The sequence below is a fragment of the Embiotoca jacksoni genome, unplaced genomic scaffold (genome assembly GCF_022577435.1).
Source record: "Embiotoca jacksoni isolate LCO1_2020_lvr unplaced genomic scaffold, fEmbJac1.0.p SCAF_13, whole genome shotgun sequence".
Taxonomy (NCBI): Eukaryota; Metazoa; Chordata; class Actinopteri; family Embiotocidae; genus Embiotoca; species Embiotoca jacksoni.
The window spans coordinates 9056717-9200895 of record NW_027185263.1 but is presented as its reverse complement, the minus strand read 5'-3'; the positions used below and the strand labels follow the sequence as shown (position 1 = coordinate 9200895).

At 40.7% G+C, this 144179-nt stretch overlaps 6 protein-coding genes and 1 non-coding gene across 14 annotated transcripts in view; 3 read left to right on the top strand and 4 right to left on the bottom strand.

The window, feature by feature from the left end:
* The window catches only part of arfip2b (ADP-ribosylation factor interacting protein 2b), a 15797-nt gene extending 8927 nt beyond the window's left edge, over positions 1-6870 (top strand). For all 3 annotated transcript variants that reach the window (XM_069146307.1, XM_069146306.1, XM_069146304.1), the window contains 5 exons: positions 1935-2047; positions 2301-2522; positions 2651-2808; positions 3715-3889; positions 3974-6870. In XM_069146307.1, coding sequence (XP_069002408.1) covers positions 1935-2047; positions 2301-2522; positions 2651-2808; positions 3715-3889; positions 3974-4129 — 824 coding nt within the window. In that variant the 3' untranslated portion in view covers positions 4130-6870. The remainder of the gene's footprint in view (positions 1-1934; positions 2048-2300; positions 2523-2650; positions 2809-3714; positions 3890-3973) is intronic.
* Positions 6871-10625: 3755 nt separating this feature from the next.
* Positions 10626-16762, top strand: fhdc3 (FH2 domain containing 3). Its single transcript, XM_069145577.1, has 11 exons — positions 10626-10707; positions 11046-11107; positions 12281-12383; positions 12765-12850; positions 13625-13725; positions 13856-13926; positions 14076-14183; positions 14522-14592; positions 14783-14900; positions 15025-15189; positions 15486-16762. Exons 1-11 carry the CDS (start codon positions 10657-10659, stop codon positions 16551-16553), a joined length of 2004 nt encoding a protein of 667 aa, XP_069001678.1. The 5' UTR covers positions 10626-10656; the 3' UTR covers positions 16554-16762.
* A 1139-nt stretch (positions 16763-17901) lies between these two features.
* Positions 17902-48326, top strand: trim3b (tripartite motif containing 3b). Of its 6 annotated transcripts, XM_069146299.1 has the most exons (19): positions 17902-18121; positions 19436-19580; positions 19772-19885; positions 36693-36868; positions 38690-38819; positions 39293-39403; positions 39549-39700; positions 39985-40165; positions 40507-40608; positions 41005-41103; positions 41698-41850; positions 42202-42580; positions 43405-43508; positions 43651-43818; positions 44084-44252; positions 44807-44848; positions 45572-45642; positions 45751-45891; positions 46055-48326. In XM_069146299.1, exons 4-19 carry the CDS (start codon positions 36723-36725, stop codon positions 46205-46207), a joined length of 2301 nt encoding a protein of 766 aa, XP_069002400.1. In that variant the 5' UTR covers positions 17902-18121; positions 19436-19580; positions 19772-19885; positions 36693-36722; the 3' UTR covers positions 46208-48326. The 6 variants fall into 6 exon arrangements, with proteins under 6 accessions (XP_069002400.1, XP_069002399.1, XP_069002398.1 ...); XM_069146298.1 differs by lacking the exon at positions 19436-19580; XM_069146297.1 differs by lacking the exons at positions 17902-18121; positions 19436-19580; positions 19772-19885 and adding an exon at positions 22272-22535.
* trnaw-cca (transfer RNA tryptophan (anticodon CCA)) lies at positions 18969-19040 on the bottom strand. The gene has a single exon. It is a non-coding gene; the product is annotated as a tRNA-Trp (tRNA).
* Positions 48327-51661: 3335 nt separating the features above from the next.
* Positions 51662-60154, bottom strand: trim47 (tripartite motif containing 47). Its single transcript, XM_069146296.1, has 8 exons — positions 59916-60154; positions 59317-59528; positions 56550-56595; positions 56268-56363; positions 55060-55284; positions 54751-54773; positions 54535-54656; positions 51662-53517 (listed from the first exon to the last, which is right to left on the bottom strand). The coding sequence occupies exons 1-8, from the start codon at positions 60096-60098 to the stop codon at positions 52988-52990; spliced, it is 1437 nt and encodes a 478-aa protein (XP_069002397.1). The 5' UTR covers positions 60099-60154; the 3' UTR covers positions 51662-52987.
* A 2441-nt stretch (positions 60155-62595) lies between these two features.
* frem2a (FRAS1 related extracellular matrix 2a) lies at positions 62596-120950 on the bottom strand. Its single transcript, XM_069146294.1, has 24 exons — positions 115863-120950; positions 113071-113160; positions 100426-100572; positions 89653-89883; positions 84811-84936; positions 83353-83604; positions 77265-77414; positions 76890-77099; positions 76051-76248; positions 75520-75684; positions 75084-75266; positions 73695-73825; positions 73079-73237; positions 71975-72278; positions 70894-71025; positions 70176-70507; positions 67288-67480; positions 67063-67188; positions 66784-66911; positions 66506-66640; positions 66269-66395; positions 65706-65893; positions 65455-65601; positions 62596-65260 (listed from the first exon to the last, which is right to left on the bottom strand). Exons 1-24 carry the CDS (start codon positions 120871-120873, stop codon positions 64712-64714), a joined length of 9414 nt encoding a protein of 3137 aa, XP_069002395.1. The 5' UTR covers positions 120874-120950; the 3' UTR covers positions 62596-64711.
* Positions 120951-133210: 12260 nt separating this feature from the next.
* ufm1 (ubiquitin-fold modifier 1) lies at positions 133211-143652 on the bottom strand. The gene is made up of 6 exons (XM_069146303.1): positions 143546-143652; positions 143386-143442; positions 140855-140912; positions 138226-138265; positions 136516-136548; positions 133211-134241 (listed from the first exon to the last, which is right to left on the bottom strand). Coding segments are annotated over exons 1-6 (264 nt in total). The 5' UTR covers positions 143548-143652; the 3' UTR covers positions 133211-134167.
* Between the last annotated feature and the right edge of the window lie 527 nt (positions 143653-144179).

Sequence of the window (144179 nt, the reverse complement as noted above, 5' to 3'; positions counted from 1 at the left end):
ACCATGTTTCTTCTTGCTCATAAGCAGTTTATTTTTTTGCCTGTTTTGCTTGTTGCTTCTTTTTTGTTTTGCTTTTTTGCTGCATAACGAATGAGAAATAGACCTGAAATATTATTTATTTATTTAGAATTGATTTAATATTCTCTGTGACCCTGTACACAGTCTCAGAGGGAAATAACAACACTCGCTTCACTACTTATTTGATACTTATATTTCTGTATCTTTGTCCCCCTCTGTCTCTCAGGCCCCGCTGTGCGCTACAATGCTGAGTTTAACAAAAGGATCCCAGTTACAGGATTAGGTGGCTTAGACCTAATTGTTATTAATAATGGAGAGCTTATTTCCAAAATGTGCTAGAATCTCTTTTTTTGGGGGGGGACAGGGTTTATTTACAGAATCTAGAGTCTTTACTCTTGGTAAATTTGTAAGCGAGGGCTTTTTTCCGTTAACAGCAATAAACGTATTGTAATTTTGAGTTTCTTATTTATTGAAAAATGTCATCTCATTTTGGAAAGATGTTCTCTAAATAGTCTGTCTTTTTTTTTTTTTTTTTTTTTTTTTTTTTAATCTGGGAACCAGCTTCTCTGTCGCTTTTCATCACCTTTTCTCTTTTTCAGTAGAGAGAAGGGCAATATACTTACTTCTGCCTGCTGCTTATTTTGGGACAATTTCTGGCTTTTTTTCAATCACAGCATTTCTTTTACATATTTCCTCTGTTCTCTGACTGGTTTCTCTTGTAAGCTAATTATTTAATGGGTGTACACTTTTTGTTTTTTCACAGTATAGCTCACTAAAATAACTTCTGAAGCTCTCTGTAGCAAAACATTATTATCCTTTCATATGATATCATTGACATAAACTTTATATATATATATATATATATATATATTTTGACTTCTCTAATGTCAGTTATTTCCATTTATTATTTGATGGAAGCTTTGTCTGTTTTTTTTAGTGTCACACCATGAAGTACTGCTGCAATTCAGAACAGTCCTTGTCATCATCATCACTCATTTGTCTGCATTGTTCACTGATTGTCATGCACTAAATCTGGTCTTTTCATCTTTGTACTTGCCTATCTTTGTCCTCCACCTTCTTTCGCAATTCCCTCCTACATGTATGAGCCTTATCTTCTTCTTTTTCTCATCTTACTGTTTTGTCTTTTCTGCATCTCCCTGCTTTTTCCCACATCTTCCTCCTACATTATTATTTCATTTTGTCACACTTTTTCAACTTAATGTTTCACGTTTAAACCTTTAATGTCCGACTATTATTGAAATCCCAATCCCGAACATTCCTGTAATTTTAAATACGAACCAAATTCCCAATGTAAATCCCACTCCCTCACCCCACCCGAATTCATACTCAAACATCCAAAATGATTCCTTCATCCACACCTTCCCTTATCCGCCACCCATCCACTATCACAGGCCTGCGTATGAAGGCCAGGCGAAGTAGCAGTTCTGCCACCTGCCCTATAGCAAGTCAATCACATGAATACCAAGGTACTGGGGAGGAAAAAGGGTGAAGTTAACAGCCTCCGCAGAGGTTAATCAGAGACATTTTAGAAATGAAAATATGCAAATCTTCATCTTTTGTCGCTGCCCTACAGAAGGAGTTTTGTGTCGATAATATCAAGGTTGTGTTTTTTTTTTTTTTTCGATATTATCAGTATTTCCTTCCAGGTTAATTCTCTGCTTTCTGCTGCTACTCATTGGCTCGCTGACTTTGTCTCTCCTATGCATGTCTCGGTGGTATAAGGGCTTTGACATCCTCAGTTTTGTCTTTCTTAAATGCCCGAAATTATGAGCACGTTTCTGTAGTAAAACGTTCCTGTGGTCCAATCTTAGCTCGGTTGAAATTGCCGTACTTAAGTGTTGCACATGTTTATTTACCAAGTTGTTGTGTTGCTACGTTTGGTTCTCGTCTTTCAGGTTCCAACATGCACCACAGCAGCAGCAGCTCGTCAATGGCAGAAGAAACAACCCGCGGTGTTGCTGTAGAAAAAATAGAAACGATGAGGAAATGGGGTCTCAACACTTACAAGGTATCTCAGATTCTGTAATGTTGACTAATGAGTAAAACTATGAATAGATAAAAGCTTTATGATAAATAGCGACATGGTAATTTTTATTTTGGTGCATGCCTGAGGATTTTCTGGAATCAAATTATTTCCTTTACTGTGTTTTCTCACCCAGACACAGAAACAACAACGTGTCCCTATAGAGTATGATACAGTCACAGAAAGGAGTTGCATTGTGTTACTGACGTCTCTGTGGGCTTTCCCTCCATTGTTTTAGTGCACAAAGCAAATGATTTCTGAGCGTTTCGGTCGCGGCTCCCGGACCGTGGACCTGGAACTGGAGGCTCAAATTGAGGTGCTGAGAGACACTAAAAAGAAATATGAGAATGTGCTGCGATTGGCCAGAGCGCTGACCAACCATTTCTACAACATGGTGCAGACACAGCACGCGCTGGGTGACACCTTTGCTGACCTCAGTCAGAAATCTCCAGAGCTTCGGGTGAGGGATCAAAATATATTCATGAAACATCTTTGTCGCCTTATTTTATCTTGTTTGTAGCTTAGTCGGTGCCAGAAAACGTGTTAGGTTTGTTTTAGACAACTTTTAAAAGCTGTTCTCGTTTGCAGGACGAGTTTGGATACAACGCAGAGACTCAGAAGCTGCTTTGTAAGAACGGGGAGACTTTACTTGGTGCCATTAACTTCTTTGTGTCCAGCATCAACACATTAGTCAACAAGACCATGGACGACACCCTGATGACAATCAAGATGTATGAAAATGCAAGGTTAGCATATTTAGTACACAATATTATTATTGTCGTAAGAGGGTGGATAGGAACAATGTATTAAATGACGTGATAAAGTGAGCCTGTAGTGAGTTTATAGAGAATTATAACCAGAGTTTACAGAGCTTTATTGGGAGTTTAATCTCAACGTTTAGCTGAGCCAGCAACATTAGTGCTCTCGTTCACTCTAACTACCATCATGATGCTGTTTTTGGATGCATCAGGCAGCTGTTTTTAGCGCTGGTGAGTATACTGGCATATTTTAACAACTAAAGAGCCAGATATTTCCCTCCAGAGGCCAAAAACTGAGCTAAAAGAGAGGCAATCTTGGACTTCATTTATCAGAGGCCAGAGACACAATTCCAAACGAAAGCTATTACTCCATAAATGTGTAAATTAATAACTGCAGCATTCACAACGTGTTTCCACTGCCCCCCTGTGGCCAAAAAGATCAGTTACTGGAGGTTTAAAAAGTATTTCATATTATTTTATTATTTCATACATTACATTCACAATAATGCAGGAAGATGGGGGTGATGTCAGAAACCTCGTCCCCTACACCTTCCCCGCACTGGAGACACGGTGTCTGTGTCAAGTGTTTACTGTGTCTTTCCGAGACCAATAATCTGACGTTGGCGTGGTGAGATGCCATAGTTTAAGAACTCGTTCTAAGAGACCGTAACGTAGCCCTGAGGCAATGTCGTTGTACTGTGCATGTCCCAAACTGACCAAGTAAATGGACTGTATTTGTTGCTATAAATAAAGGCTTCCATCTCCTAATCTTTTTGAAGGCCACACTGACTGCTTCTATGTTTAATACTTTTAATTATTCTGTCCGGATCTTTGAATTCTATCCTATTTTTCTCAACTCTCTGTATCCTCTCCTCCTCTTTTGTGTGTGTTTAGACTGGAGTTTGATGCCTACCGGGCAGACCTCGAGGAACTGAGTATGGGCCCAAGGGATGCTGTTGCCATGGCCCGTATCGATGCTGCTCAGCAACAATACCAAGTCCAAAAGGAAAAGTATGAACGTCTTCGCTCGGATGTTACCATTAAACTCAAGTTTCTGGAGGAGAATAAGGTCAGTGTGTGGGCTGAGTCGTCGTGTGTTCTTTGTAACATGCGCACGTCACGTTTCTAAACTCTCCTGTGTCTGTCTCTTTAGGTGAAGGTGATGCATAAGCAGCTCCTCCTCTTCCACAATGCCATTTCGGCGTATTTTGCTGGCAACCAGCAGCAGCTGGAGCAAACGCTGAAGCAGTTCAACATAAAGTTGAGGCCCCCAGGGGCCGACAAGCCCTCCTGGTTAGAGGAGCAATGAGAGGCCCTGCGGGACCTCCTGCAGCCTCCTTCTCAACTTCCACCTGTTACCTGTTGAAACCCCCCAACTTACAGAGGACCACTACAGAGGGAACCACACACGGATAAATTGGTGGCTAAAGATATGAGATGAGTGTGTGACTGGATGATTGGACAGATGAGGGAGGATTGGACTGAGGAATTGCAGGGTATTTTGATGAATGGGCTAAATGCAGCAGGAAGCAAAGTGGCCAGTTTCATGAACAGTCAGGGTGCTTTTAGTGCCTCTTATCTCATCTTCATGTTTTTTTTCACTTTGTGCTTTGTTCCCAGAGAAACTGTTCACCTCTCCCTTCCCGCTACTTCTACTTGACTTAACCTCCTTCTATCTCAACACTATTTTTGCCATGTGAGCTTGTGTTAGTCATGTTTATGGCCATTATTATACTCCTCAAGTGCTCCCAGTACTCCGAGTCGAACTTCAACCCCACACGGTCTCTCAGTAACAGACGGATGAATATAGGAAAAATGGTGAAACCAATAAAACCCTACTCAAAAACTTCCCAACCTTAACACTCTCCTAGTGTGCCTCCTTATATATGAGCTAATATATTAAATAAACGTGTGGCCCGCAGGAAGAACGATACAAATATTTCCAACTACACATAAAGGGGATCTGTATGGTACACTGGAAAGGAATATCCTGACACTTCAAATCAATGTACATTTCAAATCACGGACTGTTTCAGTTTTGAAAAAAAATATTATGATTGTTTGTAGTTTACAAAAATACGATGTTGTTTAATATAGTTTTTGATTAATTTTACATCTCCTTTTTCTGATTATTTTACTTTTAGGCGGCTGTACTGTATGTGCCGTGTTTCCAAGTGAAGGACTGTCTGACCAATATGTTGGTGTTTTTGGACACTTGGTCTGTAATTGCCACAGATTTTACGCGTAACCTGAACATTTATTGAATTCAGCTCGTATATGCAACAATCATTTAAGAAACACTGCCACAGCTTCCCAAAGTTACACTGTTTCGGGTCTTTATTAACTCTTATTTTATTTACCCAAAGAGAACTAATAGAGATGTTTATTGGATGATGACCCTCACTACGTTTACATGGGTTGTTCAAGCAGCATTGATTGGCTGAGTCTCACTGTGGAATTTATTACTTTTTGTTTGTCACCATGTTCAAACACGATACGTCACTTTGTGTTTCTGTCTTACGTTTGTGTTTTTAAAGTTATCAAGGACGTATCACTGACATCCAGGTTCGCATCTTTCAGTCCTCCTACAGCAGAATATATTAGTCTATGGTTATCTGTCTTCACCCTGAAAATTACAGTAGCAAACTAACTAACTCATTTTAATATTTCGGCATACAGTCTTACAATGTAGTAGCTGGGGTGTAACACTAATAATTCATCCGTTGTTTCATCTTCAATTGAAATATTGTTTTAGTTGTAAACAATCAATCAATGACGATTAAAAGACTGTATTACCACAAAATATTGGCATGGTAGTACAATACTGTATGTAATGTTGAATTGTTATGTACCTTTGTATTTATTATGTTCATAATATGTGTTAATCTGTTGCAATTAACATATTGTACACTGAAAATTGTTCACATTCGGTATGACTTTCTGCAGATGACAACATACTAAAATGAAACTGTTCCTCAGGCTAACCAAATGTGTAACTGATGTACCCCCCCAAAAAACGGAACTAATCGACAGAACGCTGTTTATTTTCCTCGCGTCAAAGCTCTGTAAAGTCAAATCAAGTTAAACCCAGTATGTTGAATGTTTATCCATGCTGCATTTAATTCATGAGAGCCTCTTAATAACAGAAGTGGGAGCTCTACGACATCTCCATCAGTTGATGGGCTTGTCCTCCCAACTTCTCGTCTTTTCTGTATTTGCATTGCAGGCAGCAATCCAAAGTATGGGTGCAGATCAGCGTGCTCGCACTGATGCTGCACTCTTGGCCTTCTGCGTGCCAGCTCGCATGGACTGGCACAATGCCATGCTTAACGGTTGTCGAGGTAAATCTTGAAACCGGCTGAAGCAGAATCCAAATGTCGGGTTGACTTTTAATGCTGCGCTCGTAAGGACAATTATGAAAAGAGATAGATTTTTGGAAAGAAATGGAAATATCATAATTGATTTTAAGATTTGTGTGGATTCTGTTTTCGGAATTTGTATATGTCGGTGTGTCAGATACTGCAGGTGTATTTAGTTTGATTGGAAGTCACTCGGTAATAACCCTGGCCTGACTTGTGGCTAAAATTACGGTTTCACTGGCCGGCTCCTGGTCTGTTTGACCACCACGAAGCAATATTAACAAAATGTGACTCCTCTTTTCCAAACCTGTCCTGTTGAAATTCCTAACCTTAACACCAAAATGATTGGCAATAGGAATTTTTTTGTTCCGTAGTCGTGAAACCTTCAATAGTTAAAAAAAAGAAAGTGTGACAAGCATATGAAGTCACTACGACTAGCAGTCTTTAGATTGTTGCCAAGAGAGAACCAAGATTTATAAAAATGAGATATTTTATTTGTGTACAATCAATGTTTTCTAGGCGGAGCTGGTGTATTGTACTGTATGAATGATTGCAAATAAGGTATTTATGATGATAAATGAAGTTGTGTCATGGATTGATGTGATACTCTGCCTTCATTCCTCACTCAGACCTGAAAAGTTCCACCCCACCCCAAGGGAACAAAATTAAAAGTACACATTTTCAAATGCTTCATTGGCTGTATTTCTTTTCCTCTCGTTTTCTCGTCCATACACTTTCTATTGCAGTGTAGCCCTGCGTGCTGTCTGTTGCGTTAGAGAGGAGAAGCAACCATCTGGATTCAGTCAAATAAAACTTTAATAGTGCGGTTAAAAATCCAACAAAGGTATTTGAGAATCTAATCACCTGGAGTAAGACTAATCAACCACCATTTATCAAATTTCTGTCATGTAATTACTGCAACACCAGAAACTAAAGTTACTTCTCCAATATCATAAAATTAGCTTTTCTCTTGCACTTAGACTCCAGAAGTTCAAGCATTTTACATATTTGTTTGTTTTTTTCCATTGCAGTTGAGTTCTATTTGAGCAGCTTGTGTCGACGTTTTCTTCTCCATCTAGCTACATGATAGGTTAAATATTAGGCCACGTTATGTAACTATAATATATATATATATATATATATATATATATATATATAAAGTAGTGATGTTACCAGGTGTGCCGACGCTTCGAAGCTGTGTCGAGTAATGGAGGGGGCGTTTCCTCGAAGCGCGTGTCGAGGCTTGCTTCATTTAGGGGAGGAGCCAAAAAATGATGACGTCCGAAGCCTCGCTGCCCGGCTGTACCACGTGACTGCTTCGGGAAGTGGTTCAGATTTTGCCGGGAGGTTTGACAGCAATATAATATAAACCCCTCAGGCTCCATTCAAAATGTGGGTTGTTGGTGGAGAGTTGCGGTCAGTTGAGAGTTTGGATAGTTTGGAGAGTTTAGAGAGAGAGATAGTTTGGAGATTTAGGAGAGTGAGGAGAGAAGGAGAGGTGATAAGATGGAGCCAGATAGGAAGAGGAGGATTTCCCCTGTGTGGGAACACTTTGATTTGATAACTCCTAATAAGGTAAGCTAAATCTAACTCTATTTCAGACACATTAGGTTTGCTTATCAAGAACTGTATTTTTCACAGTTTCTTATTTTATTCAAAGGTGAGGTGTTTATTGTGCTCCAAGGAGTTGGGGTACAATAACGACACCTCATCCATGCTGAGGCGTTACCGTGCCTTGCATGAGAATAAGGAGGAAACTGGAGCTTCACCCAGCCAAGGTAAGTCATTACAATATTACAAATGCACCATCACAATTTTTCCCTGTTCACTTGTGTTTATTGTGCAAATAAAGACAGGTAACAGACACTGTATTTATTCTCTTTTAACCAGCCACCAGAAAACAAGAGCTGGATGAAGCCCTCGTCTCCATGATAGTGAAGGACGCACAGCCCTTCAGTATTGTGGATGATGTTGGATTCAGGGCATTTGTGTCCAAACTGGATCCTAATTATGTCCTCCCTACAAGGCAGGTATGTATGGGTGCATGCATGAAACAAATGAGTACTTTATTGTGTCTCACAGTTCAGCACTATGTATTTTTTCCTTTAGGCTCTGAAGGCCATGGTGGAGGCCAAGTATGAGTCAGCTAAGGAGAAGGCTGAGGCTAAAGTGGAAAAGGTGGCTGCTGTTAGCCTTACTTCTGACATGTGGACATCCACAAAACCAAAAACTGTTGAGAAACTGTTATTTCTGAATAAAAATGAATAAAATGTCCCCTGTCCTGTACATCATTGTCCAAGTTACACAAGCATATTCAGTCCCCTCTTCCTAGTTCCACAAGCACTTTCACTGTCCTCTGCCTGCTTAAGCCCATGCCATTTTCCTAAAGTGACAGAAAAACATTATTACACAACCTGCCATATCATATGATACTACCATTTTGGGAAAATTTACTCACACAGAATACATTCAAAAAATATTTTATTATGCACATATGTGATAATTTATGTACAGAAATTATTTGGTCATACATTTTTGTAATTCATAGTCATTCCCAACAGCCATAACAGACACAAAAATTCAATGCATCACATGTGGTTCAGATACAGCTGCCTGTGATTATACACTTGGCCAGTAGGTGGTTTCGTGTGCACATGAAGCTTCGAGTAATGAACCCTTTCTCGAACCAATTGGCTGAAGTGGTTCGATGCCTCATGAGGCTTCATCTCACCATCACTAATATAAAGTAATATATCATTTATGTTTGTTAAATTTAGAGGCGGACTATACCTTGGTTGATCACCAAGAGTTAACCCACCTTTCCACTTCCCTCTCTAAAAGGGCCACCCTATACTGTACCTGCAAGCTGACTTGAATCTGATTGGTGGATTCGCGCGCAGTGCAATTACTCTACTGAGAGCACGAGGCCACACCGGATAGGAAGACGTGTGCGACAGCTCCACTCAAAAAGCACGGTGAGGAAAAATGAACGTGATTTATTTGAAAGAGTTTACAGTCTTTTTACACGCCAGTGCACGTTTTTATTATTATTTTTTTTTAATTAATTTTTTGAAATTAATTAATTATTTTTTTTTGGGGGGGGGGGGGTGGCCTTTGAAAGAAAAGAAGTGACAGCGAATTTCTGTTCAAAAATGTGAAATTAACGATGCCGTGTTTATCTAAACTCGTACTGACATATTTTTAACCAAACATTAGGTAGCCTGTAGCTACTGCCGGAGTGGCTCGTATATTCGGCAAACAAATATACCACCGGCGGGCTTCAATTCAGACTAACCGCGTTTCATTCCTGTTAATTGAGCAGCAGCTTCACTCTCAGAAAATATACAGCGGATTCCTGGCAGTAAACGGTGTAGAAACATGCGACGGGAAGGTTAATCCAGTTCATATATTGCTTGGTGGATGGCATCTATGCCAAATGGAAAACTTGGCTCTCCTAAGTAATATAAAAGTGTAATTCAAGGGACGTGATCATATTTATCTTTGTTGCAAAGAAGGAAGCATTAAATAGGGAGATTTTCTGCATGATGTATGGTGTTGTACGTTGATATAGGATCATCTTTATTAGGGTGGAACATTCTAATTATAAATCAGAAGTTGTGTTAATTTATTGCTCAAGGAAGATATTTAGGAGGTGTAACAATAATGAAAATGCCTTCCTGTGAGTAACAAAAACCCGAAGGCACCAATCTGACAAACTAGTGGTTATATCATCTAACAGGTCACTCAGAATAAGTAAAACAAAATGAAATCAATAAAAAATAAAACGGATGACGGGAATTATTTGATGAAAGCAAAGCAGCAGTTGCAGAATTATTATTTATTTTATTTTTTTTATCATATTATGTATCTTTAGGAATCAAATCTCCATGGCTTTGTTTGCATGTGCGCATGTGCTTGGGCTACTTGGAGGGCAACGAAGCAAAAAAGAAAACGCAGTTTCTTCATCTAAACTTATTATTTAACTTATAATGTTGGGTTTTTTTGTTGTGACAGCACTTTTTACAGATTTATATTTCTGTGTCTCCTCAGATCTGAGCATACCAGCAGATACATATGGAGGGAGTGCTGATTTTAGAATCGGCTTACCCTCCCAACTGTTCACCTCACGACTCTTCTCCACACTTGCCACAAGAAAATTCTCATCTCCAAGCATCTCGTGTGCCCCCTGCCATGCGTATTACAGCTGCACCTCCACCTCCGCCGCCACCACCACCTCCTCCTCCTCCTCCCCCTCCCCCCCCCTCCTCCTCTTCCCTCTCCATTTGACTCTCGTGAAGTCCAGAAACGTTCCATGAAAAAGCTAAACTGGGACACCATTCCCAGCAAGTGTGTCCTGGGCAAACTGAATGTGTGGACGTCCGAGCGGCCTCAGAGGGACCTGGTGCTGGACATCCGCAGCATGGAGGAGTTGTTCAGTCACGTAGACAAACGGGCCTCGCTGCACAATTCAAGGTTAATGGCCCTGAAGAAGGGTGACGGCATGGACCTCGTCCCACAGGAGCCTCAGGTAAATAGCTAGGGTTGGATTATCAAATGTTGATTTCCAGGAACCGATGCAGATGGTGAATGTTTTTTTTTGGGTCATGCAAACACGCATAGAATGAACAAGTAAGGGAAGTAATAATCATAAAGATAGGAACTGATTTTTAAACGTTCCCCACTAATCGTGTCATGAGTGAGGAACTGCAAAAGTTAAATTGTTATCGGGAGTGCTTCAGCTTCCTCAAAAAAATGCTGTCAATTATAGTGTCGAGTGTGGATGTGTCTGCTAATGTGATGATGACGGCGGCGACGTGAAACAGTGTTCTGATTTCTGTTAGTGATTCTTGTTCCCTTTGTCTTCAGGTCACAATTCTTGACTCCAAAAGAAGTATGAATATTGGGATCTTCCTGAGACATTTCAAGAGGTAATGATATAGCTGAGAGAAGGAGATTGGTGAAAATGAATGGTACCGTGAAGAAACGCCGCAGTGCAATGTACGAAGAAAGGGACTAAGAACTAAATTAACTTCAAGTAGAATAACTACAGGAAGCAGTGATCAGAGAAGAGTGCTTTCATTAATCATCATTCACTAATCATTTCCCCAACCAGCAGGCTCTTATCTCAGCCGACCTCATGCAAATAAGCAGAGATGCCTTTTTAAACATCCTCTGAGAGCATTTAGTCGCAACATTGAGCGCAGCGCATTTGTTTTAATGTTTATGATTCACTTTATTAATACATAAATGAGGGGAAAACAAACTGCCAGCCTAGGCTGGCCTAAATGTAGGACCAAGTGCTCACCTTCAGCAGCTGCTTTTTCTGTGTGACTGGGCCGGTTGTTTCCTTTTATAAAAATGCACTTTTCCACTGTTTCTGGTTCGGGCCCTCAGTTTTGTCCTCTAAATTATGTCTGGATTAGGAATCCAATCATAGTTTGCTGCTGATTTTGAATGTGTAAGCTACCTCGCTCATAGTTTGCACTTTGTTTTGTATACAGGTCTGTGGGATCGGTCTCAGTAATGTCGGGGGAAGTAAGGAGGTTATAGGTTCTTCATAATAATCCAAATGCATGATGCAATAAATTGATTTTTGAGTTTGAAGGGTAGTATTAAAAAACAATGTGCAGACTACTGTACTAACTCTAATTCATTTTTTTCCCCCATGAAAAACATGCACACGCAAACAACTGTTCAAAAACATTTAGGTAATTAATGGACTTTTTTTTTTTTTTTTTTCTTCTTTTTTTTTTTTATGATTGAGTTCCAAGTTCTGTATAAAATGTTACATCTCACCCACTTAAAGTTCCCTCTTTAGCAATAGAGTTAGTTTCTGCGCACCTTATCAAGATGATGCCACTTCCCATCCAAGTTTCACTTAGCTCTCACTTTGAATACCAAATGCACTGTCAGTGCCCGTGTGCATTTAAGTGCTATAATGACGTTTAATAATGTGAGCAAGCAGTCAGCTCGTACAGTAGAAAAACAACAAGCATGACTTAACACGAATAATCATGTTTGATATGTACTCTTGATTTATGGCAGGATTTCAGGCAGCACGAGCCCCTTTATTTACTGTTGTCGTTTGTCTCCCTCTGCAGGCCTGTGACAGAAATGGTACAGGACATTCGACAAGGGAACCGTCTCCGATTTGGAACAGGCAAACTAAAAGACCTTTGTAAACTGCTGCCAGAGAGCAGCGAGGTAACAACGGCTTCAGTCTTCGCTTCGCTTCCCTCAACTTTAGTTCTTTATATGTATAAAATAAGCCTAATAACACTGGTAGGGGTTTTGGAATGAGAACTTCAAGGCCAGGTATCCTCCTGAGTTACATTTTAGATATTACATACGTTCTCCATTTGAAAGGAAGACAATAGTGACTGATTTAATAAAGTCCATCAACATTTAAGTATTAAAAAGCTTTTTGCGAGTACTTTCAAAGAATACACGTTTTTGTCAAAGATGCAACATGACCTGACGCTCGAGCGCAATATTGTCCCGTTTTCTCTTAACTTAATCTTGCAAAAATCTACCAGAAGGAATCATAACGTGAATGTAATGACTGCTACTGATGTCCGTGGGCAGGTGAAGCAGCTTCTGTCATTCAGCGGGAACCTCTCCGTGTTACCTGAAGCCGATCAGTTCATGGTGCAGCTGGTCAAAGTGCCGGGGTGAGTCTGGACAAAAGGTTGTTAAAAGCTTTTTCATGTTTTACTGCTTGAGATGGCAAGAACATTTTTATTTTGTTTTTTATTACTAACTTACTTAAAAAAAAAAAAGGTATAAAAATGGTACACCCTGTTATTCATGACCGGTGGCTTCCATTCAATAAAAAAAATCCTGACGTTGTTAAATTGGATAGAATAGTTTTCTGTCTCCCTGCATTAGTCGTTGTCTTAATAATTATTTTGAAGCGCAAAAGTGATAATTCTGTCACTTTTGCACTTCACATACGTAGCATTTAAAGATATGTAATTCATTGAGGAAGTCATCTTCTATTTTTGGTCATTTGTTGCATACTTACCCAGAACTCTCCAGACTTTAATAAGGGAAAAATAAAACGATCAATATTCCAACATTACATTACATTTCATTCAGCTGACGCTTTTGTCCAAAGCGACTTACAATAAGTGCATTTACAACCAGGAGGGTACAAAACCCAGAACAACCAGAATCAAGAAAATACAATTTCTTCAAGAAAGCCAAACTACAAAAAGCCAAAAAACTAAGTGCCATTTTAAGCGCTGCTAAAGTTCTACTGTTCAAGGTGAAGTCCGAAGAGGTGTGTTTTTAGTTTGCGGCAAGACGATGTGCAGAGTTTCCGCTGTCCTGATGTCGTCGTGGAGCTCATTCCACCATTTAGGAGCCGGGGCGGCAAACGGTCGTGATTTTGTAGAGCTGTTGCCGTGATTGCCGGGTGTTTATTGATGCGTGTTCTCTTTTAGCTATGAGGAACAGCTGAAAGCGATGGTGCTGAGGGAGGAATTATTTCCTCTTATGGAGGAGGTGAAGAACTCTGTTGCTGTCATGACCAAAGCAGCTAATGGTAAGAATTCACATGAATCCGCCCAGCTGCTCACAAACTCTGTTTTACGCCACCCAGTTCTCCTTTTGATGTTTGAATTAAGTTTCTCTTGCCCTTCTCTCCCCCCCCCCCCCCCCCCCCCCCCCCGTAGAGCTGCTGGACTCCGACGAGCTCCACTCAGTCATTCGGCTGGTATTAAAAGCCGGAAATTACATGAACGCTGTTGGTATTTTTTTCCTTTGAGAATTATGTTTTTATTACTTCTGCTGATGATGCATTCCAGCTGCCGTCTGTGCTTTCAAAGGCTTTTTGTGTTTACTCGCCGTCATTTATACTAATGACTGGACCGCTTTAAATACTTTGTTATTCAGGGTGGTTACAGTGCCAATGCCATCGGCTTCAGAATGACCTCTCTGCTCAAGCTGGCAGACACCAAGGCTAACAAGCCTGGCATGAACCTCATGCACTACGTTGCCAAGGTGAGGAGGAGCCCTGAGTTGGACAGATGTTCTTTTAAGAAAATATTTGCACAATCACAAACAAAAAAAAAAAACAATAAAAAAAAAAAAAAACCCCCGCTGTCAATCTGTGTTCAGTAAACTGCTCAGCAAAGGTAAATCAAGGTAACTGGACTTGAGTAAGACATTTCTGCTCTCATCCAAAAGCCCTGAACTTTGCACGAAGCAGCCCAGTCGACTTTGTTCGACTTTGCAGAAATGACGTGAACTCGACGGCTGAGCATCTGCAGAATTGAAACGGTTCTGTAACCGACTGACTGTCGAGCTCCACATCACCCTCGTTTATCTCTCGCCCACAGCAAGCAGAGGACATCGATGCCGAGCTGCTGACTTTTCCCAGCCAGCTCGATCACATCGGGAAGGCATCAAGGTAGCTGGCGTCGCAGTTTTTTTTCTGTCAATTTGATTGGAAGTGTTTTGTTCGCTAGCGGTAGCTTCAAATGTTGTCTCGTGTTTCAGTGGGATACTGAATCTGGTTGATATGAACAATTTTGTATTGAGAGTTCGAGTTGTTTTTTTTGTTTTTTTAATGTCATGTCCATGTCTAAATGTTACCGCAGAATATGTAAAGATGAGGTCATCACAGACTTTCAGAGGGAAGTCAAGAAGGTCAAGGAAGTGAAATTGTACAGCAGCAGACAGCCTGCCCTCTTGCACCAAATGGAGACATTTCTTACGGTGAAGTTTTCCTTCGTTGTTTGACCTTTTTAACTTTGCAAAAGCGCAAACTGAGCTCGTGAACACGTACTGCGAGGTGTGAAATCTCTCTTCGTTGTGCTCATTGAACATTTTCCTTCCCCAGAGGGCTGAGGCCCGGCTAGCAGACTTGGAGTCCTCTCTTCAGGAGCTAAATGCTTCGAGCGACGCTGTTGCCGAGTACTTCTGCGAGGACCCATCTATCTTCAAACTGGAGGAGTGCTGTTCCATTTTTCACTCATTTTGCAAGAGGTTTGAGACGGCTGTACGGGTAAGTGTAGACACGATCAGCAGTAACATTAAATGACAATACACTGTATGTTATATCGGGAAGAAACCAAAATTACATCTTTTTTTTTTTGTATTGAAATATTATTAAGCCCTATAACTTATTAGCATCGTTCTCAAAATGTAATATTGAGAACTTTTAATGACCTTTTTTTTTTTTTTTTTTTTTTAAAGTGTTCTGTCCTCCCGCGCCTCGTACATGTCGACACATTCAATACTGCACGATAACGACTCGTTTAGTTTGCAGTGCTGAATGTATCCTCTCTTTCACGGCTGTAGGAGAACCGGGAGCGAGAGGAAGCGGAACAGAGGCGCAGGAGAAAAGACGGCATGCGCGTGGCGGTCAAACGGCGCTCCACAGTGTCTTGCCCAGGAAAGGAACCTAAAAGTAACTCGTCGTGCTTGGAGGCGGCCCTGAACACCTTTCTTTCCATAGCTCCGGAGGGCGTAGTCCGACACAGGAAGAACATCCTGCCCCCAAGCGAAGGGTCGCCCTCGGAGCGCAGCTCTGAGACTTTCCCACCGGTAGAAAATAGGGAGGCGTCGCCCGCTGCCAGCCGAGACAGTCCCGGGAAGAAACAACCCAAATTACAGAAAGAGGACGAGCAAAAGGAAAAACTGGAGAACGAAGAGGACGCCGAGAAGATGCGCGAGGTGACTCGGAAGGTGCTTCGCTACCAAAAGAGCAAAGGCAGCCTCGACGGTGGCCGAGCTCCAGGCGCCCCTCGCCGTTCGGAGAGAGAACGGGACACGCCCGCCACCCCGAGTACCCCTCGGCCTCGAACCAGAGACTTCTTCTTTGCCAACAACGGGGACGTGGGCTCCCCTTGGACTATCCTGAGCCCGTTCACTTGCACCCGAAGAAACAACCCGCAGCGAAACGGACAAACTCGCCAACAGAGACCAGCATCAGCGTCCGGTGAAGACGACCTCGACGCCGGCGTCTGGGAGAGTGTGGAGGGTCGCCATCTACCCAATTCCTCCGATCGGGACAGTCTAACGTCTCAGTCCGGGAGTTCTGCGTCTCTTCCCGAGTTCCTCAGCCAGAGAGCTTCGCCGCGGGGTCCGGTCCTCAGGTCGGTCTCCGTGGACGAAACCACGCGATCTCCTGCGCCTGGTTTTCGACTGGGAGACTTGTTCCAGAGAAGCATGTCTCAAAGGTCACACTCCTCCGGCTCAAAGACCGAAAATCTGAGGAATGAAGGAGGTGAAATCCGGTCATTGCTTGGCAATACGACGGGGAATCGAGTGGAGGGGCAAGCGAGCACTTCTGGATTCATTTCCTTCTTCAGACGCATTGGAGGCAGAAGTAAACCCAGCGATTTGGAAGCGCCAAACTTCAAATGATCGAATACTTGATTAGCGACAAAGACTGAACTTAGTCTTTTTTTGTGTGTGTGTGTGTTTTAGCTTGTGCCTTTTTAACTGTTATGGTTTTATCTCTGTGGAAACGAGGCAAAGAGGAACTTGCTTTGAACTTTTACGGTTTTTGGGAGTCGAACTACGTTCAAAAATCCAATCTTTCTTTTATGTCTTTTTGTTGACAATAAATGGTGACGCTCGATCTAATTTTTTTTTTTAAATCAATTTGTAATATGAATTATGTCTCGTGTCTTCTTTTCCACTCTTGTTATGAAATTGTTGGAAGCCTGACCAGGGCTAATGTCACCTCGGTGACGCCGGCTCAGTTTCCAGGACTTGTCTTTCACTTCATCTATTATTTCTTCGCTCTCTGTCTGGCTCGACTGTTGATGAGATAGCGTCACGGTTAAGTTTTTCCCTTTCAGTCTTTTAAGGACAACCATGAAGATAAAAGAAAGCGCATTTAAAATTGAGCTGCATGTATACCCATTTCAATGTTAAACTTGTAGCTGATGTTACGACGAGCGACAAGGACCTTTCGATCAGGACACATTGCTGGTGAACGCGCACCACCCCGGCGCCTTCGCTCGCCAGTAGCCGAGAATTTGAATAAAACGAGAAGAAAAGAGACATTCAGCCGTGTTACTCAGGCAACAGAGTTTGTTTACAGCCATTTCATTTGAGCCCTCGGTGTAATAATACTCTCTTGAACAAACTGCTTAGTACAGGCTCCTTTCTGACTGTTCTCTTGTCCTCCCACATCCATCCCTCCCACTGGCGAGCGCTCAATGAGGACATTTGCAGTCGCCTGGCATTTCAAATTAAGGGGCGAAATGAGAAAAAGAAAGAAAGAGGGTGTTTTGGAACGATACGGGCAGCGTTTTGAATTTGGACTTTGCAGTAAAAAAAAAACAAAGAAAAATCTTTTCTCTGAGCTGCAAGCAAACGAGCTTTTCCTCATGGTCGGAGGCAGTCAAACAAAAGCTCACAGCGTGGCCTTGTACTCGGGCAGAGATAGCAGAGCGCTGTGTCAGCAGCAACAGACCTGTTTGGTGTAAAATGAGAGCTCCGGAGCACAATGAGGCCATTGTGATTGAATGTGGAGTGCAGGGAGAGTGCACCATCTCATGTGAGTCAACTCCTCAGGACTGGAGGTGACCTGCTGTCTCGGCCAAGCTGCAGTCTCACCAGGGCTGCACTTGGTCAACTGAACATTGAGAGTTCAACGTGTCCCAGTGAAAGATGAGAAACTGGCATGAATGGTAGAAGAGAAAAGAGGTGGTGGTGGTGGTGGGGGGGGGACCTTGACCAAGTGAAAGAGGGAGAGAGACTTGCAAGTTGTATTGTGCTGAAACATTTAAGCAGAGAGGAGCATGTGAGAGGAGAGAGGAGGCCATCGTCTTAAAGACGCTGAAGAAATAGTAAAATGGGAATGTACAGGAGAACTAAGGCTACGGAGAGCAAGACTTGAAAACAAAAGGAACAGTAGAGCCTCTAAAGTGACCATCGCGGATATTTATTTTAATGCGGGGACTGGCAGCTCGTGTAAACAGGTAGATTACCATTGAATATGTTTCAAAAATGCTTGATAAATATGTCAGCTATCACTATGTTGTCAAATCTAAACGTTGCTCGAAAATAATTCCCCTTTACTTCAGTGTATATGATTGAAATTCAACTCCCTTGCTCCCTCGGTAATGATTAAAAGCTCACATGCATGTGTGGCAACTGTGATGCTTGTGTTGTAAACTTAATCCGCCATAGCAAGCTATGGGAATTAGACCGTTCACAAGGGGTTGCAATTAGATTCGTGGTTGGAAAAGGAAACCGTGAAGAACCCACTCGTGACGCACTCGGACGTGTTTCCGTTTGCTTTGCATTTTAAATCAGATTGAGGTTTGTGGCCGACACCGATAACCACACTTAACGCGTACACTCCTCCGTGACGGACCTCCGTGTGGGAATGTTGAACCTTTGACTTTTCAGGTCTCATGTCCAGCCTCAACGGGGGAAAAGGAGACTCGCCCAGAATTTTTTTTTTTGATTGAAAAGTGATTCCTCTGCGGGAGGCATCGCATACATTTTATGTATTTATTTATTTTTTTTGTAATATGCTACAATATTGATTTGAATTTACGTTGACAAATCCTGCAGATCCTATAATAATGAGGCAAATCAACAGGGAAGTGGAAATGAACACAAACGTGTAAATGAGTAGAGCCAGTCTGAAAATCTCAGATATTTTTTTTTTTTATAGCAAATGTGAATGCTACTATTCATAATTTTCATTCCCAGAAGAATCCTTTTAATTATATATATAGGGACGACGTTCATGATATCCTCGCGCAGTGGTATCTTTCTCATCAAAGGACGATGAAGTGTAATCACGGAAGAAAGAAATGACCCCGACGTGATTTGAACACGCAACCTTCTGATCTGGAGTCAGACGCGCTACCGTTGCGCCACGAGGTCATATAATTGCCACACGTAGGACAATTTGACATGGCCTTATCCGGAGATTTTGTCGTTTTGTCGTCTCCACTTTGAGCATTTACACACAGAAAAACATTCTTTGTCTAAACATATACGACAAAAAAAAACAAACCCTGCTTTGCTTCAAAGATAATGTAAAGCCACTATAAATGTTTCATTAATTAGATATTTTTGACCTACGCCTTCAGTTTTTCTTGTTGCTGATATTTGATTTTGCTTTTACGCACGGCTTGCGGATTGCGCGCTTATCTTCAATTTCAGATAAAAGAGGCGCAAAGGGGAGATCACAACGCTACTTTGTCATTTTATCTGCACGGTATGTACGCCTGTGTATCTCTTTAAAGTCCGTCTTATTAAATATGAAAGTGTTGTAGGTGATTTTGTCCCCAGTTAGTCACTAGGTGGTGCAGTTCATCTAAGGTTACTCTCCAGATCGGTCATTCCAGTTTCACCTCTTGCTCTTACTTCCGGTGCAGTCGTGGAGGCACTCCATAAGAGAAAAAGGTTTCCTTTCTAAAGGTGATAAATAACTTTTCCTATTTGGACAAAAAGTAATTGTTTTTAGTCTTGGTCACTTTAGACAATCCAAGAGGGACTGAATGCAAATGTAAATAAATCTGTGGTAGTATGAAAGAAAAACATAACTTCCAGAGTCCTTGTGTAACATGTAAATAAATTAGTTTGTAATCCCAATACTTTACATTTTGCAGGTCTTCATCGCGGCTGTTTTCTGTCTAGGAAATAGGAGAGGCATTGGGAGAATCTCGGGCACTCACCTGCTGACCCTTCATTGTTGAACAGCCTGCTCGAAGCAAAATGGATCGGTAAGTGCACATATGAGTTGAAACATTCATGTTTTTTCTTTGCAAACATTTTAAATCGTCTGCCGTTTTACCCTGGACGTGTTATAGGCAGTACAACTATGCTGAAGCTCAGTGCCTCCCATAACCGTTACAATATCTTTTGGTCCCCGCACTATTGCACGGTCTGTTGTCATTACTGTAACATAAAATAGCCGTCATATTCATCAGTCATCTTAAAATAGGGTTGCTCGGTGCTGACGTTGATGGCCTTCCTGTTCCAGCTATACTCAGATTGGAATGCATGCTGTTTTCTGGCTGCACTGATGAGAAGGTCTTAAACACCAGGGAGCTGGAGCAGTGCAGGCACATTGATTAGCTTGGTAAATGTCAGAGTTAAACATATGAAGGCTGTCACTTTTATGTGTTTTCTGTCCAGTAGTTCACCTCTTTCATCACACCAAAGCCACATTTCCTTTCAACCAAAAATATTTCAATGGCGAATCTTGACAGAGAGATGGACATGTTTTTTGGGGTTTTTTTTTTTTATCTTGTTACTGGACAAGACAAGAAAGAAATCGTCTTTAAATGTCACAGTTCTTTTCAGTATAACAGCTGGCTTATACAGACTTTTTTTTTTTTTTTTTTTTTTTTTAACAAATAAACCCTTATTCTTAACATATGCAATATATTTGTTTTAGTTTTTTCTTTGTCAAAACACACTGATAATGTTTTGAGCTTTAAAGCTAACGTGTGCACGAGTTTGAAATTTCCGGTGACACAGATTAATGAGTGCAGCGATGTGCATCGAATTCTAAAGTTCAGGTCCTGAATGTTATAATTTACTGAGCTGAAGGTTTATAGATTAATAGATTCCTGAATCTCTTCGCAACAGCAATATTTTTTGCACATTTAACACGTACATTTTCCTACATTTTCAGTATAAACTGAAAGGAATGTCTGGAGGCTTGGAGGTCAATCTGAGAAGCTGAAGTTGAATGATCACATGACCAAGACAACAGTATTGAGATATTGATTAAACCACATTGTGTTTACGTTGCCTTTGCTGACATAATATTCCATATCATGCGCATTCAAATGAAGGCCATGGGTACTGTAATGGAAATCCGTTTATGCTGATTGGTGTGTACACTAATAGCAGAAGTGACTTTGATAAAGTAGAGGTTTTCACATTTACTCACACATGTGGCGCATTATTGAAATACAGTGTGCTTAAAATAAAATATAAGATCATGTTTGGTGATTATCCCACACAACAGGCCTTTTCTCTTCGGTCAAAAATAGTTTGTGCTCTGAGTCAGAAGCCCGTGTATACCTGGAGGTTTTTTATTTTTATTTTTATACCTTCACAAAGACCAGCTTTTTGTGAATTGCAGGTCAGGGATGAGAAGTTAACTGGACTGTTTCAGAGACGGACAGACAGATAGACGGACAGACAGATAGACAGAGAGCGAGAGAAAGAGAGAGAGAAAGAGAGAGAGAGCATGAGAGAGAGAGAGAGAGAAAGCAGCAGCAGCAGCAGCCATCTGCGTGTTCTGCTGCACTGGATGCAGTCTCCATGGCAACATGGTGCTCCCGCAGCAAAATCATGGGAAAACGGTTTGGTCCCCACCCCCATGCGCATGCATTGAGCCACTCCACTCACATTCACGAGGACAGTGATCACGCCTCCGCTGTCCATACACACAGAGATCACGCAAACCCCACGAACACAATTTCAACAGATTGTCGAAACACGCCTCTAAATGTTACTTGGTCACTCCATTTTCCTCACAGCTTTCTCACAGTCCCTGAACAGTGATTTATATTCTCACATCCTTTTCTCCCTCAGTTTGCCACCTCTCACGTTATCAGCCACTGCATCACCCGTTTTAAACTGAGCTCCCCATTTGTCACTCCTTTGAGCCATCAGTTATTAGAGCTCCCAGCAGGATTCGATCATCTACGTGTCCTGTTCTTCCCATCAGCTTCTCTGCACCTGTGTGTGTGTGTGTGTGTGTGTGTGTGTGTGTGTGTGTGTGTGTGTGTGTGTGTGTGTGTGTGTGTGTGTGTGTGAAGAAGGGAGCCTCTGTTTATGACACTGAGTGATCGTCTCATAAAAAGCAGCACCAATTTTCTGTTTGATAGTTTGGGTATTTCTCTTACACATGTAATCAAAAAAAAAAAAAAAAAAAATGAGAGACAGGAGAGGTAAGGGAGAGTAAGGGAGGGCAGGAATTAGAAAAAAAAATTCTGTCTCTTTGTTGCCATCTCCCCTTCGCTCTGCTCATCTCTTACACCATTGGACAATCCAGCCCCCTCCCATTTTCACACCAACCAGTCAGCTCGTACAAACTCTCTATATCTCTTGCCTCTCTCTCTCTTTCTCTCCCCCTCAGTCGCTTTCTCTCCAGCCAGCACACGCATACATGCGTTAAAGCCAGATCCCGATGCCACACACACACACACACACACACACACACACACACACAGACACACACACACACACACACACACACACACACACACACACCCTGTTCCCCTCTGTCTCTCTCTTTGTGAGGTGTTTTTTTGACTTCGGCAATGTCAGGTTTTGTGGACGGATATCGCTCCCTCCGGAGGAGAGCGCGCTGAAACTTCCTTGTTCCTCTCTCTCATCTGTCAGGAAGCTTCTGTAAGTAAATCTTTCCCTCCTTGCTCTTTCATGCCATCCCCACTGTGTGCCAACGCTTACGCCTTCAACCTACACCGTTTCCTTCCTCCCCTTGGCAGAGAGTGCAAGCTTTTCCTCCTCTCATGTCTCTCTCTCTCCACTCCCATCACTCCCTCCTACCTCCCACTGGTGGATGCACACACTCTGTGTTATCTTTATGCAAAGAATAACGCCGCAGGCCATTTGCTGGCCTGTGATGGGTTTTGAACTGTTCAGCATAGCCTGACTATTTTTCCTGGTTGTGTATGTTAGAACCCTTCTGTGAGGCAGATCTGACTGCCGCTATAGATGAGTGGAGAGATGAGGTGCAGCTATCTGTCCTGGATAGGTGGTGTGGTGAAATCCTGACATGACTGCAGAGTTGGCGACACTCAAAATTTGAATTTGTGGTTTGGTGCAGCGTGTTTTTTTTTTGGTTTTTTTTCAAAGCGTTTTCTTTCAACCGTTTGTATAAAGGATGAAAACATATTTTATTGTAAGTGTGCATGCACCAATTTGACATAATTCCCTACAATTTGTAATAGTAAATGCTGTTGTTTGTCGCCATCGGAGTCATGTGACAAACTTGTGCTCCTTTTTTCGGATTTTTGCAGTTTCACATTGCACGCGTTACAGAGACTGAAGGATTTCTGCAACCTGTAAGACGCACAAGATTCTCTCAGAACTCTTTGAATGGTAATAATGCATTGATAATTCCCCTGGCTTCTGAAAAGTTTGCCTCTGCTGAATGTAGTTCAGGAGGTTTGCACCTCATCTTTCACCGGTGAAACACCTGGGACCCATTCTGAACTTTTGCCAAGATACAGGTGACGGTGATGACAGCAGACCCTTACTTTGACCTCTGCTATGAATAGGCCACGACGTGGAGGGATTCAGTGGGTGACCTCAGCAGAGGCACGCACTCTTGCACATGCGTGTGCAGAAAGAGCCGGGGTGATGAACAAGTACATTTCTATAAAGGTTGAAACTCTGGTCGCTGTGGGGGAAGTGGAGACTGGAATGTTCAGCTGGCATGGGAGGAATGTCACCGGAGCTGCATGGAAGAGAGAGTCAGCCGAGGAGAGATGTAAACTTTGCAGTGAAAGCTCAATTAATGCTCGGCAGTAAGTAGTCGATTTTCTGCCCCATTTGTGCTGGAGCTGTCACATCACCTCTCTGACTTGGTAGTGTTAAGGTATTGATGCTGTCATTGCCGTACAGCCGTCGCCAGGTTCATTTAATGCTGAATCGGGTATCTACTATTGTTGCTTTTATTGCTACATATTTATACTTTTCTCGTTTTATCTTTTTATTTTTGCACACCGTGGGATTGTGAGAAACAATAGTGTGACAAGTTTCTTCCTGAAATGTCAAACAGCTTGATAAAGGGAGAGAGGTGGATATATGTGATGTAAAAACACATTTTCTATAATGACACAATACAGTGTGCCTTTGTAACGAGAGATAACTGATCTGTCCTCGGCACCTGAGAACTTCCTGTTGGCCTCTAATATCACAAATAACAGGGCAACACCGTAATAGTGAATTTTGACAGCTGTGTCCGGTGTGTGATGCTCTCTTTGTCTTCCTCACAGACCTGATCAGCTCTAGGGTGATTGTGTTGCCATGGGTAACAGCAACATTACATTACATTTCATTTAGCTGACGCTTTTATCCAAAGCGACTTACAACACACCGATGGTACACCATCGGGAGCAATTCTAGGATTCAGTGTCTTGCTCGAGGACGCTTAGGTATGTGGGCAGGAGGAGCTGGGGATTGAACCATCAACCTTCCGATTAGTGTGCAACCCCACTCTACCGACTGAGCCACAGCCTCCCATATTCCTCTGCCACTCTGCGCTGTCAAACAGATGTTTGTGTCCAAGTTGTGTCAATGTCTTTTTTATGCTGTTGTGATGATGCCCATCAGTGAGGGGGTTGGGGGAGGTCTTTGTAAACAAAAACTTGGCACATAAAGTAATTAATTCTAAGTTTTACCTTTGTCAAGTCTGAAGAAGAGAAGCTCTTTGACGAGTTCCTCTGAGAGACGTAACGCCCTCAGCTGGGAATTCTGTGAGGGTCTGGTCAGGTTAATTGTTATCACCCTCTGCAGTAAAAGCAGTGGCTAATATAGCGTTAATGACTTTTTATTTCATTTTCCTTTTAATAGATTTTTCAAATCTTCCAACTCCAACTGTCCCGGCACCACAATACACTCAGCTGTCACTTGGGACATCCCTCAGTTTTTTAGTTTGTCTCCGGATGCCAGACAGTGTTTAGATGTGGATTAACGGTCCTATATAAGTGATCCGGTTATTTGGTTAATGTCATTAGTGACAATGTCTATGTGTGCTGAATTTCATATCATAGGTTTAATTGTATACTCTTTATATTTTATAGATTTTGTCATTTTGTGTTCATTTTATGCTTCACATGGAAGCACAAACATGTATTTTTTTTTATTTAAAAAAAAAAAATCTTTTACAACACTTATATATCATTAAAGTTGAAGATTAGCGCACCATTGGCTTTCTGACCGCAACAGATTCTGCAGGCACAGTTGTTGTCTGCAGCTCTCGTGTTCAATCTCGGAGTCTTGCCCCTTGTTTGTTTGCAAATGAAGTGAGCGTGTCTGACAACTTAGATCTGCTCAAATGCACATTACTTACGTACGTGTGGAACGAAGACGTGACTGCATGCTTGTGCCGTAGCTATGGGCACTCAGGTTTTCCAAAGCATATTCAAATATATTTACTCTGTATGGTCGAGGGAGAGTCATGTCGTGAGAGCTCAGGGACTGAGCTGAGAGATGCAGTCATGTCATGTTGGATATATTTAGACAGCTCCCTCAGGGGGGACTCAGTAATAGTACTGACCATATTGTGAGAGTTCTTGAAGATTTCAAATAACCAGCAAATATAACTGATGTGAAAACAGAATTTATTTTGTTATCTAATTTGTCCGTGGCCTTTATTTAGTTAATAATTTTATTGTTCCTCAAAAAAATTAATTTCTCACACAAACTGTAAATCTCAACACAGTGCACTGAATCAGGCTAAAATGCAAATACTTCAGATACTCCTGATTTTATATGCAAAGCTCGGTTTATTCTTAGGTAACCATATGTGTGACATTGCTCTTTCTTATTTAACCATCTTTGCTGATTGTCATCTGGTGTTATTTCTTACCGTGATGTAGAAATTGTAATTTGCACGCCATTAGCGTTCTGGTTATTTGGACACTGCACATTCAACACTGATCATGGAGATGCTTGTCTGCTTTTCCATCCGGTCTTGCAGTCGTGAGCCGTTCATAGCAGTGAAATTAGTTTCATTAGCTGAACCGCTACTGTTGTATTAGCTGCACTATTGATGTTTCTCTGGTCGGTGTCTTGATCCCTGAGCAGTCATGTGCTTGTTCATTACTTCTTGAAGGCCACACGCTCTTAGCTATAGTTACTGCACTATGTGTATACTAAGCTGGCCCATTCATAGTAGATGTCATCAGCATTAAATGTTGCTTTTAGTGAGAAGGAAAAAAAAAAAGAAGGAAAAAAAAAGTTCCACTTATTGTGCCAGTCTTTTCCAACACTAGATGTTAAAAAAGTAAAGGCTGCAGTGACTGTGTGGTCTCCTGGTGTTACCAGACACCTACTTCACTGTGGTATGAGTTAGTGATGGTATTTGGTCTTTTCACCGTGGGCAAAAGGGTTTCCTAGCTATGCCATAATTGATCGAAATATGCTATGTTTATCAAAGTTAACGTAGTAGTGTGTTAAAGGCTGTAGCACAGTATGAAAGCAGTATATTTAGAAATACACATGGCCTGCAGTATAAGGTTCGAAGAGCCCGAAATGATTTAGCCATTTACTGTGGATTAATGATGGTGTTGGGGCACTTTGTGTCTGAATGCTATTCTGGGGTCAAATTAAAATTGCAAAATGACTTGTAATCAGCTTAAAAAAAAAAATCATCTGTAAATAAAAAAAAATTCTGTCACCATGTAGCGAGTGGAATTAGGCAGAAGAGAAAAGCCACAGATTTGACAGAGCCCTCAAACTGAATTCTGTGGAGGTGAAAAATCCTGCTTCTCCCCCCCTTTGACATTGCTCCGTGGTACTAATGTGCAGCTTCACCTGGGTGTTTGTGTCTGTCCATGTGTTCCTGCATGCTGGATGGAGTGTGAGCCGTGTGCTAATATGTTGATACAGGCAGTTCCCGTGACACATTCTTGCACAGCTTGGCTCAGATCAGACCAGCTGATAATTTTAGCTGCGCTTATGTCAGCCAGTCCCGCTGTGTGCGGACAGTGAAGAGAAGGCACCGCTCGACGTTTGTCATCCACGACATCATCCACGCCGGAGGACCGTGGGGCTGCACATGATAGATGTGTGTGTTGTAACGTGTTAGTCAGCAGACAACCCTCTCTGGTTTTTGTTTTTTTTCATCTTCACGTTCATAGCAGCGATCTGGTGTTACAAGCAGACATCGTAAACAAGTGGTCAGTACGTGATACAATCCAATCCTGTGTTTGGATGGCATCAGAAAGGTGTTGATTCAAATCTGTTGTCATTCCTGAGGCCTTGTCTGATTTGACTGCATTGTCAAGTACAGTTTAAGCCATCTATTTCTCCCAGTTCATGCGAAGGGGTTGAAAGATGTGAAAATTATAAATCCACTGACCTATCAGCATGACAAATAAATGATGGAATTTCTAATCTCCTTCAGTGTATTAATTTTCACCCAGTTAAGAATCCAAGCCGTAGCGCACACTTATGATTCAGCAACAAGGTTCCTCATGATGTTTGCATAAAATGAGCAGCAGCATAAAAATAAACTCATCCTGAGGTAAGAAATTCTGCCCCGACCAACCAGAGAGGAAGAAAAAAAATCTAGTTCTTGGTCATGCTACAGTAAAAAAAAAAAATATTCTCGAACATCCGCCACTGCTTTTCTTGTTGGTGCGTGTGTTTCTGTGATGTGAAGGACAAGTGAGCAAAACGCCCATGGCTAAGTACTTTTGTTCTTCGGTTGCATTTGCTGTGCTTGTTTTCTGGATATTTGGCTCTTACATAAACTTCAGTTTTGACCTTTTCTTTCTAAAAGCGCCCCAGATGATGTCAAACATCTAAACTTCCCACGTACCCCGAATAAATAACACAGAGTGTTATGGAGGGTCTGATACACTTTAACCTACCTGAAACATTGTTATCTGGTTCTGTTATGTGGGAACTAACTGTTTATGTTAATATATGTTTAGCTCAGGGCCTCTATTCCCTCAGTTATTTAAAGAAACAAATTATTTCAGGATGAGCTTCTCTACCCTGTGGCACATGCTCCTCTTTCACTGAAATAATTCTCCGAGCTGAGAAAGGGAGAGAGGGCAGAAGAATGCGTGTGTCATGTAATATACCCTTTGAATGTATGTAACTTCAAAATATTTGAGCATTAAAATGTGAATTACAATCTGTTTATTTATAATGCCTATACAGGCTTATAATTGGCTGTTTCAATTCTGTTTGGAGGTTCAGTGTGAAGTCCATGCAAGACTAATGAATGTCAATGTCAAGTGAGTTTGTTTGATATTTATAATTCAGTTCCAGTGAGAGCAGAACGGAAAGAGATTAGTTTTTTTTCCCCCCCAAAATCTGGCCCAGTATCAGGAGGTTGTGACAGCATGAGAGCGTTCACACACTGGCTCTGCGTTATGTACTCAAAGAGATGTGAAGGAGACCATATCTCCCTATCTGAGCTGCTCATGTATCTGTTTCTCAAGGCTCAGTGCCGTTGAACTGCTCCTCTGATGTCTGCCTTGATGTTATTCATGTCAAGGATCTCCTGATGAAATTCTGTTTGCAAGAGAGCGAATATGATGGGAGATATAAGGGTTTTATGACAGCAGCAGTCGCAGAAACACATACTATTCGTAACATTTCAGAGGTGTTAAAGGTGTAAAATATTACTATATTGAACATTTTCACTACTTGTACTTCTTTACAAGGCTGTGTATATTAGAACGTTGTAGCGACCAATTATTTTGCCGATTTTTCATGCAAAATATGATTTTACAGACTATGATCTGATGTAAAAATTTGAACTCGCTCACAACAAATGTTGTAATATTCTAGATTAAGACCACGATCACATCAGACGCAATTTTCTTCCGCTCATATATACTGTGAATATTAATGAATATTGTTGAGTAAGTTAACTGTTTTCAGGGGAAACCTTTTTAAACATTGTTGTATGGATGTGAGGCAAATGACAATTGTGTGAAGTGGAGCACTCACCACACAATTTGCGCTCACACACCTGCCTTCCCTGAGGACAGCTGTGCTTTAAAGACAGCTGGCTAACTGCCATCGCTTTTGAAAGGGAACGTTAGTATTTTCTTTTCAACCCTCAATCAAGTGATTTGCATGTACAGTAGAACCGTGTTCACAGAGAGCTGCCAGCAACTGGCAAGTCTAAGTCTAAACTGTCCACGTAATGTGTCTTTATGATGGATTTTTTTTTGGTGTACTTCCATGTTAGACACAAGACCAATGGTGATAATTCCCTTATAAAACGTTATCCATATTTTTAATTCTTAGCTTTGCACACGATCACACATGCTGAGAAGACCACAGGAACCCAGAGGATATGGTGGCCATGGCTTATTAAGCAGACTGGGCGCATGCACAAATAAATCATAGATTCATCTTGTGCATTGAGAGTTATGAAAGAACGGGCAGGCTCATGTAAATGTTTAGCATGTGGCTCCTTCTCTGTGTTTCTGAGTCATTTCTGCGCTGGTCATCTCAGGATCTCTGTACTTTTTCACAGTGCGTGTGCTGCTCAGAGCACGTGCCTGCCATTGGTGTGAAGAGGATGAGACCTGATAGCTCTATATATAGAAATATATGTATGAGGAGGCTTTAAGACTTGACTGCGCGGGAGAGAATGGAAACTTGCTGAGCATACTAACGAGGGTTTCACAGGCCGGTCCGTACATGCCATCTATCAGCGGTGGGGGTGTTTTCTGGGATTTATATCTTTGTGAGAACAAATTTAAACCCTCAGTGAGGTGTGTGTATTTGAATGTGATTGGTGTAATATGAGCAGCCGTGGGGGGGAAACGGGAGGTGGCCTATAGTATGACTCGGACTGGAACAGCTGACTGTGTGTGTATGTGTGTGTGTGTGTGTGTGTGTGTGTGTGTGTGTGCGTGTGTGTGTGTGTGTGTGTGTGTGTGTGTGTGTGTGTGAGCGATGGTGTCAGGCCCAGAGCTGTCAAACTTTAACAACATCATGGTATTCCCCAAGATCTCAGGCTCATGCACTGTTACACAAGAGCTCTAGTTATTGTGTGTGTGTGTGTGTGTGTGTGTGTGTGTACACAGTATAGCCTACAGTATCTCTATCCCCTATAGCTTCCTTATCATCTTGCTCTCGAGTCCTTTTCTTTTCGTTCTCCTCCTCCACATCTTTCCAAATTTCCTTTTTCCTAAACGTACAGATTCTGAGGTTCCAGAGCTCTGCAGGTGGGAGGACACCACGTTGTGCAGGGAGAGCACATCAAAAAACAAGCAAAAAATAACAAGGTATCAGGTGTGCAGCCCTGATAGGAGGGACGTTATTTGCTGCAAGAAAGTACAGTAGCACCCATAGCCGTCATTACTCACTATTACAGGATGTTTCATGTCACATTATTTGACATTATGTGTAAGTTCCACAAAATACAGAATACAAAATGTAACCAGTGAAACCAAAGGCCCTCAGAAAATCACATAGAATACAAAATCTGTGATTCTTTGAAAATATGATTCCTTGTTCATTCGCTGAAGTGGGTGTGGATTGTCTTTTTTTTTTTTTTTAATTCCTACTGGGAACATCACTCTAATTAATATCATAACTTTTATTGTTCCTCCTCTTTCTGACCCTGGGGCAGAATGGTTTCTTTCGGTTGTTGACATTATGCAAGGCACATAGTTAACTGCTGTAGAAAGTTCATTCAAAGCATTACAAAAACTTTCTGATTAGATAACAATATTTAAGTAATTTAGTTGGAGTCTTTTTATTATTTTCTTTTAGAATAAAAAGACAAACTTCTTTCAATTGTCAACATTTTTCAATTTATATTCTGATTAGATAAAGTGCTGCTGTGCATACTCCTATTATATTACCTGTACTTGTTTTGGGGGACTCATTGCAGGTACTAGTGGTGGTTTGTCTTCGTCCCATTTAATAACTGCGGGAGTCATATATGTTTTGATAAAAGTGTTGTTTCAGCAGAAAGCCCAGCTGTACACCAATAGTGCTGTCGAGTGCTCACTGCAGGGATGACAACAGTCTTTTTCCAAAAGGCTGCCCAAGCTGGAGCGCTACATTCAGTATATCAGTCATGTCAGATATCCTCTCTTTAATTAGTTGCTGAGGAGCATAAAACCAAGGCACCCTGTTTATTTGTTTGTTCCATCCAGTGGTAATGTGTTTGTGGGAGTTGATTTAGTTTGGAGGGAAGCAGCATCAGATCCTGTACCTACAGTTTAACAGGTATAAATGGCCACATTAAGTTCCTGCTGCATTAAAGCTTATGAAACAGTGCCACAGTACGGGTGAGTCAACAATAAATTCCCTGCACACTGATATGTCATTCTCTGAGTGGTCTCTTCATCCTATTATCCCCTACTTCCTGTTCCACCCACTGCAGCAGTCTGGCCTGTGAATTTATGATGATGGGATTTTGGAAAGGTGTGTGTGTGTGTGTGTGTGTGTGTGTGTGTGTGTGTGTGTGTGTGTGTGTGTGTGTGTGTGTGTGTGTGTGTGTGCGTGTGTGTGTGTGTCTGTGTGTATGTATGTGTGTGTGTGGGCGGGCGGGCGGGCGGGCGTGGAGGAAGCAGAGCGGGGGAGGGCAAAACCAACAGACTCAATCTGCACAGATTAATTGCAGATTGATGTTTTTTGTCAGAGAATCATCACCTCGTTCCAGATTAGACTGCGACCAAATCATAAGGACGGGACGTTTGAGGGATTGACTGCAAAATTATACTGTGGCAAGATATTTTACTTTCATTTCATAATGATAATCCCTTTTTCAGTGTTAAAGGTCTTTCTTAATCCCTTCATACGTGTAATTTGATACCATAATGCTAGACGGAGAGGCATATGTTCTAAATTCTCATTTGAAGTTTTTTTTTTTTTCAGGGTGACATCATAATTATATAACTCCATATTTCTTTTGGCTATTCAGCATGTGTTCGCGAGGGGCCATGTGTGTGCTTGGCTGGCTAAGTGATGACGTGTGTCTTCATAGCTATAACTGGAGGTGAAATTATCCAAATTTTTAGAGGATTATTTCTGATCGGCATAAGGAGCAAGCTTCATCAAAGACCACAACCTGCCTCCGTGTCTAATAATGTGCACAATATTTCACAAATTAAACTATGTGAAGCAGAATATGGCATTTATACGCAGTTAAGTTCCTGAATCCAAAATGTGTGTCTTAACAGTTTTTGTCCGTCTCAGTCTCAGTCTCAGTCTCCACCTCTCACTCCCTCTGGCCAGCACAAATTGTTGTCCCATGATGCAATCCTTCGTCCCTGCTGGTTTAAGTTTCCAAGCCAATCAGAGCGAGGCAGTAGGAGAGTCAGCTCATGCTTGTAAACAGCACTTGACAGTAGGAGGGACTTTCAATTTACAGTCCCACCCTCTGTTGTCATCCCCGTTCAGCCTCTTTTCAGTGTGTGTATGTGTTTGTGTGTTTGTGTTTTGCACGGGAAAAGGAAAAGCTGGAGAGGAAAAAGGAAGAGGGGGGTCAGCCAGCAGGGCTGAGGGGAGAGACGAGGGTAGGCATGAATGTTTCGGTCAAGGAGTGTGCTTCTTCTTCACTGGCTGAACACAGAGCTGCCATGAAAGCTACTAGACTGACGTCCTCCACTCTGCTGACAGTAGGTAGTCTCTCTCTCTCTGTCCCCCCCTCTGTGTTTGTTCGTCCTTATCTACATGCTTGCGTGCATGTGGGACTTTACAGTATGAGCTCAGCTGTCACCAGAGTGGAGTGTCTGGGTTTGTGTGTTTGTACAGGTTGTCGGCACATATTCATTGGTTTGTGTCCAGGTGAATCACAAGGAAGGAAACTTTTTCTGTGTTAATTCCCTCCTCTATAAAAAAACTTTTAAAAAAAACTGTCTGTCTCTCCGTCCCTTCCCCCTGCACTCTCGTTGAACTGGGAGGAAGACATTTAATTTCCTCTCATGCCTGCTCACTTCCATGCGTGTGCTATAATAATAATAATAATTAAAAAAAAGAGACAGTACACGTAAACCGAGGGTCTTACTGTACAGTAAAGCAGCAGCTGAGGTTTCAGTTCTGAACGATGAGACAAAGAAAATAGTTACTTTTGTCTTCTGTAAAGCCAACAGTGAATAGCAGCATTGTGTGTCAGCTGTGTGCGTGTGAGCTTGTTGCAACACACACAAACCTGCTGGGCACATCCCCTTTAACACAAACACAAACAATTAGTTACACATGCAACTTCTGTAATCCTGAGAGTTTGGGGAATTACTCGGGCTAAGATCTACCAGCAACATCACTGCTATTATCGCTGCGTGTATAATGGCCAGGACAGTTATGACACATTTCGTTTTTTGGGGTTTTTAGTCGAAAGCTCTCTGCGAGACGTGTCCTCTCACTTCTGAAGCTTCCTGTGTCCTGCCCGGGCTCCGCTTTATCCCATCCTGCTGTCTTTAACTGCCGAGCCTAAACTCTAAATCTGCATCCCTTCACTCACTTGAAAGCCTGTCAGTTAACTGGTCATGGTTACTTTAGAGCATCAAAATGAAGCATCGTGGCCTACTTAGGAATTTAAGCAGGCATGGATGGATATAGGAGCAGTCAGGACAGGCTGCTAAATTCATAGAACTATGAACATGCACAAGAGCCTCCACTCGTGTGCATACATTGCATGACTGCCACGTTTGTTTTGCCACGATGTATCCATTTTATGTTTCCATCAACTTCACGATAAAGCTGGAGCATATCGAGGTCTCTAAAATGCTTTTCATGCATCAGCTAAACTGTAAGTTCAAAATAAATGTTAAATGAAGTGTACATTTTTGAAATTTGCATTGTCTGACAGAACAGATGGTTTTTAGCATTTGTGCTGCTGCTCTCCTCTTTATCACAATGCTTTGAAGAATAATTCTCATTTGGGATTTATAAGCTGTGCTATTGCTCTGCTGAGTAACAACTCCTACAGGTTTGGGTCGACATGCACCAAATTCAGGTATGTGGTGTAAGCCTTTTTGGTAATGTTATGCTATGGCTTTTTGTAGGAATCAGTTTTATTGTTTTTGTACAAATCCCCAAAAAGTAGCAACCCTCAGGAATGGCTTAAAAATGTTTTTTTGTTTTGTTTTTTTTAAATGTATTTTTGCAATATTTCAAACAATCATCGTAGACCAAATTAAATTATACTTGGGAGAACTGGGATTCCCCTTAGTCTGTAGAAATTACCCCACTAGCGCCACTTTTAGTCTCTGATGATTTTATGACTCATTCCCACGCTTGATAGTCGCCCGCAGTGCGAGCACACCTTTCTGGTTAGACTTTCTTTGACAGCCATTAAAAATAGGTTTTCAGACCAGCAGTACAAATGGACATCAGCCACCTCGCTCTCCACTGGTCCTCTGACCAGTGGTCCTATTTTAGTCTCACTGTCATTGCTTCCACTAATACACGTGTCTAAATTTAGACAGACGTCATTAAGAGAAAGAAAGAGAAAGATAGAGATGTGTGAGAACTGTAGAGAAGAACACAGTACATCCTGAGGTTGATCCCTCTTTAATTCCAATTCAAGCTTCTTTTCATCCGAATCCAACAGAGACAACCGGATGCTCTGGAAGGGCCAGTTTAGAAGCACGGGGTTTATAGAGAACAATGCATATTTAGATTTAGACAAAACATAGGCCACTTATCATGAATCATTTCCGTCAAACACGCTGCCTGTTCCTATCCAGAGTGTGAATGTGACATGTCGTTCTCATGGTTGACAGCTTAAGACGGGACCTTTAGCCTCCCAGTCTAGAGACTGCAGGTCATTGGATCCTCTTTGCAAAGACTGGAAAGACACAGCCTGGCTCTTACCCACCATGATTGTGTGTGCGTGTGTGTGCATGTGTGTTTGCGTGTGTGTGTGTGCGCGTGCGTGCGTGCGTGCGTGCGTGCGTGCGTGTGTGTGTGTGTGTGTGTGTGTGTGTGTGTGTGTGCGTGCGCGCGCGCACACGTGTGCGTACGCCCAGTGGGGAACAACTGACAATGGGACGTGAGCAGAGATGGGACATAGGGGATTGAGAGCTGTATTAGATCCAGCAGCGACAGATGTGCCAACAGGAGGGGAGTCTGGTGGAGGAGGATGATTGTCAGTGTGTTAGTGTGTTGTTTTGTGCAGGAATGTGTGTGTCCTTTACGTAGAGTGTGTAACGTTTATAACTACCGTACATCTTAAACCATGTTTCTCAGAGACACGTAGTGCTATTCGCTCAACCCTGCATTTGTATTAGCACGTGAGTGCATGTATGTGTCTGTGTCTGATACATGAATTAAACATGTGCTGACCTACTGAGCAAATGTGACTGAGCTAAATTGCCGCAGTCAGTTAGCAACACGAAGATAAAAATGACAAAGGTCCAATCTCAAGCTATAGGTCAAGTCAACGGAAACAGTTTTCTAACAAATACATGTCGTCATGGCTTCTTGTCACTTTTATCACACACACACACACACACACACACACACACACACACACACACACACACACACACACAAAACATTATTACACGAGGCATGTGTATTTTTGGTAATTTATTGGGTTTTTTTTCTTCAGTTAACATCCGATCTTCCCATTTCAGTCACTCATTGAGTGCACAGCAATGAGAACATGCTTCGATAGCATTTTTTCTGCTGCAATTATTCTACCACATGTGTTGGGCAGGCACTGATGAAAGTGGAAGTGGGCCATGTGGAGGCAGCTGGGGTTTGTGTTGCTAGGCAGAATAACCATACCTTGCAGCTGTATTTCTATAATGGATGAGATTATGTAAGGCGAGGGGCTCCTCTGTTCGGGTCACCTCACATAGTTTTTTTTCTACTATTTCACTGTGTGAGCCATTTGGAATGAACATGTGGAGGTGTTAACAGGAAATATATTAGTGCCAACATGAAAAATGTTCTAACATTAAACTTGCAAAGCCATAATTCTATGTTTAAAGGCCATATGATCTGTTATCAAAATATAACAGAACAGGTTGCTTTGCCACCAGCCCTACATCACACTACAAACACAACTGCAATATCAGTCCAATGTGTGTGTGAAGCATATAAAGTGATTAAACCTATTGACCAGCAGCTTTTTAATTTGATTCATATAGAATTTAGTATGTTATTCAAAGAACATAGAGGCCACATTGCTGTGGTAGGGAACAGTAAAACAAAGTGTGGTACCTGAATAGCAGTGATTTGTAAATATAGACACAAACACGAAGACAAGAGAACTACAGTGCTACTGAGCACATTCTGTTTTCAGCCAAGTATTTGTGAAGTTCACGTCTAAGTGTAACGGTCACAACAGGTTCTGTGCATCTAGTGTGTGTATTTTTTTGTATGTCTTATGTGGAAATTTGTGGCCAACAAAGCTTGGTTTAATGTATTATTGTGTTTGAGACGTTAATGCTTTAGTAAGCATACGTGAATGACTGGGTGCTATTGTGTTGTAATCAAATTCCCCTTTTTAACTTCAATGCATGCTCATTGTTTCGGTTTTTTTCCCCCCTGCTAACTGAGATGTTAATCAAAAGCCAGCCGCATGGCCATGCTGGTTGTCTACATTTGCTGTGTGTGCACACAGGACCACTGCACGCCTCTCTCGGTTCTCTTTCAGATGGTGTTTGTTCAGTATTAGGCCAGAAATAACAGCATAACAATGGGCACGTTTTTGTACTGATTAAGGAATTAAACAGCTTTGTTTGCTGTGGTTCCTGGTACCTCGTGTGGGAAGTTTGCTGAGCATTAGGAGCACTAAAACTGACACTATGTGGCGATGCAAAGTGTGTAGATGTGAGTGTTTTTATTGACACATTTCCATCTTTGTCTTGGTTGCAGGTTGACTGCTGTCATTGTCCGTGGCTTTAAATGTCCTCCGCGATGGCCAAGCGCGAGGCTGGGAGCACCAGCCCTGTGGTGCGTCAGATAGACAAGCAGTTTCTGGTCTGCAGCATCTGTCTGGATCACTACTGCAACCCCAAGGTCCTGCCTTGTCTGCACACCTTCTGTGAAAGGTAACTAACATTTGCGCTGTCTGTTTCGGTGACAACTAGCAAAAGTCTTAATTTGCCTACTTCTCTCAAGCTAAACCTGACACAAACCATTCTCTGCTAAGGTACAACACATTTTGTACTGTCGCTGTTTCCCTGCTCATACTGCTCGCCTCACCTTCTGTTACAGCAGCATTCTTGTGATATTTACATGTCCCCTAATAGAGGAACCTCATCTATTGCAAATCCCGACACACAATTAAACCGCTCACTTATCTGGGATAAGTGCATTCCTCAGCATCAGGGACCGTCAAGGATTGCAGTCTGAGAAAAGGCTCATTGTTGGGAGACACAATTACAACGGCTCAATCTACAGTTCCTTCAGGAAAGACGATACCCCCTCAGGAGATATTACTGGAGCTTTTTTTGTGCAGAGCGAAGCAGAGGAGGCTTTTGAAGAGCTTGTTGTGGGTCAGGGTAGGAGGATGGAGAATGAAGAAGTTTGTTAGGTGCAGAAGAAAACCGGGAATATAACTCAAAGTGGTTCACTTCTAAAGCTATGATCAGACAAATGTTTGAAACAGTTTTGAATAGCCACACAGTATGAGATAAATCCTTTTTCCATGCAGTGTCATTTGACCACCGCAGGGCGAGTTTAATCCCAGGTTTAACTGGATGGCATGTGATCTGGAGTCCTGCTGAGGTGAACAGAATTTGTCTGGAGCTATACACGATGCTGCCAGACAGATGTTCTAATGCTGGGATGACTTTGTGTAGTTTCAGGGGGGTTTGGGGTGCGGCGCAGTCCCCTGTTTGGCGTGTTCTCTCAGGCAGGATGTTGTATCGCTCTTGATTTTGCTCCCCATCTCCTCTCCCTGTGATTATCTGTCATTAACCGTGTAAACTTAGAGTACAACTGCTTTTTAATCTCCTAATTGCGTGCTCTGGAATACTATTATGTTATTGCTAATGATGCCCACCTTCCTGCAATTGAGGCCTGTTGCTACCTGTGGACTGTTTGTAGAAAAAAAAACAAAAAAACAGTTTGTAAAGCAAGCAAAGTTGTTATGTTTAATTTCTCCATATTTTCAACGTGTGGTTTTTACATATCAGAAGCACTGGTAAACTTGATACAAGCCTGTGTGGTGTCATAAATTAAATATGATAGTATTAGTATGCAGCCTGAGCAGCTGCCAGACATACTTGTCTACAAGAGGTTTATACAAGTATTAATCACCAAATCAGAGATCACAGAGCTCAAGAAAAACAACTGTACATCACCTGCTGGATAGCTGCCGGGCTGCCGGCCAGCCGTCTGGTGCAATCTCCATATTGCAGTTGAATTATGCTGACTGGGTTTGGTTTTGGCTTGAATGTATCGAATGTTATCGTTTGGCACCTAATGGCAACCAAATCAGCACAACATCCTCAAACGTCCAAGACCTGTGTGATAGATGTGTGACTAGTGCCAGCATGAAGCTCTAAGCCTGAATCCAAAACCTGTTTTGTGCACAAACGCGCACAAACATGCAGAAGCACAAATATGCTTCACATCTATTCTTGATAAACTATTTTACCTGTTAGTGTGTCTGTTAGGCAGATTGATTTGCCAGAGATTCACTTGCTCAAAGAGAAAGCGTGCATGTTTTCTCCTGAGCCCGTGGGCTCAGTGTATTGACTCGGATTCACACTTTTGCCCTATTTGTTGTGACAGGAGCACTATTTAGGCACTATCTCTCAATTACTGCGATGAAGTGACAACTCTCTCTTTATAAGTGCCTTCCTCTCCCTGTCTCTCTGCTGGGAAACTGAGTATTGCTCTCTTTATTTGTTGACCTCCTCCAGCTGTCTCCAGAACTACATTCCCCCAGAGTCTCTTACGCTCTCGTGTCCAGTGTGTCGGCAGACATCCATTCTGCCAGAGAAAGGAGTTAGTGCTCTACAGAACAACTTCTTCATCACTAATCTCATGGAGGTTTGAATGTCACTCCCTTTTTTCTTTCAAAAACAAATGCATTAGCCAGGGGATGTGCGTATGAAACCACTTTTGAGGTGAACAACAGAGCTAAGTGTGTATGTGTGATCCTTTAGTACCGTTTTTGTGGGAGGGAGGATATATTTTGAAAGACTGAGATCATTCTGGGCACTCCTTACCTCTTTGAGGGGTTCTTCTTGGGATTTGTTACAAATTCAGGATGACAAGGTTTCAACTTGGTATGTGGCAAGGATGCTCAGGGTCAGCATTAGGACAGGAAATGAATGTAATGAACAGAGGCAAAAAAGGGTAGACGTCCAATAATGTGTGCTTATGTCCAGAAGTGACTAAATGATCAAAAGAGTTCATGTAAGAAAACAAGTGATTATTTGATGTTTTTCTTTTCTTTTTTTTTTAAACGTGCTGATTGAAAAAGTGCACATGATGAAGTTTGTCATGTTTTGGACTAATAGGTCCTTCAAAGAGACCCAGAGTGCTCGCGGCCAGAGGCTTCCAGTGTGTTGGAGTCAGTCAGTGCTGCAGCTGCAGGAAAGCCCCTCTGCTGCCCAAACCACGAGGGAAAGGTGAGAAACCCCTTTGTGATACCTCAGCCCAGTCATCACGTCACCAAAACTGCAGCCCACTGCTTTTGTCTCCCGCAATAATTAATTCCCTTCTCATCTGCGACGCTTAGCCTGAGAGAATTACTTGATTTGTCTCCCTCTGCAGGTGATGGAGTTCTACTGCGAGTCATGTGAGACAGCCATGTGTCTGGACTGTACAGAGGGAGAGCACCGGGAGCATGTGACTGTTCCTCTGCGGGACGTCGTGGAACAGCACAAGGCTGCGCTGAAGACGCAGCTGGATGCCATCCGCAGCAGGTGGGGGGTCTTGATCCCTTGGTAACGATTTCAGGAGATTTTTTTGTCACATTGGGTGTTCAGAAACTTCAGCATTCGACCCAGATCATAGGTGATGCTGTGCCTAGTATGTTAAGTCAAACATTTTCATTGATTCTGAGTGCTAGTAGCTCACATCAGATTTAATTTGAATTTAAACTTTAGTTGGGATTTAGTGTATGCTCGTATGTATGTATGTATGTTGTTTTTTTTAAATTTCAGTTATGCAATGTTTTGAATATTTCCCTTTTTAAATAATTTTTTAGACTCCCTCAGCTAACAGTGGCCATTGAGCTGGTAAGTGAGATCTCTCGACAGCTGAACGAACGGAAGAACGAGGCGGTCGCAGAGATCACCAGTACGTTTGAAGAGCTGGAACGGGCGTTGCATCAGCGCAAGACGGCCCTCATCACAGACCTGGAGAACATCTGCAGCACCAAGCAGAAGGTCGGTCGTTTCACACATTTACATATCATGCACTCACCCGCATGCACTTGAATCTTTTTGCTCAGGTGCCTCTTTGCACCAGACCTGCAGTCTATGTTTAACACACTCATTGTAAAACTCACAAACACCACAAATAAGGGCTGAATGTGTTCGGTCACATTGCTATTTTCCTGTAAACATCAGCCTGCTGAATTAATAAAAGATTCTTGCTTGTTTTACTCCTTTCTTCCTCAACATTTCCCTCTTTTTTTTTTGTATGTATTTAACTGCTCTCCCTCATTTGGTCTTGTGACTTTTTTTGCTCTTTTGTGTCCCCACTTCCTCCACTTACCTGTGCACAGGTCCTACAAGCCCAGCTTTCATCTCTCCTCCAGGGGAAGGAGCACATCCAGAGCAGTTGCAGCTTCACGGAGCAGGCTCTGAGCCACGGCAGTGCTACTGAGGTGGGCTGGCAAATTCTGATATTTAGTCGCAAGCAACGCACAATTCAATTGCAATTCATGTGGGGAATCAGCTACCAAACCTGATGTAGTGGTGTAGCAGGATGTTTGCTCTTCACTAATTGAATATTTTTCTATTAACCCTCGTGTTGTCCTTGGGTCAAAATGACCCGCAGCTGTGTTCAACCAAGTTCTATCTTATTTCTATATTTTTATATTTTTTTGGGATCATTGGTCATCATTCTTTAAAGAAACCCTCACAGCCTCCTTGTCACCAATGATCCCCAAAAATATGAAAATAAAATAGAAATTGGTTGAACACAGCTGCAGGTCATTTTGACCCAAGGACAACACGAGGGTTAAGAGACTGAAGAAAGCCTTTGTCTCCTGCATGTATAGGTGCTGCTGGTTCAGAAGCAGATGAGTGAGCGAGTAACAGCTCTGGCCAGACATGACTTCCCAGATAAACCACATCAGAATGCACATCTGGACTGTCAGGTATTGACTGATTTAAACTGTTCCTCTGCTTTCATGATGGTCTGACTGATATTTCCATTCTGCCATATTATGCGATTTTAAGCAGCGCTTCAATCCGTAGCTCCGGTCTGAGGACTAAATCCTGAGAGGGGCAGACTATCTGAGGCACAGTTTTTGTTAGTTTGTTTGTCTTGTTTTGACCTTTTCATGGATGTGATCTCAGAAGTGAGATTCGTTTTTCATATTTTCTCCAAAAATGTGTGGATTTTAAACTCGTAGTCACTACTTGAGATCAATTGCTGAAGAATGAAGATGTAAAAAAAAGTCTTGAACTTCAAGTTGTGTTCGTTACTTACTGCAGATACAGAACAACATTAGCTTATTGTATTTCTGGTGTTATAACGTCTTTAAGTCCAACCTTCACTCCGTTTGATTCTATTCTCTACCAACTCTGTCCATAAAAAAAATTTCTGTAGCTTGACAGATGTTTGACTTGTATTATTAGTTATATGTCCCATAAATCACACGAAGCCAGCAATGAAAATAAAAATTCAGAAAGCAGTAAGGGATCCCGCATTGGAAAATACTCTATATCCTTCGTGTTGTCTGCTCCAGGTGGAGACTGAAGGTCTGCGGCGCTCCATCCAGAACCTGGGTGTTCTCCTCACCACAGCAGCTGTGGCTCACACCTCCGTTGCCACGGGAGAGGGCCTCCGCCACGCAGCAACAGGGCAGCATCACACCATCACCGTGACAACAAAAGACAAAGTACTATTTTTTAAAGTTATTTAGCTTCACTATCATTTCATCATTAGCTGCATTTGTAGAGTTTTTAAATTTGCTTTAGTAACTTGTGTGGATATTTCCATTGAGCTTTTCATTAAGATTCACATTTGTGCATTTGTCAGTTGTTCTTTTGCAAAAACTCTTTTTTTTTCTTCTTCTTCTTTTTTTTTTTTTTATGGCTGCTACTCTGGTCACCAGGGCATTTATTAATATTATCATAACAAATCTGTGAAAAGAGCTGCCCCAGAGACTGACACCTTGTACATGTTGCCTGAACAACCAGAGATCTCTTTGTTGTTGTTCTAAAATTGATTCTGCGAACCCTATCTGCAGGACGGGGATTTGGTGCGGACAGGAAATGCTGTTTTAAAAGCAGAGATAACGTCTGCTGACGGGAGCCGGGCTGCAGAGACAGAGATAACGGACAATAAGAACGGAACGTATGAGGTGGGCTACACGTTACGTTCCGAGGGAGAGTACTCATTCGCTCTGTTGCTGTACGGACAGCCGATACGCGGCAGCCCGTTCCGCCTGCGGGCAGTCAAGCCGTCAGATGTTCCGCAGTCACCGGACGACGTGAAGAGGAGGGTGAAGTCCCCAAGCGGGACGGGGGGCCACATACGGCAGAAAGCAGTGCGACGGCCTTCCAGCATGTACAGCACCACCAAGAAAAAGGAAAACCCCATTGAGGATGAGCTCATCTACAGAGTGGGTAAGACAGATGACCATGTAGACTTACTAATATAATACCATACCACAAATCAAGCAGGAATCTATAGCAGCACTACAAACTAGACTCAACAAAATATCAATGCAACAGTTTTTTTTTTATTGCTCTCATTTTTCCATGAGTTTAGTAAAAGATCTAAGACTTTTTTTTCTATGTACACAAAAGGTTTATTTGCCTCAGATTTTCTTCACAAATGTCTTAAAATACACGTAAGTGAGATCTTCACTTTTGCTGAAGATGTTGATTAAACAGCATGATTATTGCACAGGGTGCCTTGGACTGGTCATGATAAAAGGCCACTACAAAATGTGCAGTTTTATGTTAAAAACATTTTTCCAGTATTTGCACTGCATACATCTCCTTCGTATATAGTTGACCATGTTGTTGTTTGTAGCCTGTTTGTGTCATGGACATTGTGAAAAAGGATAATGTAAATTTGTGACTTCTGCATCAAAAATGTTGACTCTCAGGTTTTGAGAGGGTCACTGCCATGCAAACGTAATGTATAATTTAATTCTCACTGTGATGAATTTCCCGGCTCAAGCAAGTCTTTCAAGTTTGTGCAAGTTCATTTTTTAACTGTACTTTCATCGATCAAAAACCTCCATTTGCCCGGAAGGTAGGGAATCAATAAAAACAATGTATGCTATGTTTTGTAAAATGATCAGCATCAATACACAGCTCAAACATTTCTTAGTCCAAAACCAATGCTATGGGCCTTTAAGGAAAATACATCAAACACATTAAGGCTACGGTGAAAATATCAAAAGGCACATTTACCGAGTGTGTAATTCATTTCCTGTCAGGTTCCCGGGGCAGAGAGAAAGGAGAGTTCACAAATCTGCAAGGAATCTCAGCCTCGAGTAACGGCAGAGTGGTTGTGGCTGACAGCAATAACCAGTGCATACAGGTGAGATAGACACAGAGCGGAGAGTGCTTGTAAGTTAGTGCAACCATGTATCATACTGTGGTCACGCAGAATAGCAGGATACTAGTAGTTCTGTGAGGATATATTACACTAAAAACAAGTTCTTTGATGGACTTGATTACAGGTGTTCTCCAATGACGGCCAGTTCAAGATGCGCTTTGGGGTCAGAGGTCGTTCTCCAGGACAGCTGCAAAGACCAACAGGTGTCACTGTGGACATGAACGGTGACATTGTGGTGGCCGACTATGACAATCGATGGGTCAGCATCTTCTCCTCTGACGGCAAGTTTAAGGTAAGATCTCAGACCTTGTATTGGCTTAACAGCACTACAATAAGTACCTTATTTATGGGTTTTTCCATGTATGATGTTTACTGGAAAATAAGTTTTCATTGGGGTTTCTTTAACGTTTTATATTACTGCTCTAACATTAGCCTCCTTTTTTTTTGCGGGAGATTAAAAAATTGCCAACACAAACAAACATGGTTCGGGAATACTCTCGAAATGTTTCACATCTTTTGTTCCCCACCAAAATCCGCTCTGCCTTCCTCTGTCACAGAATAAAATCGGGGCAGGCCGGCTCATGGGTCCTAAGGGTGTGGCTGTGGATAAGAATGGACACATCATCACTGTGGACAACAAGGCCTGCTGTGTCTTCATCTTTCAATCCAATGGGAAGCTTGTGACTAAGTTTGGAGGCAGGGGGACGTCCGACAGGCAGTTTGCAGGTGAGGAGGAGGACGGGACTTTTAATACTGTCAGGGAGCATACAAACATGCAGTCTTGTCAACTTTTAGAGCAAATTTGTCATTATATTTTGCATATTTAGCTAAATATATGATGACACAAAATATCATGTGGCTACTATATTTTTGAAAGAGCTATGCAACATGTTCCAGCTTGTACTTCTTTATTGTTTCGGATTGATATTAAGAAAAAGTACTCATTGTAAACACCCTGATTAATCCAGGTGTAGTTTTAAACAGCACAAAGAACATCCACAAGAGATAGGCAGACACTGACTGTATGTTTTTACTCTCATTGTATTTCTAAAAAAAATAGATCAATGCATAACATTGCATGTTCCACTCTGTTTAAAAATGCAAGCCGGTATATATGTATTCGGCATCACGACAAGCGATGAAGTGCCCCCTCTGTTCCCCCATAAACTGCGCCTGTGCTGACCACCCTACTCTATTTTCTTCTTTGCTGATCTTCATCTCTGACAAACAATTTTTTTTTTTTTCTTTCTTTCTGTTCTTCCTTCTGTTTTCCAATTCAGAAAAACTTGGTCCAAACATTAATAAATCTGGCTCAGTTTTCAGTAAGTACTAAGTGTGGCTTGCTGCAACCTTAATCCCACAGTGCAGTGCCCTCTTGTCTAACCCAATTCCCTGATCATGTGTCTGACCTCCTGAGAACTCCCGGTTGTTGAAAAATTGTTTGATCAAGCTGTGCCTGTATAATAACGATCAGAGTACATACCGCTTTAATAATTACAGTCGTGAACATTTTGTCATGTGAATTGTGGTTTTGGTGTAAAAGCGCTATGAAAAAAAGATCAGTGTGAATGATTTTCACTTCTCTCATTCCAGTGTGAAACTAACCGATGATTAGTGTGAGTAACTATAGAGCTCAGTCATGGATTACCCAGCCAATAAATTTCACAAAAATAACTACCCAGGATGCATTTTATGTAAACAATCACTAAAGGCTGAGATGACAAAAAAAAAAAAATCCTTTGATTTGACAGTAGCCACTAACATTTTAGACTAGGAATGGTATTGAATCTCAGAGTCTACAACCTTTTGGAACCGATTTAAATTTCTGGGAAAAAAAAATGCATGAACATGAGAATGCCAGCAAACTACACAAGTCAAATCAGAAAAGTTGTCTAACTGATTAAACTAGATTTTATAAATTGCAGCTTGAAATTTGTGTTTAAACTGTCGAGTAACATTAAAGGAAACTCCAAACTACAAGCAGCAGTTTCTCTTCCAACTATAGCAAATTTCACAACGTTCTGCTTCTCTCTCTCTTCATCCAGGTCCGCACTTTGTTGCAGTGAACAACAAGAATGAAATTATCGTGACAGATTTTCACAATCACTCTGTGAAGGTAGGACAAAAGAGGAATTATCTGTGAAGCTGAAACTCTTAGTTTTTTTTTTAGTGATTCAGTTTGACAGGGAGATTGTACACAAAACGCACCGACTTCCTGTTCCAGGTGTACAGTGCCGATGGGGAGTTCTTGTTCAAATTTGGTTCCCATGGTGAAGGCAATGGGCAGTTCAATGCGCCCACTGGTGTGGCAGTAGACGCCAACGGAAACATCATCGTAGCCGACTGGGGTAACAGCAGAATACAGGTGAGGCACGCTTTGTTCAGCCGGCTATTAAAATCACAACATTAGGACTTGAAACCTAATTTCTCTGCAGATTTAAGTATTTACGTAGTCTTTAATGCTAACGCTATAGTTTGTTGTAACATCAACATTGACAACTCTAAACCCGTGTGTTTTTCTGTGTCAGGTGTTTGACAGCACAGGGTCCTTCCTGTCCTACATTAACACCTCAGCAGATCCACTGTACGGCCCCCAGGGCCTCGCCCTCACCTCAGATGGAAACGTGGCTGTTGCAGACTCCGGCAATCACTGCTTCAAAGTTTACAGATATCTGCAGTAGACTGAGGGAAGACGTCACCCACATCACCAAGCCCTGCATAGCAAAACGGTGATGTCACATAGTGCTTGTAGACATAGAGCTGCAACGTGCCTGCACATTTTACAGAGGCCCCATGTTCACAAATTCACTCCTTGTTAATTTTGTCTGTATATATCTTAGAAGTTTCTAATATCCAGAGTTTAAGACAAAAAGGTATTCGTATCAAACAACCCAAAAACAGCCAAATTGTGTGACTACAATGTTTTTAAAGATAAAAAAGGCTAGCTATCCCCAAAAATATGGCACGATGTCCCTTCACTTCAAACAAACTTGGTGAAATAAAGGTTAAAAGAAAATACAATTTTACTCAGGAATAAGTCATCCTGTAATTAGATATGTCCCAATCTTATCGTTCTTGTTTCGTTTACCTTAAAATGTTCTTAAACTTTAAACTACTGCTGTTAACCAAATCCCCAGAGGGGAAAAATGAACTGCAAGTTAACCTCTGACACTAAGCATTTCAGCTCTATTTCTCCAAGTGTAACTTCACCAGTAGACAGCTTGCCAGTCCTAAATTGGATATACACAGCAATTTTTTTTTTGGGCAATGCAAAGAAGCAACGCTCCCAGTAACCAGCAACCAAACTGAGACACAGAAGCACACGTTTCCAAGCTGTTCCCTGATGAGAACATGATGCTTTGCGGCTGAAGTAACAATGCTCAGGCCTTCTCCTTGAACACTGTTGCATGTCAGTGTGCGTGCCAAATTACCTTGTTGTCACTGCCTTACAATTTTTGATCTTTACTACGCGGCAGAACATCCAGGAATATGCTGTTTAAAAGGAAACCTTTCTTATTGCTCATTCTCACAATATCCCCCGCACATGGATCGATTTTTCCCTTTCCTTTCAGTCATGAGATGAGTTGACCTATATGCAAGTTTTGTTTTGGCACCTAAAGACGAGCATCAGGAAGCACAACAGTGAACAAGACACTGAACCAGCTCTGCTTCAATGTCTGAATCCTTCAAGTTGATCTTTCTCTTCTAAAAACCAAAACAAATTTCTTACATCTGACCCTTCTAGTTCTTGCACTTTTGTCTCTTCATACCTACAACCTGATGTAGTTGTACATATGCATATTTAGGTGTATATACGGATTTGGTGTCCATGTTTTTCCACTATATAGCCTACTTATTCCAGCACTTAAATGGAATCAAGGTCATGCCAAGTCGTAGCCAACAGAATGACTGAAACATCAGTGGAACTAAGTTGTAACATTATTTGCTGTATCTTATTTTTTCAAAGGACTTAATTTATTTTGAATTTTCTTTTCTACATAATTTGTTCTACAAATTATTTTTCTAATTGGTGCATTTGAACTGTCTCCTGTTTGCCAAACATCGTTGTACGTGTTAACTCGTAGCACTGAAAGCTCTTCTCTCCTTTGCCTCTTCCACAACGAGCTCACATTCAGTAACCTCTCCTTCTGCCAAAACATATTGTCGTAAGTTGTTGTTGAACATTGCACAAAATACAAATATTATAAAAGTTATATAGTTTGCAAGAGTAATATATGCCTCTATGTATAGTTCATTTAACATAATCGGAAAGTGTACTGTATATTACAATCATATTCTTGTTGTAGCTGACAAGCACCTTTTAACATGGGTTTTCCAGTATTTGTTTCATTTGCTCGGTAGCTCAGTATTTTTATGTTGTTTTTTTTTGGTGTGTGTGTGTGACTCCTATAAAAACACACTACCAGCTAATATGCAGCGACACAGAACATTTTCTTTTTACCCCTGTATTTTATGAAAATTGTCCCCAGTAACTGATTACTCAGCGAACTAATTCGCTCCATCTGCATTTCCCATTTATTGGAAAACTCTCTAACGACAGATGAGGTTCCCTCCTCCGTTAATTGTGTTGCTACGGTTTTATTTTTTTATGTCTACGCATCACCTTTAACTGTCACAAACATATCTGTGTGGAATAACTGAAGCACATATAAATGAAACAGTGTCAGCAATTGTGTGTACAACTGTATACTACAAGAGGCCAGACTTACAAGAAGTAACCACTGCATTTATGTAATCATGGAAAACGTATGATTGTAAATTAAACAATGACACTATCAACTGCAATCGTCTGTTTTGTATTACAGTTAAGTTCAAATAATGCATTTATTGGGAATAATACAGTATATTTAGTCTTTTTGGACATTTATCTTTTTTGCCAGATTAGAAATCAAGTGTCCATTTATTTTCTTGCCAGTATAGGAGTTTTCTACCTTATAAAGGAGATTAACCACTCATGTTCAACAGTTAATTGACTGATTGGGAATTTTTATTTAGTGATATTTTATCTTTCGTGATATTATGAATTTAGGTCTTAAGACATTTTTTTATAATACATTTTTGCATTTGTTTTTTTTTTGGGTTGGTTTTAAAAACACGTTATTTCATGAAAAATTTAATTTGGGCACTTTTGGGTTTTTATGTGCTTTAAAACGACGTCATCATTAATTCAAAATTCAAACGATAGGACGGTTATAAATTCACTTCAACATTATGTGAGGACGGAAACACCTGTTCATTGACGAGGCTGAATGACAGCAACGTTTGACAGCTGTGGTTGACGGAGGAGGATCGTGATCCCCAGCAGGGATTGGACCGAGCTCATTTCGCAATATTTCACCGTGCCGGGAGGTGACGGGGGAGCTGGGTCTGTCAGCGGCACCACCTCCTTGCAGACTCAGCGGATGATAGTGCAAATCGTGAAGGTGAAAGTTAGTCGGAGGATGGCGAGGAGGAAGATATTCCACTTGTGACGGACCCGATAATAGCCCACAATGTGTCGGATTATTGTTATATAAATGAGGATACTGTCAAAGAAGCAGCCCGGGAATACAGGTGTGTCCACAACGGCGGCGGTTGTTCCAAAACGGAGGAGATGGTGAGAAGACAAAATCAAATGAGAGAAAAGAGTACTGGTAGTGTTGGCGAAGCGATCTTTTTTTATTATTATTTAAGTGTACCCATTTATGTGTTTTATGTCTCATTTGACATTCTATAGTATGACTTTTTCCCCCACATTTTAGACATGCTTTAGTATGACTTTTTTTTCATATTTTGGAAGACATGCTATAAGTATGATGTTTTTTGGACATAAAAACATGTTTTATTTTTTTTTTCTTAATGTTTTTTTGGAGGTTTCATCCTTTTCGGACCCTTATGCGTTTTATGACTCATTTGACTGTTTTTTCATATTTTGAGGGGATACCACGTCCGAAAAAAAGTCACACTATAACATGTTGTCAAAAATATGAAGAAATAGTCATACTATAGAATGTCGTCTAAAATATGCAAAAAAGTTGCACTATAGCACATCAACCGAAATGTCAAAAATGTCATATTGTAGCATGTCGTCCAAATTTATGAAAAAAAAGTCATAATATAGCATGTTGTCCAAAATGTGAAAAAAGTCATACTATGGCATAGCTTCCGAATATATACAAATATGAAAAAAAGTCATATTATATTGTTTTGTTAAAAGTATGAAAAAAAGTCATACTATAGCATGTCCGAGATATGAAAAAAAAGTCATACTATATATAGCATGTCTGAAATATGGAAAAAACAAACAAAAAAACTGACTATATCCATGACTTGAATCCTTGATTGCCAACTATGAGGCGAAAGCGCTAAACACTGGGCCACTGATGGTACAACTGCTGTGCACATTTTGGACGCTATACCAAATAACTTTGTATTAAGTATTTGTACAACATCCAATAGTATGACTTTTTCTGAACTGACATGCATGTCTCAAGTGGGAATTGAACCCATGAACTCGTAACCATGAGGCAAGTGTTCTAACCACTGCACCACTGTGCCAAATGTCTCAGATTACATGCTATAAATATGAAAAAGTCATATTATAATGTGTCGTCCAAAACATGACAAAAAAGTCGTTTAAAATATGAAAAAAAGTCATACTTTGCGTTGTGCCAGGCCAAGTGGCTGAACTCACCAAAATAATTTCAATTGACCTAATAAGGTGATTTATCATTTACAATCAAATTTTGCTTCCTGATCATGTTTTTATGACTAGCTTTAAACTGAAATAGTAAAAAAAAAGCTTTGAAATGGAGGACAGATGGAATAAAAGGTTCAGACAATATAAACTAGCTTAAGGCAACTTACTCTGAACAGCAATGCCTTGCGGTCTATTCGTAAGTAGGGTGTCTGATTCACAGTAAAGCATTTGTATCACATTGCATGGTCATTTATACAGCCCATCATTAAACCCACGTCTCTACAAGGACACGGGGAAGAAAAAAAAGTCACTTCTGAGTCATCACCAAAGCAAGAGGAGGAAATGGAGAAGACCGTTTTCGCACCTCCTCTTTAAATGTTCTTGCAAAACTGAATCAGCAACACTAAACCGTCTCCTGGAGTTAAATAAGGATGTTGGACCAGAACAGCAGAGATGAGGTTAGGAAAACGGGAAGCAACAGGCTGCTTGACGAGCTTTTTTTTCTCAAGTAGCAGTGCAGCCGCTGCAAAGAGTCGGCTCCTTTCAGATTTATGACGGGTTAATGGCGCAAGGCCTCCACAAACAACTTGTACACGTCAAAATCAGAGCAACTTGCAGACAGTGAATTAACTAGTCTGAGTGTGAGAGAGAAACTGTAGAACAAGTTCAATATTATAATGCGAAGTGGCAAAAAAACACAAGTGTCTTTTCTAAAAGTTATATTGAAATTGTTCCAACATGCCAGGTCATCTGCCGGTGACCCGACATCAGAAACGACTCATTCAGCCACTGTGGGAACACAAACTGGACTGTAATTCCAGGACAGGAATACATGCAATGTTCCTGTAAATGTAAATATAATGTGTCGTTTTAGTAGCATATAAACAGCCGTATAGACTGAAGTAGAAATGAAACGTCACAAAAAAAAAAAAGAACATCACAATTTTGTTTTCCCCGTTTTAATCTCATTAAGTCTGAGAAACACAAAGTACATTTATGGCAGGTAATGGGGGTAGAAACGGATTTAAAAGATTGTTTTTTTTTTTTTTTTTGCAAGTCACCAAGACACAACCCAAAAACTGCTAAGCTAAATACATGAATGAAATTCAGCAATAAAAAGCATGTATATCTATACAGATAACAGTCTTAGACAAAACATTTATCAGTAAACACACAAAGTTAAGACCACAGAGTTTCTCAGTCCCAACATTAGACGACCTTCAATGTCAGAAAATAAACAGAAAACGGAGCAACCTGAGATCGGCTGGAGGAATGGCCAGTCTCAAGCATCGCCAATCACGCCTCCATGTCTTTGAGCTGTGCTCCTCAATAAGATCAAAGAGAAGAAAAATAAAGTAATTGTACAACCCACTGAACATCCCACTCGTATACAACTGCACAAGTCTTGAAACCCCCCCCCCCCCCCCACCCTCCCAAAAAACTAAATACCCATGAAGATGCATTCAAAACTTAAATAAAATCAACTTTAACAGAGCCAAAAAAAACAAACCAAAAAAAAAATAAAAGACACTGGACCGAGTCAGATAAGTCGACCCAAAAATGTCAGGATCAACTTACAGCACCGACTCAACTAGTAATTAATACTCTAAAGCAGGATTAGTTAAAAGAATAACTGACAAATTATAGCTAGTAATTTGTAAAAACAAACAACCAACCACACAAAATAAAAAGCATTAAGATGTGGTTAAACTTTCAGTCAGCCATCCATAGGTTCATTTCAGTCGAGTCCATCAAGCTGTTGCTGTGTCAAACTTACTGTTGTTGATGGAATGTCTTAAAGTAAAACATCTACAATTTCACCCATAAAGCCACAGCAAATTTTGAGACATGCCTGTAAAGGTTTATAATTTTCCTTTACAATATTTCCAAGTGTTTGCTGGTCTTAATCAGACATACATGTTTCTCCTTTCAAAGTATCTCCAACAGAGCAAAATGGCACGACTTCATGGTTTGACTATCAGAAAAAATAAACTACAAAATGTGACTTGGTGCAATAAAGAGAGGAACTTGCAACAGTCCAAAAGTGTCAATGTATTGAATTAAAACAATAAAGGAAGAGGGTTTTTTGTTGTTTTTTGTTTTTTTTAAAGTTTTGTGATAAAATTGTCAAAAAACAAGCTCCAACCATTCATTGCTGGAAGTCTAATCATCGTCTGGGAGCTGAAATGTCATTACAAGTAAGCCAAACTGACTTTTCTGTCGTCTCAAAGTAATGAGTTAATCCTAACCCGTCAACAACAATCAATGTGATAACAACGGTGTCAAATATCCTTCGAGTTCTAATCCAACAAGGCCTCTGCAATAATGACCCTGCCGAAACTTAGAACCAATGAGTTAATCAGTATTATGGCATAGTGGTTGTCACTAGGATACGAGCTGTAAATGCTTAAATCAACAGGAGCATCTGACGCATCTGCAGCCCAGAGGACACAGTGATATAGACAGCGCAGCACCTCTCCAAACCCCCGGCCACAGCTGTCAGGGGGAAAAGCCTACAGTGTGTGTCGAAGTTGAAAAATGCCAAGACAAGGCACCCGGTACTTCTTATTCAATGTAAACCTTATTTTCTAAAACCAGTAAGACCAACAAGTAACAGCTCAAATGCATACAGAACATGGCTCCGAGGGGCAACATCACCCCGCCACTCCAGCCATAAAGGACATGAAGCCTTGCCAAAGGGCAAAACACTCATGGCGTTAACTCTTCTACAAATAAATTGAATCACACGTCGGCATCTCTCTCAATAATAGTGGCATATTTGCAGCCTGCTGCCGGGATCATTCTTCCCTGGGCTGAAGAAAGGGCAGACGGGCTCCTCAAAGCACGTGTCAAACATGTACAGTGTCTTCATTGTGACGGCGTCGTAGAAGCTGAGACGCCCATTGTCGTAGTCCAGGTACACGCCAACGCGAGGGGAGTTCCAGTAGTCGGCAACCAGAACGCGCCCGTCCTCCCCGTTGGCGTAAAGACGGTCCTGCAGACACAGGCTCCAGTATCCCGCCGAGGGCGTGAGGCTGACGAAGCCCTTCCTGTTGCTGCCCTCGGTGGTGACTCCCAGGTACCACACACCTTTGTCCCTCACGTCCACCTCCCAGTAGTGCTGGCCGCTGGCGTACTGGGCCGTGGCAAGGACACCGCAGAAGCGCGTAAAGCGGGCCGGCAGGTCGGGCTCCTGGTTGCGAATGCGTCCCTCCTCCACTTTGGTGTCGAAGTCCGAGATAAGCAGGTTCAGGTGAGCGGTGTCCGGGTCTAAGGTGAGGTTCTGAGGCACTACGCAGAAAAGAGACAGGTGAGGGATTAGTACGCCGTTACATGGAGCTGAAGCTGGCAGCGCATCGGGAAAGAAGAAAACTGGCAGATTTGCACTGCAGTTGGCGTTCAAGCAGGCTGTCCAGCCAACTTTGTCAATTCTACCTCCAAGTACAATTATTCGTCCAGTTAAGTGTTGTGTGATTATGTTTAAAAGCAAATCCTTGTCTTTGGTTTGCTTCTACAGTTCCATGAATTCTATTATAACCAACAGGTGTATTCAAATTGTACATTCAAAGCATACAGTGCGCTGCATACTACATGACGTGTATTACGTGTTGCACAACATGCTTGATGTGACCTTCCAAACACTGCAACAATAATTGCTGTTTGCAATGACAATATATTTCAAATATCACTATGCTGAAACAAATATAGATTAGAGATACAATTCTCTTCAGCTACTTTTGTCTTCTTTCGTATGGTCTTGAAATATTACGATTAGACCATTGGTTGTCTAATCTTTGCACTATTGTTTAGTTAGTCTTAATTTAATTATTCCATTTTATTTTATTCTATTTATTGTATATAATGTGCATTTTTATATTTAATATTTTACTGTTGTTTTATTGCTTTCCTGTACCTATAATGCTGCTGTAGTGAGAAAAAAAAAGTCCCCTTGTGGGATTAATAAAGTAACTATCTATCTAGATGGGTTCTATTGCACACAGAACAAAGGTAAATGCTGCATTGCTTTAAATGAAAGTAAAGCATGCTTACAACATGGTCCGAAATATCAAGTGTGAATTTACAAATCTCTCAGTTTAATGCAACTAATTGGTTTCTGTAGAGCAACTTTTAAATGCACAGGAAATCCCAGCCGACCAGCAGCGGTGAGAACAACTGAACCACTACGCTGCTCTTTGTCATCTTAATTAGGATAAGTAGATTTAAATAACCTTCATGTACATTGTCAGTCTTACACTTCAACTAGCAACAATTTCAAGTGCGTTCTTAAGCGCACGCTTCTAAACTCACTGGTGTGCAGCACGTGCATCATCTTCTTCCACATGATGAGCTGAAGAGGCCCCGAGAAGTCCGTGAACTCAGTCGGACAATTAACTGGCTCGAGCGATGTGAAAGGCTTGTAGTGAATCACTCTGGGGGAAGAAACATGGAATAAATTATGGAAACGGTTTTTACTGAAAGTAATTTTTTCTTTTTTTTTTTTATAAAGAACTGTGAGCTACTTACTCATTGAATGTCTCCGTCAGGCTCTGTTGGAACAAAAAAGGAATATAGTTTGATGTCAATCCCAGAGTCAAAGAGAACTTTGTTCACACACTGTCGGTGGTGGTGTTAATCAACACGGCAACAAGTTTCATATCATGGTTCACACCAATGTAGAGCAGGAAAGACGTGCCCCTCCCAATATGTTCCCATCTGCCTTTTCAACAATACGATTCAGTTCAGTTTTGGCATAATATCACACAGCTCGAGCAGTGGCATGGTGAGCTTAAAGAGTTAAACCTGTTTATTAGACAGGCGATTTGTTCCACTGACCTCAAAGTTAGTTTTCCCAGTGATGGTACTGTGGACATCAGCGATCGCTTTGTCCACAGCTGCTGCCTCCGACTCCACAATCTTCAAGTTGTCATCGATGACGGCCATGGTGGCCACTTCCTCAGCATCCAGGCTCTCGAGCAGGGAGTCTCTCTCGTCGAGCAAGAACTGGACCAAGGCACCAACATCCGCTTCAATCTTCTCCTTGAGTCTCTGCTTCTTCAGCTGGGGGACAGAGGTTTGGAGGATTACGGTGTCGTCACATGACATTTTGTCAGGTCAATTATTGTGACGCAAAGCCGGTGTCTCGGGTACAACGAAGGCAACCGTTGATTTCAACAAATGCATTTGGGTTCACGAGCATCACTCCAATAAAGCTCCGCTGAGTAGTGAACAACAACCTCTCGTCTCTGTGTCTTTATGTCTACTCTCTCCCCCCCGTGAGAACTGCACTTCTGCTAATCTTCAGGAGAGTCTAAAATCCTTCGTACGGGGGAAGAGACTCCCTGGAACGTTCTCATTTTGTTTACAGCGAGTAGGTCACCGTATCCAGTAGATCAGCACATTCGGTGAGAAAGAGATTGTTGTCAGTAGAGAGTTCTTTTGCGTGAGGCATCTTTTCGCACGTAGAAAATGTCAAATACATTGAACACAGGGATTTTTCTCCATCAACATTTAAAAGGTCAAATTGTCCATAAACAGTGTCACATTTCCGAGTTGGGAAATGAATAAATACCGATTAGAGAAATCACAAACTATAAACAGAGACCTGTGGTACCGTTTGTTGCCTGGTAGTGGAAAAAGTACTGAATATAGTCCTAAAACATGCTAAAATAATAACTTTTGCACTTGCTAACAGTGCAGCAGGGGCTCAAAAAAATAAAAAAGATAAACTCTGACCAGAGAAACTTCCAGAGTCGGCTGGGCAATGCACCCAAACTAAATGCATACTGCCATTTATCCGTTGTTCTGGCTCAATAGGAGAGAGAAACCGTATGTGTATAATGAGACCGCCACTTTGGGATGACAGATTTCATGATGTGAAGTGCCTATAATGTTTATGTTCAGTGATAAACACTTTACTGCTTTGTATGACTTAACATTCTGTGTTGAATATGTCATCTTGAGAAACCACTTTAGCCAAACATACACTGTCGGTTAGGGATCAAAAAAAAAAAATTAAAAAAAAAATTATACTCCATTCTTACCCTCACTTCACTTTTTGTGCGCTCATCAGCTGTTATAACGTTCACACACAGAGACTTCTGCCAGTTGAGCTCCATTAGCCTCAGTTTCAACTCCATCTGAAAGAAATATTCATGAAACGCGTGCACACAGGCAGGAAAACACAGGATATTAACACTGATCATATTCTACATGCAGTAAATAAAATGTGGGGCAAAGCTCAAAATAGCTCTGCTCTTTTTGCTAAATGTACAGGAAGAACCAACCACCAAACAATATAAGTATATTGCCATATTTAGACTTACTTTCATGTCATTTACAACTTCTGGCACTGGTGCCACCTCATGGTGTCTGAAATGACAGTAACACAATATAGGCAGGCAATTATAGAAAATACATTTTCACACCATCTCAAAACACTCGATATGCTGTGTGGAGTTTTTCTTATAAGGCAAGGAAAGTTTATTTGTGTAGCACATTTCAACAACAAGGCAATTCAAAGTGCTTCACGTAAAACAATGAAAATCATCAAAACATCAGGCAAAGGAAAAGGAAATTTAAAAACAATTAAGAACATTGATCGAAACATTAAAAACAGTGATTAAAACATTAAACAAGCTAAAAATAGAATGAAAGTTGCAGTGCAGTCTAAGAAATAAAATACAGTCATAAAATGCAGAAATGCAGGAAATTGATCAACATCCTTGAGTCTGGTTCAATTAAAGGCAGCAGCAAACAGAAAAGTCTTCCATCTTGATTTGAAGCAGCTGCGAGTCTCAGCAGAACTGCAGCTTTCTGGGAGTTTGTTCCAGATATGTGGAGCAGAAAAACTGAACGCTGCTTCTCCATGTTTAGTTCTGACTCTGGGAACAGATAGGAGACCCGTCCCAGACGACCTGAGGGGTCGGGATGGTTCATAAGGTCGCAGCAGATCACAAATGTATTTTGGCCCTAAACCATTCAGTGCTTTATAAACCAACAGCAGGATTTTAAAGTCAATTCTTTGTTGGACAGGAAGCCAGTGCAAAGACTTCAGAACTGGAGTGATGTGATCCACTTTCTTAGTCTTAGTGAGGACTCGAGCTGCAGCGTTCTGAATCAGCTGCAGCTGTCTGATTGATCTTTTTTAGAGAGACCCGTGAACACACCGTTACAGTAGTCGAGTCCACTGAAGATGAATGCTGTTAGGAAAAATAGTAACTCATTTACAGTGTGTAAATTAAGTTACTGTTGTGTGTGTAAAGTTTCCGTTAGTCTATGCATAAAACTTGAGATGAAATGTCTCATACTGCATGCACATTCCACGAGTTCCTCTCTTGCAGTATATGGCCCCTCGGGGGAGGAGGAACTCGTTTATCTAGTTTAGCACACACATAGGTTAAAAGCAAACATACCCATATAGGATGCAAAGAGATCACATGCTGTTTTATAACCCCATGTATACAATAAAAGGAGCAAAGTCTGTGTTGGAGTTGGCTGATGCCAGGTGAAGAGCTTACAACTCTAAGACCCTGCACGGACTTCCCTTGCTGCAAGTAAAACTCAGATTTGGGTCCAAGCCTTGTTTTTGTCTGACTGTGGGTTTGATTCTTATCCTATCAGCGCTATGTTATAGTTCTGAACCTAACAAATGCATGGACAAGTTTTTCCAAATCCTGTTGAGACATAAGTCCTCTAATCCTTGATATATTCTTCAGGTGATAGTAGGCTGATTTTGTAATTGTCTTGATATGGCTGTTCAGATTGAGGTCTGAATCCATAACTACACCTAGATGTCTGGCTCGGTTTGTGGTTTTTAACATCAGTGATTGAAGCTGAGCGCTGACTTTCAATCGTTCATCTTTGGCCCCAAAAACAATTACTTCTGTTTTATCTCTGTTTAATTGAAGAAAGTTTCTCATCAAGTGGCTCCAGACGGTTTCTTTTGTTTTACTCTTATTTGCAAATGACTCCTGGAAAGTTTCTCATCAAGTGGCTCAAGTGCTTTCTTTTGCTTTACTTTCCACATCTAATTGACAACTCCTTATCTTGTGACCTACAACCAACTCAGTATTACCAGACAAAAGCAGATGCAAAGGCTCCTAAATGGTGGAATGAGCTCACCAACGACATCAGGACGGCAAAACTCTGCACATCTTCCGCCGCAAACTAAAAACACACCTCTTCTGAAAAAAAGACAACAGCGAAACAGGATGTGAATCGCGGACATCATGCAAGAGTGTCCTTTTGTGCACAATATAAACAAAATGGAGACCCACGAGTAAAATCATCGATCCAGAGGACTGTTTGTGGTCAGACAGTTCACAGAATACTTTTTCTTTTTTAAAGAGCTGAGGTACATCCTTCAGAAACTCTTGAGCTTGCATGTCTCATTTCTATTATTGTTGAAAGGGTGCAAGTAAACATGGCCCGTGTGACCTTTTGTTCTGCGCAAATGTAAAAATAAAACGTGCAAATCTGTGCAATGTCATCAAAAGTCTTCGGCTTTGGAAGATGACACTACTGTTCGGATGCATGTTTATCTTTACCAGTCTCTTGATCCAATCACAGATAGCCCAGATGGCTGACTGCAAATTGAATGGAATGCATGTTTTTCTTGCGCACAACCTTGAAAAGCAGGAGACGGATAACTGAACAAAATACATTTAAGTGGGTTGGAGTCATATTACAGTAAATTTAACTGAAATCAACCATGCATATTTTTCATTAAAGTTAAAATACCTACAAACCTCCACTTTTGAGGCCTTAGTATTTTCCACTTTTCAATCTGCAACAACCAAGTTACTTTTTTGTCCATGGTGCTTTCCTTCTCAACCCTCCCTGAAATCTTCTCACTTCCCAAAATAGTAATAGTAAATATCAACCAACTGTTGCAGCTCTAACATACTTGCACAGATTCATTTAGACCGGCGAGGACTACAATAGCACCTTTACCTGAGCACAAGTGGACTAATACCAGTCTTGTCGTGCTAAATAAGCAGCTGCCAGTGATGAATCTCTCAAGGATTCATCCTTTTTCTAGTCCTACAGATACATTATTTCCAAATATTAAAAAGTAAGAATACAACCAACCTGTGTGCTCTTGATTCCCTGCAGACAACACAGATGGGCCTCTTATCAGTCTGGCAGTAGAGTTTCAGCTCTTCACCATGTTGCTCACACTTTCCATCCACTTTAGCGGGCTTAGAGGGCGCAGGACAAGAACCCAGACAGTCCAAATCGTCCAGTTTGGCCACTAGGTTCTGCACCAGGTAATTTTTAGTGAAGCTCCTCTTGTTGAAAACCTGCGAGAACAAATACAGCAAATAATAATAATAAAAAAAAGACGCAGATACCGGCCTAGCCGACAGCCAGAAATATTAAGAGCATGTATGATACTTTCTTCCTGGTAGCCAAAACAAAGATGCAGTTAATTAGTCTTGGCAAACTTACCAGCTGATAATTTTGCTTCAGCTCATGACAGCAAAAGCAGCTATCATAGTGACCGTTGCCACACAAAATGCACTGCGTAGCAAACCCACGTTATTTTTCAAAGACAACCCCTCATCCTGCTCCTGTTATTCACCTACAAACGCTTCGATGTAATACCGTCGCAAATGTGCCATGGCATACATTTTGGGGAAAAGGAAAAACACAAAAGTAGAAAACACAGATGCCGTGCATGAACTCACCGTGCGGCATTGAGGGCACTGGTACCCGTAGTCTCCGCCATTTTCATCCCAGTGCATACAAATACAAAACCGACAGAAATTGTGTCCGCATTTCAGTATAACGGGGTCTTTGAAGAAATCCAAACAAATTGCACAAGTGAGCTCTTTCCTCAGGTCATCTCCAGCTGCTCCAGCAGTAGCCATGTTTACAAGCAAACAGCAGCGCAACGCTGCTACCGCGGGAAATAAAGGAGGAGGAGGGAGGGAGGCGGGCACGTTTGTGGGGTGCGTCATCTTCTGTGTAGCCAATCAGATTTATTCGCCCTCGTACCCCCCCCCCCCGCCCCTTCCCCCCAAACATTTGTGGGCGTTGCAAAGTGGAGCATTTTAAACTTTTATCCTCCAGACATTTACGCTATATAACAGACTTCACTGACAAATTACTGCCTTTTACTCCAATTTCCTGAATCCCAATCACACCAAGTGAAGTGATATGACTCGCCTATGGATGTAATTTAAGAATGTGTGTGCTTGTGAGAGATGTGAAGCTGTTTTTATCTCGTTAGGGACCAGTCTAAATCCAGTCTCAAGTCACTAATTGCATGTTGCAAACCAATTGTAAGTTTTCAATGTCTCTGAATGTTGATCATTAAAACATACAAGAACTGTTTTCAATATAACTGAGACCAATATGCTCTCAATATAGTATTTACATTTTCGTAGGTGTTTGTTTTGTAATGCAAAGGGACAGACTGTATCACAGAATATGTCAAATTCTGTGAACACACCACCGTGCCATCCCGGACTGTACACTGCTTCCCCAACAACAAGCCGTGGATCACCAGTGACCTGAAGGTGCTTCTTAATCAGAATAAAGCAGCCTTCAGGTCTGGGGACAGGGACGAGGTCAGGAGAGTGCAGCGCGACCTGAAGGAGAAGCTGAGAGAGTGCAAGGACTCCTACAGGAGGAAGCTGGAGGCAAAACTCCAGCAGAACAACGTGAGGGAGGTGTGGACCGGTATGAAGGAGATAACTGGGTTCAAGGGGAGAGAAAGATAACCAGGGGGCTCCCTGGAGACCATGACCCCCCCACCCCCCCTGCCTTCACTGGACCTGCTGCAATTTGCGTACCAGCCTCATGTGGGAGTGGACGATGCCATCATCTACCTGCTGCAACGAGCTCAGTCTCACCTGGACGGAACCGGTGACTGTGAGAATCACTTTCTTTGATTTCTCCAGTGCATTTAACACCATCCAACCACTGCTGCTGAGTGAAAAGCTGCGGGTGGTGGGGGTGGACACGTCCACCGTCTCCTGGATCACTGACTACCTGACAGGCAGACCACAGTTTGTCCGTCTGGGCGGTGTGCTGTCTGATACGGTGGTCGGTGGTACTGGAGCTCCACAGGGAACTGTTCTGTCTCCCTTCCTGTTCACCTTATACACCACTGACTTCCAGTACAACTCAGAGTCCTGCCATCTGCAGAAGTTCTCTGATGACTCTGCAGTGGTCGGGTGTATAAGGGATGGACGGGAGGATGAGTACAGGGCAGTAGTGGAGGACTTTGTGGAGTGGGCAGGAAGAAATCACCTGCTCCTGAACGTGGCCAAGACCAGAGAGATGGTGGTCGACTTCAGGAGGAAGACGACGGCTCCACAACCGCTGAGAGTTCTGGGAGAGGAGGTGGACATGGTGGAGGAGTACAAGTACCTGGGTGTCTCCATGACAACAGACTGAACTGGAAGACCAACATCTACGCTGTCTACAAGAAGGGGATGAGTCAACTCTTTTTCTTGAGGAAACTTCAATCCTTCAATGTGTGCAGCAAGATGTTGGAGATGTTCTACCAGTCTGTTGTGGCCAGTGCATTGTACTTCACTGTGGTCTGCTGGGGGAGCAGCATTGGAGCCGACGACACCAACAGACTTAACAAACTGGTTAAGAAGGCCGGCTCCATCATCGGCTGCAAACTGGACAGCCTGAAAAAGGTGGTGGAGAGGAGGACGCTGAACAAACTATTATCCATATTGGATAATCCTGACCACCCTCTCCACCACCTGCTGCAGGGACAGCGGAGCACGTTCTCCAATAGACTCCTCCAGCTCCGCTGTCACAAGGACAGATACAGGAGATCATTCCTGCCCACTGCAATAAGACTGTACAATAACTCACCTCTGGCAAAATCCATCACACAACAATAACACTGTTGTCTGTGTTTCTTGTTTGTTTAAAAAAAAAAAAAAAAAAAAAAAAAAAAAAATATATATATATATATATATATATATATATATATACTGTACTGTATATAATGTGCATTTTTATATTTAATAGTTTTTACTGTTATTTTATTGCTTTCCTGTATCTATAAATGCTGCTGTAGCGAAAACATTTCCTCTTGGGGATTAATAAAGTAACTACCTACCTACCTACCTACCAAAGCTTGACCTTGGCCAGTCGGTGCATTATTTGTTTGTCATTTGTACAAAAACTTACCATGTCAAAACATGAGATTTGTATGTTTTTGGTATCCCGTGTCGAGTTTTCGGTAGACCTAGTTGAGTTTCATGTAGCCTTTTCTTAATCTCAATGCAGTGAAATCCAATCAAGTGTCAGGCTCTCATTTTTTACTTTTTAAGTCTACAACCTCCCTCTAAATCTCTGCACGTATACTGATTACATCATCAACAACCTACCAGTAGGCACCAGTAAACAATATTTATTCTTAAATACATATACATAAAAACCCATTCATAAAAAGACATAAAGTGAATATCAAGTTTGTGCTAAAATTGTCATATACATGGGGATAACTGGCTGTGGGGTAACATTACATTGCATAGCTTGTATTGGCATGTGAAGGATGTAACTCAAAAAGTGCATTTGATGTCAGATATGGTGTTATTTCTAAATCCATCAGGGCCCAAAAGAAAATCACAGCTGGGTTTCAGCTGGTTTTATAAATCCTCACATCCCTCACTGATTCACACCTCAGCTGATTTCTGGCTCCCGTTCATCACATCAGCTAACCCTGATAAATATTAGAAATAATTATACAATGATGACGAACAACACCATAAAAAGACAGATATTTAGGAACACTGATCTCAGCATGTTGTATATCCATAGCAGAGTAAGACACAGGTTTAACAATACATATAAACAAGAAGTTTCACAGGTGACATCAGCAAAATTATAAGATCGTATCAAATGTCTCAACTGTGATATTTTTCATGGTGACATAGTGATCTGTAAGCAGCTATTTTGTTTGCATCATTTGTTCGAAAAAATGAGTCATAACACACAGATCCCACATAGCACCAGTGACAAATAAAGCTTTGAGAAACATAGTGTGAGAAGAAAAGGGTCAAATCATTGGATATGAATACAGTATTTGAATGTTCACAGCACCACACTTATCAGCAGTGTAACACAGAAGTGGAAAGTGGCTCAGTAGCGATTCTCTCCAGTCAACAGTAGTAAATTGTGTAACACGCAGTCCATTCTTTGTAAAAGAAATAACTCCTGAGATGAGTGTCTTTTCACATACAAACCGTAACCAGTGTTATTTAGAAGAATACAACATGATGCCCCATTTTTAATAAATATGACAATATCACAGTAACACACAGTGGTGCAACAATGCGGTGAGAATGGATAGCAGTGAACACTGTGGTACCAGAAGCAGTGAGGAACTCAAAACATACAACAGTAAATAACTAAGTTGACAAAAATACAAACAATATAAAAAATAAGAAAAAATAACCTGGCAGCAACAGAAATGCTCAATACATTAAGGAAAACATTCCTCATCATAAGGTAAACAAAGTGAAAAACCGTAGACTTTGTGAAATAATACAATGCTTGGCTGGTTCATAAACATAAATTCTGTCATTGGTGGTATTCATCTCCTGGAGTCTGATGAGGCAGTTCTGCAGGTGTGGTGCCATGTTGTCATCCATGCAGCATAGTCGTAAATGTTTTGAAGTCAAACACTTTGGCCAAGGGTACAATATTTATCAAAAGTCCAGTATTTCCCTTTTATTTTGCCAAAAAGTTTTATGTTTATGACAACTTTAAGGACAGTAAGGGAGATGATAGAATAGATACTCAACTTGTGCATCTATATCACAATTGTTAAGCTTCAGACACTTAGAAAATGCTGCACAATATGTGTGTAAAAATCTATTTTTATCCTTTGCGAGCTATAGAAAAGATGGGCTTGCAAGCATTCATGTTTTAGGAGAAACATACATGTAGAAGTACTAGGGCTCACGAACTTCAATCAAATTTTGACTGACACGGAAGCAGATCAATATTTTTGGTGTTTTTTTTTTTTAGGTGAACTATTCATTTCAGTTCATTGACATTATACACAGTCCCATTTTGCCAGAGGTGGACCTGCAGCACTAAATCTTTTACATGGCTCGCATGACACTTGCTTTATGAAACAAATTCTCAAGGTGACTGAGACTGCGCTGAAGGGATACAGTTGCTACAGGCACTTTAACACCATAAAGCCAGTGAGAGACAAACAAAATACATTGCTACTAGCAGCACAAGTTGGAATGTTAAATAAAAACAGTTGTTTGCTGTTGCTGTGACCAAGGTACTGTATGTGATGGATTTAATGATGTAGAAATCTCCCCCATTGACAGGCACACCTAATACAATCAAACCAAATTTTTGCTTTTATGAAAGGAATACAATACCTGTTTAAAAAAAAAAAAAAAAAAAAAAAAAAAATCCAAAAAATTATAAAAGCCCGCACATGCTCCCTACATCCCATTGTCCATCTCTCTATCCATGCATTCATTGCTCAGACCTCTGAGCTGTTGTGGCAGTCTTGCATCCTCACCACCAACATGGGCTCCGTACTGACCGACCCTTTCACCACTTCCTGCACCCCCTCCCTCCATCCCTCCTTCCCGTCCTTCTGTCTGGATCTCAGCACCAGTACAATGGTGACAATAATGAGGACGGTCAGCAGCAGTCCCACCAGTGCTCCCACCACAGTCACCAGACCTTCCTCTTCCTCCTCTGCGTTCAGCTCACTAGGTTCCAGCCCATCAGCAAACAGCTCATTCGACCCCATTGACCTACGTTTGGTGCGGTCCAGTGCGATGTGCATAATGTTGGTACCACGGTTGTTGTCTGCTCCAATATCTTCAGCAATTGCTGGGACTTCATCACCAGCAGACCTCCTCCAACGATGGCCTTTAGCGCCTGATGAGGTCAAGGCAAGCTCATTGCTTGTGGAAACCAAGGAGTGGTACTCTAAGCTGCGCTTTCCAATTACTCTGTTGGCATTCTCTTTGGAGCGAACCGTGTATATGGTGTGCATGTACCATTCACGGCCGGCAGCAACCTGGCAAGGACACAAAATTTTGCATATTCTAGAATTATGATCAACTTAAACTGGCACAAAGGTTTGTTGTTTAAGTATAAAAATGAAATTCTGCAATGGGAATAATCTGTTGATATTTTTGATCAAATTGGATGTGATTTGGGTCATTATTAGATTCCCCACAAAATGATGATCCTCCAACATATATCGGATACCTGGAACATAGCTGTAGAGTCCAGTCTAAAGCCATCAGACCCTGGTTGTCTGACGAGGGACATGGCTGATGGATCATCCACTGCCAGCACAGCATTAAAACTGACATCACCAAACACACGTGCCTGAGTCTCGGGCTGAGCTTTGTCCTGGTGAGGTGTGTTGGATTGAAGATAAAAAAAGAAAGTTAAAAAAAAAAAAAATAGATTGTAAGATTTGAAATTGCAACATAAAAAAACCTGAATATACTCACAACAATCTTGAATCGATAAAGCAATGATGGGGAGTCAGCCAGGCAGCCAAATTCAGACTTGGTGGGGTTATACTTTGGAACATATCCATCAGCACCAGTGCAGAGGAACACCTTCTCTATACTACAGAAGAAAGAATCTCCCAGGTTTTGCACAGGGTCCACCATGACACGACCATATATCGTATCACCTGAAATAAGTGAAGGAGATGTTTGAAGATTTATGTTTTACCCTCCTATTAACCACCAGTTTTAGTTCATGTCAAGCAACCAGAAAGCAATATCCCGATGAATCAAAGTGAACTCAATCCTTTAAATACCATGCAACAATCATACTTTAACTAAGTAAAGAAAAGAAGTAATGATCAATGTTATGGATGAATATGTCAAGTAAAATACTACTGTACTGTACTGGTATTAAGGCAACCCTTTGTCTGCCTGAAAGGTAGAAAATCAATTAAAAAAAAAAACTATTTCCACCTGCAGATACATGTAGACTACTAGTATATTCCTTTAAATCTTCACTGCAACAGATGCTAAAAGTCTTTCAACCTAGTGAGGCTTACCCTCAGAAAAGGCAACATCACTCTCTTGACCAAAACCCATGGATCCATCAGAAAGCCATAAACTCCTCTTGGACAGCAAGAACATCTGAGTGTTCAGGCTGAATTCCACTGCAACTGGGTCGCTCACCTAAGGAAGTATACAGACAGTTAGTAAGTGATAGCATAATGAAATAAGATAGAGAGAGAAAAAAAACATGCCACCACTGGATCTTAGAGCTGAAACAAAGACTGCCTTACTTGCTGAAATCTGATGTCCAGGTCAAAGGTGACTAGTTCTCTGGGACTGCAGACGGGTGGAACAGTGTATTGCATTTTCTGGGCCGTGGTACAGGGAATCAGCTTCACTGTGTAGGTCCCAGAGTAGTCTCTTACCTATGGAGCAGCAAAAGGAAGAGACACAAAAAAAAAAATCAGTCTGAATCAGCCCTTACTTCCAACTGTTCAGACAGTCACATTTACAGAGCAGATGTCTCAGATTGTGCATCAGAGCACAAAGAAATTTCAGGCGGCCTTACTGCAAAGTCAGAGGTGAAGGTCCATTGCTGGACTGGCTGGTTGTAGGTGGGCTCACTCCTCACTAAGGTGAGGTTAAATGTTAGGCCAGGGTGGTCCACACTCATCACCATGGATGACATGGAGGTCACTAAATAATTTTAAGAGAAGAAGTTTATAGTGGAGGACTGATACCAAATTGAATGATGACTCCTAAACTAATCATTTCTGCATCTTCAGTTCTGGTGAAATTTTTTGAGGAATACAAAAAGTAATATTATGACAATATCTGTCAGTCTCACCTGCTCTTTTTATTCTTCCTGAAGAATGTGACTCCACAAACAGACCCCTGAAATGAGCCTTGGTGCGGAAGTTCACCACCAAACATCCCTGTTTATTGATGCGCATGCTTGTAGGATACAGCGCACCTGGAAAAAACACAAACATACACAAAAGACTCTGCAAGAACTGCAGTTTTTTTTTTTCAAATGTCTTTTAAATGAAGACAGTATCATCCAGGAACTTACCCTGTAGCTCTGCCTGCGGGGGGCTGCCGATGCCATCCTTCCAGAGGATGGCTGTGTCGTACACAAAAGTGAGGCGCAGCTCAGACTGCAGATCAAAGTGCTGCCAACCGCCGGTGCCCACGGGGGAGTGGAAAACATATGACACGTAAAGAGGCACACGCAGGGTCACGTAGGACTGGACCAGGTTCAGCACCTGTATAAACGTTTTAGACAGCGATGAGTGAAGAACTGGTGCAAAAACAAGCTGATAAGTTAAAAGCAGCCATCCTTGAGCATGTGTTTTATTACAGTTAAATTTTAGGCTAATAATTATGTCAGATAATCCATCCATGCACCATCGTCAACCACTGCACCAACTGTGCCGCCCACGTCAGATAACAAAGTTAATTATTCATTTTTAATTATTAATTAGCTCATGTACTTGATAGCTGGTAAAAGCTTTAAGCAAGACATCCTTAGTGTGTATGACAGAAAAACTTGATCATTCTTTCAGATTAAGGGGTGACTGTAGGTTGATGAGCTATAAGAAGTGCAGAGAAGATGTAGCAGATAAACACACTGCTCTCCTCCACAAGGTGTTTGAACTCTTTCACTCCTACTCAGTGTTGTCAAAGAGGAAGAACAGTTTTACTGTGCTGCACACAGAGAACCACAGTGGTAAGTGATGCGGGCTTGTATTGTGATTTTCTGTTTTGTTTTTCAAAAGAAGTTTTCCAAGAATTTAAAAACTTCATAATTCCTGTTGATCATTAATGAAGCACATGTGCAACCCTTAAAATGTAACTAATTTAAAAAATAATAATTGAAAACAATTTGATCACATTTGATTTTTCAACTTTTGTAAGCTGACTTGTACACTTCTACCCCTTTGGAACATCTTCATATTAATATGAAGTCTAAGATGTAGTTTAATATAAGTCACCACTAGGTGTCTCTGCTCACCAACATTGTTTCAACAAATCTGTCTGACTTTAAATATTTGAACTGTCTCCCTCCCAAGTTTACCACAGCCAGAGTTTGTCTTAAAAAATTATTGAATTGCACTACGTGATTTCTGTTTGACTTGTATCAATTTGCATAGTCAATTACCAAACTGATTACTGAGGAAGAGATTAATTGGCAAGAAGAACTAAGAGAAGCAATTTGGCAGAACATGTTTTTGGTACAAAAGAAGAATGTGATTTCTAATCCTTTAATTTCTCCTTCTTCTCTGATCAACCATTCCTCATCACTTGAGTATACAGCAATGTATAGTTTAGCATATAGTCATATCTAAACACAAAGCATCAGGAGATTAAGAGTCTGGTTTAATATCTTTGAAAACAGAGAGAATCTCAATTTACCACAGTATCTATGAAGTATCAGTGGGGTACGTTGTGAAATTGCTGAATCTGGATTGAAATGAGAAATTAAGTGGCTGCTAACTGAGAAACAAACTACCACAATCCTTAGGTTTTACTAAACTGTAATTTTAGCACAGCAACCCCCTCATTTAATCTATACTGACTGGGACAGAATAAAGACAGCATGTGGGTGTGAACATTAAAACATTAAAACAAACAACATTAAAGTTTAGAAATGCATGCCTGCACACCCCAACAGAGACACAAAGCTTCATTAAAAAGCCAGAATAAAACACAGATTTCACCCAAAATATAGAGTCTGTCTAGAAGTATTCAAATATGTCTGTGCTCTTTAATTCTTGCACTCTGGCGGAGTTGCAAGGTAGTGACTGCCTCTTTGTTTTTCTTTCAGCACTCCTTGGAAAAAAAAAAAAAACATAACCCAAGTGACAGTGTGACAGTGATCTCCCTTAACGAAGAGGACTTGAGGTCTTGTGGATGACGAGCATCATGTGTAACTAATGTGTGCAAGCGGTTCTTGCTGTGACTGGGGACAAGTCAATTCATTTCAAAAGTCCTCTCCATCTCCTTCTCTCTCTCGCTCTCTCTCTCTCTCTCTCTCTCTCTCTCTCTCTTTCTCTCTCTCTCTCTCCCTGTGTCTCACGCACAAAACCCCCACATGCACATTCAGCAGTCTGATCAGAAACAAGAAGCTCATAGATCAAAGGCTGGAGGAACACAAAAGAGCAGCAGGACATGAGCGAGGGAGCAAGGGCCTGTCTCCGAAAACAACAAGAAGCAGGCGAACACTGTTGCCGTGTAGAATATAACAGAACAACGATTGCAACATCTGCTGCAATGATGCAACAACAGCAAACAGCAACTGGAAGTTTGTTAGCATCTAATTGGCAGCTGGCCATAATGCCAAAATTGAACAGCGATGTCAGACTTCTCTGATGAGCTCAACACTTACTACCAAGGCAGTCGAAGAAAAACTGAGCAAACTGTCAGGGAACAAAGATTCTGCTCTTGACCTTGACAGGATGTTAGAGAAGATATCTAAGATGCCAAAAGAAATGGTTTTCCTTTCACACTTTTCACAGATTTCGAGTGAATCTGAGCTTTAATGTTCCATATTGATAGCAGTGGTGTGCATGAGGGGAATGACAGGCAGGTCGGCAATACTTGGTTTGAGTGTGTGTGTGTGTGTGTGTGTGTGTGTGTGTGTGTATTTTCACACTAAAAGCTGTCAATCACATGCTGTTGTACCGAGCTGGCAAACACACACACACACACACACACACACAATCATGCAGTGAATGAGACATAAAATACAGACAAACGGATCTGGTGCCGTTCTGTCTGTGCGTCCTTGTCATTCAGAGGGGTGTAAATAAACTGAACATACAGACAGGAACACACACAGGGGGATACAAACACACACAAAGGCGAGCAGGCAAACAGATGTACATACAAACCCAAGATTGGAATTTATATGTTGTGGACAAAGGTACACAAAACACACACAAACACACACATACACACCTGTCCATCAGTCCCTATGGTTCCTCCACAATCTGTGAGCAGCTCAGACATGTGGTAGTAGCTGCTAAACTCCCACAGACAGGCCTCCAGGTTGAGGTTCCTGTAGAAGCGCAATGTGCCGTTCCCCCGCAGAGAGCTGCTGAACTGATAGGGCACTGAATCTCCCATGCTCTCAGGGTTCCGCGTCATAGGCGTTATGAAGCTGTGACCTGTGGTGACCTCATTGTAGTCGAGCAAGTTGGAGCAACGGTGGGTTCCGACTCGGGTTCCATCCGGACTGAGAGTCAGATCAAAGTTCATGAGAGGTCGAGTGGAGATTACCGGAAGCATACCTGAAAGGCAAATAGAGATGATTCTGAGCGTGTCCAACAGTATCTGATACATGTACTGAAAATACAAATTATTTAAAAAGCGCAGAGTAAGAAATAGTTGAAAGAAGAGGGGAAAAGTGAAGAAAAGACAAAGGGGGGTGGGACGGAAAAAAAAGCAAGAAGGAACCCTGGAAGACGCGAAGCAGAAGGAAACTGATTAAAAATCAAGAAGGGAATGTTAAGTAGCGGGCGTGCTGGAGGGTTTCTACAGCGGGGTTCGACACAACCCGGTGAGATCTATATTCTGTCTGTCACGCTCCTGAGAATCCCCAGACGTGAATATTACACACACTACATTACACTTCACTTCATCTGTGGTACGAGCCCTGCCTCCAGCTCCTACCTACCATCTATGTGAGGCATGGTGACAGTCACTTTGATGAGGTTGGGGTGTTTCGGGTCGTCTGCTCCCGTGTAGCGCAGCTTGGCAGAGAAAGGCTCAGCGCCAACAGTCCCCATCTTGCGTGGTTGACACATACCTTTTTCATGACAGCAGAGTAGAGAAGACAGACTCAAAACACAAGAAAAGACTGCAACATGCTGGGGGAAACAAGACTACCTGATTGGCTATGATTATGTCTGCTAATTACTTAGGTGAATAATCAACTTTTAATTATTTTACATCTAACAGGCTACACTGTAATATACTGATTTCTACTTTTTTTTTTAAATACCAAGTGACCACCCTGAGAAAGCACGTCTGACCTTGTTGCATTCAGGATGTGTAGGTGGAATGAGTGCAGCACAAGTGCTATCATAGGAACAACAAAAGAGAAATGATTGCGAGCTTTGACCCATTCTCATAGCACATAGCTTGTAGCAGCACTGGATTATAGTTTATTGGAGCTGCTCTAACAGATGAAAATGGTGTCTGTGCCATTTGCTGAATCCAATGAAATATGATAAAGTTACAGATTAAATGGTATATAAAATTAGCTCCCCTCTATCCGGCTAAAATTTTACTACATCAGCACTAACTATCCAATAAACTGATATTTAACAATATAACATTCACAGGGGCCACATTTCAAAGTACATTGTCACAGAATTAGTATCATTTTGATTTCAGGCTTTTTATTTGCAATGAAGCATTTTTTACATTGTGGCATTAAATAATAATGTAAATACTTCTCCACCACTGTTTCACTTTGAATTCAAAAGCAAAAAAAACAACATGTAATAAAACCAAAATGGGAGCAAAAAGCTGCACTGACAACAAAGAAAAGCGATCCATGTGTTTTCTATGGCTGCACTGCAGCTATAGTCGTTTCTGTTCATTCAAAAGCACTATTCCTGAACCTTCATGATGCTTGGAGAACAAAGCACTTTTCTCGTTGTAACATGGGGCCAAATCCCTATTTAATTCCTTCTCTAGAAAACAGGAAACATAGGACACAGAGATGGATTCATTCATTGTTTGGTCCTCACCTTCCTCCTGGCTGATTGTGACAATGGGGCTGCTGAGCTCTAAACCCTCGTCCCCATTCGAGTTAACAGCCCTGGCAGCACACTGGACTCTGGACCCTACTTGGAAGTAGACAGAGTCCAGTGTGATCATCTTGGAAGACGTAAAGAACGTGTCAAAGTCCACCTCCCTCATGGGACTGGTGACGCCGTCGGGGCCGGCTGGGGCACTGATGAGCCAGCGGTAGCGGGTCAAGGTGTTGTTGATGTGTTCGCTGACACAGATAGAGCCCGTCTTGTCATAGTCTGGGTATTTTGTACTGCAAGCCTGGAGGATGGATAAAGAATTTAGCAGCAGTGGGTGGGTAGGCAGGGACAGCAGAGAGATGGGAAAGATACAGCAGATGCCGGAGGACAGAAGAGGTGGAGAATTCAAACAAGTGGCTGTTGCCATGGAAATCCAGATGTTTCCCTGTGTTATGTTCTCGCATTCTGACTTCTTAAAAATTGCTTTCTGATAATTAGAAAGCTACAGATATTGGATGGAGCAGTAAGCTTTGAAGAGTTTCCATGGATTTATTTTTAAAGCTGTTGACACTGAGCCTCTTGGTGCAGCACTCAACGCTTCTATTTTAACAAGACTGCTTCATTTTGTCTCCCCAGGGAACCTCCTACGCAGCTGACCACAGTGTAAGGAAATAAACACACATGCACTCCCCCACACACACGCACACACAAAAAGTTCAAGCCACGTACAGCAGTCACCTGAGGAGAAAATGACTTAACACATCATGAGAATCCATTTAAGAGTCTCACTGAGCCTGTTTTCAAGAGTGGAAGTGATTCTCCTGTGTATGAGACCACAAGTTTTGCAGTCTACAAAACTGTAATGTGTCTTTTAAGCACAGGAAAGCTAGGCAACTCCTGGAGGACACTTTAACTTTGGCTGAAGAAAATTATGGGTCCTTATCAGTGGGCCCTGATAATTTCCTACTACCTTCATTACTGGAAAAAAAATGACCAAATTTAACTGTATCCCGTAAAGTTACATTCCTAGGTGTTACCAGAGTGAACTGTTTTTGCAACGATATCTCCAACGTCCCTGGATATGGTCTCAGTTTGACTCACTGTGACACAGATGACTGGGTAGCCGGCTGGTGGATGGAGGTTTTCTGGTGTCTTGGTGACATCATCGTAATGGAACAGCGACACCACATGAGGTAGGGAGGGGAAGGTGACATCAGCCATGCTGTTGGTTTCCTCGATGTAAACTATCACTTTAGTCACCTGTTCCACAAAAAGAGCTTTAAGACAAATGAGAACCACCAACACAGATGTTTGTGAGTCAAGACACCATGGATTACTATCAAAGGATGTGTTTACAATCTCACAGTCGTGGCTCATACCCAACCTCTCTTTTTACCCCTCTCTTATTTCTCTCTCTATGGCTCTTTTCTTCTGCTCACTGTTCCTTCTTTTCTTAGATAATCTATTATTTATTGAGAAATGTTTTCATTGCTCTTTTGGCTGCAGCTGCAGTAAAGTGCTGCCGATGTCTCGCTCAGGACAGCCTTGTAAAAGAGATCCCCGATCTCTGAGGAACTGACCTGGATAAATATGGGTCAAATGAGAAAAACTACATTTTTCATCTTTGTACTTTTTCAACCAAGCTGAAATTCCACAAATGTCAGTCTGGATTTTGTGTGATTGTTGTGTGATGGATAAGCATGAGCACATTTCTGACCTGAGTTTCAGCCACCATGTTTTCATCGGGCTTCAGATGGAGAGTAAACGCTTCCCTCATTTCTCTGACTCCGTCAAATAGCACCTCCACCTTCACCACATGTTGCTTGTCCCCCTGTTTGAACTCAATGTCTGGACACACACACACACACACACACACACACACACACACACACACACACACACACACACACACACACACACACACACACACACACGTAGCTGATTAACTATAGATAAAATACAGCACGACAGACCATTGTTAGAACAAATACAATACATCAATCGCTGTGTAATCTGATATTTCTTGTGCCAATAAAAATGAGTGACATCAAGGCCAAGTTTCTTTCTCTTTTGCTGAGTTCAGATTTTCACAGAAAATGAAAAGGCCTTACAGATGAGCCCACTTCATGTTTTATTGCTTCAGAGGAATATATCACTTAGCTAAAAAGCATTGCAGTTTTCTATTTGCATAGTGCCAAAGGTGGTCCATCTCCTTGCAAGGTAAGTAATAGAGCTTTGCATTAGAAATGTGCAGCAGTGAGAGAATATTGTGCAAAATGAGAAAGTCACCGCTGTGTAATTCAAAACTGCAGGGGAAATTTGAACGGTGGGTAGGCAGGTATGATTTGAATAGACTGAATGTATTCACATAAATATTTCTTGCCTTGATTAAGCTAGGAAAGGTTCACTGCACTAAAAGCTGAATGGATAGAATGGAAGATTTCACCCTGCTGACAAGGCATGAAGAATACTGAGATTCTATTAAAAATTACATGACCCTCCACTGGACTATTGCAAAAATTACCTTTCCCCATTTGGGATGAAATTAGAAATTAATGACCCTTACACAAATAAACCGCTATGCCCACTTTCATCACTTTCACATTCCTATAGGGAGCCTTGTTTCACACTTGTCAAAACTTCTCTTATTAGCTGCTTCAAATGCATAATGGAAATCAATTGCAGAGGGATATCTGCAGGCCAGCCAGTGCAAAGGTAATGTATTTTGTGAAGTTTCCAGACGTGCTGCAGAGCAATGTATTGATTAGTGGCTCCCTGAATTTTTTGCATCATGTTTTAATAACACTAATATGCCGACAAAAGAGAAAGAGAAAGAGAAGAAAAGGGAAGACGGTGAGTGAATGTAAGCAATAAATATATTAGAGTTCTTTTGAAAGACAAGCATCATGTTAAAGAATGACAACAGTGTTTTTTTACTTTTGTAAATCCTGCTTGTGATCCACTTGCTTCCATCAATTTGTGTCTTTTGTCAAAATGACATTAATGCAGTTAATCTGCAGCTTGATATGAACAATCTACACTGCTGCTCTTTTATTTATTTTAGTTTTAACTATTAAAAGGCCATGAGAGGATGTGTAAGATTTACCTTGAGACACGGGGTAGTAGTCCTCTGCGGAGATAGCTGACCCGTCTTTAGTGTGAACGCGAACCAATGACACTTTCGATGTGTCACCCACTCGTACCACAGGGATCCTCACAGTTGCTACGGCGCCGGCTTCCTTCGGTTCACTAACACTGAACTTGGTTTCCAAAAAGCGGATGATGGGTTCTAAGGTGCACAGAGAGGGAGAAAAATATAAGAAAATATTTACACAATATTGGACTGTGGACGTATACCTTTAATTATCCCTGTTAATCACTGCTAATGACAGTCATAAATCAAAACATATGTGTTCAGGTGTACTTTGCATTTACTGTATGTTTCAGAATCATCAGCTAAACTAAACTACTTACTTTTTTACTTTACCATTTATTTAATTCCTGACTTTTCTCCACCTCCATCTCCCACTCTCCTCACTTACTGTCAGCCGTGTCCTTGATTTTCACCAGAGTCTCATTCAGAGCTCCCACTGATGCACCAAACTGTGAGTTGCTCTTTGGGTTTCCTAAGACCAGCCGCAGCTCTTTTCCTTCCTCGAACAGCGTGTCATCAACCAGTGACAGAATACACGGCTTCTCCACCTCTCCTAGAGTGTACAGATAGATGTTTGATAGGATATGTCAAGACATTTTAGGTGAAATAAAGTATATATTCTACAGTAAATCTTTTTTTTTTTTTGTACAGCATATAATATCTTATTCATGCGAGTATCCCCCTCTTTGTTCAGTTCCTCTTTCGTTTGAGGACGGTGTTTGCACACGTTTTGTGAGAATGACATCGCAGTAGGTACTGTGTGCACAAAATGTAATGTGTGATGAAAAAAAAACAAAAAAAACCTGACAATTCCTGAAGGAGCTCTTCACTTAACGAAAAATGTGTCAACTCTCACGGCACAAGATGCATGTTAAAAAAAAATAGAGAGAAAACACGTGTCGTGTGATCACTGAAGCACCTGGTAAGAAACTGATGATAGATGCATCTGTGTTGGGTCGCTCATCAAAGTCAGAGGCGACCTGTGCAGAGCCCTGACGGCTGTAGCAGCGAATAGAGGATGTGTGTCTGATGTCACCACTGCGGTACACCGTCGCTGTGATCTGACCGTCACTCTCCTCACCGCTGTACACTGGTTCACGGAACTGCACCTTTGGCACTGTTAGTCAAAAGGATAGTTGAGTCATCACAAGAAAAGCAGTGATATTTCCTACCATGGTGGACAGACTGATATTAAAAACACAAGCTGCTCTGACTGAATATTAGTAACGAATCCTGTGAAACTATAACTACACAGTCAAAGAAAAGTGACAAATGAATTGTTAAGTTGTGTTTAGCAAAGCAGTTATATTAAAGTGTAAAGAAGTTATCATGATAAGCTTGAAAAACACGTTTCATGAGTATTTTTTGAGGAATTTGTTTTTCAAACACTTGGAGCAGCCACTGTATATTCACCAGTAACAATTACATTTATTCATACATCACTTTGGACAAAAAAAAAAAGTACTTAGACATGCACATATAATACATCAACTGTATAGAATGAGGCTGTACTTTGTCAGTAGTTCTGTAATACACTCACAGTGGCAATGCAAACACACTCAGCAGGTAATCAACATTCCTCCAATATTTGTCAAGGCCTTTTACTAAAAATAAGAAAAGTGAACATGCTAGTGTAGCAAGACGAAACGTCAGGTGATAATCGAAGTCAGCAGGATTCATCCTCTGAGGCCCATGAATGTTTGTATGAACATACAGTGCTGCGTGTATGAAAATGCAGAGCAAAATCAAACCACTTACAGTCAGATACTGAGTCATTTATGAAGACTGTAGCCTTTCCAGGTTCTCCCAGGATGCCGTTCACTGGCATACGCAGGACCAGCTCAAAGCTCTCCGTCCCCTCCAGCTGCGGCTGTCCCAGGTCATCCAGAATGGTGACCCTGAACGTCTGCATGCTGACGCCCGGGTTAAAGTCCAGGTTATGACTGATGCCCACATAGTCATTACCAGCTAGAGGAAGGACAAAGAGCACGGTGACGGTTGAAAAAAATGAATACTGATAAGGCGCCGAGAGAACATATAGAATGCAGACAGATGAGCTTAAATGGTGAATCATAATAACATCAAATAATTTCTAATCAGTAAGAAGCAACCCTTGACTGAATGGGAGCTTACCTTCTGCAGAGACAGGCTCTGCCTTGCGAGAGCGGACGGTGACAGTCCCAGGCTTGGACAGATCAGTTCCCGTCCTCCACACTTTGACCTCCACATACCCATCACTCTCATCCACATGATACTCTACCTCTCCAAAGTAAAACACTGGAGCTGGGGAACAATGAAAATAAATAATTGAATTGCAGTAATTGTACATTGTAATTCTTTGCACTCGTGTTACTGTGTTTGACATCTTGCTATTTCAGGACCCTCTGAAATATTAAGTACTGCACTTTTGTCCTTTTTCTTTGTTCTGTTTGTTGTCTCGAGTTTGCTTTAAAACTCAACAACAAAGTGCAGATTCACACTTGTAGCCCATAAATTCTGTTTCATGGCAATCAACCTCATGTGACCCTCCTCAGGAGGCGCATTTGTACATGCCACTTAATTACTTTTCTTTTTGCATTGTGTTAATGCTACTTATGAGTGCACCTTCGGTGACTTAGACCTGACAGCAGCCACCCACAGTCTGGCAAGATTCATTTGTAAAGCCAGCATCCAGACACTGAGGTCAAAAAGCGGCAGCCCATTAGTTTGAAGTTAAACTGCAGGGAAGCGTGACCTTCTGATTTTTCCTGGTCTCTCATTCAACCTCATTGTTAAATGTCATTGTTTCGTCTGTCAGAAAAATTAAGTACTTTTAACAAATTAGGATGCAGTCAGCACTAAAAAAAAAAACCACAGCCTGTGTATGTGTGTGTGTCTCTGAATGTGGAGTAGCGAGGTGGTGAGACAGGCAGAAAGCGGCCCCCCCAGACTGCTCAAAGGCTTGTTTGAACAGGCATTGTTTCCTGAGGCAGCAAAGTGGAGGCAGTCCAGAGTGTATTTGACAGCTTCATCTCTCAAAAGCCCCCTCCACCCACACCCCACCCTCCTCTCACAAGTCAAAAAAATTGACAGAATAAAAGTTCTTCTGTCTCTGTTTTAAGCTCGTTCTCACTTGGCTCATTTCTTACATTCTGGCATATAATCCAAAAATAGCACGCGTATTATCATTTTTCGTGTCATGATCAAACACATAACAGTCCAGAGCTCTTCTTTTCCTGAATCTTACTTTACTGGTATATAAACTTTCATATTTTATTTATATACTTTAACTGGGCCACATAACAAAAAGCTATGCAGTGTATATAAGTGAGGGACTGTGGAAATTTGCTGCAGTTACATTGTGACTCTCAGCTTGATAAGAATAAGTGACAGCTCAGGGCAACACTATCTGGCGAGTGTCAAACATCAAGCGCAGCATGTGCCCTCTCCTTCCATCTAAGGACTTGTTTCCTCACTGTATTTGCCTTTCTCTTTCACCTTTTCCTCCCACACACTCGGCTTCACCTAACAGATGTAGCGCTGGTTTGTAATGCAAATTGAATTTGAGTATTTGCACTATGGCAGAGTAAAAGGAAAACAACAGATTGTGTAGGTGGGAAAAACACATGGATAATAACATCTGACCAAGTACACTGGTAAACAGGCTGGGGGCATGTATGAGTTTTTGTTGTTGTTGTTTATAACTATTATGACATGCCTCAGCGAATCCAGTGGGAACATGTAGCATATAAATTAATAAATGCTATATTACATGTAAGCAACCTGGCTCACATTCCTTTTATCCTGACCGAGAGGACACTCCTGCTTGCATGCTAATTTACACGTCTGCATTCACACATGTCTCGACTGCGCCTGACGTGACACCACGAGAGATAGTTGAGTGGTGACTGATGAATGAGAACTGCATCATCTCTCCCCTCTGGGGCCACGCCTGTGGTTTAGCACTCTGAAGTGTGTGTGAAGGTTGGAGAAGGTGAAAAGCCAAATTGTAATAATTATTACTGTGTGGGCGGCTGTAGCCATTTGTGTGTTCACTGCGCCCTTTAAATACAGTTTATAGAGCATTCTCAGCTGCCCTCTGAGGAAGGGCCCCTGCTTTTGGAAGGAAGCTAGCTGATAAGATCTTACAAATCTCTCTGTAAATACAAATGGAACCCAAGGGGCTTTTCTTTATGTTATAAACTTGAAATTAGTGTTTGGGTTTAACATTTCTACTCACAAGGGATCATGGAATGATGAAGAAGGTAGGAAATATATATTTTTAAAGGTTTGGCTGTACATCACCTTTATTTTTTTCTGACTTTTCTCAATTTTGTTATACTGGCCAGTTTGACCTCTTTAGGCCACAAATGCCAGCTGATAAAAAAAAAAGGTTACAAATGCATATTAAATTCAAAAAATTTGTGTGTAATTTTTGCTACTCTACTACTACTACTACTGCGTGTACACACAAATACCAAGCTATTTGAATACCCCTGTGTATACAAATGTCTAAAACTATTGGTGAGATTCCTTCAATATATTTTCATATTGTCAAAAGCGTGTGCACAGATTGCCTCATACACACAGATCATATAACATTTGGATTTTTTTTTTTTTTTTAGACTCTTTTCACATCTTCAGCTCTACAGAGATCCCATTCATGAATAGCCAAAATTACACACATACACACATTTGTAAATATAATCTCCATTTGAAGATCTTGCACACATTTGTGACCATTTGGAGTTTAATTTCTCTCCATACTCATCAAGATGTAGTGACTTTGGGAGTCTTTTGTTTGGTAAATTTGTGTCACGTTTTTGTGTCACTCGATGCAAATGTGCAAATTGTTGACAATTTCTGCTTTTTTCTCTCATACCACACACAACATGGCACGGAATTTAGGGAGAGAATAAAGAAATAGGACAGAAAATGCTTGCCACAATTTGCAGCTTCTACGTTACTAGGATATGTGGTAATTTGGTTTAAGAACGAAATGTGTTGCCCTACATTGACAACAGGTGAAATGAAATCTCTCCTGTTCCATGTCCACTGTGGTCCACCTCCTGAAGTGGAAAATTACTCAGCTTTTCCCCCTCAGCGAGGCCGGACAAACTAGCCTGCAAAACCGCTGCTTCGGTGTGACCAACAGTAAGGCTGCCCAAATATTGAAATGGAGGACTGGGTTTCCAAGAAATACTCAGAGCTAATCTACAATTCTACAAACTCAGCTGTGGTCATATGTACCTGACCGCAAAGTCAAAGTGTCCCCTCTCCTCGCCAGGGTGTAAGGAGATGACAACACTCACTTTGAGTCAAAGTGTGCAGTCATGCAGAGCACAACAGTCAGGGAGACAGGTACTGTACAGTTTAATCTGATAAAGCACTAAATTGAGTAGACATTCCTGGCCTTTTTCTTTTTTTCAGCTGAAGTGAGGGAAAGTGTGTGTGAGAGAAAGAGAGAGAGAGAGAGAGTGGTGGTAGAGGGAAAATAGATGGAAGGGGAACGGCAGACTGAACTTGACTTTGACCTGGGGAAAGGAAAAATGGGGCTCGATAGAGCACCAGCAGTCACACTTGAGAGTTTTTCAAGTGTTTTTTTTTTTTTAAGCATTTACCTTTGATGCAGAATTTAAGGTCTTAAACATTCAACATTCACTTGGTGTGCGTAGACGTGGTCATCTAAACACACATGCAAATGCAAGGAACCATGTACACAAGAAAACACAACTCTTGTTTCGCTCTTTTCCTTGGCGATTTGAGGTTGTACTAAAGAGAAGGAGGCTGCAGCTTGTCTGCTTGGGTGCTGGTATTAGAGCACTGTCAGATAGTTTATTATCCTCTGGGAGGCTAAAAATTACACATCATCTCTCGCTGGAGTTGGGCTTTCACAAACACATTTCCATTCCTTTGAACTCAGCACCAAGACTGAAGTCTTCTGACAATTTACTAACAATCAGACAGCGTGTCATGTTTCTTGTTAACTGGCCCCCAGATGCCTCCACACACATACACACAGTCAATTTGGCACAATTGTTTGTATCCCTAAATGAGCTCTCAGTTGTAAGTCATCATTGTTTTATTTATCCCAGTCTACAATTTGACAGTAGCATGAAGCATCCTCGTTGACACTATTCTTTCAAATACAAAAACTTTATGACAGAATGAAAGAGATAAAAAGGAAGACTGAGTCGTCTCAAAGGAAAATAGTCAAATGTCTGTGAAGTAAGACTTCACTTTTCAAAGATTTAATCTTAACCTGGACATAAACACTGGCAGAAGTACTGCAAATATGTTTTTCAGGCTTAAACTTGCATTGATGACAACCAGATCTTCTATGAACTGGTTGTGATGCAGTATTGTTTATTTGGGGTAACAGATGTAATCTGTTTTTAGTATTTCCACGCTGACGAAGACCCTGTGACATCAAACACGGTCAGCATTTTAACCAACATCTCGTATATCTCCTCTCCCTGGAGATCCCTTTTTACAGTGTAGTTTTTCTTGTCTTGATATGGCAGGATTTTTACATAGCAGCTAAAAATATAGGACTAATTTCCCGTTACAGAGTAAGATGAATAACGAGGTAAATTTTACAAGGTAAGAGAACACTAAAATAGAAAACACACATGGGTTTCTACTTCATAATCAGTGACAAGATGTTTACACTAGTGCTGTCGCAATCATGAAATGTATTTTACAATTAACTGCCATGCAAAAATTGCAATCAATTATTTAATTGTCTTTTTATGTTTATTTTATGTCAATTGTAAAGTATAGGACAAGTATAATCATATTACTTTAACAATACATCTTATGAAGAAGAAGTGCCATTCACTGGCATTGAACACTGGAACAGATTAATATGAATTACATTTTTATTGCCGTTTAGGCTTTGTAAACCAAAATGACACAAATGACAGCTTAAATATGCAATACCTAATACTAAAATATACAAAGACATGACTGAAATTGAGCGTATAGTCAGTTGCTGGAATGTAACTATGGCTGCGTGTGTCTTTCCAGGTTCGATAAATTGGGTGGGAAATTTCTTCCTCCAAGTTATTGGCCTCTCATTTTTCTTTTGGGTTAAAACTAAAATGCAGTCATTTAAATATTAGAAGCTATGCACTTCAAGATTAACAATTGGTGCCACTAATGTTGCACTCATGAGCCATTAAGCCATTGTAGAACAGGTGGGTGCAATGAGATGATGTAAATAAATGTAATGACCTATTAGTTTGATCCAGCTGTTTTATAATAAATAATTCTTATGATTATGCAAAATAACAGCGATCAGCAGTATTTGACTCAAATTTATCACACCATCGCTCCCTCGTCTCCAGAACAAAGACAAAAGAGTTGGACTTTTACCGTAACAATCCATACGATGGCATTTAGCAAAAAACCTTGAGCAGAGACATCCATCTGTCTCTGTAAAGTCTGTAAAGTAAATCAATGCGGAGTAGTGAGATGGTGGAGAATGCCTGTATATTGGAATGGGTATATCCCAGCAGGCATGTCAGTCCACAGATAAATCTTTCACACATTTCTGTACCTTTCAGAATATGTAATCTACTTTGTCCATATGATGCTGTAACTGGATGAAAGCAGACAAGGGACATGTATGATAATTTACTCCCACTGGACTCCTGGGTGACTCTCGAATCTAATTAAAAACTGTCAGAATAACAGCAAGAACGGGAGCTTGATTTAATCTGTCTGCTGCGGGTGCAGGGTCTATGTCAGGGTTTTTCCAGTTCTCACATGCTACATGCCTCCACACCCAGTAACTTTGTAAACAAGCTTAATTAAGATAAGTTCTGCCACATAATTTAAATTTAAAATAGACAATTTAAAACACCAGAACTTCTAGCACTGTGAAGTGACACCCACACACTGTGCTTAAATGGGCCTGAATACGTACATATAAGCATGTGTTGCTTTAAACTGAAGCCAAGTGTAAATTAATTTAATCTTCTAAATCTCTAGACAGAGACAAAAAAAAAAAAACCTTTTGCAAAGTTTGCTACACTCTCTATCATTTGGATTACAGTACATCACATTGGATGGGAAACATGTTTAACCAGAATTTGATTTTGAAGTTTTCTCTTTGAAGTAAATATAACTTGCGGAAAGATCACTGGAAAAAGAAGAGTTAGCAGAGAAACAAATTTATCTACTGACAAACACATATAAAGAGAGATCTATATATCAGCATATCCTCAGTATGCCTTACCATCATCCATATCTTCCAAGATGTTGACTTTGGTGGTGGGGTAGTGCATTCCCAGACGTCCCCCGACAGGCAGTGACAGGGTGATGTTGAAGCTCTCCTCTGCCTCATACAGAGAGTCATCAATGAGTACCACGCGACACCGCTTCTCCCTCTCACCCTTGTCGAAACGAAGGATGCTGCCGTGCTCCTCGGGACGGGAGATGTAGTCCGAGTACGACAGGACGGTGGTGGGAATCGTCCCTGTGGCCGAGCCTTCAGAGAGACCAACAAGAGGAGAGGTGAGGATGGTGACAGATATGAGGATCATGGGGAAAATTTAAATGAAGCGCAACATTTAGACAATCTAAATGATTAAAAAGCACATTATTGCACAAACCTTGAGCACTCTGAACCTCAAACCGCATGTATTATTTTAGAGATTTTATTTGAAATAATAATTTTCATATATCATCATGTATAATATTTAGCTAAATTTGGTGTAAAAACTATTGTAATACAGACCTAAAAAATTAAAAATTTTAAAATAAAGTTGTCGTGCGTCATAAATCAGTAAAAAGATTCAGATTATTAATGTAGCTAAAGTTTGACCTTTAATTACAGCAAATCCATCAGTTGGTGGATTTGTTTTAATGGGAAGAGAAAACTCTCAAGTTTTATTACACTCAAACCTGTGGTTTAGCCTTTAAAGCCTTTTGATATTAAGCAATAGTATATTAATTCAGCTATCCAGGTACTGCATGTCAGATATGAACCAAGATGCACCATCCCTTAAAGTTTTGTCAAAATTTGTCAAATGTTTCTTGTTTTCCCCAAATTGTGAAATTCATCAGCTGAAAAAATAAATTGATCGTAGGTTTTAATTGTCACAAAGAGAGACATCTGTGGCAGAGGATGTACGGAAGTTTGAATCAGCTGCTGCAAAACTTGAATAACAGCCAAGTGTAATCCTGTTGAGTTTATGCTGCTACATGTGGTTTGTGAAAAATGCAAATGTCGTGTGAGCGTGCTTCTCTTCCGGCGAGCTCACAGATTTCACTGATACTGTCAGCCGGGAGCAGCAACAAGAGCACCTGATACTCCATCTTAAAATGGATACAGGAGCCTTACACTAAGTAGTAACAAAAGGGCACCCAGAACACAAGATTGAAATATACATTACTTTAATGGATGTAGTAACCCGATACAACAACTTAATTTTCGTTATTTGGTGTTGTTATGATTTGAAGGATGATAATAAATAAACAAAATTGAACATAATAAGACATTTTTGCACCTATGTCTGAAATCATTAATTATATACATCGTGAAAACAATATTTCTAGTCAGAAATAATGCACCGAGCTGTAAATAATAACATTCACCACCTGGTTTGAAAAGTCTGACTGGCAAGGTGGCACACTGGCACGGTGCAACGGAGGGTAAACGGGTTAAATGAGGTGAAAAAAGACTAGTCCATACCCTGCTGCGTGTAGCAGACCACCATGAGCTCCTCACTGATGTCTCCACTGCGGTGCACCGGGATGAAAAGCTCCCCAACATCTTCCTCCACTGAGTGGATCTGTTCGGGGAAGAATACGGTCGACTCTGTTTGGAGGGGAAAAAAAGAGCGGAGGGAGTCCGGGGAAAAAAAAAAGAAAAAAAAAAAAAAGGTAATCATATTTAACGATTTGCAAAAATCCACAGTACTTTAGGACAACAACGGCTGGTACAGGCTTTTGTTCTGGCTTTGAATTAGTGAGCCGGAGCTGATATTTTTTCATTTTTATTTTTTATCTATTGAAGTGGTGGTCCTGCAGTGTGCTTATTCATATTCAAAAATAAGTCTCCATCACAGTTTCCGGTTTAATGCAATCAGAGGTGTTCTTCAAAGAGACCCATCTGGAAGTTTTCCTTACTGCTCAACATGTCGCAGACAATTGCATATGCAGGCCTCTGAGTTCATCCCACAGTGAATCAGCTGGGAGTTTCACACATCGACTCCTCTATGCACAGCGGGGTCAACCATCACACTTATTTTCTTTCTCTCTTTATCTATTCTTTTCTCTGACTGTGACAGGGCTTTCTGATTGAAAGAGAAACTTGGAGCCAGTGAAAGCATCATCTATCAAAGCAAAGAACTTACTGGCATTATAGAAACAATAAATGTTGAAGATATTTTCCACAGACGCACTGGGACCAATAAAAATACTAACAGAGTGGACTCGGTTTCAGCTCGTCCCAGTTCTTCTTGTGGGTTTCCCCCACTTTCTCACAGAATGAATGAGTGAATGGTGGGAATTGAAAAAAAACACTTGTGGATTGCTTTTGTTAGCAACAAAAATTCAATTAAAATGACAAGTGCTGAAGCGTGTAAAATCAACAGATTTATATTTGATTCAGCACCAAAGCGTAAAAAGAGATCAACACCTGAGACGACTCTTTGGGATGAAGTCATCAACATAAGACAATTTCACACACAGCAGGAGGTCAAACATTTCTCTTCTCTTACGATAACTCTCACTAAATTGTTCTCCCTCTTTTCAATCTTCTTCCCTCGCCACCATTTCTCCTTTCTGTCGCTGCCCACAATCTGTCACTCCCCAGGAGGGGTACAGGGACTCATAGCAGGAGATTGGGGTCCACTGCTTACCTACCTCCCCATCCCCCCCACACACACACACACACACACACACACACACACACACACACACACACACACACACACACACACACACACACACTGCTGCCCCACTCTCCACAAATACACTATACTGAACATTTGGTCTCTTCGCAGTTTTTTCACGTTTCATCTCACCCTTTCGCTCTTCTACTGCCTCTACATCCACCTAAGATTTAGAAAAGCAAATTTTCAGCCAAGTGGGTCAAGTTTACGTCTTTGGAGGAAAACACAGTCATTTTAAAACATGCATGGCGAGAAAAAGAAACACATGCTTTTTCAGATGGTGTTAAAATAGTGAATTCTTGCACCTGATCTTGCTAGTGTTCCCCCCCCCCCCTCCAAAAAAACAAACAAACAAACAACAAAAAAAACATAAACAAAACAATAAGCCTGTTTGGCTTTTGTTCCTATGCCTAGAACTTCTCCATTATTGATCATTCCATGAATATTCTATAGATGCAGGGATATTTTCTTTATTGCTACTGCCTAGTTGTGTTGTGCACATTTTACTCATTACCAGCCTACAATGGCAGTTATGCCCAAAACGTAAGTGCATATATATAAAACAAATCAGCCCCTAGAAACCTAGAGTCGACATCACTATGTAACTAAAGCACAACGTGTCACAGTTCAGAACAACCTTCCAAGATACAGTTGCTTGTTTGAAGTCCTACATTGGTCAAGAGATTGACCTAACTGAGACAAAGCACTTTTAATTATAAACGACTGTGCATGGCTGCACTGGGCCTTGTGGTTTCAGACAAGAAACACAAGAAAGAAAACAGTTCTTCACCGTTTAATGGAACGACCTTGGCGCAAAATGCAGTGAAGTAAAACTCTACTGATAGATAGCGTCCTTGCTGTAGTGAAAGCAAGAAAGATATCACCAACTGTGGCACGTTGCTGCTGCTGCATGCAGCATATAGTCAAACCGCAGGCTGCCACCTTCATCTTTAGTCAGCAATGTGCATGGATTATATATGAAAGAAAGTCATAAAGTTTTGCAGAAGGAAAACTCAGCTATCACACTGGTAAACCACAAGCAAACACGCTACGGGATAAGCCTAATCCTTGGTTAATGAAAGTATTTACAGTGTAACACAGAGGGCTGGTAGAAAGTATGCATTCTCACAACTAGAAGAAACATAAAGCAGTATAAAATAGCTTCAGGCGTTTGCGCAGACAAACACACACTGCCCATGCTGTTAAAACAAACTCCACTTGTTATGCTCTCCTTAATTTTGGAAGACTTTTAGTTAAAGCTTAGTGATCCTCTCTCCTCCTCTAAAGCTGATATTAGCCAAGCTGACATGTCCTCTAGAGAGGGAATTTCCAGGCTCGACCAGAAGACCAGACAAAGCCAGTTTTCATCATTAGAGAGAGAAGCTGGGGTACAGCTAACGCCACAGGCATAGCTAAAGCTTCACTGGCCCATTAGAGTACAGAGTGGCACATCTCTGTCACATTAGACGGTCCCTGGGGATGATAGAAAACAAACCACCCCCTACCCTCCACACACACCATAATTAACCCACAGGGGAGGATAGATTGAGGAGTGAAAATGTGGCAAGGGGTGTGATACTGAAAGAGAGAAAACGAGAAGACAAATGAGAACGAGAGGTAGTGTTGGGAGTAACTATTGTGTGTCACTGTGATGGGAGCTTTAGTGTTTCCATCTTTGTTGCACATCTATAATTACTTAAAACTTGTACTGAGGAGGGGGGGGTAATGCATGCAAAAACTGAATGTAAGAGAAAATCTAGCCTTGATGGAGCAGAGCAGCCAGTTTGTGGCACTACTCAATATTCCATTAACATTTCAATTTGCAGGAAAAGACACAAAGAATTAGGGGAGGGAACTGGACAGATTATAAACCATTTAAGGGGGAAAGTGAAAGAATAACATTTTATGTGTGTGCATGTGTGCAATTACACATCTTTTTTTTGCGATGGGTTTCAGGAAGTAAACATTGTGCTCAGGATTTCCGATGAGTACAAAAAAAAAACCAGAACAAAAAAATGAAAAGCCAAACATCCTCCCTATAGCAAATTTCTATTCACTATCATGTCAAAACTATATTTCTCCTCCTTGCCTGAGGGCAGATTTCACAAGACTCTATATCTACAGTAGACAATGTTTATACTGTCAAATCTTCATTCTGTGTGTGCCAAGTTGACTGATGCTTCACGCAATGTGATATACCGTAAAGGGATGTGTATTTCTCATTGCTCTGTGACAAGGATACTTGAGTGGCAGTGAAGATTTTGTGTGGTGTGCATTATAAATGTCAGAAAATTCAGTGTGTCTATAGTCATATTTGTCTGTCCAGGCTGGCAGGGAAAACACTCCATTCTTTTGAAATATTATATTAACCTGCATTTTTTTCCCATCCTCAATACTGTACATAGAGGCTCTGTTTGATTTCAGTTGTAATATTGGATATAGAAACACTGAAATTAATACAAAATATTTAAGTTGAAAAAAAAAAATCCTAAATATGTTTTTAATATCTTAATACAATACAACTCTATAGAATATTATGTAATCATTATTATTTAATTATAATATAATTTAGTTTAAGATGGCACACAGTTTACGGTTAAGTTTCATACGTAAAAGAAACAACTTTGGGCATCTCTTTTATAGGCAAATACTAACAACACCTAACAATCCGCATTTATATTCAGTATCAAAAAATTATTTCTTTCACGATGCAAATTCAGACTTTTGAGATTAAATGTACAAAAGTAAATAAACAATTCGTAGTTTTTATTATCTGTTGAAATATAACAATGAACTAAAATATCGTTGTGATATTTTACCAGTGATGGAGAGAAATAATTAGATCTTTTAAATCTTTAAATAAAAGTAATGAAAATGCAAAACAGACTTGCATAACATTCACAAATATATATATATATATATATATATATATATATACTGTACTGTATATACTGTGCATTTTATATTTAATATATACAGTATATATATATATATATATATATATATATAAACAACCAAGAAACACAGACAACAGTGTTATTGATGTGTGATGGATTTTGCCAGAGATGAGTTATTGTACAGTCTTATTGCAGTGTTTTTTTTTTTTTTTATTATTATTATTTTTTAGCCTTGCCGTCGGGCCATTATGACTTGGACCTTGTAGAAATCACTCAGGTTTTAACATGGACTACAAGGACAGAAAGTTTACTTACCAGCTAATACATCCCAGACCTTGACATGGACTGTTGTTCTGAGATAGTTCACTGCTTCATCTTTGTGTGGCCATAATGTTTGGACTCATCTGTATTTTCAATTTGATCAGTCTAAGAAACACTTTAAGGTTGCAACTGCTAAATAGGGATTAACTGTAACCATTTAAAATACTGCTAGGAAACTTAATTTATACATTACATTTTATACATTAAAATTACTTGATTATATTTTGTAACTACAAATTAACTTGTAACTTAACAGTCAGATACATGTGGTGGACTGAAGAGTGAAATATTTGCCACTAAAATGTAAATGTTTTAAGTAGCATAAGATGGAACTACTCAAGTAAAGTCCCTCAAGTTCTACCACATCCAGTATGTGCTGTGCTGCATGCAGGATATGATGTGTGCATTAACAGTACTGACCATCACTGGGATCCAGGATCTCAACTGTTGCTGTAACTGGGAACTCCATCACTCCCATCACCGGCTCCGATAGCAAAATCTGGAAGGTCTCTGCCTGCTCGTACTTCCCATCAGTCAGGATCCGAACACGCCACGTGGCTCTGGTCTGTCCTGGGTTGAACTGGACCTGCCTTTGTGACTTACCCTTGAAGTCCTCCTCCTTCTTTGCACTCCCATCCTCGGTGCCAATGCCTGAGAGGTACAGAAAGTGATGCACATAAAAGAGTAGGAAAAGACAAGAAGAGTCAGTCAGATGGGTTAAAAAAAAAAAGAAACAAGAAAGAATTGGAGACAAAACATAGAAAATGACCAAGAAAGGGTGAGGAAGGAGAATGAAACAGATGAGAAACAGATTGGATATTCACAGCCTTTAAGGTTGTTCAGAGAGGGTGAGAAAAAGGAGTGTTGCGTCAATTTTTCCGCACTGATCACACAGAGCCTCAGGAGTGCGTGAAATGAATTTGTGACTGAAGCGTTCAAATAAGCCTCCACTTTACTGAGATGGATTAGCTACCATAGTTGTTTCCAAAGGTTTAGGTATGCATGCATGCTTGTTTGTGTGTGTGTGTGTCTCACATCCTTTTCTCTTCAAATGTCTCGTATTGCTTTTGTAATAGGTCTTTCATGTGAATCCACTTCACCGCAATCCATCCAACATTCATGCCTTCTTCAAAGGTGGAGAGCTTACTGGTACCAATGGGTTTCACATTAAACACAGTTCAAAGTACCAATATGGCATAAGACTTAAAATAATATTTTAAATTTGGAAATATGCTGTTCTTATTCCTTTGCCTACATTTACAGCGCCTCGTGAGAACAAGGTGAGCACAGTCATGTCAGGATGATGCATGTGCCTGTGCATAAAAAGGATTTGTTTTCATTTTTTCAGACTCTCAAACGCCTGCTCAAACAGAGAAAAAAGGAAGTGGCAAACGCATGCAGATGAGTCTTAGATCATACACGGAGTACGATCTGAGAGGTGAGTATTGTATGCAAAATTTAAGCTGAAAATATGCAGAGATACCAATTTACACACTCACACTCAATTGTGTTGCTGTGAGGACTTTCAGTGATTATATTCATTTGTGAACACCTGAGAGTTCTTTAAATGATTTTGGAGTTAAGCTTTTGTATTTCTAGGTTGATTTTGTTGCTATTTTGCCAAAACATCAGCAGACAGGTAAATACTTCTCTCTAAGCTCAGTGGAGCAATTTCAATAAGAACAAAACAGAGAGAAGTGCAGAGAAACCAATTTTTACATTGATGGTCCATCTGTACATCTTCCGCCGCAAACTAAAAACACACCTCTTCCGACTTTACCTTGAATAGTTGAACTTTAGTAGCGCTTAAAATGGCACTTACTGACAGCACTTTGTAGTTTGGCTTTCTTGAAGAAATTGTATTTTCTTGATTCTTGTTGTTCTGGGTTTTGTACCCTCATGGTTGAAATGCACTTATTGTAAGTCGCTTTGGATAAAAGCATCAGCTAAATGAAATGTAATGTAATGTAATGGTCCCACAACTCGCCGTAATGCAACTCTCCCTTATCTCTTATTCAACTTGATCTGTGGTCAGCAACACATTAAATAAGACCCTGCGTTTTTGTCAACAACCCAGCATTGCACATTGAGCCACTCGACTTTCACTATTTCTCTGCTTTTTCTCAACGGGAAAATTCAAAGATGCTGCTATTACTCAGTGCAAATGAAGTAAAACAACATACAAAAAATTGACCTTTCTCGGGCACTATTGAAAGTCTTTTCACAAAATCTAAAGCATCTCACTAATGGAGGTTCAGTCAGACCACTCTTGGTCCGCTTTTCACTTGCTGAGTGCTCCTTTCAGCTTAACGTCAGTCATGTTTATTGTGATAACTTACAGAAATGTTGAATAAAGGTGGCTGGTGTAAGTGCCAACATTAAAAATGTGAATACATTAACAGTACTATCATGAAATAACTACATCGGTCATCAAAACATGGTGCATTTAACATTAAGCAACATCAGCCACAATAAAAGTGACACTAAAACTGTCCTTTTTTTTCCACCTGACTTTAAAATGACATACTGAAATGGAAATTTGATCATTGTTCACATATTTTGTTTGTGTTTTGTAGCTGAGCAGCTGATTAGCTATCTCGCCTTTAAAATGAAGTTAGCAGAGCACTTTTCATCAGTGGATTTTTTTTTTGGTGGCTTTTCAGCAAGACTTGTGTTCAAAATAAGAAATATAAGAAAAAGTCTGTGGCTCTTATGTTGTGTATCAGGCTGGTGTCTGACTCAGTGGGACTGTCTGCTTTGCATAAAACAGAAAGCTGATAAGAGTATTCCATTAAATTAAATCAAAACCAGGAGGCGCCATCATTATACCAAACATAACTTTGTTCCTCCTGGTTTCTGGTTTTTGTTCTTGAATGAGAACAGGTCAAAATATTTACACAACAAATGTAACAAGGACAAAACAACACCAATTTAACTAGACTTCAATGTATGCCTCAAGCAGGAAGAATAATCAGTTTAAAGCTGGAGTTCACATAAATTAACGGCTGTTACATTCAAGCCCTTGGTAAACAAGCTCACATTATGCTGATTAAACCTATCGCCTCATGGTGAAACTCTCTGGTTTTCACAGAATACAGTTTTTAAATCCTGGTGTCTGGTGAGACATTTCTGCGATGACCGGATGAATGCATACCTGCAATGCTCTACGGGCAGAGCATGCACTCCAGAGACTTTTTCCAGCTGAGATAACAAACTTTTATCTAACGTTTATGTCAACTTGAATGGGGATAAAATAACTAATTCATCCATCATGCAGCTCTTCCAGACATTCCAAATATTATCAGTTTGAATGGATCAAATTCACTTGTGAAATTAGTCATATTTTACAGCTGTGACAGGAGTGATTAGGCTACAGGCAAGAAGAGGGCAAAAACAAAATCTTGAAAGGGTCTGCTGACTTTAACACTCAAATCATGTATATTTCCATTATCTTAACTTAAACCGATAAATAATAAGTCTGAAATTCATAATTCAATTCCATTAAATGAATTCATAATTCAAGATTTAATGCTTCTGATTTCAGTTCAGTTTGATTGGGTAACACCTGTGGAATAGATGTTAATAATAAAGGCTCCAAAAGATGTTAGTCATCATAACAAAAAAAGTGGCAAACTCGCCTGAAGCAGCCACTGTATCAGAAATGCAACGTGTAAGAGGGTGGATCAATAAGTTCTGAGACTGCTACTGTAGCATGCGCACGGTGCACGGCACCTTGGCGTGCAGGGAGGAGGAGGAAGGTATACCCCAAATGAGTAAGTGTTACAAATTTTGTCACTTGATCATCATCAGTTCCTGAGTTACACACATTTTTGTGAGCAGTGGTCTGAGTGTATCTGCGATGTTTTATGCACCTGAAAGTTTGCACGTCATGGTGCTGTGCACCGTGCGCACGCAACAACAGCATTCTCTGAGCTTATTGATCCACCCTTGTATCTGTTTATAGCACAGAATACATGTTCATAAGTAAGTCTAAAGAAGAAAGTCTTCAATGTTGTCTGATAGATAATACTAAAGTCATGACTGGGTGTCTTGTGCCATACGAGGAATATATGCAAACACTGGACTTCTGGCTTTTAAATGGTCCATACACGCACTGGAATGGATCATTTCTAGTGAATGCCTTGCTCAAATGCAACTTTAATCCCATATGAGAAATGCAAACTTCATCAGTAACAAGGATAAAAACATCGAGAGCAATTACAGGATGCAAATACACTAAATGGGAAACACAAAAAGTAATGTGTTGAAAGATTTAAAAGCGTTAAAAAAAGTAAAAGCTAGTAAAGTGTCCTCATAACAGATGATATCTTTCTATCCTGATAATCCGTTGATTCACATCAAATAAAACACATACACCATAATGTGCCAACAGGAGGGAATAAGTGTGGATCTTGAAAGGGTGGAGCCTCATTGAGCCACCCTCGCTGGCCTCCCTGGAGGGAAGAGGCATGCTTTTCCTGGGGTCACACTGGGGTTTCTTCTCAGCAAGAGAGATATATATCCTATCAAGGGCTTTTGATCTCTATGGCACTGTTCCACAGAGCACAAACATAAGGTACCATCCTTATGTTTGTGTCTCCACAACACACACACACACAAACACCGAAAGAGTTTCTCACAAACACACACAAATTATTTTTATAGTTGCAAACTTTCCTTCCTTTTTTTCTGCATTGTAGTTTCTTTTACTATTGAACCAAATACTGCAATAAGTTGAATTTGGTTCTCAGTGAAAAAATATGCAATACATCAAGAAATGTATGATTGCAAGGTCATTATACCAAAAAGCTACTTTCACACCGAGGCAGCAGAGGTGGAGATCTGTAGAAAAGAGGTTTAAGGGGCCAACAGTTTCTATTCTCTACTTGTGAGATATAATTATGCCTTCATCCAACCTCCTTGGCAACACAAATGAGGCTGGACTGCATCCCACAGATGATGATATATCTTAACCTGGCAAAAGTACACCTCATTAACAATTTTCCATTTATCTCTCAGAACAAGGACAGACCAGGAAAGGATTACAAAAATACAACAAGAGTGTTCAAGTAGCGAGCTTTAACTTATGCAAGGAGTAAAAAAGAACAATGCGATTCCAATTCCATCTTGTTTCCCCATGGGGCTCCTCATATTACTCATATAGCAAAGAAGACAGGATGAATGGGAGGAAATCAAAAAGGAAAGAATAGGGAAGGGAAGGAAAGGAAAGGAAAGGAAAGGAAAGGAAAGGAAAGGAAAGGAAAGGAAAGGAAAGGAAAGGAAAGGAAAGGAAAGGAAAGGAAAGGAAAGGAAAGGAAAGGAAAGGAAAGGAAAGGAAAGGAAAGGAAAGGAAAGGAAAGGAAAGTTATGTGTAGAGGAAATGTGGAATTGAGAATGAAGGGTTTCATGAAGAAAAAAGAGCAAGAAGATTTGACAAAACAAAGACAAAGACAGAAAGGAACCAGCAGAGATGCACTACAAAGGGAAACAACAGGATAAACACAAGGAAGTGAGAAAATAAAGACAGAGCAAGAACAAAACAGCAGATGAGCACAACGCTGGAGTGAGACAGAGGGAAGAAGGAAGATATAAGACACAGAAGACACCGATCACACAAGACACAGCCTGTGGCACAGACCCAGGGCCATAAAGCAGTAAGTAAGCAGGAAAAAGAGAGATGATGTCTTTGATGAGAAAAAGCAAGTTCGGAGCAAAAGGACCTCTACACAATGAGACGAGTTGGAGAGATTACAGGATAAAAGAAAATGAGGGTGAGAAGAGTTAAGTGAGTTCACAAATCAGTGGGAGGATGTCACAGAAGAAAGAGAAGAAAAAAAGTGACAGATCTCAATTAGCAGGTGAGGTAGGGAAGAATCAGGTTAAATATTGATATCATAGTTTGAATTTCTGTTTTTTTTTTTTTTTTTTTTTTATAAGAGGTGAGAAAGCAAGGTGGAAGCTTGAAAACAGCAGTCGGAGAATCCAAACTAATCCGCATGCTCTTGTCCAGCCCTGTTGTGCCTGAGCTCTGCTTTGCGGGGGCATCTTTGAACCTTGATCTTATCTCTGCGTTCCTCCTTCACTGATCCTCTCTACCTGTACGTCCTGTTGTGATGGATGTGTAACAGCTCTCCACCGCGGTTGCCTGGCATCACACCAGCTTTCATCAGCTCACCCTTGTAACAGCAGCAAGCTCCTGGCAACAACTGAGCGTCTTTCTTCCTGCTTTTCCATCCCTGACACACTCCCTGTCTTATCTAATGTAATCTAACCATCTAGCTGCACGTACACTATGTACTTTTACTGGGAATTTCTATGTGGCTCTTTTTTTTTTTCCATGCTTTGTTTTTTTGTGAATTTTGGTCTTTACTCTCCCATATAATCTATTGACACACCAAACATAGTGAAAACACCCACAGGTTTCCTGAACAGCAGTTTCTGAAGCTCGGTGTGATGCTCAGACCGTCGGCATTTCTGCAGTTTTGATAATGAAGTTTATATAGTTTTAAATAGTAAAGAAGTCTTAAAATAACTGTTTGGTATGATTTTTATTCTTGAGCTTTGATTCTGTTATTATAAGTCAACATTTTCTCTCAATATCTCATCTATTGTCTGTTTTTTCAAATAACAAAGGCAATGACACAATGGATGCTCTTTGCTACGTGAGTACCACTAGCAATATTTGTCAGCTCAGTGAAAATCACAAGATCAAGGCCAAATGAGACAATCTATGAAGAGGCTAGTCAAGTGCATCCTTCATGCACACAGAAAAACTGTGCGATGTGGCTAGGAGAAACTCTCAAATATCATTAAGACAGGAGCCAAACACATGAAAGCTACGGTAAATTAGTCAAGTGGAGAAAAGAGGAACACAAGCTAGTTTATTAGGGCCCGACCACCGAATGGTGTGAAAGCCCTATTGTTATTCAAGGATTTATTATTCTTTTTCATGTTATCAAAGGTAAACTGCATTTTTGGAGGCTTTAACATACTCAAAAACTCATGAAAGTTGGTACATGCGTCACTCCCGGCGAAAAATTACCTATTTTAGTGGTTTTGCAAGTGGGCGTGGCCAAATGGCTCGCTAGCGCCCCCTAAACTAGTGCCCCGGCGGTTACATTTACCGACATGCACGAAAGATGTACAAAAAAGTTCCATTGCACCATTACCTCAACTCGACAGGAAGTCCGCCATTTTGAATTTAGTCGCCATTTCTGGCGATTCGCACATGTTGGCAACAGGAAATTCAATTATTTATACTTTCACGTGCTTCGTTGAGCTGGTTGATCACATCAAGATCAAATCGGGTCAGAATAGCCTTCAGACATTGATGATGATATATTGAGAAGCCCATGCATTTTTGTCAGAGGGCGTTGCCAGTACGATGCAGCAAGTTTGATGTTTTGCCATGACACAGAAAGTTGATATTTGCACATGCGTCAGGTGTGGTAAACTCCGCGGCCACGTCCAGCCCCGACCCGCTGGCTCCCCGACGTGCAGCATGCGAGGGCCCGCATATCACTGCTTGCAGTTCTACTCAAATTGAAATTTATGAAAGTTATTAGACTGATCACTTTCTGTTTGTCATTCTGTTTCCTTAGACTGTCTTAGACTGAGCCATTTCTCATTATCAGTGTCCGAACAGACCCACATTGCGCATGTAGACACACAAATAAATAGATGTACATACTTTATACGAAATCATTAATACAAATTTTGTTTGAGTCATGAGACAATTTGTTGTTGTTAGAGAGACTAAGGTTTCATGCTGCGGAATAAGATACACTTATTTTCTTAATGCTGCAATAAATATTTTCTTTAATCTTCCTTCAAACTATGCACTTATGCATAAATATGTCATAGCTACCACGACAATATATGTACGTTTCTTTTTAAAAAGCTTGCTTGAATGTGGTTCTGCGTGTGTGTGGTCCGAGATAACCAGGTGCTCACACACCTGCTGAGCACAGATGAGAGTCAGAACGCAAGCTTTCATGTGTGCCAAAGAGATGCACTCAGAAACGTTCCCAAAAGAAATCAAATATACAGACGTGCACATACACACACCAGCACACACACAGGTAGATAAGTCTTAAAGCTTACATAAACTGCTCCACTGTGATGCTAACACCTGACCCTACGATTAACAGGGATCAGACTGATGATGAGAGGTGGGAGGGAGCAAAAGCTGCTTACAGCTGCTGCTTCTCCCAGAGCGAACGAGCCGAAGCATGACAAAGTCAGCGCTAAGAGGGACGTTCAGGGACAACATCATCATCATCCTATTTAACCTTCTAACCACAAACACTCAAACATTTGCACAAAAACATGCCAGTCTGTTCTTTCCAGCACCAAATCACCTCCATCCATGGCATTGATGTTCAGGTAGCTGGCTGAATTTGAGATTTGAGCGACACACAGCAGTGTGTTCTCTGCAGACACTGTTTTGTACGCCGATGTGTTGCAGGCAGCACGATGCTCACTTTATTTTTAAGTTCTCTGATGATTCACTCATTGTCAGTCTTCTTAACATGGACAAAATGTTCTCTGTGTAAATGTCGACTGCTGTGACAAGATGTTTTACAGCTTAATAGGGCTATAAGGCAAAAAAGTAGCAATTCACATGCGGCCTACTTTAGATCAGTGAAGCTGAATTTTAATAGAAAAACAGGTCAAATTTGGAACTTTTGGAGATTTTTTCTTCACAGTAACAAATTTTCTCTGGAAAAAAAACTTTGATTAGGATGTGAGACAATGTACACAAAGTCACAGGGAACATTCCAAGTCTTTTCTTAATGTCACGTGTTTTTTATGTTGCTGTTTAGGGTGCTGACTTATCAAATCTGTCTACATAAAACAACTTAGAAGACATAGATCAACTGAACCTGATGCTTGCTTTGCCTCCTGTCTACTGTCTTAAGTTGCACCACATACTGCAAAACACTGCAACAGCTAAAGCCAAGAACCGGCTGGCCAACATGAGAATAGATAACTTAGAAATGATCAAATGCATATTATTCCTCCAAATACCATCCCATTACTTATATCTGCCTATCCTTTTGGTGGAATCTATCTCACATAACATTGGCCAGTCTATCACATGGCTGACTCATAGAAACAATCACCCAACAATGCTCAATTTTAAAATGTTATGTGGATCAGGGGGCAGCACAGTGGTGCAGTGGTTAGCAGTGTTGCCTCACATTTGAATCACCCATTAACAATTATCCTAACGTGGGAGGAAGCCAAGGCACCCTGAGGAAACCCAAGGGAGAGCATGCAAACTCCACACAGAAGGACCTCAGTCGACCAGCAGCTTTAAACCCAAAACTCTCTCGCTGTAATACAGTGCTAACCACTGCCCTACCGTTTTGTAGAAAATCAAACTGTTTAGCTCTCCTCTGACCATTATGAATCAAGTTGAATGATATTAACCGAATACAAATTGAGAATAAGCATGAACATTTTTTTTTTAAATGTCCACAGGCCAAAGACAAAAAAAAGCAGAGTGAAAAATAATAAGAAAGGATGAACTCCACAGGCTGAGCAGCCGGTAGTTAGTAGAAGATCCAACAGTGCACAGGCACACAGGCAATGGTCACCCACAGGCTGCTGAAAAGCTGACTGGGAGCTTATTGTGTCAGAGCCCTAAGAAACCTCAGAGCCAAAAAGATATAAACAGATCAAAATTATTTCATATCTACTTATTTGCTTTACTTAGAGACAAGAAAATGATGGGGTGACAGTTCTGTTGATTACAACACTGTCAGTGTGGTTATTTTATCAATAACTTTAACTTCAATAATCTCACCATTATTTTTTGTTGTTTTCTTTGTAGATTTTCTCATATCAAGCAGGTCAATGCAATGCATTTATATTGCTTTTTGACATGTACTTGTTTTGATGTTTATTTCGTGTCCTCACTTGCCCGTCTGGAACAAATAAAGTTCAACTTTGAACATCAAGGAAAATAACTTGTTCACAAAATTACGAGACATTTTCTTCCTGTGTGTGCTGGAAAAGAAAGAGTTACATCTCTGCACACACTGACCTTACACCTAACTTATCTAGCATCCTCAAACACCAAACAAAAATGTATTTTTCCAAACTCTAAATTGGCTCAAGGCCAAACAAAATTACTTTGACCTAGAGGATGAATCTGGTTTTGGTGTGATGAAAGCAAATATTGAAAAAAAAGTTTGGCTTCAAATGTTGGAATTTGTCTGGTGTGTGTATAAACTGGAGAGCAGTATTCCAGGTGAACATGAGTTTCCCTACAAAAGCATTGCAGTGAAGCAAATGACAGAATAGTGTACACTGTCACCTCTGAGCCTGGTTCTGTCTGAGGTTTTTCTCCTTTAAAGGGGAGTTTTTTTTCTTCCTCCCAGCTTATGTGGGAATTGTTGAATTGTTGGGTTTCTCTGTATAATGTTGTTGTAAAGTTCTGTTGTAAGGACTTTACTGTGTTAAGTGCCCTGAAATAACCTATTAGGATTTTTATTTTTTTATTTAATTGAATAAAACATTAGAAAAATAAGGTGGTGTGTCCTGAACTGTCATTTCCTGTGTACTTTTCTTTAATGTTTGTTACACAGAAAGAGAAATGTACAGCTATGAAAAACCTGACATTTACATTCTAATATGTACTCTGTACTTTTTGTTTTGAGCTAAAGGCTAACGTCAGCTTGCTAGCATGCACCTAATAAAAATCCTTAGATGTTATGCGGGTATTTACGATGTTTATCCAGTTTGTCCTTTATATCTTGCATCTGCTAACATAACAAAAGCTAAATATTCGGCGAATTAAAACTTTGCTCTGACGATGGCACTAAGTGAAACGCCAAGGTACCAACAAATTTATTACAGTCAATCTTGAAAGGGACAAGAATGCGTGTGCCAATGTTCATGGCAATCCTTCCATTAGTTGTTGACATTTTACTCAAAACCAAAAATGTCAACCTTCTGGTGGAAAAGTCAATGGATCACCAAAGTATTTAAGATTTTTCATCAGACAGCCATGAATGTCTGTGCAAAAGGTTGTGGCAATCCATCGGGTGGTTATTGTGATATTGCTGTCTGGAGCAAAGCTGTGGAACAACATTGCCATCACCACAGCCTTCATGTTAGTTGGCTAAAAACACAAGCATGTCTCAAATTAGAAAGGGACAGAGACAGAAAGATAAATGGACTGACCGATGAAAGACGTCTCTCCCAGGTATCCTCTTCGTCGGAGCACCACGTCCAGGAACTTGTCCTCCTCATCCACCACATAGTACTCTTTCTCCAGAGAGATCCAGGCCCAGTCCAGGTGGAACTGCTGTCCTTTAAGCTTGTTCCCACCTGGGAAAAAAAAAAAAAAAACATGAAATACTTAACTCTTGATTGAAAATGTTTGATCATAAACATTTTTTTTTTAAATGTCTCATTTAAAAACAAAGTCTCTTGTTAGCAGTTATTTATCTACCAGAATGAATTACATTTTGTTCTTATTGATGTAAGTGTCAGCAGACTGTTTATCCAAACCCACTGTTGGAATATTATATATACTGAGGTGGATTTATTTCTCTGATTTAACCACATGCTGCTTCAACATTCTGTAAAAACTGGAGCTGTAAACTATGAGAGGGAATTCTGTGACATAAGGGGTCAATTACTGTAAAACTGTAATGAAGAAAAGGTGTTTTAATTATTTTCAATGTACAGTCTGTGTTCACAACACATTTGATGCAGAACATTTACAGACGTCACAAGATCTTATACCTTTCTATGTGACAGTCAGTCTTTTTATGTGCTCTATAATTAAATTCTGATTTTCCTTTGCTGATCTGTATTATCTTTTCTTCTCTATCATCCTGAGGACTTGAGCATGCCAGCCAATCAGTGCTATTAAGGAAGAGTTTGCAGAGTAAATGGTCGTGTTAGTGCTAATAGAAGTACTCAATAGCTGTCACTTCAGCAAGCGGACAGAAAAGGATGCTGCTTTGTGTGGTTAATGTATCCAACTATAGCTGGAAAAGGATGGAGCTCTGTAATACTGAATGGCAATCATGAGAAAACATTGTAAAAGTGGAACAGAAGAAGTGGAGGAGAGATCTTTTTCTTTGCTGATAAACAATGCCTAACTGTAAATGGCATTCCTCTAAGGGCTATTATAAATGTCTGAGTGTGTAATATTCTGGCAGAGGGAAATGCAGAGGTGGAGGACTGTTTGTAGAAATGTTATGTGTCGGCTGTGAGAAAGGAAATCTCATTTAGTGGAGATGATACCTTCCACCTTTACATCCTGTGCACATTGGGGTTCAGCCCTCTGTTACAGCTCTAACATGGTTTGCCGACTTGGTGCTAAAACACAGCAAAGGTGAAAAGTTCAGCACTTTCCACCCTGGATATACATACCTACAACATACTGAGGTGAGGAGACGGCTAATATAATGAGAGTTCAGGTACCTTTTGAAAAGCCTGTAAGCAAAGCTCAGGCTTCACTTAACGGGCGCACATACAAAATTGCACACATGCACATCTCTTCGATTCCAACTTCGCTGCTGCCTGCAACCTTGACTTTCATCCCAGCTCGCTGATAGTAGATGCAGCATAAGCTGCCTGAAATGTGTGTGTGTGTGTGTGTGTGTGTGTGTGTGTGTGTGTGTGTGTGTGTGTGTGTGTGTGTGTGTGTGTGTGTGTGTGTGTGTTGTGTTTGTCTGTGCACATTTGTGTGTGTGTACCAGTCCTTCTGGGTGACCTCTCATGGGAGGTGAGTAGCTATGCACAGACAATAGGGATCTGAGTCAGTGGGCTTCAGACTGTCTCATTCCTCCAGCCTTTTGGAAGGATAAAAGACCTCTCATATGTGCTGACCATACAAAAAAGCAGCTTTGAAATCATCCTCAATAGAGCTAAATTCACTTTGCACCCTCTTTCAAAGGCTTTCCTCACAAAAACTCAGCACAAGGTTGTTGTTTTTTAACCAGTTAGGGATGATAGTTTCTGCACAACAAATTTCAAGGATCAGGGCACTCTGGAGAGAAAACAACTTTGATGCCTGGATGCTGCAGTTCTGATGCAGCTTTGTGACTTAACAGAAGAATCAGTGAGAGCTGTCCTGTCAGATGAGATTATTGTCTAACCACAAAGTGTTAATATCAAAAGGCATGTGACCTGAAGTATTGTTGTGAGCCAAAACTCGTTACTGCTGCCAGCTCTATTCTTTCGCTCCTGGTGTCCATGATAGGCTGTTCAGTTTCTTAACAATATGCTGCATATTGTAATGTTAAATATTGTATCTTGTTTGGGTCCACATGGTCTGCTTGGATAACGTAGTTTAGTCCACATAGTCATACCTACATCAAACTATAAAAGTCCATAATTGAAATGAACACAGTATATGTGCTATGAAAGACTTGCTTGCAGTGATGTTGCAGTGACTCTAACATTAGCAAACTCTGTCTCTATAGAGCCTAAAAAAGTGTCACCCCCTCTGCTGCTGCTACTCATCCCCAGTCACTTCCGTTTCAAATACCAGGCTTCAACTCCACCATGCTGCCAGACTGTAAGTTCAACTATTCATTTTCCAGCCAGTTTATGAAAAATCCAGTTATTATTCATAGTCTGTTGTTAATTCCTGTCTTCTCTGCCTGTGGTACTCCCTAACTCAACTCCTGCCTCAGTCCTACTCCTGCCTCTTTCCCTGGAAACCACTTTGGATCACCTTAAACACTCCAAAAAACTCTGGACTGCCCCTGGACAAGCCATTCCTCTGCCAACTCCTCTGCTCGGTTCTGCTCAGCTTACCCATCCTGCCTCAGCCTAAAGACTCTGGATGCCACTCTAAATTCGCCGCCGTTCTGGACCCTCTTGGCATCCCCCTCCAATCACAAAACTCTACCGTTCAACCTACAACAGTTGTTTAATAATAAAAAAAAAAAACTATTCCTGGTTGTCACAATTTGCATTTGGTTTCTCTAAACTAGCCATCATTGGGTTTTATGGCCTGAAAATGACTGATTCATTGCCCTCATTCACTGTTCTTTCACCAACAGCAAGCAGCTGTTTTCAGCAAAGATGCCCTGACAAACCAGCTGCTTGCTACCTGCACAGCACTAAAATTTAGACCAACAAAGTGCAGACTAGAAAACAAAATTGAACAGCAAGCTAATTAAAAAAAAAATCAAGTAAGATTTTCAGATGTTAGCAGAGACCTAACCAGAGCAAAAAGGAAACTTGAATTTCATTTTAAACTTACAGATGGCCAGACACAAGACTCTAAATGAATGCTAATGTTGCTGCTTGACTGCTGGATGAAGCTGCAATTGTTTAAGATTCTGTCTTATTTTCAGGAAGTCCAACCAACAATCAACTGCTCCTGGCCAATCAGTGACACCTGACAACTTAATGCCCCTCCTCCATCATGCTCTCAGCCAACAGACAGTGGAGAAGCAAAGTCTCCCCACAAAACAATATTTGTTCTGATTAATTCATTGTTTTGCTAAATGTAAAACTTGGTTTATCCCATTTTGTTTCCTCTTTCATGTTGCCATCACCTGAGTCAGGGTTGTAACAATAACTTTTCCAAATTCCTGCCGGGTGGGCTTTGAAAGAGACATGTTGGTAGGCAACCAAAATTAAACACTGTGGCAGTGTATTTACAGATCAAAAAAAGTGTAGGCGGTTTTGAAAACAAAACAGTGGAAGTGTCACATCTATTTCCAATGAATGTCTTTTCACACAAAGAGTATGAGTGGAGGTTCTCATTCCACGGTAACCCACACCTCTTTTTTTTTCCTTCAGCCATCTTCTTCTAAAGATATCTAGATCCTCCACCTCTAAAGGAAACGCCAGTGAGGGTACAATTATTCGTTCACAAGGGCGGCAAAAAAAGTGCTTCACAGAGACCTGAGTATCTGCTTTGTTCTTGAATATGCTGTAGAGACCAGCTTCAGCTTTCAGTCTTTGGACTTAAGGACATTTTTAAGTCATGGAACTGTCAAGTCTAGAGGAATTAGTGTTAAAGGGGATTTGGATTGTATCAAAGTCTGAATCTGATTCTGACTAGAATCAAACTCGCATGATCTGAGGATCCAAGCAACTTCTCTGATTCAGCTTGAGATAATAATAGCAGCAATTTTGGGCAACATCACTAATGGAGGCTTAAATTAGAAAAAAAAATCCCACAAACACAAAGCGTCTTTTTGTTATATGAGCATAACAGCAAAGCAACAGTACAAGCCACACAAAGTGCTCATAACTAACATTATTAGACCAAACAAACAAACCGCCATTATAACCACTTTACTGGTATTTGCATCTCTACTGTGATTGCAAGCTCATGTGCATAACTAAACTGGGGACAGTCATTTTACACAGTATAATCTATTCTTTGCTTTAGGCTGTGTTACGTATATATTTTCTTATTTTGGGGAATGAATAAATCCGACTGAAATTGTCAGCTAATACAAATTTTCTTTTAAAGCGTGAATGCATTATTTCTCAGCCACCACTGGGCATAGCAAATATGGACATAATGTTTTCTCCTGCTACCTGACAGGGACCGTGATCTTCAAATTGTCACATTAAATATTCAGCTCAGATTTCCTGAAAATACCTTATCTTTCCATCCCAGACGTCATGCCTGTCAAATAAATATGGCACACAAACACATACAGGTAGAAATATCACATGGGTTTGGGGGATGTGTGAAGTAAGTGTTTCCATGTGTGTGTGTGTGTGTGTCATTGTGAGATCACAATATTGTGCAATTTTGACAACAGATGCTGCTGATGCATGTGCTGCAACATTAAAATGATTACATTAGATTTTAAATATCACAAATAAATGTTTGTTTTTTTTTAGATTATAAACAAGTAAGGCTCCTTGCTTCTTTCTTGAAAATAAAAGCTTTCTTGACTTTCTTGAGATTAATCTCTCTCTCTCTCTCTCCCTCTCTCTCTCTCTCTGTGTGTGTGTGTGCATGCATGTATTCCCGCCTTTGCCGAATGAATAACGATTCACACTCAAAATCAAAGGACATATTTCACAGCCAGGCAGTGCTATCTGCTGTGCATTACATCTATTCTGCTGCTAGCACTGCGGCCTTCTCCTCACTGTTATGTCTCCATCTGCCTTCTGGACTACTTTGTATGAGAGTCCCCAACTCCCAGTGCAACCGGCAAAAAAAGAGCTTGACGCAACCAACAAACCCAGTGATGTCTCTAACCACGGACAACTTTCGAGAAACATTGGGCAAGGAAATAAATGCTAAATCTTCTACTTATTCAGTTGGCAGCACATTATTTTTCGCAAACCATGTAGCATGTGAAATGCTGTGACACTCTCTCTGCTAAAATAGACTCGCAGTAATATTTCAGTAGTAATAGGAGCCCACGCACCATCCCACTGACAGGAGTGCCACTCTCCATAAATTTTGGCGGTTGACGAAATACAAATATCTCCCTCCCTCTCAGCACGTTTCAGTGCCTTTTAGTTCATCCTGCAGATGTGTGGCAGTCGACGTACTGAGAGGTTTGGCATGTGTGCAACTCGTGGCAAAGAGAATCACAAAGACTGTGATGGGTTCTGCACTCAGCTGTTTCTGTCTTCTACAAGGCGTGTGCCTGTGTGTGGCCAGGCACACAGAAGACTGAAAGCAAGTCATTTTACAGGTCTTTTAGCAGCACCATAATCCAGCGTCTGTGTGTGTTTGTGTGTGTGTGTGTGTGTGTGTGTGTGTGTGTGTGTGTGTGTGTGTGTGTGTGTGTGTGTGTGTGTACTGTACATGTGTATCCCACTTCATTTACACTTCGTTCAAGGCAATCAGCATGATAGTGGATATCTCCTGAGGTGCGGTGAGCTGTCAGTGCACTGACCAGGAATTCATAGCTCCGGGCAACTACCAGTCTTTAAAAAGCTGCTCAATTCAAAGGCAAACAGAAGCCAAAGTTTCTTTGTTGTTCATTTACAAGGATCAACTACGGCTATTTCACAGGACATGTGTGGATGTAATTATTTCTCCAAGCCACTGCGTTTAATCAATCACTTCACAGGAGTTCAAATCAACTTTAAGGACGAATCTGATGCTGCTGTTAGTGCATCAGAGAGAACTCATATGTGTTGTGCCTGTAGGCAACAAAGGAAGCAAAATGCACATACATTACCCCGCATCCATCCACCCACAAGAGATAAAAGTTGCGTGTGACAGAATAATGCATTGTTTCCTTCCTACATTCAATAGCCATTAGGCATGACTGCGCAGAAACACCCTAAGCGACCTTGCACATGAAACCCAAAGAAACTGACATCTGGGGCACGGATCCTCCCTCCTTTGAAGTTCTTGTAATACACTTAATAACCATGAGCTTTCCTGATGTCTACAAAGACAGCTGTATACGTCCCTGGGCGTAGCTTAAAGGGAAAAGGCTCGGGGACAAGGAACCAGTGGCTTGCTTGAGGTGTACGGGTGTGTATGCAGCTCGACACGTGTGTACATTTGTCTGTATCTATGTGTGAGGGAGTGCATATATGTGTGCGTTCAGAGTGTCAGATGAGTGACGACACCTAAAAGCATTTTTGTGCTCATCAGAGAGGCAGAACTTCAGCAAGCACATAATTCCAGGACCAGCACACGTCTCCGTGTGCTTCCAATATAATATTTAACAGGAGGATGAGTTTAATTTATCTCAGGACAGTTACTGGCTCTCCTGAGAGCTAACTGTGCCTTGGTACAGACATGATAAACTAGCTCTGATTTCTCCTTTCCACTTTTTTTTCCCTTTGCACTCATTTCCCTTCATTCTCTCCTCAGACTACTTTACAACAACATTTGATTTTGCCTGTAAATGTTCAATTTACTTCTGCTGCTTTCAAAATGTTTACCTTGAAGACGTATGTTTTTTTATTACAGGGTTTCATACTACAAATAATAAAGCAGAGCTGAGAACAGCTCCCGAGTGCTGCATAGTTTTATATTGGAATGTAAACAGTAAAAATGCAAGTATCACTTTGTGATGTTTAAATGATTTAAAGCTAAATTAAAGCTCCATTAGGATCCATTAAAAATGAAAAAGCAGGCTACACAGATGGTAAGGATGACACATGCAAAGACAGTAAAACATAAAATGAGATTTTATGAGAACTGGAATTGTCACTTTCCTGCAGTTTCATTTTGTACAGAGAAAATCACATGCTATATGAAATGGAAGAAGGACAAGGTGAAAATTAGATTAGAGAAAAAACTGCTAGGGAAAAAAAAAAAGAGTATAGAAACTGTTAAAAAAAAAAAAAAAAAAAAGAAACTCTACATGACAAAAAAGAAAATCCAGTGCTCATAATTGGAGGCAATTATTTGTACAGTCAGAAATGTGAATGTTGTCATTTCCATGCCAAAAAAAAATGCTGAAAAGATTTTTGGTTTATTCTTGAGATTAGAGCGTTTGGTCATGTTTGAGTGTTTACATGTCAAGCATCAGTTGTCAAGCATCAAGAAACACCGAATCAAAGATGATTAACGTGAAGAAAAATCCCTTCACATCCCTCAGTCTCCTCTCGAGTTTCTAATGAGATGCAGATCATCACGAGCAACACTGCAGAATGAGCCACAATCCTACAACAGAAGAGATCCGTCAGGCCCGCTGACAGACAAACACGGCAGGCGGGGACAGACAGCAGGAAAAGACAGCGAGGGTGACAGAAAAACCAAATCCTGGTGACTAAGACACCCGTCACAATAAACCACAACACACTTTGAGATGTATCTCAACTCAACGGGAAGGCAAAATATTAACACTGAACCTTGAGAGGAAAAGGGGACACTGATCGGCGGCGAGACGGGCAAAAATAACACGAAAGAACAAAATATATAATGAATACAGATGTTGAGCAGGGTACAAGAATGGAAAATGAATAAAACACATTGAACAGAGATCTAAGACTGACAGTGTGAGAAGGGGGAGATGAAGAGGATAAAGATAGGAGAGCTAGGCCCTGGGAGAAGCGAGTGACAGTAAATTCCTGAGTGGAGACAGATAAAGAGAATCCTCTACTAAAGCCAAGGGACGTGTTAGTGTGTGTGTGTGTGTGTGTGTGTGTGTGTGTGTGTGTGTGTGTGTGTGTGTGTGTGTGTGTGTGTGTGTGTGTGTGTGTGTGTGTGTGTGTGTGTGTGTGCGTGTGCGTGTGTGTCAGTCTGTGCTGCATGCTGATGCATTACCTTGCACTTATGCCCTGACATTACTTTAACAACAGGAAAGATAAACAACAACAAAAAAGGTCAAGGGATTATCGATGACCAACGTGACAGGCAGTTTAAACCTGTAATTGTTTGTTTTTTAGTTTCAAATCCTTCTGAACTCAAATTCCAAAGTTGATGGAATGTACGTAAAGATGACTGCTTCAACAAATATTTCAACTTTACAAACATATTAAACAGCTTTTACATTTACATTCAATGTGTTCATTCGAGTTCAAGTTTCCGAGCCAAGACAAAAGGAAACTCTTTAAGTCTTTCAACTATTTAGTTTAAAAGTTATTAAAGAGGCAATTTAAAGTGGACTCAGTTCATTTTCTGCCAGTTTCTTTCATCCATTACAAAAAAAAGTCAGTATGTAAATAAATAATTTGCTCCGCTTATCATCAACAGAGATGAGGGCAACCCAAGAAGGTCATTTCATCTTAAGAGTTGGCACTGCTTTTATGAAAAAGACCCTTTGAAGAGAAGAGGGAAAAAAAAAAATCACAGTGACACCACAGATCTGCACTCAATCACACATCATGCACAAACAACACTGATGATGAAGAAACGGCGCTCTTGCAGTATATATGGTGATAATTAGTCTTCTTACACCAGCAAAGGAAAAGCTGTGCACAAAGTATTTTGTTATGATTAAGATAGATGCGTGCAGACTAGGAAATGCATGTAATTTGTATCGTTTGCAAAGAAATGTAGACAAATGAAAGGGTGCTATGGAAGCAGCACGAGGGGTTGAGGTGGACATATTATTGTAACTCTAGATAAAGCAGTGGTATGTCTGGACTGCTCGTGAGCAGGGAGTGGTGAAGATGGGATGAAAGGATTCTATTGTAGGTATCAATCTCATTTGCAGTGGGAGGAGAAACACCAAGAAAAAAGAGTTTTGATGGGTTTCTTTTTCTGCCGCTAGCAAATATGGGTGAATGAAATTCTCTTTGTGGTGCTAAAAGGTTTAAAAACGCAACATCTCTTTCCAGACACACTTACCCTATATACCCTATATACTCCAAAGATCTCACTGTCAATAAATCTAGAGCGGTTTTTTTTTTTTTTTTTGGGGGGGGGGGGGGGGTGGGGGGGTTAAAAAATGAAACCCACCGACCAATAGAGTCTTTGGGTGATCCAGAGCAACTGAACCATTTATGGAAAGATATGCTGCTATTCTTTCTTTATCAAAGGCATGCTTCTGTGCTGTGAGCAGGCAAATTAAATTCCATGCTTTGTATTAAATCAGGAGCAGAGATCTGAAATATATCAAAACCTGGGCAATGAAACCAAAACCACCTGCTTGGTGAAATAGCACTGGAGTAAAGATTAAAAATGTGATTTCAGTAAACCAACACTTTGCAAGTGAAACAACTGCAGTAGAAAATAAGTGGATCAGTTAATGTACTTTAAATAATAGCAACTATTGAGATAATGGAAGCAAGATTAAATATTCTCCAGTGCCAGCTTCTCAACTTTGAGGATTTTCTGCTTTGTTTTGATAATTTAATAGTAAACAAGACAATTTAGTTTTCAACTGTTGGCTCAACAAAATAAGTCATGTTTGACTTTTCAATGACATTTTACACACCATAATAAATCAATTAATTGCTAAAATAATTGGAGGATCAATCCATAATCAAAATCACTGTTAATTTGTGTATTTTGAGTATTTTGTTCTCATGATCTGTAATTGTTTTGTGCTCTGCATCATAACTCTGTGATCGTCACACTGTCAGAGAGAAGCCTGGGAAAGAAGCCATGTTCCAGCCCATTGTAGTTAACCATAGTGATCTTCGCTGGTCTTAACCTGTGACGGACACTTCTTCCTGTCACTCTTTCCTTGTAGATGAGCCTGTAATAGGGTCACATAATTATCGGTGGCTGCCTCGGAGCGCTGCCCAGCTCTGACGCCCAAGGCTCTCATTACCAACAATGCTGCCTGGGCTCTTAAATATCAAACACCTCTTTGTGCTGGAGGGCTGACCACCCCTTAGCCTACGGCTACCCCTCTCTACTCTGCTGTGCATGCATATGTGGGAGTGTCTGCACAAGTGTGTGCCAGCACACATGTGGATTAGTTTTTTTAAAACATCATTATAAAACATAGGGAGACCAACTGACATGTACATTCATGTGTTACGAGAACATAATGTTTACTTCCTATATAATAGAGACTTGTGTGGAAGAATTAAGTTGTGGGACATTTTTGGACAAGGATGCTTCACATCCGCTTCTGTGATTTACGGATATGCTGCCTTACAACAGAACGCTAACAGTGTGTTTTTAAATATCTTTGTCCTTCCTTTGCCAATTCTATATCCCGAATCAATTTGTAATAACACAAACTCTTTTGAGGGGGAAAGAAGCCCAAGTGAATCCAGTAAACTTATGGATTGATAATATAAACTCATGTACTTCAAGTAGAGTTCCTTTTTGAAAGCCTCCGGCTTTTCTAGTTTAACAAGAATGTTGCCAAAAGCATAGAAAAAGAAAAAAAAAATCTAAGAACTTTGTGGGAGCATGGACAATCAATTAGTCAATGTTTCTCCTCTCATGTGCATAAAGGAACTGTTATTCTTTTACGCATTAGTACTTTCTTCTAAGTGCATTAGAAACATGGTATGAGAAATACCTCTGAAAGGTGGGTCTAGGGGTAATTCACAAAACCATGATTTCATGGTTTTAGACAGAAAGTGTCACATAACACATGATTTTCTATTTGTGCAATTTGGAGAGCACATTTAATTTTTGGATGTGACTGGTTAATACAAACGGTAGTTTAAATCGCACAGAAAAATTACCATCTGAATATGAATCAAAAATGGCATACTCAGCCTTGTGATATGCAAAAGTAACCCACAATCTCATGGCCATGTTTTAATTCAATGCTCGATGATACATTGTAGTCATGTGATTCTCCTAGAAGCTCGATGTCGGTAACTTTACAAGGTCTTATGTCACATTCTGCATATTTGCAAATTTATCTAACCAGAAGAAAAAAGGTGAGCGCCATTGAATCAGTTCAAAAAAAGAAAAAGGAAGGAGAAGCCAATAATAACCAAACCCATAAAAATATTATTAGATGGTTTTAAAACAGGGAGTTGTGGCTTTGTGGTCATTACACTTAAGCTTTATGAAAGCCTTAGTTGTAGCACATTTGGCGTACGTTTTGAGTCATCCCATGTGGTTGTTTGTTCATTAAATTACATTGGCTTACTTTACATACCCTGCAATAAATATTAATACTTATTTTTTTTTTTAATGGTTACCGAGGTCCCCAAACATTGGGAAACAAAGAAAATGCTTCAAGCAAGAACAAGACATCGAACCTGTTGTATATTTTTTGGTATTTATAAAATGTCCCATTGGAGGGCATTTTTAAAATGTTTGTGCTTCTCCTCTTCATTTTGAGTGTGTTTCCCTTAATGCTTTTGCATCTCCTTTGTTCTACCCAAAACTCAGTTACAGTTTTGATTCATTAACGGTCATTTCTGTTCTGTAGTACAGTATTTCCTGCGTTTGCTGAACTTCAACAAATGCAACAACCTCTTAAAGATCTCCCTCACTCGCAGAGATTTCCCTTCATGATTCTGCCAACTGTTGATTGCTTAATTAGTAGATGCCTCTGTGAAAAGATGCTCATTTCAAGCACATTGTAAGAACACGTATGGAACAAAATATACTGATTTGATTTTTAAGTGTTAATTTCATGTGCATAAATCAGGCCACAAATGACAGTTATTATGCATGTGCAGTTGGTGCAGACAAAAATAGAGGAAGAAACATTAGAAACTGACTTCACACATAAAAAAAAGTATGTTGTTGTTTTCTTCAAATTAAAAATCCTAGTTGCTCTACTTTGTCTAGAGAAAACAGATGTACTTATATATACAAAGTATCTAAACACTTATATACATAAGAAGAGTTTATGTCAATGTTATATGATTATGATCTATGTAATTTGTGCAATACATGTTGTTGATCTTCTGTTGGTGGTGACAAAAAGCCCTGAGAAATCAGCCTGACACTAGGACAGAATATAGAGTAATACTCCTTGACATGTCCTACAGTCCTATTTACAAATTATACTCACAGTCTCATTAGCTCACTGAACTGTGAAAGTGATGCGTGTTAATGTTGGCGCCACAAAAGGAGTTTTCTATCTTTGATGAACCTGGAAATCTTATCAATTCAAAAATAAGTTAATACAGTGTGGCATCATTTGCAGTGCACAGTCAGAGTCAGAAGACCTCTGTTCTCCTATGCAGAATTGTCAGTGATTGATATTCTGCACTGAGACTGTGAATGGCAGATCATTTTATGGTAAAATCCTGAATCAAATGAAATCAGAGCAAAACAGCCAAATTACCCGCCACTGATCTGTTTATAAAACCTGCTGGGAACAATTTACAAAATTAATTTAGCTATGAGCTGGAATATAATGTTTGACAGGTGACTCGCAGGTCCATCACAATCATGAGTTGTGAGTTACTGAATGAGAAATGAGTGACTCTGGGAAACTTAACAACGATTGTGAAGACTCAGAGCGAAGAGGAGCATTAGAAACACACCCAGAGAGATGATTACATATAGATGTAAAAAGGGTGTAGTCTTACCGTTATCCTCGACAGAGAAGTGGAACAGATCAGATGTAGCGTTTTCTTCATTTCGCAGTACGTAGCAGATGTTCAGGTCATTAATATCAGCTGAAAAAGAAAAGTAACTTTATTTATTCATGTGTTTATCTTTGTGTCATGGAAGTGATAAGACAGATGTAAATTTATGACCTGGAAAAAACTAAAATAACTGAAATCCAACAAAGGATAAACACAAAATTGTGATGACAAGCAAACAACAAAAAATGTTTGGTATAATTAATAACAGAATGCAAATGAGGCCCAGTGTACTCTGCAATCTGAAGTAAAAGCGTTCACTGTCAGGTCATGGTGAGATGATGCGTGAGGATAATTTCAACGATCGGTTTGGTCCAGCTTTAAGCGAGGTGATGGCTAAAGTATAAACTGTATATCGAAGTGATTTGTCCTTGTAGAGAATTTAAACATTATATTTGTGAAACAATTTGCATTTTAAGATTAAAAAACCTTCATGTGATGTTTCATGCTGACTACAGAAATAGCCTCAAACACCCTTTGAAGTTGTATTACAGCTTTATGGCTAGTTCAAACACTCCCTATGTCAAATAATTGTTCAAAGATGGAAGCTGTCCCACTTCAGCACCGTATCAGCTACAGTAACAGCAGGTCTCTAGTATCACACTGATTCGGCTCCTTATCAGCACTCAGCATGAACAATTTTCTACCAGAGAAAGCATTCTGAAAGTCATGCATCCGTAATACAGGATGATAAGGCCACAACCTCAAATTCAAGACAGCTTGTGCAAAACCAACACAATTTTTTTTTAATCCAGAACCTGCTAAAATATCTGTGTCAACAGTCCTGATCTTTTAATGACAGACAAGGTAAGAATGTTAAAAACAGGATTGTGGCGGGCACCTCCACTTCCACAGCTGTTTTCCAAACTTTTCTGAATTACAGGGCTCTGTCTACATTTTTCTGCACCGTTCCCCACAAACATCTATTACTGTGCAGAAAAAAAAATCATCAAGACCGTGAAAGGCCTTGGCCCCTGCAAACCACCTCCTTTAATAATAGATGTCAGAGGAAGGAGGTTCATAAAAGTATAAACCCTTAACTCCTGACTGGGACGCATCTCAAGCCTTTTAGTTGGCTTCCTCTCCTTGCTGCCTCCCCTTCATGCCTTCTAACATGGAGACGGGGACAACAACAAAAATCAATAACTATTTCACATTTATACAATGATTTTTGAGACAGAATTGTTCTACTTTCAGGGTAGCGTTCATCTTTTCAAATTAACAAGTATCAATCTGATCGTACAGCAAGAAAACGATCTTCTTTGTGGCGCACTTGAACCCGAAGACCTTACAAGTACAAAGTCAACACTGTGAACGAGGGGCACAGTGTTCATTAAATATTTAAAGAGAATGCCTCATGGGATGTGCCCTGGAAATAGGATGAGTAAATAAGCGAGGGATTGTCTCTTTCACCTGACTGATTCCGGTGACGAGCCTGTTTGCTCTCTCTTACTCAATCTCTCACGCCCCTTCCCTCATTCTTTATTTCTCTCATGCCACCTCCACCCTTTGCCTCCTTTGCACTCTCTTTCACTTTACTTGCTCTCTCTTCCCCCTCTTGTGCCCTTTACTTCTCTCTCCCACCGCACTCCCGTCTCATCTGTGCCCTTTTTTTTTTTTTTTTTTTCAAAGACTGCAGCCGCACAGTAGTTGTCAGAAGTGTCCGTCTCCTGCAGACTGAAAAGCTCTTTTCTCATTCTTTGTTCTCTGCCCATGTCTGTGCTTGTGCCGAGCTGTGGCACAAGCAGGTGAATTTTCTTACTTGTTGGTTTAATTGCCTCAGCGTGATGTGAACTACGGCATTGATTGCAGCGCTTTGAACCTCAATCAGCAGCATTGTTGTCTTGATTCTTTCGGCAATATCAGTAAGCAGACATGTACACGTTCAGATTCCTGGTTTAGGGCGGCATATCTCCCGCTGTGTGTTGGTGCTGTATGGAAATGTACTATGCCAAGAGCTTTTAGTTTTTTCAATAAATCACAAGATACACAAGTTCTCAATAAATTGTTTCAAATTGACCTTACCTGGTCAACCTATCAGAGTGTGCTGCAATTCAAATGCCATCCTGTCACTGGGAGCTCTGCACTGACCTTCTCACATGATCCTCTACTTCTGTCCTGCTTCATTTAACAAACCACTGTAGAGAACATCAGATGTGAACACTTCCCAAGAGAGTCAGACATCATAAATTATTCATCTCTAACTGTCTACAAGACATTTGCGGGAAACATCAGCCTCTAACTTTGGTCTGCTAATTATGATTTGATGAGCAAGGCACATCTAAATGAGGCCCACAACTTAACTATTGAAAATCCCAAGCCAGCACTTGTCAAACATCTGAATAATTATTACTCCATAAATTAAAATCTTTTGCAGGCTGTGTGAAAAATTAATTAAAACTTACAGATTTGCAGGGAATTTGAACTTTTTACTTTATGTTTCTCTGAAGTCCCAAAATCACACATTTGGAGAATATAATTATTAGATTACAAAAAATTAAGATTAAAACCACTTCTATTAGCCAAATAAGCACAGCAGTGAAACTTTTTAAAATATTGAAGACAGGCATTTTATTTTGGTAGATTGTTGTGACAGTAAAGTAAAATTATATTTTTGTCTAATTTATCTACAAGATGTGACAGATTAAAAAACAAAATCAATGTCATTTGATTATGCAATATTCATGCAAAGGTAATTCATTATGATACTAGTGGGTGTTTTATTCAGAGCTTACCTTGACTAAATGTGTCAATGGAGTTGTTTCCTCGTCCCAGATTAACGATATAGCCGTGTTTGGGCAGGGTGGTGACATGGAACACCAGAGATGCCGGACGGCTGTCTCTGTCCTCTGCCCTCAGCACTTTGGAGGTGATGGGGAACCCCAAGTGACCTGTGGATAAAATCTTCAAATTGGGTGCACCTTTATTCACCACAATCTGAGGGACGCCGTTGTCGGTTTCCACAATGGTGATCTTCATGGTTTGAGGGCGCCTGGTCTCGAAAACAGTGTCGGGGAAGACGTAAAAGTCGGTGTGTGTACCATCAGTGACAGTGAAGGAGAACGAGTCCTCTGGGGATTCGGTTCCGTCGTGTTTGTAGCTGATGAGATTGTCATTGAGATCTTGTTTTGTGAAGCTGGTGACAGGTGTGGACTGGTTGTAGAGCAGTTTGCCATGAACAGGCAGCTGTGTGACAGTAAATTTGATCAGCTTCTCAAATGTGTCCTGGTCTTCAGCAGTGAGCTCAAACGGCGTAATCATTTTAAGCTGGCCTTCTGTGACAACGAGGCTGTTCATAGTCACAACAGGTTTCTTATTATCAACGTCTACAATTGAGATCCTGAATGTTCTGAAAATGGGATTGTAGCCGTCAGTGACTTCAAACTCAAAACTGTCCATTTTCAACTCATCATCAGAGGTGTGGATGTAGTAAATCTTACTGCCAGCTAGTTGGAGCTGAGTGAAAGACACAATGGGCATCCCTGGAGTATCTGTACACTCCAAATGGCCCCTAACAGGGGCCCTTGTGATGGTGAAGACCAAGTTCTCATCAGGGCTGTTGAGGTCAGTGGTGCTGAGGAGATCTGTGGTCAAAGTCACTCTGCCACCTTCTCTCAGAGACACGCCTTTACTGACCACATCAGGGAAGACCATGTCAATATTGCCCACAGTGATGTAAAAATAACGATCAATAAGTGGGTTCATTCCATCAGTGACATCGAATTTTACCAAGTCTCGGATGCCCTCCTGTCCGTTGTGCGTGTAAAGTATAAGCCCGGCATCAATTTCAGCTTGTGTGAAATTCATGTTGAGCGTGATGTTCTCCAGAGACCCAGCTGGGTTTTTTCTCTGCAGGAGACCCTGACCAGGCCCAAACCGGATGATATATGTGAGCGTACTGTCATCTGAATCTAAATCTGTTGCTTTGAGCGCTTTGTTGTTGATCTCATTGGACTCTCCGATCTCCACCTCCAGACCGTCGTTAATGAGCATTCTAGGGGTCTCGTCATCAACAGCGATGATCATAACCATAGCTGTTTTCTGCACAGAGTACTTTCCATCTGTCAGAATGACATCAAAGCTGTCCTCTGTTGTCTCAGAGTCATCGTGCTCATAAATAATACTTGATGCTTCTCTAATCTGCTCTAAAGTGAAGTTAGTCACCAAAACTGAGCCGGTGGATAGCTGGTTTAAAATGGCACCATGTTTGGGAGGTTTGGAAATGATAAACATCAGCTCCTCAGGTGGAATATCAGCGTCGGCTCCATTTAGAATTGGAGTGTCGATGACGATGTTCATCCCCTCCATCACGACAATCTCCCTCAAGTAAATATCTGGCTTTTCATCATTTGCCGGGATGATAACGATTGGGAAGAAATGGTTCTCTGAGAAATTAATGCCGTCAGAGCACTTAAATGTGAACCTGTCCTCCACGGGCTCTACCCCCTTGTGAATGCTCTGTACATAGTAGATATTTCCCTGCCTGATGTCTCTGATTGTGAAAGCACTGATAGCTGTTCCTGACCTGGACTTCTCCGAGCCTGGGGCGGGGGATATATTTTCCACATAGCCGGCAGCGGGTTGGAGAATGATGGTGCAAAGGATATCATCCGTTGGCGTGTCGTTATCATCAGCGTACAAGTGCTGAGGGCCAATGGCGTATTTCTCTCCTTCTATGACACTGAATTGAATCCCAACTTCAACCTCAGGAGCCTGGCTGTCAACTGGAAGTATCGTGACCCATATGTGAACTCCATCGACCTTATTGCCACCTACTGTCCAATCATCTGACATGTCTGTGAGAGTCAAATTGAAGCCATCTTTCTGAGAGGTAAAACCGATCTCACCGCCAGTGTGTGCATACACAACCACACCATTAATTATGTCAGCCTGTGTAAAACTAGTGGCAGGCACTCCTTTGACCAATATTTCACCCATAACAGGGGGATCTTCCACAATAAAGGTCAGCTGGAGGTCATCTGTGTCATCATCATGGCCTTGAATCACATTAGTAGTGATTTCTGTGGCTCCATTTTCCAGCACATCTATATGAGACCCAATTGTTCCCTCAGGCAGACTGACGGTTGGAGTCTCATCATCGACAGGCTTTACATTAACTTTGACTGTCATGGTTACAACATGAATCCCATCACTCACATCCAACTGAAATTCATCGCTTACTGTCTCCTCTCCACTGTGAACGTAGGATATCTTCCCCTCTGAGATATCCTCAAGTCTAAAAAACCCTTTTCTCTCAAGGTCAGTGAATGCAACCTGGATCTGGCCATGTTTAGGGGGCTGGCTCAGAGCAAAGGTTATCTTATTACTCTCTGTGTCGAGGTCTGTAGCATCCAGCTCTGCAAATGTGATGACGTGCGTGCCTCGTTCAAATACAGTAAAGCCCGTGTTGGTAATCTGAGGGGGTTTGTTGTTGACGGGCTGGAGGTAGATTGTGAAAGCTCCTTCTACGCTGTTCCCGGCTGTGTCTTCAACAGTGTAACGAAACTGCACAACGTGGGCTGTGATTCCAAGCTCAACATCAGGGGGGCCATAGGAGATCTTATGATGGTTAATTTGAGCTTGTGTGAACTCCGTCACTTCAGTGGTGGGGCTATCTGTCAGAACCAAAGAACCGAACACAACTGGGTTATTTTCATCAGTATCCATTGGGGGCTGGATAACTGTGTATTTGAGGTCATGGTCCTCAGAGTCCAAATCTGTGTAGCGCAGAACTTCTTTGCTAAAGTGAGTGAGCTTGTACTCCTGAACGGTCATCTGCAGGGTGGTTCCAGGGAACAGCTCAGGAGGTACGTCATCGATAGGTAAAACTCGGATTACAAATACATTCTCTCCTGATATGTTAGGGGGGTCGTTGTCATCCTGAACTGTGAATACAAACTGATCCATGACTGTATCTGTGTTGTGAGGGCCTGTGTGCTTGTAAAACAAATTCCCATCAGTGATGTCTTTCTGAAGCCACTCTGTCACCTCCTTCTCATACACTTCATCCTCAGCATTGAACTTCCAAGAGGAGGGGTCCTCTGGCGCATCTGACTGCCTTAGGAGCACTGTGCCAACACGAGAAAATGGGGGGACAATGGTGAATTTAATAGTTGAATCCTCGGAGTCAACGTCAGCAGCACTGAGCATGAAGGGAGATATAGGCATCATTTGATTTTTGAATAGCACCAGACCAGTGTTGGCATTTATAATTGGTGGCTCATCATCAGTGGGAACAATTGTAATAGGAAAGAGGAATTCTACTTCATTTTTTCCATCTGTCATCTTGAAGACAATGTTGTCGCTGTATGTGTCACTCCCATCATGCTGGTACACAACAACCCCTGTTATAAGGTCAGCAGGTGTGAAGAATTTCCTGTGAGAGCCCAGAACCATGAGGTCCCCATGGCGCAGCCCATCCACCACTGTGATTGTGACAATGTCCAGGTTGTCCTCGTCACTGATCTCCAAGTTGTGAGCACTAAAGAGGGGCCGAGACTGACCCTCATACAGCAGCTGACCCGTGTTACGTGTTACAACGGGGGCCAGAGAGTTCATCGGCTTCACAACAATCATAAAAGCAAATGGGTCTGAGAGGGCCCCGTCTGTGTCCACCACCTCAAACTCCAACTGGAAAATCCTCTCAGTGTCTGAGTCCAGGGAAGGTGGCTTGTATGCTATTTTCAGATCACGCAAGTCTCTCTGGTAGAAGGATGTGATGGGGAGGTTTCTGTCATCAGTGCTGACAATATAGCCCTCCTCGTAAGATAAGGGCGAAGTGATGTTGAAAATAAGCTCATCTGGGTCTGACTCTGCATCTTCAGCAGCCAGCATATCAGGGGTGAGAGCAGTCATGACAAACTGGCTGACCTCCATCATCATCATGGACACAAAGCTGGGTTTGGGGGGAGTGTTTTCTTCTCCCTCCTTGATGCGAATCATAACATAAAAATACTCCTGTTTCATTAGGTTTCCTTCCTTATCATGCAGCTCCACAACCATGGGAACATAATCCCTGTTGGGAGATTTGCGGTCAAAAGTGTGCTCATAGCGGATGTCAGCTTGTGTGAATTCATCGCAGTCCATCATTTTGGAAAGTTTGCCCCCATCAGTGAGTTTCCCATATCTGGGCAGAGCGCTGCCGCTGCCCAGGGATGTCACCTCACATTTGTGAGAGTCTCTGTCATAAGTAAACTCTAAAATCCTCTTGTCAATTGGATTACTGATGCCGTTGAGATTATCAACAGTGAGAGGCATGTTTTTGGTGAGTAACTCTAGCTGCGTAAAAACTACTTCAACCTCCATCATAAACGGGATGATAACGGTCTCGGTTTGCGCGTCGTACCTGAGCTGCAGCTTCACTCTGTCTCGAGCTGGACTTCTCGACCCGTAGTGGGAGTATGTAACATCGCTGGGACCGAAATCACAGGGAAACTTTTTGGGAGAAAGGTGCCCCGGTCTCTGTGAGAGCGGATCATTATCCAGGACGGTGACGCTGCACCGGTCTCCCGGCTGGGTCTGAATCACCAAATCATTGATGGGATCGATGAAGAGCGACCTCCCAAAAGGCACGCGTATTCCGTTGTTGGCCACCAAGATAGCATCTTCTGATAGTTCTGATCTGAGCGCGTAAAATAATCCAGAGCTGTCAGAGCTGTCAGGTTGCGCGAAAACAATGCCTGTTACTGAAAAACACAGGAGAAGTCTGTAGAACAACATCTTCGCAACCGATCTGAGCCAAACCATCCTAAAACAGTCACTCTGCCAAGGTGCCGCTGTAAAACGTCCCGGTCTTTTTTTTACTCTTAAAAAAACCCCAAAGAGTTGGGAGTCAGAAGGATGGCAACACGGTGACTCCCGTGCATCTATTCGTCCTGCCCCTCGACATACTCGGCGAGAATAGCGCGCATGAGTTTTAACTTCAGACACTTGAGAGCCTTGCGTAAAGAGCTACCGCCCCTCTCTGCGCATATTGGAGGATTTTGAGGGCTTGTTATCTCAACCTTGTCGCCAATGGGCAGCGCAGCTGACAGTCACAGGTAGGTGGGGACGAGGAGATGAGTCGAAATACACAGATACGATTTGCTATAGTGCAATTACCGAGTTTCTACTGTTAGAGCAATTAGATATGATATGAAATACACTGTTGATGGCACATAATCCCGTAATCGTTGGATAAACTGACCCTCTGATTAAATTGGGAGAAACATCAACATTGCAATCCAGGGGGCTGCAGATATATCCTGTGGTATGTCAGAGAGAAAGTTGAATAACTCCACCAACTATATTATGTTAATGTTTTGAAGATAAACCATTGAACTAAAAGAGTTAAAAACAGAATAAATCCCATAAAAAGTATTTTAAAAAAAAAATCTTTTAAGTCATCATTTTATTAGGTGAAACTGTTTTTTGCAAATATTTACAGATCATTTGTGCACTTGTGTGGCAGGTTAGTATGCCCTAGTATTCATTCATATTATGATAATTTTACATCTTCAGAAAATTACAAATTTTGCTTAAGGTCTAATCTAACCGTGGTTCATTTTTGCTTGTCATCTGTCATCTAATATTGATGATTCTGGACTTTAATGCTTAATTAAAAGGACACTAACTAGTGTAGTTAGTCTGTTGCTTATTAATCCTCTGTAATGTTCCTGTTCATTTGCTCCGCTCTTCGCACTGAAAGATTAAGTGCGAAAAAAGGTGACAGAAGTGAAAGACTGGCTCCCTATTTCTTATTCATGTGTGCATTCCTCCATTTATTTATTTAGCTGTTTATTTTGAGGCGAATAAGCAGTTCAATGTGGTCCTCAGAAACGTGTTGACCTTCCCTTCAAGGAAGAAAATGAAACTGGGCAGGCCTTCCATTGCCCATTAGGTGAGATAAAGAATGACCCTGTCCTTGTCAGTTGAGATCAGTTAACTATAACACAAAAAAGTACATTCAAAAATATTGCAATAATCATCAGAGTGAGGATGTGAAGTGCACATTCAGCTGCTATGGACAAAGAAATAGGCTACTGATTGTTGATTGGAGAAAATCTATCTTGCTTGTGGGAAATCTGTGCAACATGTGGAACATCTGTCAAGGCTAAATCATGAATAAAGATGGAGAAAAAAAAATACTTTTCACATCCTGATCTTTTTTTTTAAATGTGATCTGCTTTCTCCTATTTTAACATTTTTACTGAAATTTGTTTTTTCAATATTTATCATTTGTACCCTGAACCTTAGAAACACTGCTGGTGACTACATTTTGATCTCGACTCTCCACCACCCATGTTTAAAATGCCAGGTGATTAGAGGGTTCCCAGTGCCTTGTTATTTCAAAGTACAAGGCACCCCCAGCTTTTCCAGCTGTTATACTCTGTATATGCTCAGAAACATTCTTCTTGCGACTTTACATGAGAGAAGCTCCTCAGATACGTACATGTTAGATCTGCACTGTGGGAGCTGGATGCATTAAACAAATTGTGCTGAATACTTAAATCTGATGCGAGACACAGAGTGTGATGAAGAACAAAAGAATGACATTAAGATCATCATTAGGCCGACAAAATTAGAGACTACTGAACATTTTCACCTGCAACTTTAAGCTGTAGTTTGTCTCACACAAAATTATTTACACGGCAAAAGATAAAGGAGTCCATCTGATGGACATCAGTTTATGCGAGTCCCATTATTTGGGCTGTGTGGATGGTCATTTTGCAAACATTTGTTCTGTTCCTATCTGACTAATTATCACTGAAACTCCAGCTCATCCTCACAGCCCATCCCCTACCAATCACAATGAAAATTTTTGAAAATTCAGCTTCATATTCATGACATATTTACATAGTGCAGGACGGGGGGGTTCCTTCTGCACAGCAGCTGCTATGCTGTGATAAGGCCAAACGTGGAGATTCTGGGGTTTGAGCCTACATGGGAAAGTGAAAGATTCACAACTGTCAGCTAATGACAGTAGGAGGGTTAGGTACCCATCAGATTTGGTTCATTTGCATAAAATCTTGGCAAGCATGCCACAAATGACAAAAACGTTCCCTACTTATAATAAAAGCTAAGTCATTTGAATGAACATTTTGTGATGAGCTGGAACCACATACTCCATGAAAGCCAAATGAATATTCACCATTGCAGTGTACACTAATTTTCAGCCACAGGAGCACACCGGAGTACATTCATGTAAATCAGTTTTACATACTTGTGGCATTCTTATGGTCAGTATAAAAACAGTTTAAGATTATTGTTGTCTGGCATGTGAATGTAAAAAACTGATTTTGGAATGCTTGATCATTTGGTTTGGTCTGATTAGGAGTAATCATTACAAAAGCTCCCAAAATAACTACAAACAAGACAGTACAGATTCTCACTGCAAGGCGTAGCCCATGAACTCTGAGAGAAAATTTGGTTTGTTTGCAGACACACACCACCCACACTCCTCTGTCCCAACTGAATTAAGTAAGTTATGTAGGAGGTTTAATCTTTGATGCCCTGACAAAATGTTTGACAGTGGAAGTACACGAGATGTTTTTCTGCTTCCGATTTGTCTGATATTTCACTGTATGCTTTTGCAGATGTCCAGCAGGGTCTGGGTCCCTGCACCAAATCAGTGAAGCTCAATGTGTTGCATTTCGATAGTACCATTACATTGTTTTTTATCGATTTAAAAGAACATCTTTTCTGATCAATTTATTGAATCAATGATCCATAATAATCCCAAGGAACATTGTATATCTGAATTTAGTCGTAAATTGAATCAATGCAAAAAGGAGTGCATCTTGGGGTTTTTTTGTACATTACTTAAGTTGTCTTTTTATTCTACTCTACATGTATATTTCACTCCATTTCATATAAAGTAAGCCAGTTTTATGACACTATATTTTAACAGCAATACATAAACTACTTTGCACATTCATTTTTTATATATAGGCTATATATAAAACATATAAAGTAGCTCAAATTAGCCTCAACTCGAGTAGCTACCACATAAAAATGCTGTTCACATATTATTGCATTAATGCACAGAAAATACCTGCACTGAATGCAAGACCTTTACTCGGGAGTGTATTTACATTGTGTTGCTTATGCTTTTACTTATTTTTTTACCCAAGTAAAAGATCTGAATGCTTCTTTGCCTGCACACACATCACACAGCTGTTACTCTTTTGCTTTCAACACTCACCAGCAATGAAAGGAGCAGGCCTCCTGTCACTCTCTGCTCTGTCCTCACTATCTCCGTAACCACACACAACCTGTTTCTTCTTGAGGAAGCGAACACATAAAAGCAGCAGTTTGACATGCAAAACCACTGGTTATATCTCATTGCACGACCAACCTGAAATTAGTTTTTGTCTGGGTCAGCTGAAAGTGTAATGGGAATCCCTCCTCCCACTCACCCCCATTTAGACATACACACTCACACAAGGACATACAAACACATCCAGATTGACATCTGGTCTGTCTTTGTTCCCATATTACTGTCGTGAAAATGTAAGCATTCAGAGGACACACCAGGAACTCTTTTTCTCCAAGCAGACATGTTAGCGCCGCCACTGCTCTGTAATCATCGAAACAATGACCGTGTGAGTTCACGCAAAGTGCCATTCTGGTTAACGTTTACTGTCTGGTGAAACTGCCAGTTTGTTCCTGCGTCTCACACACTCATTTCCATTATGGGTGACAATGGTTCTGTAGACATTTGCCTTTCAGTTACAGGGAAAATGTTATCTGTTATCTGTGGATTTGTTTTTTTGGATGAATTGCTCTGAAATCTGCTGCAGACTTTCAATGAACCACTCTCTGGCTTTTAAGAAAACACTCTTGTTTGCATCCATTAGTTTCAGGACTACTAGGCACTGAAGTTTTGCCAAATTCTTTGTTTCCCAGGTTGATGTTCACTGTTGGAACTTTTATCATGAATGCAGAAGAGACAGTATACTAAACTATTAGAAATTAATGACTTGTTTACAGCTTTTGTGTGAAACTTTTTCTGCCTGGTTGGCTTTGTGACATGCCCCCTTCAGAGCGTATTTTCTGTATTTCGTGTGATTTCACAGAGGTGATAAGTCTAATAAGGGACAAGCCTGCCACACTTCATCATGCATCAGACAAAGCACTCTGCTCTCACCCCGCAGGCAGTGTCAATTTGCACTGGTTGTTGTCAGCTCTTGTGGCAGAGGTGAACATTTGTTGCAGTACTCCGGTAGAAATTTTTTGTTGTGTTTGCAATACATGGAAGGGAAAGGAAGGGAAGGGAAAGAGAGGAGAGGAGAGGAGAGGAGAGGAGAGGAGAGGAGAGGAGAGGAGAGGAGAGGAGAGGAGAGGAGAGGAGAGGAGAGGAGAGGAGAGGAGACTTTTTGAAACCACCAGTCTTACCAGATTTTTTTTAATTTGCCCTTTAATTGTTTTCTATTTTTACAGAAACCTATTGGAGCATAAGTTGCCTACAGATAGAAAGCCCACAGAGAAGAAACAAAATAAGCTGTTTATATTCCTGAGGAAAGAACAAAAACTGTCTCACTACACAATTAATTACACTGTAGATGCAAATTAGGGCTGTATAAACCCTATCTTGCATATTATTTGCTGCCATACAGTATCACCAAAAGATTTCAATGGTGTGAGAAAAAGGAATAGAAACTCTGAATTTGAATAAGGTAGGTAAATTAATGTCATGGTTTTCTGTCTCAATGCCCAGGCAAAGAAATGGTGTTATTATTTTTTTTTATAGGCTACTGCTCTCTGGTGGTGAAGTGTGGCGCAGCATTCAATCAGCTCCAAGTCAATAGCTAAAGGTGTTGAAATTCATCAGGTTGAATTGACAGGAAAATGCAAAAAAAAACCATCCAGTAATGGTTTCTGATTCAGAGCTGAAACTTTTCTTTGCTAATTCCCGGACCTATCAGGCATGCTAGTGCTGTGTTACAGTGATTTATCCCCACTGATCATCGCATGGCTATTAAAATTTTAGCTGGCTCAAGGCTGATAGTGATAAACAGAATCAGAGGGTTACCACATTATCTGCATGGAGAGTATAAAGAAAGGTATAAAGTAGAGAGACATCAAAGACCTCAGATAATACACAAAACAGTCCATTGTTTTACCTGCAGGTTACCTTTCACACTCACATGTGACATTCCAGGTGTGTATCTGATCATTGTTTTATCCACCTTGTAGAGATAAATCCGTCACATGTGAAAGCCGTACTGTTAAATAAATGAGATAGAGACAGCCTCTGTGCCTAATTACAAAGTTTCAGCCATCATAGCTGAACTCAAGAGTCAGAACAGACAGCGCAGCTTGTTTGAAATTTAACAGCCCTTCGTATGACACCCATGCCCTTTGCTCCAGATCTATTCTCTGTTCCAATGAGCTGTTCCTTGTCCACTAACATATGCACACTGTTAGTGTGGTATGTACCTGCCGTCCAGTGTCGATCTATGGAGATCACCTGCATGAAGAAGCCATGCTGTGTTGTTCCTTGGAGATCACCAGTTGACGTTTCTCGGCAATCCTGTGTCAGTCCACAGTAAACCACACAGTCGAACCTGCCGTGCTGTCCACGGGAAACCACACAGTCGACCCGGCCCTTTGTCCTGCGTAGGTCCACGGAGATCACCAGGTATCCAGCCCTGTGCTCAGCATCGGTCCTTGGAGACCATCTGGCTGCCGGCCTGCCAGCGCTGCGGCTCTGCCTGAACCCATGCTGCCCAATGTGAAGCGCGGGGACGCGCCCTCAAGCCAGCTTGGACTCGCCTGTCTCGGCCCAGGTGATAATTACAGGGACACCCTCACCTGCCGGCACGGGTCTCGTGGACTCTCTCCCTTTCCAGACTAGTTCGAGTACCTACCCCGACTCAAAGAGGATCTCTAGTCGGGAGAGATGATTGTTGCCTTCCAGCCATCTGGGACTATTGTGTTTATGCACTTTCAGGTTTTTTTCCCCCTTGACTCAACCACAGCCACAGCAGCGACGCCCCTTGCAGATCATCTGCAGAGGGCGATCTCCAGCCAAGGCATGCTCCTGGGGCAGCACCACCAACTGCTCCAGGAACTAAGGGACTCTCAAGGGGCCATCGGGTCCCAAGTGGCGCCCTCTCCTTCTGGCCACATTATGTTTGTCATCGGGTCTTCTGTCTCTATTGGCGCTCATAGACTCTGGGGCTGAACAAAGTGTTTTGGACTCAGCCTTTGTTCACAAACACCGGATTCCTGTCGAGGCGCTGGAACGCACCCTGTTGGTGAGTGTGCTGGATGGCAGCTCCCTGGCCAGTATTTTTCACCGTACCCGTCCTCTGTCCTTGCTCATGTCCGGAAATCACTGCCAGAGTCTGCAGCTCTATATCTTCCTCCTCACCGACCCTATGACTGCTCCATCGATTTGCTCTCCGATGCCTTGTTTCCCTCCAGTTGGCTCTATAATTTCTCCCAGCTGGAACGTGAATCGATGGAGAGGTATATCTCGGACTCGCTCGCCACCGGAATAATTCCTCCCTCATCTTTGCCTCTTGGAGCGGGCTTCTTCTTTGTGGCAAAGAGGGATAAGAGTCTCCACCCCTGCATTGACTACAGAGGATTGAACCAGATCACCATCAAGAGCAAATATCCTCTGCCTCTCATCAGCTCTGCCTTCGAACCATTGGCAGGAGCCACCATATTACAGCCACATGACAATAAACTGCCTTATGTCCTTATTTACCAAATTGGACCTCCATAATGCCTACCACCTTGTCCGAATTTGTGAGGGGGACGAATGGAAGACCGCATTTAATACTCCTCTGGGACATTTTGAGTACCTAGTAATGCCCTTCAGATTAATCAATTCTCCTGCAGTGTTCCAGGACCTAGTCAACGATGTCCTCCGCGACTTCCTCAACCGCTTTGTCTTTGTCTACCTCGATAACATCCTGATCTGCTCATCTGGCCTCCAGGAACACCATCACCACGTCCGCCAAGTCTGGCAACGCCTCCTGGAGAACCAACTCTTCGTGAAAGCCGAGAAGTGTTAATTCCACATCCCATCAGTTCAGTTCCTGGGGTTCATCATCGAGAGGGCTCAGGTCAGAACGGATCCAGAGAAGGTCAAGGCAGTCTCTGAGTGACCAGTTCCGTTGAACAATAAACAGCTCGAGCAGTTTTTGGGATTCACCAACTTCTACTGCAGATTCATCCGAGACTACAGCAAGACAGCTTACCCCCCACCAGACTCACCTGTTCCAAGATAGTTTTCACATGGACTCCAGAAGCTGACCAGGTATTCTGTTCCCTTAAGGAACGTTTCACCTCGGCACCCATCCTCATCCAACCTGACGACAGCCGTCAGTTCATTGTGGAGGTGGATGCCTTTGACACGGGTGTGGAGACGGTGCTGTCCCAACGCATTGGTTTGGACTCAGACTTGCGCTTTCTTCTCTTGCCGACTCTCGCCAGCAGAACGGAACTACGATATGGGAAACCGGGAGCTGCTGGCAGTCAACCTAGCCCTGGAGGAGTGGAGAGGGGTCAGTACATCCTTTCATCGTCTGGACAGACCACAAGATTCTGGACTATATTTATACAGTCAAACGCCTCAACTCCCGCCAAGCCCATTGGGCATGGTTCTTCGCTTGTTTTAACTACACCATCACCTACCACCCCGGTCATATGAACACCAAACCCGACACCCTATCCCATCAGTTTGCTGTCAGGATCTCCGCCTGTCCCTGTTTGTCGTTACCTCTGTTTCCCCGATCACCCTTTTTCTCATGTTTCCTGTCTTCTCCCCTGATTGTTTTGGTCTGTCATTTATTCTATGTTTTGGTCTGTGTCTGGAGGGTGTGGATTCATTCCACTGCCCGCCTTCAGTCATCTCCCACAACCGCACCTCATTCAGCTAGCACAGCTGGCTCTCATTCCAGTAATCACCAACTGGCAGTATATTAAACCCCGGTCATGCACTCCACCTGCGTCAGTCTGTCCCATAATCTCACCTGGTACCACGCTGCAGTTCAGTAAGTCTGTTTGCTTGTTCTACAATTCTGGTTCTGACCCCCTGTCTGTGTCCTGCCTGCTGCAGTCCTACCTGTGTGCCTGTCTGTCTGCAACCCTGTGGTACGTACCTGCTGTCAGTGTCAATCTACAGAGATCACCTGCACGAAGAAGCTGTACTGTGTCATTCCTTGGAGATCACCAGTTGACATGTCTCGGCAATCCTGTGTCTGTCCACGGGAAACCACACAGTCGACCCGACCCGTTGTCCTGCGCTGGTCCACGGAGATCACCAGGTATCCAGACCCCCCCCCCCCCCTCCCTGCTCAGCGTCGGTCCTCGGAGACCACCTGTCTGTCGGCCTGCCACTGCTGCGGTCTAAATTACAGTAAATCTCAGCACTCTGGCTGCACACACTCACAGTAGGCTATCATTGAGCCTAAATGAGCTGCTGTTGGAAAAGTACACTAGCTAAGACTTTGTTTTTTCTGTTTTGACCAAGCTGAATGGATCCAGCATACAACAAAAACTCCGCCTATGGCTGTTGTGTCCTTAAAATACACTCTCCAAGCGATTTATTAATACTCCCACAAGCACTTTGTACACATTGGTGCAAAAAAATTGGTGCACAAAGAGGAGATACAAAGAAAGAGGGGATTATAAAAGATTAGCTGCAGAACTGCCTCAACAGATTTAGGAGACCACTTAACGCAAAGGAGAAAAACAGTTTAGTGAGGTGACTTTCAAATGCTTTCAAAACTTGTGGTTTCTCTTTTACTTTTAGAAAACCATACAGGTGCTGTGAAATCATAGCACATTCATGGCACACAGTAGGTCTACATCTTATAAATGTATTTTAATGAGCTATTATTATGTATCATATGGTTCTATTTTCTAATATAAAGAATTCAACATCCTCTTATTGTTAATATTAACAAAACCGATGTACAACATTAACATACTGTCCACATCACTGCTGCTGATGAAGTTCATAGTTTGCAACATGGGTCTTAAAACATGACAATTTCTGGTAGGGTAATATGGAAAGGTTTCTGCCTTTGAATCTGGGCATAGTAATGAGAGTATCATATTGTCAATGTGAATTGTGCTGTCACTGAAAGAAAATTATAATTGATTAATTTCACTTCTAAAATGTGACAGTGTTAAAATGGGAAAGTAATATTTTGATACGGGACCATCTTAATCTTTTGTCTATCTGACAAATACAAAACAATGACCAAGACAGAGAGAGGCTAAAGAAATTACCATGAACTCAAATACCTGGCTTGCCTTTTGGATATAAAATAAATGGATCCTTTTGCATCTGATAAGCATGTGTGACGGCCTATTTTTCTACATGATATGATATAAATGTTGAGCGATTCACTTTTCTTTAACATATTGGCTGGATATTAAAAAACTCATAACACAAATGCAGTCACATTTGAGAGGAGAACCACAAATTCTAAGTTCAAAATCACAGAAGAAATTGTGATTTTAGATACAAAAAATTATAAATAATGAGAGGCATTTGTGCAAAAATATGAACCACTAAGAAAGATAAAAAAAAACCTTTTACAGGGTGTATTTTAATGTTTGAAAACCAAGAGATAGTGCAACTCTGCATTAAGGCCACATCATCGATCGCACTATGGCCCGAAGGCTAACAGATAAAAAAAAAAAGAGCTTTAATTATGGCAGGATATGTGGAGCATTTGCCCCTTATTGATGAATTTTATAAAACTGGAGCATGTCTAAATATGCTGGGTGCCTTAATATCCATACTCTATCAAGATTAATTGGTTGATGTTAAGCAGAGGTAGAGAGCAGTCCAACAATGTCTTTGCTCCTCAATTGGGTTTTTCTTCCAGCTGCCATACTAAGTTTATGACAGAAGGGGGCAGAATTAGGTTATTCACGTAATTAAATGATCTTGAGCTGAAGGCTCAAATGGATTTTTATGGTTTCCCCAAGGTGTGATCCAACCTGGCTGTGAGCATGTGGTGATTGAGGTTCCTGCTCATTTGGGAAGCGGTTTGCACACAGCTGCATTTACACAAGTGGTACACAGGTTTGAGTGAGTGATGTGTGAGAATGGAGTAAAAATTAATTGGAGAGGCTATCGGGAGAGGCTGTTTCCATTTCCCGTCTCCCCATTTCTTTATCCTGATTACTGACCTGTGGCCACACTTATCTGTGTTGAGTCTGTGAAAGATCACCAGATCTCATTTTAGATTGGCAGCCTTTAATGGGAGGCGAAGGTGCACACTTAACATGTCATTTATAAAGCAATGGGAGCGCAAAAGAGTGTGGAAAAGCAGACAGATAAGTCCGTGGGAAAAAGCAAGTGTGATTCTCCATCTCTTACACACACACACACACACACACACACACACACACACACACACACACACACACACACACACACACAGCCACTACAAGAAGTCAATCCTCTGTCATCACCACCTCAGTATCCTCTTCTCTGTTTCTCTCCATGTCTTCAAACCAAGAGACTTGTAAAGCACTGCTGGAGACTTCTCTAACTCAGTTGAAGACAAATCAATCCACCAATCAATGTGACAACTTTGCTCTTTGTGTCTTCTGTACAGTCTCATTAAAAAGTTAAAATCCTACGACGACAATTATTCACGAATGGATTGCAACGCTTCTCGTCTGCCATGAATTAACCACAAACATCTGTACTGAAACAAACACTGACATGTCAAACACAGTACATCTCTCTATCAAGACAAATTCATTTGAATAAAGCTACAAAATGCCGGGTGTTTCAACAAGTGGTTCACACCTAAAATACAACCCAACTGGTCATCTCCTCTCATTTTTTAAATTTAAAATTAAAATTGATGAATCAACCGGTGAAACATACATTCACAACTCACTTTTTCACACTGCTCCCTTGGAGGACAGGTAAATAGAAGTGCTTTTGTTCAGACCTTGGTGACTTTAAAAAATAACCTTGTAGAGATTCTCTGCTATTTATTTATCTCCCTATTTTTCTCCCAAATACTGGCTAGCTAGTGAGCCTATTGTCTTTCTGTTTGATTCTGTCTCGTAATTGAGCTTTTTATTTTTAAGTTAGTGTAGGTTTCTGTTATTTTGACCTTCATGACCCTGGACGTTGGAGGTCGTAACAAGACAACACTGTTGACCACAGCTCTAACTGGCTCAGGACAGAGAGCTCTATCTGAAATGTGATTAAAAAGCAATTTTTTTTTACTCTGTTTCTCATTATTATTTAACTGTAGCACCCATCTTGATTAAGTGTGAAATTTTAGTTTCATGCCTTAAAGAGCACCGATTCAAAGGATGTGAAATGAGCCGATTTCTTGCTTTTTAATTTTTTTTTTTAAATAGATCTGTGTAATCTTGTGCTTAGTCAGCACACTGGCCTGAGGACAACCATTCACCCACTGGCAAGAAGAATTTACATTATTTTCATTTATATTTTTTTACTCAAGTGCACATATGGCATGTAGTTAAAGATTACTTTGCAAATAACTGAAATAATTAGGCAATGTTAAGACCAACACCATCACTGCAATGTGCACTTCAGAACATCTGCTGCATTCAGGCCACTCGGTAGTCCTTTCCCAATCTCACAAATAAATTTCTGGTGAATGTGGCCAGCAGTGACTTTGATTAAAATAAATGAGAAAATCCATTTGTGATGGCTGCCCCTGCTCCTCCCCCTCATCTGAGTCTGCATCCTAATGGATGCTGGGACACAAATGAAAGCTTTCTCTGGTGCAGTACTGCATGCACGCCCCATTATTCTCTGCAGCCTATTTCTTTTTACCAAGTATGCATTTTTTGTTTTTTCTAGGGTGGAGAAAAATAACTAATTGAGAAACAAATGATTCAGCCCTTTGCAGATGATAATGATTAATACAGAGGAGATAATAAACAGCCCCTTCCTATTAATCAGTCAGAGAAACAATAAAGCACATTTTAGAAAGCGCTACCGGTCTACCCATTAGTTATTTTGTGTGGCTTTGAATTGAAACAATACACAGAGACTTAATCTAAAGGTACATTTTCCATCCACTGATTTTTCACATTGAAAAATTGTCAAAAGAAAAGACAGAGGGCAAATGACTGCAAACACTTAACATTTATTTCCCAGATGAAAACAAGTGCTATTGGTGTTGGAGGGACCTTATGGACTCAAATTCAATCGAAGCATTTTAGATGCCTGCATTGTTTTTCTCAACACCTGCTCATCAGTTTATAATTAAGGTAGCAATGCATATTAAACATGCACATTATTCAATGGGGATTGTGGGAAGATGCCCAATGCCTGACTTGAAATACACAAGGCATTGGGGTAAAACTGTAACCTGACAGAGGGCAGCAAAGAGCCATGAGCAAGCACAGTTCAATTTTATTGTTTTAGATTTTTTTTTTCTCTCTAAAGATATGGTCTTCTAGTTTAAGAAGAATCTGGTCCACAGTACAAGTTCAGCACACATCCAAATAAAGCAAATTGGGTTATCTTGAGTTTGAGGACAATAGGTGTCTGACATAAATAAGAATAACTAAGGTGAGCACACAAACTACCTTCATCAGCAGCCATTTAATAAAGCAATAATGGTCCTTAAAAGCATGCTGTGCAGTTAAAAAAAGGTTCACCTCTGACAGTACTATATTCACAAAAGTAAACATTGCAAAATAGGTATATACTGTTAGTCATACTGATTGTTTATTTTCATTTACAAAGATACAAAAGCTACTGTAGACCCAGTTGTTTGTTAATCTTTGCTAAAATATTTCCCATGACACAGCTGCAGTGTTTGTGTATATTAATTACTCAATACCTCTGGGTATCTCTCCTCGTATCACTCCAAACTTTTGAATTTGACTGAGAATGAAAACAGGGAAGACGGAAATGTGTGTGTACATCATCACCAAGTATAAATACACATATTCTCATGTGAGTCACTGTCAGTTGTAGACTAGAAAATAAATATGACACACGCCGAGGTGTTTCCTGGGTATCAAGTGTTATATGGTTCTGCTGCATGAGTCATTCTGCCGTCAGCGAGGAGAAGCAGGATCAGTCTCCCTGTCCTCCCACTCTGTCTCTGGGAATGAGGCGAAGCTCTGAGCCATGTTTTAGGAACACATTCCCTGCAACACAGGACAGAGCACAAAATGAAACAGCTAGCAGAGAAACATGGACGATACTTAATTAGCTTTAACCTTAACATAAAAATAAAGGAGTATGCAATCTGTAATTTAAATTCATGGTATCGAAGTTAACGAAGTCACGTACAAGTTGGATATTCCTACAGACATTTGCATCAATTTCAAGGATTTCAGAACAAGGTCAAAGAGATGTCTAAATTCAAAGATTGAAAATAATTTTAAATAATCCTGACGCCTAACCACTTACTCTAAAAAGTGAAAGATTTTGAATGACACAAATCACACGCATATTTGAATAATCTATATTATTCTGTTATGGAACCACAGATAGCAATTTCATTCATTAACCTGCTCATTCAACCAGCAATCATGCTGAGATCATACACGTATACCTCATTTCTAGAACCCTATTGTGCATAAAAGTGTGAGATTAGTCTTATACAGATGTGTGAAGACAAAGAGATCGTGAAATAACATGAGATCAATTTCCACTGTGTACTCAATCATGAGAACAAGAGGTAGAGAGACTGCAGTGCGTGAAAAAAGCCAATCTGACCGAAGTGTCTGAACTGAGGCTATTCTCTGCAGCACACAGTGTGAGTGTAACGCAGATAAAACGTTGTTGTGAGTTACTGTTTCCTTTCCGAGTAGAAAAAAATACAATTTTTGCCTCCGGTCAAAAGCAGGCCTTACGGTTTGTTGCTCTTTGCAGAGAAGCCAGTCATCCGTTGCCAATCTTTTGATAAGAATGATGAATTACATAAGAAGAGGTGTGCTACACATTTTAGTATGAACCTCAGGGAAACACCAAGGAAGCTGACTCGGACAAAAAGCGATTCGCCAGCGCTCGGCAATAATGTGAGAGTGTAAAGCCAAGTGAATTGTGACTGGACAGATTGGTGCATACTTCGCCTCTGGTCAGAGGGCATTTTTTAATTGAACTTAACACTAAATATTGCTTCTTGGGGCCTCTTATTTATATTCATGAATCAATAAACGTGATTTCCATGCAAACAGCTATGAGGCTTGCTCATACACAGAGACGTTTTCTGTCATTGGGATGATTTCAGTAACTCAAGCTTCTTTTAGGAAAATGTTTTTCCAGATTCACCTCCAAGAATAATCTTTATCATTTTAGCCGAGATTCAGTGACCTCTGCGGCTTGAAATCTGTTGCAGTTCTGATGACCCTCAACACTAATATAAATGTGGCAAGGTATTGGAGTATGCCCAATGGTGATGAAACCATGCATTATAATGCTACATTATCCCATCTTTAAATTAGGTGCTCAATTAGGCGTAATAGGATTTTCAGGACTTCTTTCCTGGGGAAGCTTCACGACACTATTTCCCTTGTAAAAAATACTTTTTAGCACTTCTTTTGCTGCCCACCTCAGTAAGAAGGTATCACTACAATATTTTGCCAGGTTGGTAAAGATTGCTTTGTAATATTTCATTGTGCATTATCAAACATTATCTGTGTCTGAGTCAATAGACCATTAGCATTTGACAAGATGCTAAACAGTTGCTTCACATAGAAAAGCTCTTACAAATATAAAAAAAGAGACATTTGACCATATATATATAATTTGCTCTTAGATTTTACCCACAGTCTCAATGTTTTTTAACAATAAAAATCTTTTCTACACATTTTCTACACTGTCATGCAGATTAATTTTGCTGGTGTTTATAAACTTTTGAATTATTTGTGAACACAATTTTACAAGCTAAAAGTATTGTTGACCCAAATTGAAGTCCATATTTACATTCATTAATAACTTGACTGTTAAAACCTGCCTTAAATATCACTGATATTATCTGGAACTGTTTGATCCCAAATCGATTTGTTACCTCAGGTCAGGCTTCACATAGTAAGCTGTATATTTCTCTGCCTTCTTTGTGGACCCACGCACAAAGACACACTGCCTCTGGGGGCTTTATCAGATGAATATTTTATACGATTAAACTCATGCCACCAGTCTTACTAAAGTGCAGTATGAAATATGCTTTGTGAGGTTATTAATGCTTTGATGAAAGCACACTGACGAGAGGCAAAGAGTTTAAAAGAAAGCCTCGAGGTTGATTAGGCTTTGAAGCACAATAATGCTACTGAATAGAAGGAAAAACAACATCGTACACCACAAAGAGTGGCTTTAGTGGAGACTTAGGAACAACTAAAATGTTTTTTTTTCCCCTGTGGGAAGAAAGTAGGTTTTCAAAGATGATAAGGCATGGGCAAAATGGCATAATAACTCACCAGCAGTCTGGGCAGGGTTGATCCCTATTCCGTCTGCAAGGCAACCATAAAAGAAAAATAAACATAATGTAAACCAAGGAAACTGTCAAAAGGAAAAATTATTTATAATATGACGACTACATCCAAAATAATCCTTCCCTAGGCAACAAAAATGACAAGCAGACAATTATATCTGTAATAATAACAGACTACTTGTTTATTCTGTTAAAAGTAAAAATCACGAGTGTTTTTTGGAAACACTCGTATATCCAATTCGATTTTGGGATATGGCCCTAAAATACTTCAAGGTATTCCTGTTACAATGATATATTTGATAATATGACAAAATGTTCCAAAAAAATCTTTAATTATTAATTTTATTTAAATACAATTGCAACAAAATATGTGCTGCTTTTATACGATGGCATAAATAGTTTGCTACTATATAAAACGTATTACCGTTTAATGTTGTACATCTGATCTTGAAGATGCTGAAGTCGCTCACCTTTAAGGAACTAACTCCCCCACCATGGAGCCTCTATCAGCCAGGCTTGTTGTCGCTGTGCGAAGTTACGCACGCAACGTATCTCATGCCGTTACACAGCGTGACGTCATTATGTCAACTAGTCAGAATATTGCCGTTATCATGATATAATCTTTTTTCATCAAATTAAAAATGATACAGATGCTCTTGTAAACTATATGATATGTCACACACTTATGTCCAATCCTTTCCCACATTCCCCTAACATCATTTTTATACGACTGAGAAACAATGAATAAGACAAGAACTGCCCTTCTAACACCCACAAGGACAGTTTAATGTACAGTAATTGGTTCTAGTGATTACTATGATTGTGGTTACAAGGTCAATAAAATGTTGTGTAACTGTCTGAATCCAGGTTATTTTAGACGTGCGTCTGTTGGGTAGAAATTAATACCTCCTCCCTGTTATGCCATTGTTTTGCAAACAAGAGTTCAAACTACTTAAATTTGATGATTCATTTGTTCAATACTTCATATTGCAGGTGAAAGAATCCAGTCACGACATGATACTCATACAGATGGAGCCTCCTACTCCCTCTTTGAGATTGCACTAAAGGAACATACATGTCTGACAATGTACAGCAGCAAATCATGAAATCATGGGAACTGGAAAGCCGATGGGAATCTAGTTAACATTTCAGGCTTATTTCTCAAGTCTTAGTTAAAAGAAATTCAATAAAAGGGCAACGTAAAGACGAAACAATGATTTATTTTTTTCTAGCTGAATATTTTGTACAAGTATTTTGTTGACTTGGATTTGGCTTTTATCAAATACAGTATTTCAAGCATATTGCAAATTTGAAGTAAACCATTTCAACTTCAGTCATAATACAAATATGCCAAAGGGATGATCACAATCATCGTATGGTGAAGATTTATAGGCCTGCTTTCACTGTTTGATATCAATATGTGCCATGACAGTATTTCAGGCATCAACTTGTTTCCAGCATCGCTTTGCAGTTCAAAGATTCCAGTGAGCGCCCCCTGATTTCACTGAAGCGCTCTCAAATCCTCCCTGCTTGTTGCTCAGGTTTGGAAAGTTTCTCTGTCATAACACTTAGTTTCTAAAGAACGAGACTCTCTCTGAAGAAGAGTAAGACAGGTCTTAATAGCTGCCGAGCTCTGTAAACGTCAAAAAAAGAAAACAAAATCGTTAGTTGAAAGTGTTTTTCCCCCCAAACTCACCATTTGTTATGATTGCACTGGTTGCTGATGGCACTTTGAACTGGAAAAGAAATTGAAGCAGATAAAAATGATCACAGTCAAATTGAAATTCATGACAGAAGTTGACATTTGACATTTCAGCACTAAAATATTTTTGGCTGAATAATCAGGGACCCAATGTCATTTGGCCTGAAGACACAATGTGAAAAATACATCACGAAAGAACAAAAGCTTCAGCCACTGAGTCAGCGCTCTGAGATTGTCTGACTTTTCTGGGTGACAACTTCAAAAAAGGAGCTGAAGTTACGACGTCTTCAGAACCAAACTTGGTGAAACAAGCGAAAATAAAATGCTGTGTAGTGCGTTTTGTTTTTAGTCTTTTGTCTACCAGCTTTTACGCTTGTCAGACACATAAGTGTCTTTGTTTTTTTTACACACAATCATGCCTGCACGTACACACACACACATACACACACACACGCACACGCACACGCACACACACACACACACACTGAGAAGAGAGCCTGAGAGAAAGATAGCCACGCTTGAATTTCTGGAAGAAAATCACTCAGCACGGTCACAATACATGTCCTACTTCAGTGTTCGACAGAAGAGGATGTGGGCTGGTGGGATTTGCAGCGAAAGGATGAAGGGAGCGTTCTGTCACTGGGGCGATAAGGTTAGCAACATGCTGCCCACCAAACTACTGCCAGGTAGCACACGTGAAACACAGGTCAGATGAGAAATGAATGATGGAGCTTTGTTTTAGGGAGCAAAATAAAACTACAAAAAAAGCTAGAGCTTATAAAAGATCATATCACTGTGTTTGAACCACCCGCGGTTGGCTAATTACTGTGGCGAGACACTGACTATTTGAGTTTGATGGAAAGAAAATGTTCCAAGTACACATTTAGGTGTTTATTTTACTTCACTTTGTGAATTTACATCCGTATGTTTCTCTTAAATTCACCAAAAGTTATCATACGTGACATGCTTTATAAATCACGCTATGAATGATACAAACCCCTCAGTCTAAAGCTTCAGAATATGGATAAGAATAAAACCGGGAAGTTCAGTAAATGTAAGTACTACGGCAAGGGGAGATTTCTGGCTCAAAGTATGAAAAACCTCATTTTGACAAAACTGCCTTGATACTTTGAGCCAGAAATCATCACTTCATTCACACAACAGAATTACTAGTTTCATTCCTATCCACTTCATATTGTGAAGGCTCTTATAGGGAAGCTTATTCATATATCATTCATAACTTGATTTATATAACATTTTATTCCTAAACGGGCTGTTTACACTATTTTGTGATTTAAGGAGTGATAAATAAGACATATTCACAGTCCTCTCTATAAAAACCTCTGACTGTAATATGTCAACAAAGTGAAACAAGAATTGTAAAACTGGTTTTATCCACTGTTTAGATTTCTATTTGGGAAATTTATACAAAGAGGTGCTTATTTAATTAAATAATGTCTCAATGGCATATTTAAACATAAACAATTTTTTTTTTTTAAACTGTCTTAATAGAAGCAAGCAATAGGGGAAGTTGCATGGTATAGGATGATATCTATTAATCATATTTTTCACACTAGTTCCCTGCAGTGTCTTGTCTTATAAACAATTTTCTTAAAGTTCTGTCTTTAAGGAAAGATGGTTTGGTGTTCTATTTTGTGATTTTTCTCACTCTGTCCATCAAATCAGCCAATGCTGAGTTAATCACTAAAAACCTGGCTTCAAATACACACGATGTAAAAATGATGCTCCATTATTATGCTGGTTAGGAACAGAATAAATGTAACACCCTGTCAACACGTTGTAAAGCTTCACCTGAGCAGCAGCTTTAGTCCTCATCAGGATGCTTTCAGCTACAGAGCTGCTGCTTATTTGTTAATTCGCATGAAATGGAAGAAAATAGACTATAAAGCCCGTAAAAAGAGGCTTTGGATGGTACTTGTGTGTTTAACGCATGTTTGACATGTTGATACATTACACAGCATGTTTAGACAACTGTACTGATTAAAATGGACGTGAACCTGTTGTCAGACACAAGTCAAATGAAACGCATCCAGTGCCTTAAGAGTCACTTAGTTTAGTGCAGCTTCTATACTAGATTTTCCTAATTATCAAGCTTTATAAAGCAGACTCAGTTAGAGGAGACAGATGATTGATATTTAATAGTTAAGAAAAACAATCAAAACAGACAGCAGTTTATTGGCTGATATCCTTTTTTCATTATGCACATATACACACTTTTCTTAGTGTGTTTTTTTTTTAAAAGAATTGTGACAATGTGTGTTATGCATTCATGTGCTTCATACATGTAAAATATACAGTGTATGTGCAATATGTTAACATCCTTTAGTATTTTTATGGCTAGCTCCTGCAACCTGATATACCATTTTGTGTTTTCAGCTTATTCATTCTGAGATTGCACCTTTTAAATGACAAAGGTTGAATCTTGTTTTGATGGTGTGTCAGCGTTTAATATTGAAAAATAAACTTGGACACACCATCCTATGATGACATTGTACATAAATATAAATGTAATTATTTCATTAAAGTCCCAAAACAAGACATTATCAAACACTTGGACTGTGTTTAGTTGTTGTTTATAGCGAAGAACAAACAACAAGCTTACCTCCTCAGCTGCAAACTTCAAAACTGCTGTGAATGGTGTGCTTTCTGGGACACTTAATCTGCAACAAAAAATTAAACAGGATTTTAAAAACACTATGAACATGCATTTACCTGCCAAAAAGTAATCGATCATACTTTGGGTTTAAGCGCGTAAACCTAGCAGACATAATCAAGGTTTTTTGCAAAGAAGACAAGAATATATGCGTCATACAGCTTTCATTTAGAGTCCCATGGAATAACTGTGTTCACCCTCGTGCTGAAAGTCTGTTCAGAACTGTAGATGTGCATTTGAAGCACACATGCAGGACTTGCAGGCCACCCGGGACGAGTTACCTGCTTTTGCCAAGACTTGTAGCAGCACTGGCTCTAATATCAAATCACAACCCAGCTAAATTAAATAAAAGGATGTGTAGATTCACTTTGGATTCTGTGAGAGGTTCAAAACCACTGATGGCATAAATGGCTGCAGACAATACACTTTCAATTAGGCGCTTCTCTATTGAATCCTGCAGTGCAGTGTTCAGTGGAGAGCTGAGACCTAAGAAGGGCAAAACAAAACACAAACCAACTGTCATATTTCACTGAGTTGGGAGATGGAAAAAAAAAAATTAAAAATTTCACAAGACTTCAAATGCAATCTCCAAGTGAGGTAATGTAGAGGAAGTTGAGGTGGTGGACGTCAAGTTGAATCGACATACTGTGCAGCAGCAAGGGGCAGAGAGAGGAGCAAAACTGCACCTTCAGCATTGTATTAGTGAAAATTTGTCAAATTGTAATTTCTTCACTTAGAATGGTGATTATAAAAACAAGCTGCATATACTGATGGTGTGCTAACGTTCAGTCCTCTGTCAGTACTAATGTGATACTTCATTATCACCCCTTTGTTCATGGTGGGGCATTAACAGCTGCAGCGAGGCCTTGTGTGACCTCATTGAAGAAACGACTCTCTGTCAACACGTTGAGGTTACACTAGTCTGCCTGGTCTCGGTATTATATAGAGTCACCCGGGGCTCTGTCGGGAATTTTAACCATGCAAAATGTGGGGAAATTGGCTGTGACAAAAATACACTCAGTTATTATGTCTGGTTTCAGCACTCTATGTCAATATGTGTTTGACGGATAGCACATAATGTTGTTTTCTGCAACAACGTGACTCATTCCAGCACTGTATTATAGATTCAAAGGACAAACATATCAATTATGAGGATTTCAGTTGTTCATTCAACAATTAATTTTACATCATATTGAAGTTTGGAGGTAATGTGAGGCCATCTGTAGGAAAGTTAAAGTTGAACCATAAGTGTGGACCTTTTGACACTATAATGATCCTAAACACACAAACAAATCCACCGAGGACTGGCTCAAAAAGAAGAAATGGATGTTTATGGAATGGCCTTGTAAAACCTAAGATTTGACTTCAAGTGAAGTGCTGTGTTAAAGTATATCACCTTTTTCTGTAGGCACTGAATCAATGAAAATGTGTTTGCTTGTCAAAATACATGAAAAAAAAATCCACTAACTTCCATTGCCTCACTTTTTTTTTTTTTTTTTTTATATAAGACTGTAGTTTGGGAACCAGTCATGTTTTAATATGCAATTTACACAAATGTGATGTGGTAAATTAAAGTCTAGAGGACTTTTCAGTGAGGTAGGAGATATTCTGTATCCAGTACGTAAATATTTACATATTTGTCAATGAGGCTGAAGGAATAGATGGCATTTTACAAACTTTAAATAAAGTAATGAAACTTTTTTTTTAATGAAAAAAAAAAAAAAAAAAAGGAATTTCTTTTTACTGTATATGGGTTAAAACATGTGCCTGTGCTTGGGTGCGACAAAACACAGCAGACGTGGATTACACCGTGCCGCACATTAGCACACCTGGAGAATAAAGAGGATGGCCATCCACAGATGTTATTGTTATTAATGTCTGTGTTTTGAGCAACACAAAGCTCAAAACATGAGTACCACAGCCGTCTGATCTTACTGCTACAAGGTTGACATGCATTTAACCAAACCTGTGATAAATTCTGTTGCTGCTTGTCATTTCTGTTCTGATGGGGGGATATGGGGGGGGGGGGGGGGGGGGGTGACGACATCTACCTGCAGTGAGGTCAATTTGTATATTTGTTATGGCTTTGATTATGTCATAGGACTCAAAAGCTGTCACATAGTTAAGATAAATGAACTCAAAGTGACATATTTATCATAGATTGATGGCAGGCTGTCCGGTTCAATACATTTATAATAGCGCTCATAAAAAAGCTGTAATGCCAGAGTATACAAAACGGAAGCGACAAGTCAGTACAGTTATCTGGTGTATTCAGTGTCAGCATGTGAATCGGTTTTAGACTAACAGATGTTCACAGATGACCCTATTTTACGTTAAATGCACGTTTCCACAACAGCCTTAAATCAGTGGTAGCGGTGAGACGAAATGTAAAAAAAAAAAAAGAAATGTATAAATAAACGCTGAAATGCAGCTGGATGCAGTTGTTACAGCTGTGACTGCTGAGCTGTCAGTGTACTCACACTTTGTATGGCAGCCGGGGGTCCGACGTCAGGGTGATTTTAAACGTTACTTTAGACCTGATGAAGAGGAGGAAAATAGCGTTAGAAGCACCTTGATGCGGGCTACTGAACCTGTAATGTATTCATGGTAACAATTACACATAAAGGGGCTAAAACTCACATGTTTTGGGCGAGGCCACTCCGTTTGCGATCTGTTTATGCACGCCCGGAAGTCCGAAGGACCCATACGTACACGTCAACCATCTAGTATACTTTTGATACGTATATCTGTGTATGTTGAATATTTTCAGACTTAGTCCGGTTTTGTTGTAAAGGAAAAAAAAAAATGCAGCTAAAATCCTTTGTTATGATGCAAGTTTAAGGTATCATTTGTGGTAATAAATAGCAGGCATTCAACTGAACATCTAACATTTACCGTATATGACAACAGTGAGGCGCACGGATTTTTTTTTTTTTTTTTTTTTTTTTTTTTTTTTTTTTTTTTTTTCACGAAATCAAATCAATCCAGGTGGGTAAATGGCATTTGCTAGGTAAACTTAAACTACCTTCTTTATTTGTTCTAATAAAAGAGTAGCTTTTATTGTTTTGGTTTATGTGTTCACGCTTGCCTAACACTCACTTACAAGCCCTGAATGTTGAACATAAGAATAAACCCTCTTGTAATTGTTCTTTGAGCTGCTTATAATGTAACTTAAGCAAACAAATTAGCAAACACACGTCTACACGGCCTACTGTAATTGAGTCATACAAAAATGTATTCCGCACGTTTATGTTGTCATATTTATGTTTACGTA

Excerpts from the sequence above, each read along its gene's own strand:
- fhdc3 (XM_069145577.1), top strand. The coding sequence starts at position 10,657 with ATGGCCCTGAAGAAGGGTGACGGCATGGACCTCGTCCCACAGGAGCCT. Across the intron at positions 13,726-13,855 it reads CATGACCAAAGCAGCTAATG|AGCTGCTGGACTCCGACGAG; the intron begins GTAAGAATTCAC and ends CCCCCCCCGTAG. Across the intron at positions 15,190-15,485 it reads GGTTTGAGACGGCTGTACGG|GAGAACCGGGAGCGAGAGGA; the intron begins GTAAGTGTAGAC and ends TCACGGCTGTAG.
- trim3b (XM_069146298.1), top strand. The coding sequence starts at position 36,723 with ATGTCCTCCGCGATGGCCAAGCGCGAGGCTGGGAGCACCAGCCCTGTG. Across the intron at positions 39,701-39,984 it reads CTGGATGCCATCCGCAGCAG|ACTCCCTCAGCTAACAGTGG; the intron begins GTGGGGGGTCTT and ends ATAATTTTTTAG. Across the intron at positions 43,509-43,650 it reads GCAATAACCAGTGCATACAG|GTGTTCTCCAATGACGGCCA; the intron begins GTGAGATAGACA and ends ACTTGATTACAG.
- trim47 (XM_069146296.1), bottom strand. The coding sequence starts at position 60,098 with ATGGCTACTGCTGGAGCAGCTGGAGATGACCTGAGGAAAGAGCTCACT. Across the intron at positions 56,596-59,316 it reads AGGGAATCAAGAGCACACAG|ACACCATGAGGTGGCACCAG; the intron begins GTTGGTTGTATT and ends CTGTCATTTCAG. Across the intron at positions 54,657-54,750 it reads CTGACGGAGACATTCAATGA|AGTGATTCACTACAAGCCTT; the intron begins GTAAGTAGCTCA and ends TTCTTCCCCCAG.
- frem2a (XM_069146294.1), bottom strand. The coding sequence starts at position 120,873 with ATGGTTTGGCTCAGATCGGTTGCGAAGATGTTGTTCTACAGACTTCTC. Across the intron at positions 113,161-115,862 it reads CATTGACACATTTAGTCAAG|CTGATATTAATGACCTGAAC; the intron begins GTAAGCTCTGAA and ends TTTCTTTTTCAG. Across the intron at positions 72,279-73,078 it reads ACCCAGTCATCTGTGTCACA|GCTTGCAGTACAAAATACCC; the intron begins GTGAGTCAAACT and ends TCCATCCTCCAG.
- ufm1 (XM_069146303.1), bottom strand. Across the intron at positions 140,913-143,385 it reads CCCCGGCTGCCATACAAAGT|ATTAAGTGTCCCAGAAAGCA; the intron begins GTGAGTACACTG and ends TTTTTGTTGCAG. Across the intron at positions 138,266-140,854 it reads TGAAGTTTGCAGCTGAGGAG|TTCAAAGTGCCATCAGCAAC; the intron begins GTAAGCTTGTTG and ends TTTCTTTTCCAG.